Source organism: Salvia miltiorrhiza, chromosome 4, assembly GCF_028751815.1.
Source record: "Salvia miltiorrhiza cultivar Shanhuang (shh) chromosome 4, IMPLAD_Smil_shh, whole genome shotgun sequence".
NCBI lineage: Eukaryota > Viridiplantae > Streptophyta > Magnoliopsida > Lamiales > Lamiaceae > Salvia > Salvia miltiorrhiza.
In genome coordinates, this window is record NC_080390.1 from 26,940,387 (window position 1) to 27,081,709 (window position 141,323).

At 38.0% G+C, this 141,323-nt stretch overlaps 13 protein-coding genes, 1 long non-coding RNA gene and 1 other non-coding gene across 22 annotated transcripts; 6 read left to right on the forward strand and 9 right to left on the reverse strand.

The window, feature by feature from the left end:
* Positions 1-12,814: 12,814 nt before the first annotated feature.
* LOC131024034 (U2 spliceosomal RNA) lies at positions 12,815-13,016 on the reverse strand. The gene has a single exon (XR_009101630.1). It is a non-coding gene; the product is annotated as a U2 spliceosomal RNA (small nuclear RNA).
* An 826-nt stretch (positions 13,017-13,842) lies between these two features.
* LOC131020056 (uncharacterized) lies at positions 13,843-25,437 on the reverse strand. Its single transcript, XM_057948697.1, has 4 exons — positions 25,040-25,437; positions 24,843-24,969; positions 15,205-15,326; positions 13,843-14,461 (listed from the first exon to the last, which is right to left on the reverse strand). The coding sequence occupies exons 1-4, from the start codon at positions 25,121-25,123 to the stop codon at positions 14,096-14,098; spliced, it is 699 nt and encodes a 232-aa protein (XP_057804680.1). The 5' UTR covers positions 25,124-25,437; the 3' UTR covers positions 13,843-14,095.
* Positions 16,639-20,070, forward strand: LOC131020049 (uncharacterized). 2 transcript variants are annotated; one of them, XM_057948684.1, is made up of 3 exons: positions 16,639-16,932; positions 17,351-19,449; positions 19,527-20,070. In XM_057948684.1, the coding sequence occupies exons 2-3, from the start codon at positions 17,351-17,353 to the stop codon at positions 19,981-19,983; spliced, it is 2,556 nt and encodes an 851-aa protein (XP_057804667.1). In that variant the 5' UTR covers positions 16,639-16,932; the 3' UTR covers positions 19,984-20,070. The 2 variants fall into 2 exon arrangements, with proteins under 2 accessions (XP_057804667.1, XP_057804666.1); XM_057948683.1 differs by lacking the exon at positions 16,639-16,932 and having other exon boundaries at positions 17,049-19,449.
* On the reverse strand, positions 20,420-24,759 carry LOC131020047 (uncharacterized). Its single transcript, XM_057948681.1, has 6 exons — positions 24,125-24,759; positions 22,804-23,649; positions 21,477-22,715; positions 21,272-21,403; positions 21,031-21,195; positions 20,420-20,949 (listed from the first exon to the last, which is right to left on the reverse strand). The coding sequence occupies exons 1-6, from the start codon at positions 24,224-24,226 to the stop codon at positions 20,506-20,508; spliced, it is 2,928 nt and encodes a 975-aa protein (XP_057804664.1). The 5' UTR covers positions 24,227-24,759; the 3' UTR covers positions 20,420-20,505.
* A 3,521-nt stretch (positions 25,438-28,958) lies between the features above and the next one.
* On the forward strand, positions 28,959-34,829 carry LOC131020052 (U-box domain-containing protein 62-like). 2 transcript variants are annotated; one of them, XM_057948692.1, is made up of 8 exons: positions 28,959-29,716; positions 29,816-30,050; positions 30,863-30,944; positions 32,863-32,920; positions 33,320-33,408; positions 33,580-33,675; positions 33,756-33,826; positions 34,564-34,829. In XM_057948692.1, the coding sequence occupies exons 1-8, from the start codon at positions 29,107-29,109 to the stop codon at positions 34,685-34,687; spliced, it is 1,365 nt and encodes a 454-aa protein (XP_057804675.1). In that variant the 5' UTR covers positions 28,959-29,106; the 3' UTR covers positions 34,688-34,829. The 2 variants fall into 2 exon arrangements, with proteins under 2 accessions (XP_057804675.1, XP_057804676.1); XM_057948693.1 differs by having other exon boundaries at positions 33,583-33,675.
* A 15,533-nt stretch (positions 34,830-50,362) lies between these two features.
* LOC131020055 (expansin-A4-like) lies at positions 50,363-53,078 on the forward strand. Its single transcript, XM_057948696.1, has 3 exons — positions 50,363-50,707; positions 51,935-52,244; positions 52,533-53,078. The coding sequence occupies exons 1-3, from the start codon at positions 50,584-50,586 to the stop codon at positions 52,834-52,836; spliced, it is 738 nt and encodes a 245-aa protein (XP_057804679.1). The 5' UTR covers positions 50,363-50,583; the 3' UTR covers positions 52,837-53,078.
* Positions 53,079-54,267: 1,189 nt separating this feature from the next.
* LOC131020053 (UDP-xylose transporter 2-like) lies at positions 54,268-58,294 on the reverse strand. 2 transcript variants are annotated; one of them, XM_057948695.1, is made up of 8 exons: positions 58,069-58,294; positions 57,737-57,878; positions 56,796-56,980; positions 56,635-56,702; positions 56,036-56,168; positions 55,105-55,266; positions 54,748-55,017; positions 54,268-54,623 (listed from the first exon to the last, which is right to left on the reverse strand). In XM_057948695.1, exons 2-8 carry the CDS (start codon positions 57,855-57,857, stop codon positions 54,507-54,509), a joined length of 1,056 nt encoding a protein of 351 aa, XP_057804678.1. In that variant the 5' UTR covers positions 57,858-57,878; positions 58,069-58,294; the 3' UTR covers positions 54,268-54,506. The 2 variants fall into 2 exon arrangements, with proteins under 2 accessions (XP_057804678.1, XP_057804677.1); XM_057948694.1 differs by having other exon boundaries at positions 57,737-58,255.
* Positions 58,295-64,517: 6,223 nt separating this feature from the next.
* Positions 64,518-70,633, forward strand: LOC131020050 (potassium transporter 2). 5 transcript variants are annotated; one of them, XM_057948688.1, is made up of 10 exons: positions 64,518-64,736; positions 65,587-65,646; positions 65,779-66,013; positions 66,339-66,584; positions 66,670-66,723; positions 67,824-68,084; positions 68,438-68,490; positions 68,562-68,679; positions 69,119-69,373; positions 69,439-70,633. In XM_057948688.1, the coding sequence occupies exons 2-10, from the start codon at positions 65,608-65,610 to the stop codon at positions 70,551-70,553; spliced, it is 2,376 nt and encodes a 791-aa protein (XP_057804671.1). In that variant the 5' UTR covers positions 64,518-64,736; positions 65,587-65,607; the 3' UTR covers positions 70,554-70,633. The 5 variants fall into 5 exon arrangements, with proteins under 5 accessions (XP_057804671.1, XP_057804668.1, XP_057804670.1 ...); XM_057948687.1 differs by having other exon boundaries at positions 64,690-64,736; positions 65,553-65,646; XM_057948689.1 differs by lacking the exon at positions 64,518-64,736 and adding an exon at positions 65,071-65,492.
* Positions 70,634-72,358: 1,725 nt separating this feature from the next.
* LOC131020051 (mini-chromosome maintenance complex-binding protein) lies at positions 72,359-76,731 on the forward strand. Its single transcript, XM_057948691.1, has 14 exons — positions 72,359-72,659; positions 73,142-73,255; positions 73,364-73,471; positions 73,583-73,714; positions 73,938-73,982; positions 74,145-74,261; positions 74,355-74,510; positions 74,748-74,819; positions 74,949-75,062; positions 75,212-75,414; positions 75,532-75,667; positions 75,769-75,996; positions 76,309-76,376; positions 76,455-76,731. The coding sequence occupies exons 1-14, from the start codon at positions 72,492-72,494 to the stop codon at positions 76,576-76,578; spliced, it is 1,785 nt and encodes a 594-aa protein (XP_057804674.1). The 5' UTR covers positions 72,359-72,491; the 3' UTR covers positions 76,579-76,731.
* Positions 76,732-81,162: 4,431 nt separating this feature from the next.
* LOC131020057 (HMG1/2-like protein) lies at positions 81,163-83,128 on the reverse strand. Its single transcript, XM_057948698.1, has 6 exons — positions 82,834-83,128; positions 82,623-82,748; positions 82,179-82,266; positions 82,014-82,100; positions 81,613-81,657; positions 81,163-81,544 (listed from the first exon to the last, which is right to left on the reverse strand). The coding sequence occupies exons 1-6, from the start codon at positions 82,932-82,934 to the stop codon at positions 81,455-81,457; spliced, it is 537 nt and encodes a 178-aa protein (XP_057804681.1). The 5' UTR covers positions 82,935-83,128; the 3' UTR covers positions 81,163-81,454.
* Positions 83,129-91,463: 8,335 nt separating this feature from the next.
* LOC131020058 (uncharacterized) lies at positions 91,464-95,385 on the reverse strand. Its single transcript, XM_057948700.1, has 4 exons — positions 94,974-95,385; positions 93,367-94,306; positions 92,743-92,815; positions 91,464-91,812 (listed from the first exon to the last, which is right to left on the reverse strand). Exons 1-4 carry the CDS (start codon positions 95,233-95,235, stop codon positions 91,681-91,683), a joined length of 1,407 nt encoding a protein of 468 aa, XP_057804683.1. The 5' UTR covers positions 95,236-95,385; the 3' UTR covers positions 91,464-91,680.
* A 2,148-nt stretch (positions 95,386-97,533) lies between these two features.
* Positions 97,534-99,779, forward strand: LOC131020059 (uncharacterized). Its single transcript, XR_009100594.1, has 2 exons — positions 97,534-98,390; positions 99,003-99,779. It is a non-coding gene; the product is annotated as an uncharacterized LOC131020059 (long non-coding RNA).
* A 4,686-nt stretch (positions 99,780-104,465) lies between these two features.
* On the reverse strand, positions 104,466-106,429 carry LOC131023218 (protein FAR1-RELATED SEQUENCE 5-like). The gene is made up of 2 exons (XM_057952760.1): positions 106,029-106,429; positions 104,466-105,891 (listed from the first exon to the last, which is right to left on the reverse strand). The coding sequence occupies exons 1-2, from the start codon at positions 106,427-106,429 to the stop codon at positions 104,466-104,468; spliced, it is 1,827 nt and encodes a 608-aa protein (XP_057808743.1).
* Positions 106,430-112,624: 6,195 nt separating this feature from the next.
* Positions 112,625-113,554, reverse strand: LOC131023220 (uncharacterized). Its single transcript, XM_057952761.1, has one exon. It carries the CDS (start codon positions 113,552-113,554, stop codon positions 112,625-112,627), a length of 930 nt encoding a protein of 309 aa, XP_057808744.1.
* A 15-nt stretch (positions 113,555-113,569) lies between these two features.
* Positions 113,570-114,822, reverse strand: LOC131020060 (uncharacterized). Its single transcript, XM_057948701.1, has one exon. The coding sequence runs from the start codon at positions 114,343-114,345 to the stop codon at positions 113,680-113,682; it is 666 nt and encodes a 221-aa protein (XP_057804684.1). The 5' UTR covers positions 114,346-114,822; the 3' UTR covers positions 113,570-113,679.
* Positions 114,823-141,323: the final 26,501 nt, after the last annotated feature.

Consider the following 141,323-nt stretch of genomic DNA (forward strand, 5'->3'; position numbering starts at 1 on the left):
ATCTTCAAATTTAATCCAAAGGTGTATTGGTGTCCATCATTTGCAATTGGCTTTGTTAAGTTTGGACAGTCGTCCCTTGAGTTTGAGTCACACTCTTCTCACTCTTGTCGTTGATGGAAAGATTCCTCAAACCTACATAATAAGATGGAAAATTAATCAAATATTTAATGACATAAGTAATACATATATAAATAATGAAAAAATACATTAAAATGCGACCTTCTTCATGCTTTTATATGTCACGTGAAGAAATATATATTAGTTCCTTCAATGATGATTTTTTCTTTTGCACTCCTTAGCCAATCTTGAGTGCATATGAGCGACTCGATAATTGTAGGAGATAAAGAACTCCTAAAAGGGTCGAAAACTCTTCCCCGATGCTAAAAACCGATTCTGAGGCCACCATAGAAATCAAGATAGTCAACACATGCATCAGGAGCGAGGAGACAAATGACCGGAAAGCTTTGTTGGTTAAGCTTCCACCACATCAAAATATCAAAGCTCCCATAATTCGAAGACACAACAATCTCATTGCAATAGGCCTCCAATTCATCTACTGTAGAGATTGATCCAGCTTGAACTCTTTGCCTTTTGAATCTCTTAAGCATGACACATTTTCTTGAAATTTGAGATGATTCCTTTTGCTTTGTAGATTGAGATTGTATGGCTGTCGTGGTTTTAGGTTGATGAATTTCCTTGTATGCATCATACAACTCATGCAAGCTACCCAAAACCTCTCTGCCCACTTTCTTTCCAAGTACTTCACCCCACTATTCAACTAGTACATACTCACGAAATTCAAACTTATACTTAGGATCAACAACAACACTCAAGAAACTTATGTGATTCATCTTATATGGGTCTCTCTAATACTTATTATACTTTGCCCTCATTTTTGTGCCCATGGATTTCACATCTTCATCATCACTTACCATCTAATCACTCAACATAGTACTATCAGAAATAATCTCATTCACAAATTCATTACATGTAACATAATTTGTGCCAGAGACTCTAACTGTCAACTCATGAAAAGCGACGAGAAGCTCACGCATTCTTTTTTCATTATCCCAATCCACACCCCATGGAATACCATCATGACCATCAGCAAGATCAATCCCAAAGTAGGGATCTTTCGCACTATAAGCCTTAAATGCCTTCTCAAACTTGCAAGCCATACTCAACATTAGATAAGTCGAGTTCTATCTAGTAGGTGTATCTAGGCATAAAAGACTTGTACACGAGATATTCTCTTCAATACAGCATTTCCTAAACCTAACCAACCTTAAGGGAGATAGCCTAACATATCTCACAGCCTCTCTAATCCTCTTCATTGAAGTGCTTATTTCTTATAACCCATCCCCAATAAACAAAATAATTATATAAGAAACGCATCCCATGTGAAGGAATTTACCCTTTAACAAACAACAACCCCTCGCAGATAACTTATTTTTCAAAAAAGACATGCAAGTATTATTTGATGAATCATTATCAACAGTCACAACAAATACCTTATCAACCCCGCAATCACCCAAACAAGTATCAATCCGCCTACCCAAATCGTCACCATTATGCCTTTCTATTGTGCAAAAATTGATTACCCTCTTGTTCAACTTTCAATCTTTATCAATAAAGTGGCAATAATACACATGTAATTTAGTCGCTACAAATAAGCTCAAGTGTCTGTAGTAATACAAACACTTTGACCACATTCTACGAAAAAGTTATAGAGCTTAAGTTTTTCATCAAGATATAATTCAAAACAGTCCCTTGAGATTATTTATTTATAGATGAGCATAAACTTAGGCAGCAAGGTCCTAACAAACTCCTTAAATCCTTTACCATCAACAATCATAAAAGGGAATTCATCCTTAATTATCATCTCAATGAACTTCCTCCTACACAATTCTTGATCAAATTTTCAGCTCACAAGCTCACCTACAGTTTCATCATCCCCCTTAGTAATTGAGTGCAAAGGCAATTGTTGTTGTTTAGGGCCGACTCCTTAGGGCTTTCTAAGGTGTTTCATCATAGCAGACATACCGTTTTATGATGTATTTGCACAGTAATCCTACTTGCAGTAGTTGCAATTAGTTATCTCTTCCTCAAGGAAACCTTTATATTTTCTAGCATGTTCACTATGTGCTTACATCTAGCTTTAACTATATAACCATTAAAGGTTTTAGAGATATAATTATCTATCATGTCACTTTGAACATCAGTAGATATACGTACCTTGTAAAACCTATGGTAAGCTTTGTTTATGAAGTCCTTAAAAGCTGCTTTATTCTCTGCCTTCATCTCCTCAAGGGCAGCATTCCACTCATCCTGGTATGTATTCATCACTACTTTCTAGAAAATGTACTTGAGATTTGCCCCTCTGATTTCCTTATTCCAATTGCAGTAAACATATACCTAGCACAATTTATATGTTCTGCGTATGGAGCTAAGTTTCTCAAAACATTTATAAGACCATGCAATGCAATGCAACATGCCATCTACTATGCCCAACTCATCCGGCAGAATCTTCAAGAACATGTCCAGCATTCTTCATTCTGTAATTCAACACTAGCCCAACTAAAGGATACATTTGATCATTTTCATCCTTTGCTATTTCACACAACAATTGCCTATACAAATGAGTTTTCAAAAAATACCCATCTAACCCAATAATCCATCTACACCATTCCATGAACCCTTTTTTTAAAACACTAAATCCAATATACGGTGCCTTAAAAATCGTGTCTTCATTAAGCAATTCAAATCTTTCTTCATTGTCTACCCTCATCAACTCCAGCACATAAGAACTTAAACTTGCATAATGGTGATTTACATATCATCTCAACAATTTCAGAGCCTCTGCATTCGGCCTATAAAACCTGCCCCTAGAGGGTTCAATGTCATACCTCTCAATTATGTCATTTTGTAACTCAGTAACATCCATGTTTGACCTCAACCTAAACACATTAAGGTATTGCTGAGCAATCCATTTATAATTGGCAAGCTTGTTATGCATGAAAAAGGTACAACAATGTGGTTCACCCTCGAGGACTTCAATTTTGAATATATTCTGACCCCTACTCGTGGTACCATAACACCTCCACTAGCATGGAGGTGTACATAAAGCCTCATAGGTTTGTTTCTTGACTTTTCTAAATGTAGAGGGTAACCTTTATATATTGCCCATGTTTTCAAATCCTCCTTACACTGGTAAGCATTCTAAAAAATTATACCAAGCTGCATAATCATCTGTTTATGATCACATTTAGGTTTATATAGAACTCTAGGGCGCCTCTTATGACTATAATCAAAGTCCTTATCTGTAGAGTCAGAATTCGCATATTCATCAGAACCAACATAGTCAGATATGAATCCATATATGAATTCCTGTATACAACACTAATCACATCTTAATTAAGCCTAAATCTAATTCTTGCCTCCCTGTACTCGTCATCTTCACTGTCTAGTTCACTGTCCTCTAGTTATCCTCGGTCTCATATTGTTAGGTCTCGGGGGGTCTTAAATAGGTGTATGGGGGGGGAATACACCTAAGGGCTATTTTTCTTTTTCCTCAATCAGAGGGATCTTAGTTAGAGATCAAAATGAAACTTTACACGCAAACAAAGACACCTGTTGACTGAAAATAGTTTTGACCAAACAGGGTTGACGACTGATACTGGAAGCTCTTCAGTAAAGAGTTATCAGTTAAGTTACTGGAACTTAACTGATGCACTTATGGGCTTCAGTCGAGTTTGCTAAAACAGAGATGATAACACTCTTCCTGACTATCAAAAGATAGATCAGTCAGACTGATATCATACGCAGCGAAAATTAAACTTAGTTTCGCAATAGCCTCGGTTGAGCACGTTGTTGGTCTTAGGTTTCTCTTTGTCGTTAATCAGTATTCAGTTTATCAATTAAAACAACACAAGTATGAAAGTAAAACTGAAAGCTGTAAACAACACAGAGATTTTTACGTAGTTCGGAAAAACCCTTTCCTACATCCACGGTCGGTTGATCAGACCAACAATCTACTCCGCAAGTGCTTAACAAGTGCACTGCAAACCAAACCGTGTGCTTGCCGGGTGCACACAACCGTACCACTGAAGAAAACCCTTCTTCAGTACCCACACTTCACTCGTGTCGAATTTCTCTTGCTTAGCACAACCCGTGCTAAGACTCTCAGAGTCAGAAAACCCTTCTGAACTCCGAATCACTCAAAACACTCAAATCTTTTTTTTGGAAAGGAGGTTTGAACGAGTGCCAACTATACTGCAAAGAACAAGTTCTTTGTAGCAAGTTTTGACCTTGGCTTCTGGGTAAACAGAGGTTTGCCTAAGGTCTAAGAGAATGTATGTAATCAGCAGTGACTGATTTTGGCTTTGGAATTCTCTTCTTCGATTCAAGCTTTGGGGAGGTTAAGCTTTAGGCTGAGTAGCGATTTTGGCAGAGCTTCAGCTTATGTCGTTGAATCGGTGAAGGTTGAAGTGATCCTCGAGCGCTATTTGTAGGAGAACTCTTGAATAGATCCGTTGGCGTAGAACGTCCTCAAGATTTCTTCCGTTGGAGAGCAATTCGAATTTGGGCTGAGGCTTCAATCTTCGAGGTTCCTTGTCTGGTGGAAACGGCTCTCTTGAGGGACAGGAGATGTGACGTCTCTGATAAAGTAACCACCAAATAGGAATGACCTCTGCAGAGATAAGATCCTGAGATCTCTGCATTTAATGCGGCTGTACTCTTGTGAGTACGTGGCTTCCTTTGAACGTTGGAAGATCAGTCCGAGGAAGAATGTTCAACTGATACTTGACTTTAGTATCAGTCTGTGGCACGCATTAAGTAATCAGTTCCAAACTAATTCTTCAACTGATACTTCAGTTGGTATCTTCAGTCTTCAGTCTTCAGTCCTTCGTCCTTCAGTCTTCAGTCTTCAATCTTCAGAACCGCATACTAAGCTAGAAACGAACTCTAACACTTGAGTTCAAAACTGTTCTAGTCTATTACAATTGAGACCTATGAATTTTGGTATCATCAAAATAAGGATTAGGATATTCCACAAGGTTCCCAACACATATGCTTTCTCATCCTCTGCAGGTTGGTAGTCTCCATCTTCTGAATCACTATCAACTAAATCCTCAACTATCTTACCCTTTATTTTTTAGTAATAGGTCTTTGCCTAGCTTCATCTCTATTCCCATTCTCTACATCAGCTCCCTCCCCAGAAACCTCTCATTCATCCCTAGCAAGATTGTCATGAACACCTTCTTCATCGTCGTCATCATCCTCTACAATATCCCCACCTACATCCTCAGCAACATTATCTCTTTCTCCACATTGCTACCTTCCCCAGTAACCCCATCATTCCCATTACCCTCTTTCACACCATTATCTAAGACAACCTCAAAGACCTTACAAGTAGGTTCGAGGTAATTCAACATACACATAACTTCGGCGTCATCATACAGAATGTTGTACTCATATATTCTAGAGACTTTATACTTTAGGTCCACATAATCTACATATCCCGTATTCATAATTCATCTTTTACATAAAAAAATCAAATTTATCGCGTTCAAAGTTAGCTAAAAACTGTATTTCACCTCCCCCCATGTACTATTTTCATGCCTAACCTTTCAAATTTAGCACCATATTATAGATAAATACCAAATGAATCAGTGTGATAAACAATTTTTTTTTAAATTAGACTCTGATCAAATGAACATAATCAAGTTGAACCTAATTCATACAATTTGCTCAAAATTCACAGAAAGCACAAATAATTCGCATTAGAATGAACCCTAAAACCCCAAACCCTAGAGTAACGTATACTTCACAATTTAACTCTACATGTCCGCCAATATTACTGCAGCATGAGCCACAACCAAAGGGGAGGACCACCTCACGTGTCGCGCGCCGCTGTCCCACCAAGATTAAACAAAGTGAAAGAGAAAGTGGAGAGAAAGAAAGTGAAAAGAGAAAGCGGGAAGAGAAAAAAAAAAAGAAATTTAGCGTGGAGAGAAACCAAAATTCAAATCCCTAATTTAGTTTTTCATTAACAAACGATGTCGTTTATCAACGTTGAAACGACGTCGTTCTATTGAACATTCAAAAAACACCATTGTTTTATTTCGACGCAATGCCATTTCTTTTGCCACGTAGATGCCATGTCATTTTCTCCGATCACTAGAAATGAAATTTGAGTGAAAATTGAACTAATAAAATGGGTGTATATGATTGAAATTTTCAAAGTTCGCGTCAAAAATGAATTTTGCCCTAAGTTGGTGTATTTTCATGAAAATTAACCCTTAAATTTAATGTTAAAGCGGTATGTATAAAGGTAAAACTATCATAATGGTACGTAGAAGTATATTTTAAAAAAGTGAGTATATTCTATATTCTATATTTTGTCTTCAAAAAGTGTATGTATCATTTTGCCCATATATATAATATTCCCTCCGTCCCAATTATATAGACGGATTGAGATTTGCACAAGGATTAAAAATATTATTGAGAAAAAAAGTTATACCAATTACTAATATATTCATATTTAATTTTTTTTGACAATTCATTCGTGTTAGAGTTAATTAGAAAATTAAATAAAAATATATTTGTAAATGAGTTAAAAATGTATCACACCTTTTATGAAAAGTAGACTATATATATGAAACATTCAAGAAAAAAAAAACATCCGACAAGTATTGATATCTGTCTCGAAGTTAAATGAAAACCTAAAAGTGAAGTAACAAGTTTGCTTGGTTGAGATTTTTGTTTTGTGAGATAAAGAAGAGTTTTTAGTCGCATAATTTTAACGAGGCGTAATCGATACCTTGTATTCGTCGGATACTTCCCTCAGCCCTTGCTCGTTTGAGTTGTTTCCCTTGAATGATTTTATATATAAATTTATTGCATCCACTAAAAAAAGGTCTCGATCTCTCATTTTGCTCTACTCATATGTAAAAAAAAAAAAAAAAAAAAAAAAAAAATCCTCTTGTATTGAATTTCTTTCGACTTTTTCTTTTGAACTTTTTCATCATTCCTTGTTTCCTTTTATCTTTGGCCCATCACCAACTCGATAAATGTAAGGCTAATGTTTGTTGCAGGATCCAAGAAAGTTATTACAACTATACTTAGTATAAACCTGCACTATCGTTTTTTACTCTTCCTTTAATTGCCCTGTCTAGATAGAAAATGAAATTAAAGTAACATGGCAGATGAAATTGGGGTCGTGACAGAAGGACCACGCCACCTTCACGAAAAAGGAACACAACATTTTATTTCAGGCTAATGAGACCGGTTGATTGTTTTTATCATAAATGTGATTATTAGGTGGAGGCATGAAGTTAGGATTTTAAAAATCAACACACAAATTTATAATTTTATTATATTTAAGAATTATTTATGACGAGTTAAATTATATTTTTATATATAAAATTTCAAAATATAATATATAAATAAATTATTGATAATTGTCCGATCCTGATTTGGTGGGCATGCATGCTGATTTAGCTCACGATTAATAAAAGGAATATTGATGATAATTGGTAAGAACGTTTACAATTATAATAGATAATTGAAAAGGATAAGTAAGCAATTTTCAAGAAATTACTGATATTATATTACTATAACTCAAATTGTTCTTGGAATAATACCTGATCAGATTGCTAGCTAGTTGTTGTTAATTAACTGTTTTGCATCAAGAAATCGTGTCGTAGCTTGGTACTTTTTTTATTCTTTGTTTTCTTTTCATTGTTTTGAAGAAAAAAAACAATAACCAACCACTATTTGGGGCAGGTTCCCTCCACTTCGGCAACACTCTCTGCTGCTTCCACTTACCATATTCAATTTTACTTGATGTAATTTTATTGGAGAAGAATGAAGAAAATAAAAGAAAATGATGGTATTAATTGTAGCTACTAAGCAAAGCAACACGTTTATATTAAAGAAAAATACAAAATATATTTGAATAGCACCACCCACCCTTATCAAATTCACAAATTCTCCTGTTAGACTGCATGTATAGGTGAGACGGGTCGGGTCGAGACTGAGGAACAGGTCTGAGCGCAGATCGCCGATCTAGACAGGATAATTCAAAGTAATTATTGTTTCGATGAAAAGTAATAATCGACATGAAAAAAAGTACTCCCTCTGTCCACCAAGAGTGTAACACTTTTGGTGACACGGGTTTAAAAAAAAGAATTGGCAGATGTGTATAAAGTAGAAATGAGTAGTTGTAGTTGTGGTTGAATTGAATGTGAAGCCATAAAGAAATGAATGGTTGTAACTTGTAATTAAAAGGAGAAAGTGGGGGTCATGTCCCAAAAAAGAAAGTGTTACACTATTTGTGGACGTCCAATCGAGTAATTGTGTTACACTTTTGGTGGACAAAATGACTAATGTTTTTGAAACATTAGCTTTTTTTCATGTTGATTATTATTTTTGTTATTATAATAATTATTTGATCAAAATAAATACACTGTCATCGCGCCCTTCGCTCCGCGGAGCACCGGCACCCTTCGATGCTCAGAACTGATTGGAAAATATGAATTATTCGAAGTAATTATTATTGCGATGAAAATTAATAATCGACCTGAGGAAAAATAATATTTTGAAATATTACTTTTCTTTATATCAATGATTATTTTTTCTATAATAGTAATTACTTTTATTGTTCGCCCATAAAAGCAACTTACCCCGACCCAATCTGTTTTTTTTATACACTTAATTTTACAGGAGATCAACTCTATAAAATTATACGTTTCTCTCCCTCTTTCTATAGTAAAGCATATTATGACATATATTCTTCTCCCTCTCCCTATAGTAAGCTTTTATTATTATTATTATTATTATTATTATTATTAGAAAACAATAGAGTTCCAAGTCGTATTTTTTTTTTCTGGTTCCAACGCGCTTTTGTCACTATAGAATGTTATCTTCTGTCCCCATTCTAATATTAACTTTTGAGAGGCAGAAGACCCACAATGGGGTTCGGGAGAATTAAAATTTGAAATATTGGCTAACCAAAAAGTCTCATAACCCTATTGTCGAGAGTAATGGATTAATATTCTTATTAATACTAGTATTTAACCAATCGAGCAACTTACGCATGGGGTGAGGATTTGGGGGAAGCAGATGGTTGGGGTTTTCATTTTTCTTAAAAAAAAATCAATTTTATTAAAGATATGTTGTAACATTTAAGTTTAGAGTTAAATAAAATTTTATTTAACGTGCATTTTTTCAACTAGTTTGCATTTAATGTACAGTGAAACATCTTTAAAATAATAGTCGACAAATTAATAAACTCTTTAAATTAACAAATTCTTTTTGCTCTTGATTTGGAAAAGCTTAAAAAAGGACCATTCCTAACACATTATTGGCACCTTATGTCCTTTGTCATGAACGGCCCGATCTCCATCTTTTTTCCTGTATACAGGATTCGCATATTTCAAATGATACAACTTGAAATGAAACTAGCATACTATTTAGACACGGGCTTTTAGATCTTGTTAAGACAGATGTAACCAAAACTAAGGTACCAATATATGTGTAAATCCTCGTGAGAGATTAACCTTAACTTTTCTCTTTCTTTCGTTCGATGATGTACATGCAATATAATGATATTATGTAGACAAGTTATAGTGCAAAGAGAGATGTTCAAAACACCAGAACAGACAACTATGACATTTCTTATGATAAGACACTCTCAAAAAACTAAAGCTATGTCATTAAAACATAAAGAACAAGTCTCCAATTGCAATAATTGTGACTCTTGTCACGTTACCTATGGAGACAATCATCTCATAACTTCTCAGCTTCCTTATCAGCTTAAAAAGTCATGCAAGGTGCAACAATTATGATCAGTTTCCTCGTTATCCATTACTCACGACTGAGTAGAAAACGAGCTGACATATCTCAGTTACTACAACAAGTGAAGTACCTTAAGCCTTTGCCTTGAGTATTGGATAATTTTTCTTCCAATGCTCAATCTTATCACACCACTGTTCCCACTATTTTCATTATTTTTTTTGCCCCTTGAACCCTTCTTCTTCTCGCCTTTAGACAAATAAGATGGTCTTTCTTTGGCAATAACAAGAGCTTGCGCATCTTTTTCTCATACTTTCCTTAACCGTAACTAGAGCATTGAGCAACTCGTTAAGAGTATAGCCTTTCTTGCTCATAATAGTGTTGAGATTGAGGTTTTTAAAGACTCGAAAAGAGAGTTTAGGATAATATCGACTTTTGTCTCACTGTCAATACTCCCACCGAGCAAAGTCAAGCCCATCAAATAGGTTTGCCACATTCACGACATGTTCGTGCGCTAAACTATGTTCGCTCATAAAAATAACAAGATAACTTTCATCAATTTTTAAACGAGCAGCTCGGTCCGACTCCCCAAACATTTTCATGAGATTCAGCATGATGCTAAGAGCATCGTCCATGCCCTGATGTTAGAGCTACAAGATTTGTGACATTATTCTCATAATACAGTATTTAGCCATATTATTCATCTTATGTCACCTTTTATGCAATTCTTTGTTCTCGTCAGTTGACTCATTGTTCGGACAATTAGAACGTGGAGTAATAAGCAGTACAAAATTTGTGTTAGTTTGTAATAGATAAACTCCAAATTGTGTTTCCATTTAAATATGGTCCGATAAAAGACTTTGTACAAGAATAATAATCAATTGATGGATTTATGTCTAAACGTCTACATTGTGTGGCCTTACACATGAGATTCCTTGTGCACTTGGAGGTTTCATCAAATATTGTTTTATCAAAAAGTTCCAAATCCCCTAAAAAAAATCAAAAGGTTCCAAATATTGTTGTTACGAAAAATTAAATTTCCCATCTTTTTATAGATGGACCTAATAATTCATGCCTTAATTTTTGTATTTATTTTTAGCAAAAGAAAGATAATAAAAATATACATTATTTTCTCTAATTTTTTTTATGCATGCATACTACTCCCTCCGTCCCAATAATGAAGTCCCCTTTCTTTTGGGCACGGGTATTTAGGAGAGTTAAAGTAGATGTAAAAACAGTAGGGACCACATAATTAGTGTTTTAATTAGCATTATTTTATTTCTTAATTAACACTCACACAAAACACTCAATCCCTAAATCGCTAAGGAGAGAGCCGCCTCCTCCGGCAACTCCGCCGCCAGCCTCCCTCTGAAATCCGGCAGCCGCAGCGGTTAGCAAGGCCAACACAACAAGCTTCGATTTCCGGCAGCCGCAGCGGTTAGCAAAGCCGCCAATCGCCTCCCCCTTTCTCCTAACCTTCATCTCTCTAAATCACACTGAAACTCTAGATCTCTACATCTGCCCCTCAAGCTTCGATTTCCGGCGTCCGCACTGACGCTCCTCAAGCTTCGATTCACCTCTCTCCCGAAGCTTCGATTCACGATCCTCAAGCTTCAATTCACGCTCCTCCGCCCCTCAAGCTTCGATTCACCTCTCTCCCCCGACTGACGCTCACACATCAACACCAACTGCACAAGCTAACACAACAAGCCAACACAACAACATCTCTCTCCGCGAACCGCCGCTGCTGTGCTCGATTTCCGGCGAGGTAGCAGGAGCTCCACCTTCGTCGCTCCATCTGGTCGAATTTAAAGGTTTCTGGAATTGGGGAAGGAAAACGGGCGGCGGTCGTAGGGGAAGGAAGGCCGGTGGCGTGAGGGAAGGAAGGCCGACGGCGAGCCTTGTTTCAGAGAGAAAAGGTGAGGAGAGAGAGAGACGGGAAAGGAGGGAGGCGGTGAAATTGGGGGTTGGGTGGAGACCCTCGCCGCTGCTAAGGGGCCGGCGAGTCGCCGCCCTTATTCCTGCTGAGAGGCGGTGGAGGCGGCGAGGCGGTGGAAGGTGGAGGCGGCGAGGCGGTGAAAGAATTTCTGGAGGAGAGAGGGGGGAGATGACGATTTGAGAGAGAGGAGAGAAGTGAGGAGAGAGAGAGATAATTAAATGTATTAATTGTATGCTAATTAATGCCAAAAAAGGAAAGGGGACTTGAATATTGGGACGGCCCAAAAAGGAATACAGGACTTGAATATTGGGACGGAGGGAGTATAAAACAATATCTACTTAGAATGTATCAAACATATAATCTTATTTAATTAAACTACAAACGAATAATTTGAACATTGAAATTTTATTGTTTACAAGTTAAAAGCGAATTAATCTTAATTAATTTATGTGTGAAAACTAAAACACAATCTTGATAAAGATATGAAACAAAATTAGACTGGAATTGATGGGGTGCGCCAGGCCCATGCAGGGCCGGCCCTTTCATTAGGCCAAAGGGGCAATGGCCTAGGGCCCCCAAATTTTAGGGGCCCCAAAAAATGTAAAGCCCAATATTATTATTGAGCCGATTAAAAAAAAAAAATTATGTTTCCTACTTTTCCTAAGCCCAATACAAACGTCACTAATCTATCTCTCTTAATTATTTTTTCTTTCCCAATTCCCAGCAAATTAATGTCTCTGATCTCTCTCTCTCTTAATTCTTTTTTCTCTTCCAATTCCTAATTCTTTTTTCTTTCCCAATTCCCACCAAGTTAATGTTTGATCTCTCTCTCTCTCTCTCTCTCTCTTAATTCTTTTTTCTCTTCCAATTCCCAACAAACTAACGTCTCTCTCTCATTTCTTTTTTTCCCCAATGTCTCTCTCTCTCTCAATTGATAGAAGACTGAGTGCTCTGCTCTCTCTCAAGACTCATTCTCTCTCCCATTCTAACTCTATCTTATTCTTAATTCTCTCTATTTGCTTGTGAATTTCAGCTTTTAAGGGGCCCCTTTTTTCCCTTTTCGCCTAGGGCCCCCGGAATGTCAGGGCCGACCCTGGGCCCATGCTGTAGTGCAACGCATGAGCGACACTTGAAGACCCAGGCAGCAAGCTACCTTGATGGGCTTTCCCCCTTAAGAAATAAATTTAATATCGTGTGGGCCAATAGCCCACATATCAGATATTAAACTGATAAGAACAGATACTACACTTGATCTTAGCCAAAAGGCCGAGAAAGGTATGAGCTTCAACTAATACTGGCCTCCTCTTTTATATTCCCTTTCAGAGGCCAACTTTCTTCTCATAATCGATGTGGGTCGTTAAGATAGTGAGAAATAATTTTACACATTCACGTTTCTTTATTAAACACATTGCCCAGTTTTTTGGATTTTTAATACAAATGTACCACCATTTTGGAAGGGTGGCAAGAAATAATAGTGCACTCTCAATAATAATAATAATAATAATCATAATAATAATAATAATAATAATAGTGCATTTTTGTAGCCAGGGGCGGATCCAGGATTTAATGTTAGAGGGGGATGAATTTGTTGAAGTACGACATTTGAAAATATTTACACGGGGTTTGAGGGCGGGAGCTCCCGAACAATTTTTTTTTAGCATTTCGTACACTTCATTTTCATGCATTTAAAAAAAATGTTTCATCTTCTAAACAAATAAATTAATTTTCATTATTAATAATTTGTAATTTAAATTTTATCTTGAGAATTGACTCAAAATTCAACATTTAGGGTGCTCATTCGACCGTTTAATTAAGTTCATTAGCAACTTGACACTACTTAAGGAACAAGCTCACTGACTGAGAAAGCTTCAAATCATAAAATTTTTATTTAGTACGACATAATTTTTTGTACTTAAATTAGTAATGAATATATTAAGTCTCTAATTAAATTTTGGGTGAATTAGTCAGTTGACCGCCGGCAGATAAATTCATTTAAGGGTAGTCAGAATGTCACTAATTTATCCGCAAATTTTATTACATCCAATGCCTTTTTATCCCTTCACTTAAAAGGCCTAGTGGGTATCTGCTGGGTATTTCCCACATAATTCAACAAATGGGTATATTTTTAATTTTCACCCAAAAATCATTAATCCATAAAAATATTGTATTTGTACATGTGACATCAAGAGAAAGATAGTTGTATCAAGTATGACAAAATTGTTTATATATGCTGGAGCTGCATGATCGAGAGTAGAAGGCCATTGTGCCTGAAATTAATTCTCTTAGTTCTATATCTACTTTAATGAGATTTTCAACTATTTATAGCATTAGATGTAGTTTTCTTATCTGAGCAAATAGCTACATACTTGAAAGAGGCACCTTTCGAGTGTGGATAGTAGCTGGTGATCTCACTCCATTTTCTTCATCATCCCACTCCTCATCCCAGTTCTGACCCCAACCTTGATCCGACTCCCGCTGATCCATTTCAAGTTCGTGGTATGGAACTCCGTCGAGACGGCCTCTCCTTTTCGCCAACCTACAGCAAGCCCAACTCCCTCCGATGCTAAGGGTGGCTGCAAACAATATGTATATTCCATGGAGTGGTGTGATGTAACTGGGGTAGAAGGCTTGTGGTATCAAAGACCCCAAATGGATTGAGCATTCCCCATCTCCAACACTTAGCAGAATCGAAGAATCTCCTCTTGTGTTTGATGGCAAGTCTACCTGATCCATCGAGGGCAACCATGTGTAATGTAACATCAAACATCAATTCACTTCCAAAGTATTTCTCAGTTCACTATGTAGTCTAGCATGCATTATGAGAACATGTGTAAAGCTAGCATGCTACGTTTTTCTTCTCCTCGTGGTTTTGGCGAAGGAAATGACTAATGTTGACTCGAGATCCACAGTGATGACCCAAAAAAGATAGTTGCAACTAACAAGTTTAGGATTGAGTTATTCTTAACTATAGCCCAAACTTTAATTTCATAGTGATTTTTTAACTCGAATTTACAAATAGCTTGTACTTATCTCCATTGTATACTTAATAGCTCGAGTCAAAATTTTCCGAGCAACTGAAGCTCACGTGTATTGCCAGAAGCTGATTTGGTAATATGGTCATTCTTTCAATAGATACACCAGCTTCATTCACATTTAATGCCAAATCAGCTTCAGCTGGTCGGAAATTTTGACTTGGGCTATTAAGTAAACAATAGAGAAAAGTACATACTATATTTGTAAATTCATACTAACAAGTTACCATGTGTTCAAAGTTTAGGATATAATTTAAATATAAACCTTTAGGACTTGATTGTCTGTAACCAAATAAACTTAAATTCGGAAAATTTGACTTAATTAGTAAACAATAGAGATATCTACTATTACGAATTTGATTCATTCCAAAAAAAATAGGCAAATGATGATTTACTCTAAAATGGAAATGAAAGAAAAATATGCAAACAAAGTACCTTCTTTACTTGATGTTCTGATACTACTGAATCCAGGGTCATGTTTGCTGGAAGGACAACAATGTTTAGTTGAAGAGAGGTCTCACCACCATTAAGGATAACGATATACAAGGTTTGAGATCCTATGAGGAAACAAATAGTTTAGCGAAATTGTTTGAGATGCCAAAGAGTAAGATCTTCTTGGAAGGATTTGTTTTTCTAATACATGTATAAAAAAATTGTTTGCCGAAAACAGAGGTTGTATATGGACTAAAGAATTTGATCAAGAGATGTAGAAATTTAAAATGGTTGTTTGCATAAAGGATTTCAATTACTACCAAAATCACTCCAGAAATGGTTTAAAATGATAGCAACAGATTCCAGATCCATTATAAAATGAAGGGTTAATAGGTGTCCCAAGTTTCAGCGTTTTCCAAAAAATATCATTAATTTACATTTTCACTTAAAAAACCCAAATTTGGAAAGAGTATGATTTATGTCCCGCCTCACAAAATCCAATGATAGAATAATGAGTTACCTAGTCAAAAGTTTGCATATATAAAACTCTAGAAAAACCCCTAACCCTAAGAATCTAGCGAGGTAACTCATCATTCCGCTGTTGAGTTCTGTAAGATGAGACTTAAACTTTTTCTTCGAAGTGAAAAACATAAGTTGAGGACATTTTCGGGACATATTCTATGATTAACCCTAAAATGAATGTATAGAAACAGCTATCGGACAATTTGTTGTGAGTAAGTTTTCAAATTTGTCTTTGCGAGCTTTAATCCAAACTCAACCAGATAGAATTACATGGTTGATTAATTTGAAAGAGCTTATACAGAAAATAAGCAGCTCGTGTAGAATCTACTTTTGGGGACTAAAAAACATACATATTTTTGTAAAGATGCCAAAACATATAGGGGACTTTTAGTTTTGAGGAATAGACTTGATAGATAAAAATAAGAAAATTAATTCCTTATTGACTGAGATGAATTGTAGCATTTGAGCTAATTTTGGTAGATTCATATCCCACAAAAGGTATATACTAAAGTTCCACTCCATTGAATAAACAACGGATTAATGTATACAATTTGTATGTGAGGAGGCACAATCTTGAAAGTGACAATACATAGTAGTAGCATTTTTGATAAAATAAATAAGTTTTGTATCACACCCCATAAATAAATAAGTTTTGTAGCACATTTGACCTAAAGTACATAAGTACAAGTCAATAAAGTGAATGATAGTGACATATTACTTATTTTTGATTTAAAAATAACCAAATAAAATAAAAATCTGATTCCCTCTCTCTCTATCACGTTAAAATTAAAACTGAGTAAGCAAACCATATCTTATGGCATTATGGCGTGAATTTATGTGATCAAAATCTGATTCTCTCTCTTTGATTTAAAAATAACCGAAATCACGTTAAAATGTGATTTAAAAATAAGCAAAATCTGATTCTCTCTCTCTATTCACGTTTATGGCGTGATTTTATGTGATATTATGGTTGTTGGGTGCATTTACACCAACTCAAACACTTGTTAAGGAAACAACCTTAAATTCACGAAATTAAATGCTCCGTACACGGCTGCTGTGGGTAGTTAATGAAGGATACCAACCAAATGTTCATTCATCAGACATTTGAACAAGAAAGAAGAAGAAAATCCTCTCAATACACATACACGACTCATACACGGTTGCTCAAAAATTCAAAAAAAAATCATCTAAAGGCTTGTATTACATAAGGTATGTGAAATACATATTTTTTTTTAATTTTCGGCTGTACACGGTTGGTGTTCTAGAGTACACGGTTGTACACGGTTGTACACGGTTTGAGTTTTAGTGATTTTTTGTTGTTTATTTCAATAATTATGTTATATATATGACTTATTACATGTTTTGGACTAAAAAACGACATAAAAAAACACTCTGTACGCAAATTACCTTATTTTTGAACCCTTAGTGTTCTGCTGTACACGGTTAGGGTTTCTGTGTACACGGTTGTGTACACGGTTGTACACGGTGGTCGAATTTGCTGTACACGGTTGGGTTGAATATGATTTTGAGGTTATTTTTAGCATGTTTGTATATTCAGTTGATGTATTGGGGTACACGGTTTCCTGTTTGTGTATTTAAATGTTGTATTTTTGTCGTTTTGAAGCAGATGTCGTTTCAAGCAATCGTTATACGGCACAGTGGTCAGTGGAAATTAACCGAGTATGAAGGAGGCGATGAGGTTGTCGTGTACATGTCTAAGGAAGACCTTTGTCATGCGAAATTGATGCAAGAGGTGCACGATCAATTAAACGAGGATGGTCGATCCACTTATATGCTTTTCTACACATCGACCACGGACGAAGGGCGAAGAATAAAAGTGGCTTTGAAGACTGATTCGGATTTGAACCGACTGATTTCCGAGCATAAGAAATATCCCGTTGTTTACGTGATCGAGAAGGGCAAACAATCTGCGGCTCCGATTCCTCATACTCAAGAGCGGGTATATTATGAGGGACATCGGTCTACTGTGTTTCCTATCGAGACGGACGTTGGAAGAAGTATCCCTACACACGATGATAGTAGGGACGATTCATCGTCGCAGGAGGAGGAAGACGAGTCCGAGTCTTCGGATGAGGAAGAAGAGGCGATACGACGCAGAGAGATATTGGATTCAGTGTCGACTGAACAGGAAGCGTGGAGACAGACAGGGCCTCAGAATTTCACATCGGATGATCAGCCCGATGTCGAGCCTCGTGTTGGAGTTCAGCAGCTTGAGGCACGTGACTGGGGGATTCCAGTCCTCGATTTTGACGATGCGCCGGCATTAGGTTGGGAGGATTCTAACGTATTGGAGAGCGGGATATTATCAGTGGGGGCTCTATTCCGGTCGAAGGATGATTTGGCAATCGCTGTTGGCCTGTACCATATGGAGAATCACGTGGAGTACGCCGTGCATCGTTCCAGTACGACCCGTTTGTGGTTTGTTTGCAAGCATGGCAACGGTTGTCCGTTCATGCTGCGAGCCGTTCAGAGTGCATCGATCTGGAGAGTGATCAAGGTGGTGATGGATCATACCTGCCACACGGATTTGAATCGCACTGCCCCGAGACAGATTCCGGCGAGGGTTGTTGGAAGATATTTTGCACGGAAATTGGTAGGCGAGGGGGTCGTTTTGAAGCCGAAGGAGATGATGTCAGAGATGCAGCGCTTATTCGGTATTGAGATCAATTACAGCTTCGCTCTCCGCGCAAGAAACATCGCGATTGAGATGACGTATGGTGATTTTGGGAACTCGTATCAGATGCTCCCATCGTATTTGTATATGCTGAGAATGAGTAATCCCGGCACATTATACGACCTTGAGATGAAGGATGATGGCAAGTTCCATCATATGTTTGTTGCACTTGGACAGAGCGTGGCTGCCTTTGAGAAGGGTTACTTGAGGCCGGTCATCGTCGTAGACGGGACCCATCTGAAGGGAAGGAACGGCGGCATTTTGTTCATCGCTGTTACAAAGGATGGGAACGAAGCAATATTTCCTCTCGCAGTTGGGCTTGGTCCTATCGAGAACGACGAGTCTTGGACTTGGTTCTTCCACCGACTGCGGACTTGCTTTGGTCAGCCGGATGATCTCTTGATTGTGTCTGATCAGCACAAGAGCATCAGAAATGCTGTGGAGTGTATCTACCCGAACGTCCCTCACGGGTTGTGCTATTACCATATCCAGAAGAATCTCGCGCATTATGGGCAGCATGTAGCTGCAGTCTTCAAAGCAGCGGCATATTCCTATCGATCAGACGATTTTCAAAGGAATTTTTCTGCGCTTCAAGTACTGAAAGTCAACGCGTACACACGCCTCGACACTATTGGTGTGGAGAGATGGGCCAGGTCCAAGTGCCCTGTACGACGCACGAGCTTCATGACGTCGAATGCTGCCGAGACGATGAACAGTAGACTGTTGTGGGCACGACGCCTCCCGGTTGCTTCATTGATCGAGACCTATCGAGCCATTATGGAGAAATGGTTCGATAGGCGACGCATCTCGGCTGCATCGAGGTCACATGAGTTGACTGAGGTAGTAGAGGGAAAGTTGCATGTGGCTGTCGAAGCGGGTCGGCAATTGGCTGTTCGAGGGACGACGACGCACATGTTTAGTGTTGAGGATGATCATGCATTCTACATTGTCGATCTCGAGAATCGGACTTGTAGTTGTGCTCAGTTCGACCTGGATGACATTCCGTGTCGTCATGCTTGTGCCGCTATTAGGTACCTCATTTATTACAAATTTTGCATATTGAATTATTTTTTTGCAAATTTATCTTTTTATCTTTGCATTTTATTAGGCGTGCAGGACTGCAAGTCACGGATTTTGTTGGAGGATATTTCAAACAATCCGTGCTGTTGGCCACATATATGGAGCGTATTGTTCCCGTTCCACATCCTACGTATTGGAATGTGCCCGATGAGATATCAGCCTATGTTGTGAAACCCCCGGATATCACGGTCCATGCGGGACGGCCGAAGTTGAGTAGGGCTCGTTCAGCAGTTGAGGGTCCTCCTAATTCGGGTCCTCCTAATTCGGGTACTCCTAATTCTCGACCTCAAGTATGCTCACGTTGCAAGGGTGGAGGTCACAATGCCCGGAGATGCAAAGCGCAAGTGGGACCATTGGACTTGAACGTGCCGGTGGAAGGTGTCGAGCAACCACCCGATGCACGAAGGCGGCGAAAGAAGAAATGCGGCATTTGTAGGAGTGGAACACACACTAGGAATGCATGTCCTCAAAATGTTGGGTCGTGAGTGATTTTGAATCTTTGATCTTCAAAATGTTGTTGGAATGTTGTTGGATGTTTACTTGTTGTTTGGGGTCTGATTTTGTTGTTGGTATTTGTTGAACTTGCTTTAAAATTCGAAAAACAGGGGTTTTGGGGGTGAACAAGGGCTGAATGAGCTCTGTACACGGTTAGACCCTAACCGTGTACAGTTTCACGAAACCGTGCACGCAACCGTGCAAGGAAGAACTCGCAACCGTGTACGGTTACACGGTTAGGGTCGGTCCGTGTGCTGTACACGGTTTCGAGTTCTTCCGTGCACGGTTGCGTACACGGTTTCGAGAAACTGTACACGGTTAGGGTCTAACCGTGTACAAAGTCCATTTAGCCTTTGTTCACCCCAAAAACACCAACAAGTCATAAAATCAACCGTATTTTAACAACCAACAACCATGCCAAACACAAAAACAGCAAACCACCAAACATAAGCTAAAATCAAACCACAAAACAACAGCAAATCAAGTGTATTTTAACACAAAAAAAATGTTCATCAACTGAAATGAATAGGGGGAGGATCCGTACACAACTCCCATATCCTAATAGCTATAATTTGTCGAAACTTTTGTATCTGTGCGGGTGTCCTCAGCTGCTCACGTGTTGGTGCGCCACAAATCAAACGATCCAGATAGGCACATGCAAACACACCACAACTTACACTATCTTCTTGGATGAATTGCTCTCTGATTGGCATAATGACGACTTTCATAGGCCTATCTGGAGCGGCAACATACCTCACCGCGGTATTGTGTGCATAATAACCCACAGTGTGCAGCAATTTAGGCATCAGGCGAGTGATTGGCTTCATTGCATTTTCTCGACGCTTTCGTGCACCTTGCACATGTATCAGTGAGTCATACACTCTCACCTCCCATGCGGAGATAGATATAACCACAGTACACCAATGACTCTTATCGAGATTGCACATAGCAAAAATCTGCAACACAATATGAAAAATATTTAGAAACGTTACGTATTTCAGTTAAAAAATTCCAAAATATGTTTATATTATACTTACCTCTTTCGCTTCCAACCAAGGCCATGTATGGCCTGAATCAGTTCCATGAAACATGGCGATCAGCTTTTCGGGCACCACCCACTCCTCGTATCCGTGTCGATCCCGAATGTTGTCCCAATCTTGCTCATCCGGATGCAACGACCTGAACTCTCTGAAAAGGGTCTCCTACAATCACAGATTCATGATTAATTTATAGGTAGTTGTATATACATAAACATAAATTATTCTGTCAAAAACTTACATAAAAATCCAGAAAAGCTATCGGCGTTCTCTCCCGTGTCACGCCTGCAACGAGCCTCGTCTCTCCCCGAGCTATCCACTGCTGATTTTGACGGAGCCGTCGGAGAGCCTTCAGATTCCAGAGGTCTAATATCTGCTTAAAAAAATCATGATTAGTTATGTACAATGCAAATCTTAAGAAACACAGTAAAATCAAATTATTATACCTCCCCGTCGAACTCCACGCGAGGATTCAGAATCCTGTGGAATAGCTCCTGCGACATCACCCAACCCGTCTCGATCACTTGCACATAAGTACCCGGCGGCGATCTCATAAACGCCTTGAAGCCCCGCTTCTTCGCCTTCACCAGGGCCTTACCATACGGCAAGTCCGGGTCAATAACCAATTGAGGCCTCTCTCGATCACCCGCCTCCTCCTCTGACGACGTCCAGGAAAAATTCAGATCATCACTTAAATCCCCCGCCTTAGGCGCAGGGGTCTCTGGACTGTGGTAACCAGCCGATGGCCCTGGGCGATCACTGTGACGTGAGGCGGATCGCCTCAAAGATGTCTGCCCCTCACCATGATGTGAGGCTGATCGCCTCATAGATGCCTCCCTCTCACTGTGACGTGAGGCAGATCGCCGCTGACTCGCACGGGGTGGATCCTCTCCACGCTCTGAGCGTCTCTGACTGCCACGAGGCGGATCCATGTCTCCAACTGAGTGCCTATGGCTAACATGAGGTGGATCCTCACGCTCTGATCGCCTAGGACTAGGAATGTGAGATGTAGACCGTCTGCGACTGGGGCTCGGCTGGTCGTACTCCTCACTCTGATGTCTATGACGACTGGCATGGCTGGATGATGATCTATGCCTCCTCGAAGAAGAACGTCTCCCAAAGATGTCCTTCACAGCGGCTATGACCTTCTTCGTAATTTTGGCGACCAGTCCATGCTCAGAGTCGTCGTCTACAAGCTCGCGACGTATCTCGCGCCGCATCTCTGGGACCACAGTCCGGATCTGCTCCTGTGTGATACGGGCAATCAGGTCCTCATCGCGTCGCCTCCAATAATCCTCATCTCGGTCTGCCTGAGGCTCGCGATCATCAAACTCCTCTGACCTGCGCCGCTTCGACGGGCTGCCACTTGGCTCCTCATACGTCTGCCTATGTCGCTCGACATGGACAGGGACAGGCTGCTTCTCACGAGCCCTCTCTGCCCGTGAGCTACTCCTCGGGACAGGGACAGGCTGCTTCTCACGAGTCCTCTCTGCTCGTGAGATACTCCTCTGCACAGGGGGAGGCCTAACAGGAGGAGGCGGCTCCGGTACAACTGGCTCTGTCAAGCCAGCGTATTTCCCTCCGGGATGGTATCGTACAGAAAAGGGCTCTGGATGCCTCAGGGTCTGCAAATAAAATGAATCATTCTCCTCCTCGACCGGTTCGAGTGTCCGGTGACACTCAGCCTGCACAAAGATGAATCGATCATTTCTCATTATTCGTTAATCATAACATAATAAAAGGATTGAAACTGTAAAAAACAACAATAATTACCTCATGAGCATCAAAAAAGTGGGTGAAGTCAGAAGCCGACTTCCAAGTCGTCCAGTTCACCAATCGTGGCATCTGCAACCTCGTGTCACGCATCCCACACGCGCGGCCCAACCTCGGAATGGCCTCGTACGACCAAATCTGTAATGCCCATATGGGCCCATAGAAGTGGTACGTCTTCCTATTACCGGTAATCTCGTTGGGATGCTTCTTCAACACACTCATCCCATGACACAAAATCTGGAATGAGTAAGAGCCCCACGGGAAGTCGGACCATGCCTGATCTTCCTCTACCAGTGCCCACACCCACTCGTGCACGTATTTATAATCCCGACAGAAGATGAGATCATACGCCACGAGAATATTGGCCGCCTTCAAATAATCCTGGGCACTGTTGCCCAGACTGCGGCTCACGAACCGCTTCCGCAGATCCTTCACTTCCACCTTCTTGCCTTTCAAAACTCGGTGCCATAGACTCTGCTTCCCAACACGGTGATCCACATCAGGATCAAAACGCTGCGGGGATGGCCCGAAACACAACCCCGTCACCAGACAATACTCCACTGCACCGAATCGAATGTCGTGTCCACCAACGTGGAACCACTTCTCCCACGGACCGAATGCTTCGTCATACAACTCCCGTGCAAGAAGATGGTGCAGTGCGGCATTCGCACTATCCTGCCTCTTCAACTGAAGTAAATGCCCAAACGGACCTTGATTAAATTGTTCCAATCGCTGGTAGTGCGTCAGACAGGTCTCCACTTCCTTCAGTGTCGTGTCCTTCACATAGTGATTGATTCGTCCGGCATAACCTTGCATGCACGGACGTAACCAAACATGCCTCGGAGGCTGCAATTAATTCAAAAAAGATGATCAGTATCAAAAAATATCAACCGTGTACAGATTCTAGACCAACCGTGTACAACCGTGTACGATTATAGACCAACCGTGTACAACCGTTTCAGATTATAGACCAACCGTGTACAACCGTGTACAACCGTGTACGGATGAACAAACCGTGTACGGTTGTACACGGTTTGTTCATACACGAAAAATACATCTATACGTTGAAAATACATAATTAGGGCATATTAAATCAATTAATACTAATCGTGTAACATAAATACCTAATCGTGTACAACCGTGTACTGAAGAACCATACACGGTTGTACACGGTTGTTCAAATTACTTTCCAGAATCAAAATTTCGCAAATTACCAACATTATGCCATACATAAACACCTAATAATCAACTATTGTGCACAATTTAACAATACAAAACACATAAATTCAAATTTTAACAAATATAGTTCACGGTTACTTACCGGATTCGGCGTCGGGTATTTTTCCCTCCTCGATGTACTCGGGCGATGGCCTCGTTCTACAGGCTGTTCTTCCCCATCGTAATCTGATTCCGTTGAACTCATAGTGGCTTGAGTTTATGGAGTGCACGGTGGGCTTGAGTTTATGGAGTGCACGGTGGGCTTGAGTTTCTTAGAGAGAGAGAGAGGCGTGTATGGAGTTTTTGGAGTGCACGGTCCTTAAGGTTTTTGTCTCTTTTTTTTTTGAATTTGGAAGCTGAATAATAGAAGAGAGAGAGAGAGAGAGAGCCGTGTATAGTGCACGGTCTTCTCAATATTTGCATAAGATTCTTTTTTTGGGGAATGATTTGAAACAAGATTCTTGTTTGACCACTTTTCAGCCGATCCTCACGATTCATGCTTCCAAATCGTGTACATGCAAGAAAAGAAACCCTAAACCCTAAAAGATATACTATCAGATCACGATTTTGGAAGAGAGAGAGAGAGACATAATAAGACAAATCGTGATAATGATAGAAGATTCTATCAGCCACGTTTTTTATTGTTTAAAGAAAACAAATTTTTTAAATAAATCAAAGATTTGGTGGGACCATTAAGAATGTGCTACAAAACTTATTTATTTATGGAGTGTGATACAAAACTTATTTATTTTATTCAAAGGGCTAGATAAAAATCTCACCCGAAAGTGCGTAAAAGCCCCATAAAGAATAGAAACAAATACCAAGAAAAGGCACGCAGGCAGTAAGACTGCAATTCTGGATTTGACACTTGTTAGAGACGTGATCGCAATTTAAACTCTCAGGCGCCGGAGAACTTGTCCACGGGAGTGGTGCCGGCGACGGAGATATCTGAGACCAAGAGTTTATGTGATCAGATAAAGCGTTACAAGAGAGAGAGAGAGAAGGGAGAATAGCGTACCGCGTGGTCAAATGATTGGTGGGAGCGACGAGGGACGGCAGAAATCAGGAAAATTAGGAGGAGGGATATCCTTGAACATTCCATAATCTGGGATGATGGAGCTGAATCATTTGGCGATTAGAGGCTTTGAAATGGAATTGAGCGTGTGGGTCCCGTTGACGAACAAGAATGAGCGCGGGACGAAGTCGACGGAGAGAAATCGACATTCTCATAGATTGTGATGTGCGGCAATTACAAAGGAAAATGTCCTCACTCGCTGAATCCTTCAAATGCCTTTTAACTCTTTAACGAGATACAAGAAGGATGCAAAACCAAAACAAATGGAATTTAACTCTTTAGCACCTCCAATGGGAGGTGCAATAAACTCTACAAGCTGATCCCCAACTTAACACCATCCGTCTCCAATGCAAAGGCTTTATAGGAATTCTTAAATTCTCATTTTCATTTAATCTCATTTTTACACTTTTATTTTAAAAATTAAATATTATATTAAAAATAAAAATTACATAATTCAAATAACTAAAAAAAATACATAATTTAAATTTTCCGAAGCCAAAAATATTTGAGGCTTGAGAAAACGGAGCAAACTCTAGTCATCGAACTCGCGATCCATTGCAAGAAAGAAAATTTGAGGAACAAAAATTTTGTGGCGAAATAAATGAAGAATGAAAGTAGATAATTGTACATATATGTTTTTGAAGTACAAAAGAGTGGTATTTATAGAGGTAGGAAATGAAAGAAAAGAAAAATCCTAAACTATCCGTTGGTGCCCCCCTCCCCCCAAATTGTCGAAATTTAAATAAATAAAAAATGAAAACAGTTAAATTTAAAAAAAAAAAAGTTTTTTCAATTTTATTTTTATTCGCGCGTCCCTCGACGCGCCTTCCACCTCCCCCTTAACACCATGTTCGCTCCTCAACACCGGGAACGCACCATCGGGGCTCTCCAGTGCGCCCCAAAAACCGGCCTGATGCGGCCCTCCCCTACTCGCACTGTAGTCTGTAGATGCTCTTAGGGCATCCATAAATTTTTTTTATTTAAATTACATAAGTAAATAAAGAAATATAAAGATCGCACGACAGATAACTCAAACCCAGAAGGACCAGAACCTCAGGTCTTGGGAATTAAGCTCCTACCACTAAGCTAACACACGCACACAAGGCATGCACAGTTCTGCTTCCCATTGCGGTGCCACATCAAATTCTTTCTTAATTTATAAATTTCTTTAAACTTTTTTTTTACAATTATATTTTCACACATTTAATTATTCATGGATTCCACTATCATAATACCCATTTTTTTCCACACCATATACATTATATATATCTTAATTTTTATATTTATATTTAACTTTAATAAATCAATACTTTTAATATATAATTAAATTCGTTTATTTGCTTAATTCCCCAAAAAAAGAATCCTACTCTCCCGCATGATTTTCAACCAATTAGCCTTTACAATGTGATTTTTAAGATTATTACTAAAGTCATTACTAATAGGTTGAAGCATATTTTCTCTTGCCTTATCCACCCTATCCAAGCGACCTTTGTTCTGGGCCGTCACATTACTGATAATGCGCTTTTGGCTTTTGAACCTTTTCACATGATGAAATATAGTAAAGCTAAAGACTTTGGGAACTTTGCTTTCAAACTCGACATGGCTAAAGCGTACGATAGGGTTGAATGAGATTTTCTTGAGGATGTTTTGGGGATAATGGAGTTTTCTCATTTATTCTTTGCAGATGACTCTATCATTTTCGGTAGAGCTAATCGTAAAGAATTTGACGTGGTGAAGGACATTTTAACTGCCTATGAAGCCGCCTCAGGACAAAAAAGTAAACCTTGACAAATCTGATATCTTTTTTAGTGGTGGAGTGTCAGTTGATCACGTGATTAATGATCTTTCTGGACGTCTTGGTGTGAGGAGGGTCGACAAACATTGTACTTATCCAGGTATTCCAAGTATGATTGGGCGATCGAAGTGAGAGGTGTTGTTCAGGCTATTCCCGTATTCTTAATGAGTCGCTTCCTTATTCCAGTGCAGATTTGCCAGCGCCTCAATTCGCTAGCTGCACATTTCTTTTGGGGTCAGCGGCATGAGGAAAAACGAATTCATTGGTGTAATTGGAAGCACTTGTGTTGCTCTAAACATAAGGGAGGCCTGGGCTTTCGAGATATCTCTTGTTTTAATAGAGCTCTCTTGGTGAAGCAGTCATGACGCATTATTTGTTCATCGAATTCTCTTCTTGCTCGGTCGCTTAAAACCCAAGTACTTCCCGCGCTCTAATATCTTCCAAGCATCCAACACCCATAATTCATCTTTCGTTTGGAGAAGCTTGAATGCTGGATTGGACATTCTATGGGGAGAACTTGTCTGGCGTGTTGGCAATGAGGAATCCATTAAAGTGAATGTTGATCGATGGATTCCAAAAACTCATGATTTTAAAATCACTTCTTCTCTTTCGACTGATGTGGAGGACCTTAGGGTGACTGATTTTATTCACCACAAGGCAAAAGAATGGATTATGGAGAGGTTGGCACAAGTCTTTTCCTTTGTGGACGTCTGAAGGATCTCTTCCATCCCGTTATATTCTTATACGGAACTAGACTCTCGGTTCTGGCCACATAATAGAAGTGGTGTGTATACAGTAAAATCAGGATACGTAATTGCGAGGAATATGATGATTGAAAATAGGGCTTCTACGCTTGGTTCCACACATTCTTTCTTCAAATGGGTGTGGAAACTCAATATTATTCCTAAAGTAAAGTTGTTCATCTGGAAATGCTTTGCTGATGCACTCCATTTGAGATGTGCTCTGAGACGACGTGGGGTGGATGTGGACCCGATGTGCGCGCGATATGGCAATGCTGAAGAGACAGTTGAGCATTTGTTTTGGGAATGCAATTGGGCATCGTTCTTATGGGAATCTTCGCCCCTTAGAATCTATCTTTCCCCAAGTGACTCTAATTCATCTTTCATGGAGTGGATTTTTGCCATTCGAAAAGTTGATTTTAATGAGTTCCATGAGATTTTCCTTTCTCCACTGTGGACGATCTGGTATGCTCGCAACATGTCCATTTTCAATCAAAAAGATATCATTGAGTTAGCTTTCAAGAATATTCCTACCCTTTCTCCCTCGAGTCAGCCGAGCGAAATGCAAATTCGAACAATTGGTAAACTTGCTGGCTTCTGGAGAATTAGATGTATTGCAGCTTTTCATGCTGAGCGAGGCGTTGGTATTGGGTTTATATGGTGGATGACTAAAAATTTTGTATGGGCTACTGTGATTTTGTTAAGAAATTTTTATACCAAAAAAAGAGAGAAAAAAAATCACGGGTCGAGTCGGATCGGACTCTAGACAAGCTGGTTGGTCAAATTTGGACCAGTCAGATCCCGAGTCTAAAATCAAAATTGAAACTATTGCTTTGTAGGTCAACGAATAATCAACGATTTCGAATTGGTACAACTAAAACCTCTCTATTCACATTTCTAAATGCAATCATCAATTTACATAACATGTGTTGAAATAAAAGAAAAAAAGAAAATGAGAACTAAAATCGTTGTTTTATACCCCCTCCATCCTGCCGAAGTTGAAGCGTTTCTTTTTGGCACGAGATTTAAGGAGTTAGTGTTTAATGCTCCCTTCGTCCACAAAGAGTGTGTGGTGGAGAGGAGGGCACATGTTTTAATGAAAAAGTTGAAAGATGTGATTTTAGTTTTAAATGGTAGTATTGGGCCCACCAAATTGTAAAATTAAAGGGTGATTATTTTGTAAATATTGAGTGTGAATGAGGTTTAAAGTATAAAGGAGATTTCTAAAAAAAGAAAACACACAATCTTTGTGAACGAACGAAAATAGTACACAATCTTTATGGACAGAGAGAATAGTTTAAGTATGTTTGTAAATTTGTGGTTAAGTAATTATCAATACAATTAATGATTTTGAATTATTTTTTAATTAAATTAATCACACCATTGACTGTTTTAAATGCAATCATCAATTTACATAACATGTGTTGAAAGAAAAGAAAAAAGAAGGTGCAGTATCTGTACTCTGTAGTTGACATATGTTCCATCGTTCTTTCCCAACACAAGACGACGTCGTTGATGTTTCCTCACGCCCAATTTCCACAACTCTAACCCTAATCACTCTTCCCAACCTCCAACTCCCACTCAAAACCCTAATCTTAATGGCATCTGAAAAGTTGGGGATGGTCCCAACTCAACAAATTCACAACGGACTCAACCAGCATCCTCAGCTAGTTTTCCCAGAAGCTTTCGCCTGCGCCCCGCAGCCGCCGCACCGCCGTCCCGCCGCCACTGGTGATCCCGGCCCAAAAGCCGCCACCAGAGAGCTCACTGCGTGCTTCCTAGATCACCACCACTATTTCCATCCTCAGCCCCAGCAGCAGCAACAGCCGCCGCCACAGCCGTCCCAATTCCGCCACCAATGGAACGCCAACAGCCGTAGCTCTGGCGGCGACGCGACAGAGGATGATGACGCGGAAGATGACGACGACGACGGGGATGACGGGGACGATGAGGAAGAGGAGGAAGTTGGGAATAATATGGAGAATATTGTTACTGTCGCTAAAGCATGTGGCAGTAATCAGAAAGATAGGTATAGTGTTACTGTTAACAGTAATAGTCACAAGCTGAAACACATTTCAGCATTAGGTGAGTTGAAAGAAACAAAAATTAATCAAATCATTGGGTAATCAGTTTCATTTTTTAATATTATTGAACTTCATCCTATCCTATATTAATTTTTTTCAGGTTTCAAAGACGGAAACATGAGACAGTGTGGAAATAAAACAAATCTTAGGAGTGATAAAAGTGGTGAAGTTTACTACTCGCAGTATTTGAATGGGGCAGAGGGTCCCAGCACTTCATCAGGGCAGAAGGATATTCCAACAGCGGAGAATGGCTGTGGATTTAGTGGAAGTAAGGAGGGGTCATATCTAAGTGAATCAGGGGATTCCTTGAGGGCTACCCTATTGGACCCTCTAACGTAAGTGCTTCTCCATCATACATGTTTTTGCTGGTTTTTGATTCAAGTGCATCTATTTATGGTCAATTTATGCACCTGGGTTTGATGTGGATGCTATTTGGTTATTTCTAAATGTTGTTGAATTGAGATTGCCAACATATATTTTTAGTGATTTACTAAATAGCCAGTTCTAACTGTGAAGAATTTCATCGGGTCGGGGCTTCACATTTTGTTTCAAGTACTCAAATTGAGACAGGGACTGGAATTCTTTAGTAGTTTCTGGTGCCTGTTCTGCTTCTAACAATGTAGGTTGATTGAGTTGGAGTTAGTGATCATTTTAGGGTAGTCACTAGTCACCTTTCCAAAAATTAGGAAGCAATTTTCTTTTCTTGAAAATGAATACCTGATTCTGGAAAGTAATGCACAGTTTTCATTCTTTTGCATGTATTTTGATAGATTGGCCTAATGATATATTTTATGTCTGATTGAAAAAATGGATTATGTCTTGTGATTTGCTTAATTGCTTCCTTTGAACATTTGTAAGCAGCACTCTTTCACTTATTTTATCTTTTCTCTTATCATTTTATACATTTACCAGGCCTATTTATTTATGTATTGAGCTTCACTATATCTATAAATTTTGTATCTCATAGTAAAAGAATTATATGCCATGGCACATAATAGCACTTGTCACATTGGGAAAACATTTAGGTGATTGCTAGTTGCTACTGAATATTGTTATCTGTGATCATTTATCTTCTATGATATCTAGGTAGGTTTTATGTAAAATGAGTATACATTATAAAAATTGCATTAATGTTCCCTCTTTACAGCGGGACACTTATGGAAGAAGCTATGATATTGCCTTGTGGACATTCCTTTGGCAGCGATGGAATACAACAAGTTATTAGAATGGTAAGTTTCCAGGGAAAGCTATAAGTTTACGCTTGAGAGAGAACAGATTTATTATGGATATTTACTGAATTTTTATTAGTAGTAGGCTAGTAGCAATATAATTAAATTACCTTTTGACTTTCTCTCAAGGAATCATGCTTGCAAGGGCTAGCTAGGAGATTCCTACCTCCAGCTTATAATTTATCTTAATTTCATTCTTTAACTAATTGCTAAGTCTTCCATTTCATATGCTCAAACCTGTTTTCATTAATTTTCACATAAATATGTAACTTACAAAATTTAGAAAATCTACACTATATTTCAAGTACATGTTGTCATAGAGCTAGAGGGATGAATGAATGAACTTAGGAATGGAACAATGATAGAAACTGCATCATATAGTAGCATCTTGGAGTATTGCTATGCAAAAAAAAAGTGAGAAATGAATTCTTGCTTTTCCAGCAGCATATTTGATATTAAATGATGTTCACTTAAGAAATGAATGGAAATTTTATTTTAGGTAATTTTTACTAAATATTTTAGTTTTATATATTTAAGTTCAAACTTCAAACTTTACTAAATAATTTTATTTTAGACATAATAAACCACCAACTGAAACTTTAATATGCTATAATTTATATCAAATCTCAAGCTAGCATTATAAGTTTGATTCAGTAATATTTTTTTAAATCACATAATCAAATTTGAGATTTTAATGTACGTGCTTCAAAATTGACATGAGTAAAAGAAGTTATAAAGAACTGTAATAAATATAGAAGGTTCTATACAAAATCTGCATACAAATAAACAAAACATTTGTGATGCATGGTTCAGTTCAGTCAAACTAAACTTAAGCACATGGTGCACCAAACATCTAGTTTAAATCCTATAAGAGCAGAGCAGCTAATTACAATATGAATATCAGTATAGAGTTCACTTTGTAATAAAATTGAAATATATTTTGTATTATGTTTTCAAGAAATGCCAAACTATTGATACAGTTCAATATTGAATTTCATTTTACAGATTTTGGTCCTTGATTAGATTTCAGGTTGTCATTTCTATTTTGTCCAACAATATGGAATACAATATTATCTGTATGTATTTTCAATTTTGATAAGCCTAATTTTATCTTTAATAATGTTTATTGCGATTCTACTTTTATTTAAATGAAAATAGTTTAGTATAATAAGGGCACAGTATATATATTTGAACTTCTTTAATTCTACAAGTGAATAACTAGATTACCTTACTTCCAAAAAGAATTAAGTTAATAAAACACCCAAATTAAAAGCAAAAAAGTAAATGACTCAAACTAATTATCAAAGTTCTTTAGCAATATTGGTATATCTATGTAAGCATAGTGCTATATATCACACGTAAAGCATATCTTGGACTTGTTGGGAATAGTTCAACAGCCGGGAGCAGGGAAATCGATACTCCTATATTTGAGCGAATTTGAATTGCTATGGAAATGGTGATTTCTTAGTTCTAAAACGCACCGGTCATGTGCACCAGTCATATGCATTCATGCTTTACTTCATAATGATACCTCTTTGTAATTGTTAAAATCAGAACTATTTGAAATCATATTTTCGTTGATACCCTTTGGTATAATTTTCTCTATTGTTATTTTGTGCAATCATCACATCAGTTCAAGTGAACTCTCCTAGAAGAAAATCAATTTGTCGATACAGTCTGTTCAAATGTATTTGTCTGGTTCCGTGGTATCCTTGATTGTTATTAAAGTTGCTATTTTGTTTGACTGGCTCAGATGAATGTAGGCCTGCGCTGAACACGGCTGTAGCTAGTATTAGCCTTAGGCTTGCAGCATTAATTTTTCATGCTTATTGAGTTTCTAGATTTTTTCCTGTTGACTAGTGTTATTAATTATGTTAAATGCACAATCTGCAATTAATGTTAGTTAATGCATTTTCAGAAAGCTTGCTATACATGCTCGCAACCAGTGTCGGAGGACGTAATTGCTCCAAACCTCTGTACGTTTGATACTCTTTATTTATTGGGGAAAAGAAAAACTGATATGAGTTCTCTTGTATGTCTCATGGTGTGTGAGTATCAATATCATTCTCTTGACATGTTGATTTGGACTTCGTCATGTTTTTAAGAAATATAATTCTATCCAGTGTATTCAATTTCTGCCTTCACTATCTGCCACAAGTGTTACTTGCAAATCATCCTTTTGGGATCTTTAAATAGATGCTGAATTAACATGCTTGTCCATTCATACTAGCACCGTTCCTGAGTGCTAAAGCCATAATATTTGGACACTCAGTTACTCAAATCCATGAATTATAAATATTCTGCAGATGGTAGTTGTATCTTAAAAATCTAAGCGATTTGAACGTTTGTCAATTCTTTGGCTTTGTTGTCTGTAGCTCTACGCCTAGCTGTTCAGGCTTTCATTAGAGAAGAAGAATCACATATTAATTATATGCCGAAAAGAAGAAGAGAAAGATATGATCTGGTTAGTCATCGTTCTACTATTCTGCTGTCGTAAATTAAATACACACGATCCAAATATACACGCTACGGTTTCTCTATCTGGAACTGCATTAATTTTTGGCATTCCATAGCTTAGGGCTTCATTTATAATGCGTTGGATTAAACTTTTAAGTTTCAATTGTTCTGTGTACAGCAGAAGGGGACATTTCTTGATTCTATGCTCACAGATCAGCCGAGGGGAAAAGGAGTTCAGTTCCCATTTGCTGTTATGGATCGAGTTATAATAAAGGTTTTCTGAAGAATATCCAAATTTCCTGTACATGACTTGGTGAACCGAGTTTAATTCCTAACTCTGAATAACTGAATCAGGGTAACAAGAGAACACCTCAACGATTTGTGGGGCGTGAGGCTATTGTTACCACTCAGTGCTTGAATGGATGGTAAATCCCTGTCTTAAAACCCTGGAGATGCTCTTCTTTAATAATAGCCTTCATTATTCTTTGGGATTTATCTGATAAATCGACATTGTTCCTGCATCCTCTATGTGCATATGTTGCATTCACTCCCTAATTATAAGGAAGATTTATTTTTTCCAAAATAAGTTAGGTATGAAACTTAATATCGTACTCCCTCCGTCCCAATTCAATAGGCCACAAGGCTTGGACACGGATGTTAAGAAACGAATAATTTATATTAAAATAGGAGAAAAAGTAATTTTTGTTGAGGATATATATGTCCAAAAAGTAGGAGAGAGAAATAAGGAAAAGATAATTATAGGTGAAGTACAATGGCATTTGGTATAAATAATGAGTTATGTGGGAATATTTGTTATGTATTGGCTTTCCATTTTAGAAAGTGGCCTATTGAATTGGGACATCCAAATAAGGAAAAGTATAGATGAAATCAACTCCTTCCTTTGTGGTTTATTGGAGTCGTATTATCCATTGATTCTTTTTTTTTGATGAAATTACATTAGAAATAATACAAACCACACACACACCCCACCTAGTGATTATTGTGGCCGAGAGTATTCGAACCTGTGACCTCTTGGACAACAGGCAACCACTAGGCCATTCCAAGGGGACATTATCCATTGATTCTTGATGTGCCTTTTGGTTTGTCTTTCACTATGTTATGGCTACTTTGCTTAATCTGCTTCACCTATACAACATGCTAGGTATGTGGTGAAGACTTTGGATAATGCAGAAAGCGTGAAGCTTCAGTATCGCTCGCTAGCTAAAGTCTCGGAGAGTCCATCTTCAAAGCCATCACCAATCAAGACGACACCCAACTGGCTGTAGAGTTGTATTGTGGTAACAGGCTGATGTGTTGTAATGTGTATGCTCTGTTTTAAGTTAATGTATCTAGTTGTGTGATTAATAATGGTTCAGTGTTGTTACCTTTATTTGGGGCATTTATCGCATTGATAATTTATAGGGATCACGAAACCCATGTCACTTTTTTTGATTATCATATTCAGACTAGGAGATATGATAAATGGTGCAATACACCCGACTGACTGCAATATTATGGAGGAGCTCATCAACTATAGGTTGTGTGACTATGAAAGTCGTTCGTTGCAAACGGTGGCTTCAACCCTGGTCTTCTTTGCCCACAAGAAAAAACTACTGAGAGAAAGTTGAAATTTTGTTTTGCAATCAATAATAATAATAAAGGAGAATAGAAAACTGATTATGCCCCTTTTCGTAACGAAATTAAAAACATTTCTTATTTTTGGTGGAATCCATGCAATCGCTGAATAAAATACATACAAGGAGTGGTTCAAATAAAAATCACAAAATAATAGCTATTTGATAATTAAGATTTAAGGAAAAAGATACAAATTTGCTCAATCTTTTATTTTGCATATGACTTTTGATTTTGTTTTCTGTAAAACATCAACTTTTGATTTTGTTCAAATTTTCCACAATTTCAATTTTCACTCAAATTGATTCTAACTTGGCGGTTATGTGTCAGTCAAGCATGTGTCAGCATCTCTCCCATCATTATGACGTCATTCATACCTAATTCTGGGCGAAATTCAATTTTTTGAATTTATTTAATCTCTAATGAAATTGGAGCGAAATTCGTCGATAAGTTGTAGCATTTTTGTGGAGTAACATCTTATATTAGAAGATACATTTTTCACAAAAAATGTTATATACGTGAAGAATGTTGCTTTGAATGTAAAATTGTTTCACCACAAAAATGTTGTAGGTTATCGACGAATTTTGCCAAATTCAAAAAAGTTTCATCCTAAGTTTAGGTATGAACGACGTTGTAATGGTGGAAAAGAGGTTGGCACATGCACAACTGCCACGTAAGCGACAATTCAGATTCAATTTGAGCAAAATTTAAAATTATGAAAAAATTGAACAAAAATCAAAAGTTGACGATTTTACAAGAAAAATTCAAACATTACATGCAAAATGAAAGAAAGAGGGAGCAAACTTCATTTGTTTATAAATTTAAAATTATGGAAAAATTAAACAAAATAAAAAATTGGTGATTTTATTGGAAACAATTCAAAACTTATGCAAAATGAAAAAGAGAGTAAAAATTCATGTATTTATATTCAAAACTTACATTTTATTTTCTAGTTATGATAAATAATAACCAGTGATTGAAAATTTTAGTGCATGTTTGGTAGGTTTTATAAGCCTGGATAGAATGATATGAGGTTATCTATGTGTTTGGTAACCTATATTATTAATCAAGAGGGCCCAGGATAAAACCAAAGCTCTCTTTTATTTCATTATTCCTCTTTGAAAAACAACCTCACTTCATTCCAGAGATTAATTAATTTTAATGATACAATAACTATTCAGGGCATGTTTGATAGGTAGGCTAGGATATGACCATATAGCTTAAATCAAGATTTGTAAAAATAAGAAGGGGGTGATTGATGCATTAGAATTGTGTTTGGTAGATTAGATGTAAAATGTAGATAGTGATGAATGGATATTTGGTACACAAGTTTAAAACTTAGATTAAACACAAAATTACAAATATACCCTCTTTTAATTTTAAAATAAAAAATTTGCCCTTAACTTGAATAGTTAAATTATTTCAGATTTTAATAAATTCCAAATTTGTATTACTACTTCGTAGATTAAAAAAAATCAGTTTTTTTTACTTATTTCTTTTATTATCTTAGTAATAAAAAAAGAGTTAAGGTGCAGATAGGCCCCTGAAATATAAGTCCTTATAGCGATTTGCTCCCCTTACTCACTGTGTGTGCAACTTACCCCCTAAACTTCAAAAAATCGCACATTTAAGCCCCTTTGACCTAACTCCGTCAGTCAACGTTAGTTAGTGATTTTTTTTATTCTAATTGTGGGGCCCACTTGTAATGTTTAATTCTCTGGCAATATTTTCATGTTTTCCAGCTATTTCTTTTCCAGTTTTCGGCAATAATAATTGCTTATTTTATCTTCTTTCGAAATTCTCCGACAAGAAGGGACGAATCTCCCGAAAATTTGGGCAATCCTCGTTGCAAAATTTATTTATCCCCAAAAAAGAAAAATCCCAAAAACCCTGAAATTTCCATCGGCCGATTATTTTTCTCCCCAAATCTCTCCGGTGGAACTCCGGCAACACCAGTCGCCTGCCACCGCCTCTCAAAGCCCTCTCCAGCTCGGGCATCATTCAAGCTCATCAGTTAAGGGTTTTCTGAACCTAATCCCAAAATAAGTGTTCCTCTACAATTCTCTATCAATGTCGGAAAACGACCTCAAAAATTCCAAATCCCCTACTCATGGCCGCCTCATCCGCCACAAAATCAGCCTGCCCATCTACAATATTTCCGATTTCCATCACCGCGAGTCACCACAACAGGCAACACCCGCCGCCACTATCTCGTCTGAATGGAGAAGAACAGCCAGCCACCACCGCCTCATAACAAGCCATTATCCGTCACCCTCTCTAATCCTTCACTCATTCTCTTTCTCTCTCATGTAGATTAAAGGATCCCTGAGTTTTGCCATTGAATGGACTGCAAAATCCCTAATTCACAAATTAGGGATCAATTATACGAGGAATGAGAGGTGCTTGAGCTTGGAGTGGGCCCTACAATTAGGACGACGAGGTGCTTGAACTTGGAGAGGGGCCGCGAGAGCGCGGCGGTTGAACCCAAGCTAGGGTTTTGGGCGGGGGGAGATAGGGAGGAGAAGAAAAGGAAGAAGAAGAAGGCGGCGGCGGAGAGAGCGACGAAGGTGGAGATGACGAGGGAGATGAATACGAGGGTGGCGGCAGCGGTTTTCCTGGGGGAGTGGGGATGGGAGGCGGTGGATAAGAGGGCGGAGCAGCAGCAGGAGGAGGAAGCCCGGAGATCGTCTTCGAGTTCGTTAGTTGAGATTGGAAGTGAGGTTGTTAGAGTAGATTCTGGATCGGAAGCCATTAGTGTAAAGGTAGAAGGAGAAGAAAGGAAGGTGGGCCCCACAATTAGAATTAAAAAAATAAAAAAATTACTAACTAATGTTGACTAACTGAGTTAGGTCAGAGGGGCTTAAATGTGCGATTTTTTGAAGTTTAGGGGGTAAGCTGCACACACAGTGAGTAAGGGGAGCAAATCGCTATAACGGCTCACACTTCAAGGGCCTATCTGCACCTTAACCCATAAAAAAATTAACATTTATAGAAATTAAAAATATCAGATTTTATTAGCTTTGTAATTAAAAAAATAAGAAAATTTGCAGATATTTGACAAATTTACAGTAGCTTTGTGATGAAGAAATGAATATTTGCAAAAAAAAAAAAAGAGAGACATGGGAAATCTGCCATTGAAAGAGGGGTCGACGGAGGCGACAAATGCAAGAGCCTGCTAGGGCTTGGGCTTGGGCGAGGTCGGCGAGGAATGAAAGCGGTGACGGTGACGGGGTGGCGAATTCAACGAGGCCAGGAGGTGTTGAGGGCCAGGGTGCTGGCATATGATTCCAAATCGCAGAAATTTAAAAAAATTGCAGATCGCCTCTAAGGGCGACTAGGACTTGGACAAGGACGTTGAGGAAAAGGGGCGGTGGGGGTGAAGGCGAGGGTGGCGACTTCGGCAAGGGCAGAGGAGTCGAGGGCGAGGGCAGCGAGATCTGCACCCAAATCTTCTAACCATCTTCTCAAGCCAACACAGATGCATTGAGGGAAGGAGGCCGACGAGGGAGGGGCGACGACTGCGATGCGGTGGACGGCTGCAACGCTTCACCTCGTCCTCTGCTGCCGCGGCTTGATAAACATGCATTTTTACCTCTTGGTGTGTCATATTTGATGTTTAGTTATTGAGGATTTTGTGTGTTTGATGGTTTATTTGAGCTTTTATTGGTTTATGGTCAAGAACTTGTCACTTTCTTGTTGTTTGAATAAATTTTTAGAAATAATGAAGCAGAATTTGGAAGAATTTACTGAAATGCAAGCTGTATTTTGTCTCGAGAGGAGTTCGTGAGCGCAAACGGATCGTAAATCGGAGTTCGGACGAGGGAGAACGAGCCAAAACAAAATCGCTGCGCAAAGCTATCAGGACCCCGTCGGGAATTCGGCGCCTCATGCGGGCTGAGCGCGCGGCCGCGTGACAGCTCAGTTTTTGCGCGTTTTTAGAGTTATTTCAGCTATTTTTCGATCCTACACGGTTTTGACCTATATTTTGATACCTAAGGCATACAAATACTCCTAGAAACATATTGAAAACACCTTTCGTCATATTTTCTATCTCTTGGAGCTGTGAGAGATGAAGAACGGGGCCAGAGCAAGAACTGAAGATCCTCAATTTTACTACGATTTTATTGTTGAATTTTTTCTGTTTTATTGAGACTTCGATTTTAGTTCATATGTCTATGTGTGGCTAGAATCCCTTTTTCCCAAGATTTAGGGAGTAAACGTGATTTGAATTTCTGACTGTTTGATTCAATTAATCGAGATTGTTTATATTTTATTCCTCTCGTACACCTGAAGTGACTCGCTACTATATTTCCAAGTCAATTTCAGATCAATAATTATGCAAACATATGAAACGAGAGTTAAATCCTACTATACTTTATGACTTGCGGCATGTGTCGACTTGTTCGCTGAAGCTAATAAATTGGAATTAGTACAAGCTTTTAATATGACAAATTTGGTTTTCCTAATTTATATAAAAATAATTAGTATTGTTACATATTATGAACTAACTAGAAATTTCTGTTATATTCTAAGGACGTACATATATTGGTGAAAATGAAATATAACACTAAAGACAAAACATCATTCAATAAATCTGACTATCATACCCGTAATTTCAGCATATAAGTGTTCATAATATTTATAATGTGTTTTCTTCTTCAAATAGTAACTATATCTTCTAGTGTAAACAAACAAATAAATTAATTTTGTGCTCAATGTCAAGATTTCTGACTTCACCGGATTCTAGTATAATATACAAAGGCATTTCAATGATTTCCGGTAGTCTATTTGAAATAGTGGGGATTAATACAGAACGCAATTATCGGCTCAATCACTAGAATTATAGGAGCAAGTATGGTTTCATTGTCATACTCTTTTTAATTATTTTAAGCATAAGTAGTTTTCTTGGGATATAGCTTTGATTTGGTTGTATAATTAAAACGAAATCATCTTTGTTAAGACTTGGGATTAATAGGGCCTACCATTTTTGCACATGCACCTTCCTGAAATGGCGGTCCTCCGTATCTCTACATCATTTTCATAATCTTATTGCCATTCATTTCCAATCACAAGTAATTCGTCAATTGGCTCCTCTTCTTTCTTTATTTTTCTCATTTCACACGAAAAAGACAGTTTAAAATTTGCTAATACATGGTAATGGATGATAAATACTTATTTTGCGTAATTTTTATGGATTATATTTTTTGGATTGTTTGTGTAATCTCTTTTGAATTTAAATTCATACTCCAACCGTCTCATAAAAATATGAACAAATGAGAGTGGCACGGGTCTTAAGAAATGTTAGTTGAAAACTATTATAAGTGAAAAATGGATCTCACTTTATAAAGTGTTGTGAGAGTAATGAGTTAATTGAAGAAAAGTAGTGGTGGGCCATAATAATTTTTTTGTGAATAAGTATGAAAAGGAGGGATAGAAAATAAGGGGATAATGTACAAAAATGGAAATGTTCATATTTTTATGAGACACCCCAAAATGGCAAAATGTTCACGTTTTTGTGAGACGAATGAAGTATTATTTTGTGATGCCCATGCTTTGGTATAGTTTTGGTCAATTTAATGTAGGAATGAGTGTTTAGGAGCAATATTACTAAATAAATGTGTCTGAGGGACGAGAACAAAGAGAAACGAGTCCGAAAATCAAGGAAATGATAGAAAATCGGCTCCAAGGTTGAAGATCGGCGATCACCAATCTTGTTAAGAATTAAAGAAGGAAATCGACGACCAGATCGGTGATCGTAGTTTCGGTCGCCAAGCTGTTTGTGTTTTTTAGTTTTATGTGTTTTCCTCTGTATTTTTAGATTTTTAGACTGAATTTATCTACCGCTGACCTATTTAGGACTCCGCGTTCATATTTTTAGATTCATAGCTTTAGTATTTACTGTTTTCTAGTCTTTAGAACTTGGATCAAATTCTTACAAGATTGAAAATTCAAGTTGTCACTTGGGTTTTATTTTGAGTTTTATTTAATTCAATCATTGCAATCGCTTTCTTTTTAATTATGCTTTTGTTTTCTTTCTTGATGTCTGGCTATTTCTTTATCTAGTTCTAGGATTTGTAAATAGATTGAATTTATGTGATTAATTTATTGAACCTTTTTGTCTTCCAGTTTCTGATTCACAATTTCTGGTGCTTATTTCTTGTGAATTACTTGATCAATAATTTACATGTTCAGCTATTTGGTTTGAGACCTAGTGGAGATAACTGTTTAGCGGATTCAGGAATGTGTGATATGATTTTAATCACGAGACCTAACAGAGATAGGTGGTGTTGGATTTGTATACTGAAAGCAAGAACGTTTTATGCTTGTATACAATGATTCATGTGTTCACTATTTAATCTCCTATCTGATTGGGTTCATGATTGCATATGTATGTTCTTTATCTCTATATAAGTAGATTATATGGTGTGTTGTAGATCACAGAAGACCGTATAATTGGAATAACCTTAAGAGATATAATATAATCACAGCCGAAATAACTCTAGGACAAGTTATTGGTTTAGGCTGCGGTGTAGATGGAAGTAGTTTGTCTTGACTACTTATCTATACTGGTACGTCATAACGTATTGATAGGACCACAGTGAGATATATTCTTCTATCTGACTTAAGTGAAGAATTAAAGATCTCGGTGACTTATAAGATCTTAATACTAATAAGATTTCACATATATATGTTGATTCGTTTATCACTTTGACTTACCATGAGCGAGAGTTATATAGTAACTTGAGTACTCTGTATCTTGGGTGATAGCGGTTAATATATGATATCTGATTATCTGTATTAGTACTCGTATCCGGTATAGGATAATGACATCCCCTTAAGGAGCTCAATAATGTTTATTGCGCTAAACCCTGCAGGTTGATTAAGTTCAGGCGCAATAATAAGGTTTGAGTGGTACTGCTTAAGGATTACAAAGAGATTAATTAATTTAGGCTGTCAGAGCTCTAATTAATTAATGGATGTCGGATATTTTAAATACGAGGATTTAATAAGTCTAAATACAAGCCCCGATTCATCACCGGCAATAAAGGGGTAAGTCAATATCGGTTCTCTAGTGGAATGAACTGATATTTATAAATTAATTATGGTATGGGCTGACCATAGATAAAATAATTTATTTGAGGCCCATCTTTATTCCTTGTATCTGGTCCCTGGACTGGCCCAATGACTCCTAGCCCTAGAAGGAGCAGAAATCGCCCCCTACCCTAAAGTGGCGCCCCCTACTGCTTATTTTATTATAAAATACAGCTGTCAGCTCTCAGGAAAAACACACTGATAATTATTAGGGTTTGAGAGCTGAGAGGAGGCACAGGAAACGTTGGGAGCTTTCTGCCTTGGGACTTTCACAGTTCGTTGTCCATCCAACGGTGAAAGCTGAGCGGGATACAGTTGAGAAGATCAGAACTGGAGTCTTTCGACACGATCATCAACAACTTGTGCATCCGTTTTACAAGTAAGTATTTCCTAACACCTATGTGCAGCTGTTAAATTCATAGGAGCATGTTAGGATTAATCGTTGTATGATAAATTAATAATAACCAAGAAACGATCATCGGGCAAAGCGGAACGTTAATTCAGTTTAATATTCCTTCAGGTGGATCATAAAGTGTTATTCTTATGTACTTTTGGGAGTTGGTATATTTTCTTGAGACCTAATGGAGATTGAGAATTTACTAATCAACTACCATAAACTACTCTAGCGAGAGTGTATGATTATTTATGTGATCTCTCATCAGAACTGGATTAAAGTGGTAATAAGATTAATAGGTTAATTGTGTAAGTTTAATTTACGAAATTACATTCCCTAAAATCAGTATTTTATTCTTTAGATTTTTCTCTGATTTTATTTGCTTTGTGTTGAGTCTAGTTAAATTTCTCCATCATATTTCTGTTGTTTGGATATTGCTTTTGAATTTATTAGGATTATTCAGAGTGTTTTCTCTTATCAGTCCCTGAGGATACGATACTCGATTTGTTGTTTATACTTCAATTGCACCATGTTAGTTGCAGTATTTTTGTTGCTATTAAATTAGTGATCAACTTTTTAGCGTTGTTGTCGGGCATGTTTTGGTTAATGGATCTCCGTCAGGGGAGTTTGTTTTGGAAAGGGGTCTCCGACAGGGTGACCCTTTGTCCCCCTTTCTGTTCTTAATTGTGGCAGAGGGACTTCATGCCTTGATGGAGGGGGCGATGGATAGAGATCTTATTCAGCCGGCAGAGGTGGGGATTGACAAAATCAAGATTTCTCACTTACAATATGCTGACGATACGATCTTCATTTTGAATAAAACGGATCAGAACTTGAAGACAGTAAAGAAGATTCTTTTCCTGTTTCAGTTCATGTCGGGCCTTGCGGTTAACTATAGTAAGTCTAGTCTGATGGGGGTTGGTGTGGAGGCTGCTCAACTAGAAAGATTGGCTTTGGATTTAAATTGCAAGGTGGGGTGTTTCCCTTTCAAATACCTCGGTATCAAAGTCGGAGGAAGGCCGAAAAGTGTGGTTGATTGGAGTTACATCGTGGACAAAGTTAGGAAGAAGATCGGTGGATGGAGGAACCAGAAATTGTCCTTAGCAGGCCGTGTTACGTTGGTTAAAGCAGTGCTGCAAGAAATCCCTGTGTATCAACTATCCTTTTCTGTCATGCCTAAAACCGTGGTGAAATCCTTATGCTCATTTTTTAGGAGTTTTATCTGGGGGGAAAAGGGGAGCGTAGGGGAATTTCTTGGGTGAGCTGGAAGGATATGTGTCTTGATAAGAGTGAGGGCGGATTAGGTTTTAGCAACGTAGAATGGTTCAATGAAGCACTTGTGGTCAAATGGGTGTGGAGGTACCTGGCAGGGAGTGAGGCATTGTGGGCGAGGGTCATGAGATCTCTTTATGGTGAGATCCAGTGGGGGGACGTGGGGCTCTCCTTGGAGGGGAGAGGGAGGATGAGGGGGGGTTGGTGGTCGACGGTCGTCTCAAAAGGAGGGGAGAGCTGGTTTCTGGATAATGTTGAGAGGCGGGTAGGAGATGGTTCAAACACAAAATTCTGGAAGGATAAGTGGGTAGGGAAAACTCCTCTCAACTGTGTTTTTCCCAGGCTGTTCAATCTGTGTGAAGATAAGGAGGCACTGGTCAAGGAATTGGGGAAATGAGAGAATGGAGAGTGGGTTTGGGAGGTTAAGTGGAGAAGAGATCTTTTCGATCGTGAGGTTGAGGGTGTTAACAACCTCCTTACTGTTATTGCTGGTGTGAAACCTTGTGCAGGTCACGTGGATAGATGGTCTTGGAGCGCAGCAAAAGAAGGTGTTTTTACCACGAGATCTGTTTACTCACTGATCAAAAAAGCCAGAACAACAGGTGGTCCGACTGTTGCTAACAACGATATGTTGGCAAGCATTTGGTGTGCTCCAGCTACTTTCAAAGCTAAAGTGTTCAGTTGGAGAGCCATTCGGAGGAGGCTCCCAACTTGCGCCAATCTCTGCAAAAAGAACGTGCCATTGGGAGAAGTCGAGAAGTCTTGCAATGCTTGTTTCCACTGTGTCGAAACAGAAGATCACGTCCTTCTTCAATGTCCGAAAGCGGGGGCTGTCTGGGATGGTATACAGAATTGGCTCGGTTACCAGTCGGCGCGGCATCACGACATCACGGTTCACTTTGATTCCTTTTGACATCTTAGGAAAGGGAAGAAGATCCGTAATCTTCTTAAAACTCTTTGGATGTGTTCGTGTTGGCTATTATGGAAGCATAGGAACTTTAGCCGCTTCGAAGGTAAGGTTCGGTCTGTTGAATGTATAGTGTCGGAAGTCAAAGCTTGGAGTTGGAGTTGGTGTAGTGAGTTTAAGGTTGTTGGGAATGTTCGTAGTTTTGACGAATGGTGCTCGTCGGGTTTTATTTCTAAACTGCTGTAACCCTTCTTTTTGGCATCTCTGGTGCCCTAATGAAAGCTTTTTTCTTATAAAAAAAAAAGATTATACTTTGATATTTCTGATAGTATTTAGGCATTATTTCATGCGTTTATTTCTTTATTTTATTTTTATTTTTATTTTCTTGTTTCTGATTTTTATCTGTTGTCTCATGTGTGCGTGATCACAATATCCAAAGGAAATGAGCATCTAGTACATTTGAATTTGGAGATTGAGAAACAATAAAAGAGAGACAACCGTGAGAAGAGGGAACAAGCTATGGCATAGAATTTTGATCCCGCAGAGATTATGCGCGATGTGACAGAGCTGCAAAGACAACTAGCAGAGGCTAACAGACGTGCACAGCCTCCTCCACCACCTCTACCACTAAATCACATGTACCAATATCAAGTTGGTCAATTTCATGGAGGTGGATGGGGGCCAACTGTTCAGGCCAATACTTTTGAGTTGAAGCCATGACTGCTCAACATGGCGCAGTCTGAGCAATTTAGTGGAGCTACAACAAAAAATCCACATGTGCATCTGACGTAATTTTTTGATATATGTGATACGATCAAGCAGAATGGAGTGCCTGTTGATGCCATCAAAATGAGGATGTTTGGGTTTTCACTTCAAGATTGTGCCAAAGACTGGTTCAAAAATCTAGATCGATCATCTATTTTTTATCGGGATGATTTATGCAGAGCAATTTTGGCCAAATACTTTCCTGCTGCTAAAGCTAAAAAAATTATGGTAGAGATCTCACATTTTGCTCAGATGGGGGATGAGACAATTCATGATGTCTGGGAGAGATTATGGTTATTTCTTAGGCGTTGTCCCCACATAGATTTATAGAGGAGCAGTAGATCATCCACTTCTATAATGATCTAACTGGTCATACTAAGAGAGTATGGTAGATGCTACTTCTAGTGGGTGTCTTCTACATAGGGACACCAAGGAAGCTTACAAGGTGATAGAGGAGATGGCCTCTAACAGCTACCAATGGCCAAATGATGGGAACTCGACAAGGAGGATTACATGTCATGTGGAGGAGCTATGATGATCTGATGGAGAAATACACACTTATCCAACAGCAGTGTGACATGGAGAGAAAGGCGCAAATTGTTGCTCAGGTTTCACATCAGTAAGGTTCATCAGAGGCACCGCAGTTTGAGGATGCCAACTATGTCAATTAGAGGAACTATCAGTTCAACCAGTTGGGATACCAGGAGAATCAAGGAGGAAACCCACCTTATCATTCCAACAACAAAAATAATCTTAATTTCTCTCACGTTGTTTGTGATTTAGAGAAAAACATCAATTTGACGCCTCTTTCTATTTCCAACTGCTTGGAGATTGGAGCCATAAAGCCTACTTCTATTGCCTTGCAAAAATGGCTGACCGTTCATTGACGTATCTGAAAGGAATTGATTAGGATGTATTGGTGCAGGCGGAGCAGTTTATTTTTCCTGCTAATTTTGTTGTCTTGGACATGCCCGAGGACTAGAATACTCCATTAATTTTGGGGCGTCCGTTTCTAGATATTGGTCGTGCATTGATTGATGTGCAGGATGAAGATCTCACTTTTAGAGTGAACGATGAGAAGATTACCATCTCATCTATGATGCTATGTAGAAGCCAGCTGAGCCACATTTGGAGGAGTGCAGCCTGATTATGATAGATACATCATAAGGCTTGGAACGTATATACCAATTCGTACCACTCATTTTTCATGTAATTTTCGCACAAGGCTTGGAACGAATATACCAATTCGTACCAATCGTCGGAACTCCTAAGAATATACTAAGATTAATTTATAATTTTCTGAAGGTTGTATGCACACAAAAACTCCCATCCATGGTGGGCGTACCCCAAAGAGTACACTTAATGGGCAAGAAATGGCTCATAGGTAACATAAAAAGAATTTTAAGAAGCTTTGAAGGGGATGACGCCCTGAAAAATCTCCGAAAGTTAGTACCGAGGGAGTACATAAAACTCTCGAATAAAATCACAAGAAGTGGAAAGTGTATCCACTTCATGATATCAAAACAAGTGGAACCAACTCTGAACCCAGATGTTACAACATCATGGTTCACGGTCAAGTCAAAACTTCTGAAATTTTCAAGAGCGGGGTTTCAATTGGTTACATGCCTCAGATTTGGAGAAAGTCAATTTAAGACAAATGGAGAGCATGCGATTCCTGATGACTCTATCTACACAAGACTATTGAACAACCAAAGAATCACGTCTAACGATCTTGTTAGGTCCGGAGGGTCTCGAATAGGTGTATAGGGGGGGAATACACCTATAGGCTATTTTTGAAAATGAAACTTGAAACAAAAACTGACTCAACCTTTTTAGTTAAAAGAGTTTTATCAAAACAAGGTTGACGACTGATACTAAATACTCTTTAGTAAAGAGTTATCAGTTAAGTCAAAGACTTTAACTGATACACGTAAAGCTTCCGTCGAGTTTGTTAAACAGAGAAATATTATGAATCTTACTGACTATCTGAAGATAGATCAGTTAGACTAATAACACACGCAGCGAAAAACTTTTGTTTCTAAATAGCCTGTGAGATTAATCACGTTGTCAGTTGTTAAGTTTCTCTTTGCAGTTAATCAGTTTTCAGTTTAAGAAGGTTTGAACACAAGTAAGAAGGTAAATACTGAAAGCTGTAAATAATACATAGATTTTTACGTGGTTCAGAAAACACTTCCTACATCCACGGTCAGTTGATCAGACCGACAACTTCACTGGCATGTGCTTACGGGTGCACAAAAAATCTGGGCGTGTGCTTACGGGTGCACAGCAAACCTGGACAACTGAAGATCCTATCTTCAGTACCAACACACCTGGTTGGATTTCTCACTCTTAGCGCACACTGGGCACTAAGATCTCTTTGGAGACACAGCACTGGTCAGAACTCCTTACAACTCAAACTCTTGATTCGGTCGATTGAAAAGAGGTTCGAAAACTTGCCAACTAGATTACAAAGAACAAGTTCTCTGTAATCAGTTATACCTGGGCTTTGGATATACAATATTTGCCTAAGTTCTAAGAGAATATATGTAATCAGCAGTGACTGATTTTTGACTTTGTGATTCTTTTCTTCGATTCAAACTTTGGAATGGCTTTGAATGCTGAGTGACGAATTCGACAACGTTTCAGCATATGTAGTTGAATCGATGAATATTGAAGTGATCCTCGAGCTCTATTTATAGGAGACGTCTTGAATAGATTTGTTGGCTGAAATGGTCTTCAAGAATTCTTCTGTTAGAAAGTAATTTGAACTTGGGCTGAGGCTTCAATCTTCGAGGTTCTTTTGTTTGGTGAGAACGGCTACTAAGGAGCAGGAGATAGGACATCTCTGAAAAGGTAATCACCAAAAAGGAATGGCCTCTGCAGAGCTGTACTTCTGGAGTGCGTGGCTTCCTTTAAACTTTAGAGGTTCAGTCCGAGGAAGAATGTTTAACTGATACTTGACTTTAGTATCAGTCCGCTGAATCCACGTGGCTCGCATTAAATAATCAGTCGTAACTGATTCTTGGACTGGTTTCTCAAATATCAGTATTTGACTTTACCTTTATCGTCACATCAGTCGGCAACTTCAGTCTTCAGTCTTCAGTCCTTCGGCTTCGGTCTTCAGTCTTCAGAACAGCAACTAAACTAGAAAAAGAACTCTAACACTTGAGTTCGAACAGTTCTAGTCTATTACAAGTGAAACCTATTGATTTTGGTATCATCAAAACTAGGATTATGATATTTCCTTAGGTTCCCAACAGATCTGTACTATAAATTTGTTAAAAAAGAATTCGATGGAGATGTCGAGGATTATATGAACATTACAAAGGTGTTGATCATAACAAACTTCACTTTGAGATTTGATGGCCTAAAATACAAAATACAATAATGGTTATGAGTATTGGTTAAGAATATAAGAAAATGAGAGAAATTCTTACGGAGCAGTTGTTTCGTACCAAATACTTCAAGAATCCGCGAACAAGGTAAGAATTTGTCTGACAATAGCTCAGGGGAGGGTTACCACTTAAGAGACAACACTAAAGTTGAAAAAGTTTGAAAAAGTATAATGGTGAAAAAAGTTTGAACTGATAAAAATATATAGATGGGGCGAATGTGACATGAGAGAAAATAACAATCATTGTGCTAACAAATACTTCCTCTGTCCCCATGAGATAGTGTTTGGCTTAGCTTATTTAAAGAGTTTAATAGCTCTAACAACTTATAAGATGTTTCAAGAGCTTATAAGATGTAGTTTGTCAAGAGCTTATAAATTGTCAAATTATTTAGATAATTTAACTTATAAGGTAGCGAGAGATTTTGCGTTAGAAAAAGAAAATTGAAGAGAGATGAACTTGAAATGGTATATATATAACGAAAATAACAAACCATAGTTAAAAAATATTTGTAAAATGATTGTCGCCTATATTATTTTGGTAGATGGATTTATTTTTTGGAGAGCTAATAAGCTTTTGAAACTTATTTTATAGCTTATAAACTATTTAGTAGCTTATTTTGTCAAACACTTTGAAAGAGTTTACAAGAGCATTCCCAATAGGGCTCGACTGAGGGGCTCGAGCCCCACCTCGATGAGCCCCATGGCTCGACAGAGGGCTCGAAGGGGAGAGCCGGACATGAGGGAAAATATGTGGGGCACATGTTTGCAAGCGCTTCAAATAAAAAATAATTATGAGTATATTTTTTGAACTTTTGAATTTTATTTTTATTTTTTTAAATTCAAGAAGACATACACGTACAAAATCAAATTAATGTAGCTTCTCTTTTTGAATTATTGTAATTTTAAAACTTAAATTTAATAAATAAATAAAAAGTTATTTTAAATTTTGTTTAAAATTGAATTTTTAAAAATAAAATGTAAAATATATAGAATACCTCATTGCAGATGGGGTATCTCTACAAAGGGCTTCACCTCTAATAGAGCGCCAAATACGCTTTTGCACTAGGGATGATTTAAATTTCTAAACAACTTATAAATTGTTTCAAAAAACTTATAAAGTTTATGAGTTTAGTCAAACAGCATCGAAGTATGGTTCAAAGCATGAATATTCAAGAAGTGTTATTTAAAACTATAAAGTAAAATAATCTCATTTATTTTAACTCATAAAATAAATTTTAAACTATTATTCATAAAATAAATTTTGAGTCATCATTAACAAGAGCAAAAGAGCAAGCAAGAGGAGAGTTGGAAAGTCAAATGCTGACAAAGTGACAATATTGCGTTTTAACTTGCTACGTGTCCACCGCAATTTAAGGCAAATAACATAAAAAGATGATCCGACATATATGACGCATAAAATTAGGTATAGAGATTTAAGAGGCAAAAAGGATTGGACAATACCAAAAAGAGTGGAGAAATGCATATACATGAATCAGATTAGCAGTTGGTAGTTGAAGTTGGGACAAATGCATGTGCCTCTTGGATTATAAATTTGACATTAATTTGGTGTGGCTCTCAGACTATGCAAAAAATGTCATTTTCAGCAAAATTAAATTAATCAATTGCATTCCTTCTGCCCCTTATAAATACAGCTACACTCTTACTTGAAAATCGTACAATTCAATTCCAACAATTTCTGCATCTCAAATTGTTTCATATAACATCAATGGCTGCATTGTCTCTATTAATCTTTTTCTTCTTATTGAGGCTGAAGAATAGTTATGGAGATGGAGGATGGCAAAATGCTTATGCTACTTTCTACGGTGGAGGAGATGCATCTGGCACCATGGGTACGTCACCTCACTTTACAAAAATTTAAATGTAACTTATTTACTTTGATGAAAGAATAAAAATCGTGCAATGATGCACTCGAACTTGAATCTTTAATCTCAAACATTAACTATTTTACCACTAAACTAAAACACGCTCAAAATGTAATTAACTTAGTGTCATTTCTTATTATATTGAATTCTTTATTCTCAAATCCCAAAAAATAAGCATTGACTTTAATTAAGATTAATTTCATGATTATAATAACTAAATTGTTTAATCACTCTACCACAAAACTATACACACTTATGATGTAATTAATTTAGTGTCACTTCTTGTTATTTGAATTCTTTATTCTCAATCCCAGTAAATAAGCTTTGACTTTGGAATTAATTTCATGAATTAATAACTAAATTGTTAGCTTTGTCGTTATTTAAAATCTTTTTTAAAAAAATAAATTAACAGTATTTAAAATCTTCCTCCTCCATACATTAATTGAAGAAAAAATGTCATGTGCGGAAGTCTGCATCATAAATTGAATCCATTTCATATTTAAGCTCATATAACTATTTTTTTCTCCATCAAAAATATTTTTTATAAATAATAAGGTCACTTTCTCAGATTATTAACTTTTATGTATGTTAAATTGGAGATGTATCTACAAGACTACAACTAACTTTATCAAATTTATAATTAACTTATAATGTTATTATTTTTTAAAAGAGAATTAATTACTAACTTTATTACTTACTCGTGTTGATGTTATATACTCTCTCTGTCCTCATAAAATGTATCCAATTTGTTATTTTCGTCCATCCTCGTAAAGTGTATTCATTATACTTTTGGTAAGTTTTTCACTCATAATAAAGTGGGACAGTACTTACTCCACTCACAATACATTCAATTACTTTATTAAACTCGTGTCATTTAAAAATAAATGCTTTTTATAAGGACGGAGAGTTACATTATTTTTCAATTTTTTTATTATCAATATGAGAAGTTATTGCATGTGCGAACATATATATACCTTGTCGTTGAAAAATAAGTTGAATGTGTATGGGTTGGTCCACTGATAGAATAGTTAATGTTTATGAGCAAAAAATTTGAGTTCAACTTCAAATTCATCATGACACGATTTTTAAATTTAATATTGCAATCATGGAAACAAAATATGTGAATGAAGATAAATCCAATCGTATTTAACAATTAGATATGTAGGTGATGAATTAGAATATTGCATGATGCAGGAGGTGCTTGTGGGTATGGCAATCTGTACAGCCAAGGATACGGTACAAACACAGCAGCACTGAGTACTGCTCTTTTCAACAACGGGCTGAGCTGCGGCTCTTGCTACGAGTTGCGGTGCAGCAACGCCAAATCGTGCCTCCCCGGCAGCATCACCATCACCGCCACCAATTTCTGCCCTCCAAATCCTTCTCTTCCCAACAACAACGGCGGCTGGTGCAACCCTCCCCGCCAGCACTTCGACATGGCTCAGCCCGCTTTCGTCAAGATCGCCCAATACCGAGCTGGAATCGTGCCCGTTTCATTTAGAAGGTAAAATGCCTTCACACCACTTTTCTCTTTACTATTATAAAATTACTACTACTATTTTATTAGCCAACTCTTCGTTAAAGGGTGTTTATAGTAATTTTTAGGATTGATAATATGCATGAATGATTATTTTTATCTCTTCATTAAGATTTTTCCAATGCAATCCATTTCAATTGGATATGATGACTCAAGCAAGTTATCTCAAATGTTAATAAGTTATACATGAGCATATATTATTTACATCTATTTAAGTTAATCCTCAATAGTAAACGCGCCATTGATTGAGTGCAGGGTGGCGTGTAGGAAGAAGGGCGGGGTAAGGTTCACGATCAACGGGCACTCGTACTTCAACTTAGTGTTGATCTCGAACGTGGGTGGTGCGGGCGACGTCCACAGCGTGTCGATCAAGGGGTCGAGGAGCGGGTGGCAGTCGATGTCGAGAAACTGGGGCCAGAACTGGCAGAGCAACTCTTATCTCAACGGCCAAGCCTTGTCTTTTCGTGTGACCACTAGCGATGGAAGGACAATCACTAGTTATAACGTCGTGCCATCGAATTGGCAGTTCGGACAGACATTTCAAGGAGGCCAATTCTAGTCTTTGCAATTTTTCTATACTATCTTTGTATGTAGCAAATGTCATAGAAAATCATTTTTTTTTTGTTGCATCTCTAGAGATGTTCAAATAGTGGTTGGATTATATATTTGATGAAACCACCAAAGGAATGTCGCCATATAGTCATTACAAGTTTGTAGATTCTATATATATGTGTGTGGGATTTGGTACAAATTAGAACTAGGTTGGGGCCTACTTTTAATGAATGTGATTTGGTTTTGTCACTTGGAATGTTTTTGTATCTCTTTTCCCCCTAGTCCTTGTTTTATGGACTATTCGATTCGCTAACTGGCTTTTAATATCCATGAAATTCGTAGAGGATGCCGATGGACAATATTTGTTCTAATATGACAGGAAATTAAGACTAATTTATATCTAAAATTTAAATTTATATAAAAAACTCTTTTTCTTTAATTCTCGATCTCGACAAGTGCTTCCAATCCTCTGTAATTGCAGTAATGCAGTACTAATTAGGATGGGCTATGGTTTGGGCTTTGCTGCAGCACAAGTCACGCATCTTGTTTTATTAAATTGTACGCACGAGGCCTCAAGAGCAAAAGAACAAATGCAGGAGGAAGAGCCCCTCTCCTAAGTTGAACTTGTTCAACAACAAATGCATATTCATAGTGTGTCTAATGGTAGAGTAGTTAATGAGGGTGTTTGGCTAAGCTTATTTAAAAGAGCTTATAAGCTCTTGGAACTTATAAGATGTTTCAAGAGCTTATAAGATGTAATTTTTAAGAGCTTATAAGTTGTCAATGTGTTTGGATAATTGAGCTTATAAGCTAGAGAGAGAATATTTTTGCTAGAGAGAGAAAATCAAAGAAAAATAAACTTGAATGATATATGATGAAAATAATAAATTATAGTTGAAAAATATTTGTAAAATGATTGTTGCATATGAGATTATAAAAAAATAAGTTGGGGTAGAAGAACTTATTTTTTAGGGAGCTTATAAGCTCTTGAAGCTTATAAGATGTTTAGGAGCTTATTTTGCCAAACACTTTGCATGAACTTATAAGCTCCTAAACAGCTTATAAGCTATTTTGAGGAGCTTATAAGCTTAGCCAAACACCCTCAATGTCCGAGACCAAAGATATCAGCTTCGAGTCCACTGTCACACAATCTTTTAAATTGTTTTTTCATTCATAGAAAAAATGCAGATTCATAAACATTTGGGGTTAGGAGTGTGGAGTGAGATCATTTATCAAGTACAGCAGCTGCATATTACGATATTTGGTAACATTGGGTGAAATACTACTAAAATATGAATGAGTTGCAATTATCTTGATTCTACACGTCTTAGTATCAAACTTTCGAGCTTCGATTTGAATTCTTATGCAGTAAGGCGGAACATGCAAAAAGAATGGCTAATAGAAAATCCAGATCAAATTATGTACAAAGACACTAGTATTTTTACTATTTTTTTCTTATTTTTATCAGAACAAGGAATAATGTGTCACAAGAGAGTCTTATTATGTTAGACATGGGAATTTCTTAGCACAGACATAATAGAAAAGACTCCTTGAACTCATCCCAATGCTGTGAACTAAGCGAGAGCTTCGCCTACATCTTGAACCGAACTTGCATTTGCATGCTACAGAAGATGTTCATGTGTAGAAAGGGGCTCATATATACCAAGATTCATTTCTTCAGGCATGCAAATCTTTGTCTACTTCCCAAGCTGTGCCCTTTGACACAGGCAGCTCAGTTAACTTAGACGTACCATTTTCAACGTGTAAAAGGGGATCGGATTCAGCTTCCTTTCGCTGGATACATGACGAAATAAAGCTTAGCTTAAATGGAATGGAAAGCATATAATTGTTCGGTATATAGGTTGATAAAACAAAAGTTTACTAGATATGAAGGAGAACATAGAGCAGCTCTAGATACCTGGTTCGGTGCTGATGCTTCTTCAGCTTTTGCTTGATTCTCTTGGGTGCAAAAATATGAATATAAGATCATACCAACCAATGCAACCATTATTCCGAGTATGTTCCTCCAGCTAAATGGATCCCGAAGCAAAGAATAACCAAATGCCAACACTAAACAAGTTTTAAGATGCCCGAGAACTTGATAGGTGACGGGAGACGTCTTTCCTATCACAAGGAATGTGCTGAAATTGACGGAGATTGAGATCAGGCAGGACAGAACAATAAAACCCTGCAACATCAAACACAGATTTAGGTCTGGATATCCAATCAGCAAAGAAAGACGAATAACATAGATCTCAATTCTCTTATTACTTACAACTACTTTTGGCGTGTATTCAAACGAATATACATTTTGTTTAGTCAAAAGCCTATCCAGGAATGGACCTGAGATGAGCAAGGTCATTGCTTGATATAGACAAGACTGATACAGTAATTGGGTTGACGAAATCTTATATTTCTTCTGGATGGTATTGGTCATCTAAAGGAAACGGTTAAGATCTCAAACAATGTATAGGCATACAAAGAGATAAATGTAACATGCAGGGAAAGATTAGTTTATTTTCAAGAATGCCCTACCCATGCTTACACGGATTTAACCAGAATAAATGTTGCCAGACAACTATTATGACTGATGTAATCGGGGTAACAAAGCATTTCTCCCAAAAAGACTTGGACTCTTGAGTATTAGAAGATCAAACAGAGCTACCACGTGCCACACTAAGGACACATTCAGAGACAAGGGATCAAACTGATTGTTAATATGCAGATACAGTCTGTGAGAAGGTACGAGCGGCAGCTAATCCAAGAAGGCTCAATATGTTCTCAGGGGACATTCTGGTTTAATTTTGTTATAATCAATAAAATATGTCAATGTCTACTTATATAAGGGTAGAGTGAATTGCATTGAACATAGTCAATTGGTCACTAAAACAAACATAGAACTGCTTTAGAGTCTCTGAGGCAGCAAAATGGTCCTTCTGCATTGCTAAGACCATGACACCCTACATGCAGAAAAAGTGAGGCAGACATGATACTTGGAATCATCTGTATTCACACCCTTTTAGGACAGCATAAATATTCTCCTGCTGAATACTATAAGGTTGGGTTCTGTTAGTTATGTTTCTTAATGTTTTTGACAGTGTGTAAAATGCAGCTCTGCATGTTTCTCATTCTCCAGCGATTTCCTGCCATTAGCTTTTCTTGTGTCGTCTAAAGCAAACAAATGGATGTAAGTAGACAAAGGATACAATTTGAGCGACGCAGGTGGTAACAACTGCAAGGAAAGAGAGACATGAGCCTAGCATATTGAGCTGAAGATCAGTAATTGTAGCAATTCCAACACCTAGGAGCAGAAAGCCCAGAGAAAGCTTGATACTCCTACTGCAATAACCACCTCCAACATTAGAGAAAGAAAAACCAAGAAATAAAGAGTTAGAGGAATAAAACCATCTTAAACTTACTGAGCACTATTCTAGGCTCAGAGCATTTGACATTAGATCAAATAGAGCTTACCGAAAGTCTCTTGCAAAGGAAGGAAAGAAGACTATTTGTTGTTTGTTATGTGCTTGTAAAGCATAATTGAAAGAGCAGCCTGTTGTTTTAGGAATATTAATCATTTACTAAGTGAAAATTGAAGTCGAACAGATCACAATATGCCACCCCTTTAGCCTTTTTCAAGCAGATTATTATGACCAATCAGTTAGGAATATGAAAAATCTCATGGGAAAAGCAAAACATAAATGTTCCCATTATGTTAAAAGGGAATCGCTGGAATCATATAGAACCAGACAGAACAAAAAATAAAATTGGCTCATAGATAACCACTTCTGTGTGGGATGTGACCAACCTGAATATCTTCCCAAGGAAAAGGGTTTCCAGGAGTACTGTGCAGGGGATAATCGCCAACTTGGTCATCTAACAAGGAAAAGGAGATAGATCTTTCATTCAGAAAACCGCAAAGACACGCATCAAAGTCAAACCACAAAAAGACACCGAAGAGAACGTCACCTGATAAAAACCAACTGAATTGAAACCTAAGCTGAGGTTTAACATTCCAATTGAAATTCCATTTAAGATGCCAAATCCAATTACAGTTTGAAAATCTATTGGTTTGTGCTCAAAGAATTTCATCGATAGTGCCACATGAAGAGAACAAAAAGTAACCAGGAGATGCCAGCTCGTCAGTGTTGTAGCTGCATTTCAAAGAAAATTTGATATGAATCTCAGTCCTGATATGCCTTTTCTTTTCCAACCAAATGCCAAGCAGCAATAGCTGTTACCATAAAAAGGGAATGCTTTTCTATCCAATGAACTAACCATAACTGGTCAAATTATAATCATTCTTGTTAGATAGTAATTTTGGTGTTTACGTTAGCTGTCAGATATACTTTGCATATAGTAGTTGTTCGATAGGATTAAGCTTCTCATCTAGTGCCTCACCAAATGCAATCAATGGCCAGTTTTAACTGACAGATGTATTTTATATATTCGCATTACTGTGGTTGTAGTTGAGCTGTAGCTAGGTCAATTCGAAGAACACAAATTAAAGTTCATGAACTCCACTCCTATGGAAAGAGTTAGGCAACAAAGCTTAATCAGTTATTATTCATTTTACTTCAGTATTCTGTTTCATATTACATTGAAAATTGGTGTGTTGCAACTAAAATGTATCTGATGAATAAAAATACATGACAATGAAAGAAAAGATATCTAACTTGATGATATAGTCAAGAATTAACAACAGAAGGGATGACAAAGATGAGAAATTAGGAGCTCCAATAGTCAAACACAAAGGAAGCATATCCAATCGAAAAAGAATGTAATCCAAATAATTACAGTAAAAATGCACCTGTGTAACATCTGACACAAACCATACCATGATTTGATACCGTTATCTCATAATTCCGCACAAAAATACTTGACGATCAGAAATATAACAAGTGGCTTACCGAAAATGAAATGCAGAGTACTCATAAGCGCTTTATTACAGATCACTATAGAAACGGAGGAAACCACCGACAGAGTGAGCGCGCCGATCGTCCCCAACTGAAACCTCTTAGTCTCGCTCATCTTTTTAGCTTCAACAACGCACTGTGAGTCACCAAAATCAGAAACGATTCAGAATTTAGGACCGGCTGAGATGAATAAAGATGAATTCCCGCGCGATCGAAAATTGATAGGCGAGAATGAATGGATAGCTTTCGATTAGGGCAAAATGTCAGCAGCCAGTGTGGATGCTTCGAGTGGAGCTTTTCTGTTACGAGCGTGTGCCGTAGCGCACCTGATTATGATGTATGCACACCACGCGACGGGATAGACGAAGGTTTCTGTCAAGTCAGTGTGAGTGTGATTGTGTGTGAGAGAGAGGGAGAGAGTGAAAGAGAGAGAGTGTGATCGAGTCAACTTTGTAGAGAGGTAGGCGGGTTCGGTTTGAGGCATCTCGTCCTCCATTGAAGGCGGGCATATGCAGCTGATTTAAAAGCTAAGCTAATTTTCTAGTTTATTTTGGCCCAATGACCCGGCAAATCACGTGCTTTCCTTTGTCAATTAAAAATAATGGAAGAGGGCTTTTTTTTTCCCTTAAGAAGAAGAAGAAAATAATGGAAGAGGTAATATATCAAACTAGTAGGCGAACGTTATATTTAAATAACAATTTAAGTACACAACATATAAACATTATACTTAACATTTAATGGTAATTAAAATATAACTTAAAATAAATGAAAAAAAGATATCGTATCATACATTTTGGAAGACTTCCCTATATACAATATTTGTGGTAGTAGAAATTAAAATTTTAAGCCCTCTCCGACTTTCGTACTCTTGATGCAGCAACGCACAATTGGCCATGTGTGAAATGGGTAGATTATATAGATGAAATAAAGAAAGAAGAAGAAGAAAAAAAATGCAAGTTACCGTTCTGCAACAGCAAAGAGTTGTTACCTATTTTTCAATTTTTATTTAATTAAATATAGGCACATGCAATGCACACGGAAAAAATCGAGCATGAACCAAGCTCATATCATCGCACTAGCTATGCCTCAAGTCGCCATCGTCTGCATCAGTCGGCTCGAGCTGGGCGATGAGCCAGACTGAGGTGGATGCACTTAGTACCTTACATTGAAAATAATATATTTGTAAATCTTACTAATGACGTTATTATGCAGAGGTTTTTAGAATATTTGTGCGTAATGTGTATTAGGGTTTTGAATATTAGAATTAAAAATAACATATATTATTCAATATAAATAAAAAAAATAATACATATATTTTGGTCGGTGCTTGACCGAAAAAAATTGGACGAATTGAAACCGAATCATTTTTATTGGTTTTCTAGATAAAAAAAATAAAATAAAAATTGAACTGCAAACCGCACTATTACGCGCTGAATTGCACCGCACCAAAAAGTTGTTGCTTGGTCAGTTTTTGTGGGGCGGCGTGATTTCTACACACCCCTAACTCTTATTGAAGTTAACCACTAATGTTTGGAAATATAGTATGTTGCAATTGTCAGAGAGTTTCTCTCTCTCTCTCTCTCTCTTTCTCTCTCTCAATGTATTCGTCGAATATATAAAGATGAATATGAATAGGGTCAGTGAAGAGAGCTTTGTTTAAATCCGCTCTGTTGAACTGTGAAATCTTCCTGCCGTACCAAGGAATGACTGCAATAGTTGGATCTGCATATCCGTACGTTAATGTTGATATCTGGCAGACTACCTTGTACTTTTGTCTTAAAAGTGAGATATACACTTAGTGCAAATTATGTGGCATTAAGTGTCATGAGAGACTTGATATACATGAATAGTAAACCGAGCTTTCAGATTATTAATTTTGAGAGCTAACGTGACATATGAGAGTCTGAGTACGAGTCAACATTGTGTCCTTCAATCAGTTAGCTTGTGTAAGCCGATACTTCCATCACTCCCCGTTATGTGTTTAGCAAAATCTTCATGCTGGTGGTTTAGCATGAGTATGATCAACTTATCATTCTGATGATCTTCATGTTGATTTTTAGGGATGTCAATCTAGCCCGAAATCCGTGGGCTGGCCCGACTAACCCGCCACCGAGAGGGTTAAGGTTGAATATTTTCAACCCGATAAAAGTTACAACCCGATTAGCCCGTAACCGAATAGCCCGACACCCGATAGCGTCGGCCCGACTAACCCGATGGGCTAGCCCGAAACCCGAATACTTAATATTAAATATTTATATATAAAAATAAAAAAAATGACAAAATATTATAAAGTCTCATCTTTTCACTTTTCTGTATTTTTGAGATGCTTTGCTTCTATGAATTCAAACTATTGCTGGATATTTTATTATTTTTTCGTTAACAAAGTTGAACATTTTATTGTTACCAACTTATTTTATATGTTATGCAATCTTGATGTTTTTTTCAATATCTTATATTTTTGCATTTCATACTTGATATATAATTTATATCTTTAATTTCTATGTATATTTTATACATTATACATTAGATCATTAAAAATAACAAAATACAAATGATTATTTTATTTTACGCATTTAAGCCGACTAGCCCGATGGGCTAGCCCGAAACCTGAACGTTTAGGGTTAGGGTTGACATCTCTATTGATTTTCATGTATTGGTCTAATTCCCATAGAATTTCTCTGAGTCTTTTCTCAGTTGTGGAGTCCAGCAAACTGCCTTTCAGTTGAGCTCATTAAGAGTTCATGTCGTTGGGTGTTGGCATAAACCAAAACATGAAAATTTTCCAACAATTATGAAAAGGCAAAAAAAAAGTTAAAAAGTGAAAATTAAAGAAAATAATAATAATAATAATAATAATAATAATAATAATAATAATAATAATAATAATAATAATAATAATAATAATAATAATAATAATAATAATAATAATAATAATAATAATAATATTCAAAAAAAGTTGACAGATGAGAGATAATTTTTCTAAAATTTAAATCTTTGAATAAATATAACTTTATATTTAAAATTAAATATTTACATAAAATATAGCATTAAATTAAAGCTCTTATCGTGATTTATAATTTGATATGCATATTAAATATTTTATAATTGGTCAAATTTCACAATTTTACAAATAAATAAAGCAAAAAAAAAGATAAATAAAAAGAAAATAAAAAGAAAAAAAATATAATTTACAAATAAACATAGGGTTAATTGCCTATAAATACACGAACTATACTCAAATTTTGGTTTTTGACCAAATCTATTTTTTTGGTCAAAAAATACATTAACTTTTATATTTTTGGAATTTGACCGAAGCCGAAAGTTCGTCGGCTAATAAATTGATTGTCTGAATTCTGATGGGCAATCCGAAGGTACCATTAGAAAGCTTTGAATGTTATCTTTCTAATGATACTTATATTGGTGGGTTTTGATAACCGGAAGTGGTAAAAAAATGGCATGAAAGTCGAGGTCACGAAACTTTATATTTTTTCTTTTTTTCGACCACTTCCGGTTACCAAAACCCAACAATATAAGTATATCATTAGAAAGACAACGTCAATAGCTTTCCAGCTGTACATTCAGATTCGCCAACAAAATTCAGTCAATCAAGTTATTGACCAACTAACTTTTGGGGTCATGTCAAATTCCAAAAAATTAAAAGTTTATGTATTTTTTGACCAAAAAAATAGATTAGGTTAAAAACCAAAATTTGGGTATAGTTTGTGTATTTATAGGCAATTAACCCATTTTATTATAACTACAAAATTGTCACTCAATCTTTTATTTTATTTTTAGACGAAAACCAAATCTTATTAATTCTCATCAACCGCTACAATGTTTAGAAGTGAAGATGGAAAATTTGACCTCCAGATCATAACATCCGGAGTACTAATAGAAAATTTAGGTAATGTGTGAGCCGCTCTATTAGCTTCCCTACGCGCATGACAAAAATCCAAGACAATATGTTTTTTGCATGTTTAAAAGGCTCATGAGACAAAGAATAGGTATCCGTAAGAAGGCGTATAGCCAAGAGTGAATCTGTGAATGCCTCCATCGGGCCAAGATGATAATCCAGACAAAACCCGATGGCAATGCAGCCGTGAATGAAGCAGGAGCCGATTTGTAACAGCAATTCTGCAGTAGAAGATATCCACAATCTGCACCTGCTTATCTCCAGCCCCGCTTCCCCACTTTTTGCATACACGAACTTCCAAATCTCCTCCATCATTCCTTGATAGTATCCCAAGCTTACCTTTTTACACCAAAAACAGATTCCCTGAAATGGGACATGGTGAGGTTGTGGACGACCCGCCATGCAAAATGTTTAATCTCTTTAACCAAAGCCTTTGATCGTTGGAGGAGTCTATAATATCCAGTAGCAACCCTTCTCTTCAAACTTCCAATATCGCTTATCATTCTGAGCCAGAGATAAAATACCACTCAGTTCGTGTGGTCAATAAATCCACATTCCATTCATGCTTATTTGTAATGAATTCAGATAACCTGCCACACTCCAGACTCGCTATCCACAACATCTCTCATCACATTTCCGCTAGATTATCCTCGTATCCAACCATCCTTAAAACCTCTCACATTTTTTCCCATCCCCCATGTTCCCGCCTCCATATGTCCCTCAATTTTGAAATTGATTTTAAATTGAAATCTTCACTTTTTAATAAAGTATCAATAAAGCTTTTTAGTCATGAATTGACATTTTTTTACCTATAATTCACAACTACGAAGCTTTTTAATTGTAAGTTAAGGTTACTTCACGTGAAATAAAGGCAAAATAATTAGGGTTAATAGCCAGAAAATACACCAACTTTCATCGGAATTGCATATTGCACACGACCTTCAAAAATAGCCCCATAATACACCACCTTTTAATTTAGTCGCAAATTGCACCCGGCGAAAGTTCCGACCACAACTATGTTTGACCGGCGATGACGTGGTAATTTTTTTTAAAGACGTGGCATTATGCGTGGCTTTTTTAAACACGGTGGCAAGCCACGCGTATAATACGACGTCGTTTGACTTTGTTATTCCATTTTAATTAAATGAACTCTGATTTCCCAATTATAATGCCCTAATTGTTAAATTAAAATCTCTGTTCTCTCTCTTCTCTCAAATCTCACGCACACACTCACATACACGCACACCCTCTCACATCCTCACACCCACGCCGGAGTTCCTCCCCTCCAAGCCGTCTGCTTCCCTTCGCCAGCGATCGTCTCCCATCTTTCGGCCGGAACAGCAGCCTAACAACCACCGCCGCAGCCGCTCTTCCCTTTTCCAGATTTGGCGCCTCCCAGCCGCCTCATCTCTCCCTCCTCTCTTTCTCGGCCAGGTCAGCGCCGGTAGCAGCGGCTCCGCCGCTGCTCCCCGCAAATCTGTTCATCCCTCTCTCGGCTCCCCCGCAAATCTGTTAGTCCGCCGCCGCGAAAGCTCCATCTCCCTCGGCCTCTCTTCTCTTCCGGCGGCGACGAGGCCGCCGGTTACCTCTCCCTATCCCAGTGTCATAGACGTCCTCTTCTCTCTCTCTAATCTGTTTCTCCACCTTCAAATCTCCAATCTCTGAATTTTTGGGTGGATTTGATGTTTGTAGATTTGCATATCTAGGGTTTTTTTGTGTGGCTGAGGATTTGGGGATTTTCATTTTGGTTTGCAGATCTGTGGTGGTGTTGCGGCGGTGATGTTGTGGTGGCCGGAGATTCGTGACCACCCGGCACACCTGCAGCCAGCGGCGGGGGCGGGGCGTAAAGCAACAACAGTTGTTTCTTTTTTAATTTTTTTTATTTAATTTTTTTTTTGACAAAACGACGTCGTTTTACATGATCGCTGGTGCGTCCACGTCTGCAAATTCCGGGAGACACGTCATCTAAGATTTTAGGGATGGTCAACGCATGTGCAATTTGCGACTACATTAAAAGGTGGTGTATTATGGGGCTATTTTTAAAGGTCGTGTGCAATATGCAATTCCGATGAAAGTTGGTGTATTTTCCGGCTATTAACCCAAATAATTAATACTTTAAGGGTGCGTTCTCTTTGATGGAAAAGGGTGAAAAACATATATTTTCATCATTTTCTCACCATTTTCACATGTTCTGTAGGAATGATAATTTTCCTCGGGCAGCCCCCCTTTTCACTCATTTTCATTCCAATTCATAATAATATTATCATGAAGATAGATGTGATAATATTTTTCTTGGAATATTGATGTGATAAATTATGTTTTTCACCTTAAAGAACATGAAATAAAAAAGATGGGGAGGATAAATTTTTTCCATCTTTTCTTATCCTTCATTTTCTCACGAAAGACTTACAACCAAAGAGAACGCACAGTACGCAAAAAAAAATGACAATTCTTTTGTCCTTTTTTATCTTTGTGAAATATGGTAAGAATATGAAAATAACTACTATTTCAATATACTAACTCGAAAAAAAATCATTTGAATTTTCTCGTCGAAATAGGAAGGTTTTAATCATTTATCGTTTATTCATAAAAATATCCATAATAGTTTTTTTATTTTATTATTATTTAATATCCATAATAGTTTAATGCAAAATAAACACAACTGAATGACGTAAATGCAAAATAAAAGTCCCGCATAATCGGATTAAAAATTAGGCCTTTGAATTTCAAACTTCCCATACAAACATCACTACGACCAAGAAAACATGACAATTGTGTTTACATTCTCTCTCTCTGCATGGAAATTGCTTTAGCTCGCACCAAACATACAACGGCGTAAGTTGTAAACGTTGAGTCCGTGACAGCATAAAGAGAGAAGAAAAAAGATGTGCTTTTGATGCCAAAGACTGTTTTCAGTAGTAATGAAAAAACATAGAGAGGGGTCCATGTTCTTATCACGTGCCGCTGCTGCCCATAAACAAATACTCCATTAGTACTATACTATATACTCCTTTTTTTCTTCCGATTTTATCCGATTTGGTTCCAACTTTTGTGCCCCTTCTCGAACTTGCCAAGGAAAAGGTAAACTTCAACTTGAAAAAAGAGGCAATAGCGGTACCATTTCAAAGTTTCTTGTAATCCTTTTCCAACTTCTGGGCTCTTGCTTTGAATCATATTCAGTTTTTTAGCAGTTGAAAACAAAAGCTACTTTTTTAAGAATGTGTTAACATTATACTACTAGTTTATCACTGCTAAAATCCTTCATTATTTATATTTTATTGCTCTGATTCGTGAATGTTGGTGGGAATTTGCCACTGTCGGTCTTCAGTTAATTAAAGTACTTCGAAGTTGAAAAAAAACAAAAAAACAACAACACAAGTTGTGTGTATAATAATGTGCAAAGGTATAGGATGAGTATTGGTGTTAATTCTCGTGGGCTCAATTAGGTGTGAATGGTGATTTGATAAAAAAAATTGTCGTTAACTCATGTGATATTGGTGCCCCACACACTCTTTGTTGCACTACTATTACTACTACAGCAATTCTGTGTTTCTTCTTTCCCCCTTGAGCTTTTCATTTTACAAATTCTTATCTGCAATGGTAATGTGAGAGATCTGCGAATATATATTCTGCAATTTACAATTTTGCCCTTGTTTATCTGATTTCTTGCTTATTTTGTGGGGGCAAGCAGTGAGTGAGTGATAAATTGTGGGTATGATTAAACTGTTGGAAGGTTTAGTGCTCCACATGGAATTGGGCAAAAGTTGGGTGCATTTGATTTGTTTGGGGTTTTTAGGTACCATTTAGATGTTTTCGTGTAACATTAGCTCAAGGAAGGTTTGTTTGGCTTTTTTTCCTTTTCCTCTAAGCACGTATTATCTTTGGTATTTGCTTTAGTTGAGATCTGCACCTAAGTTTTCCTTCGTTTCAGCAATAGTTTCATTGAAAATCAATGGATCTTAGCTGTGGGAATTGTTGGAGAAATCCAAAGGTTAGTTAAATTTCATTTGTTTTTATTTTTTTTACATTTACAGCATTTGTTAAGGGTGTTATCGATTATTAGACATATATATGCTTAGATTATGGTTGTTGTTGCTGTCCTTTTTTCTTGTGGGAATTTTAGAAGGATTCTTGGAAGGCCACTCTGCTACTAGCTTACCAGAGTCTCGGTGTAGTGTACGGGGACCTTAGCATTTCTCCCCTCTACGTATACAAGAGCACATTTGCGGAAGACATTCATCACTCGGAAACGAATGAGGAGATATTTGGGGTTCTTTCTTTCGTCTTCTGGACATTAACCCTCGTCCCGTTGTTCAAATATGTTTTCATAGTGCTTCGAGCTGATGACAATGGAGAAGGTATGTGTCTTGATGGAGAACTCGTCTAGTGTTTGGCTAAGCTTATTTAGAGAGCTTATAACTTATCAAATTGTTTGGATAATTGAGGTTATAAGCTAGAGAGAGAAAATTAAAAAGGGGATGAGAAGGAAAGGTATATGTTGGAAATCACAAACCATTGTAGAATTATTTTGTAAATTAGTTGTTGCTTATAAGATTACTAAAAAATACCATTTCAGAAAAAAAAAAAAAAAAAGTTTAGGGGCTTACTTTTGGGGAGCTTATAAGCCGTTTTAAGGAGCTTATACCCTTTTAATCATGTCAATGATGGACTTGGTTCTTGCAGGTGGTACTTTTGCTTTGTATTCCTTGATATGCAGGCACGCGAAAGTTAGCCTTCTCCCCAACCAACAAGTTGCCGATGAAGCTCTCTCCACGTATAAACTCGAGCCACCTCCAACAACCAAGAACAGTTCAAGGGTGAAAACGGTGCTCGAGAATCACAAGTCCTTGCACGTTGCTTTACTAATTCTGGTTCTACTAGGAACTTGTATGGTCATTGGGGATGGTCTGCTAACTCCAGCAATATCTGGCAAGTTGTCTTGACTAGCTACTTCATGGTCTACTTTCATTACTAAGTGTGTGGATAAATAAAAATGTGCTTCTGCATCCTGCAGTTTTTTCTGCTGTTTCTGGTCTTGAATTATCGATGTCTAAGGATCACCACCAATGTAAGCTTTCTGTCCATAAATCCTCGTATGACATCTCTCTGATTATTCTTCTCTAAACATTAAATGGTTTCACATTATAGGCTTTATACCTGAAGAATGATACCTTATATTTGTTGTAGTTAATGTCTGGTCAATTATTTTCCAAGTTATGGTGATGCATCCTTTTAGCTCTTTAGGCTGTTAATTTTGAATTTCCATAAAAGTTGTGGTTTCAATCTATCTGTAAAACACTGCAAAATTTTTGCACAACAGTTACGGGGCAGTACTTTCATTTTATTATCAAAATTTGATTTGTTTACATCTAATGGGAGAATGTCAAGTGCAATAATTTTTCTTGTAGTTAAGAAAATGGATTACAGTTTAGAAACGACTTAAGATCATTAGGAGGAAAGATGAACATTTCGGTGACGATAGAATTTTATGGAGGGGAAAAAAGGTTAGTGATTTCTGTTCCATGAAAGGTGCCTCAGTTGTTCTTATCCTGGACTTGATAATGACCAGATACCAAGTGACCTGATAATCATGGGGCCATAACAATAAACTTGTCTCCTTACGTCTCATGCCTTGCTAATTATGAATTTGAAAGCTCACGGATATGCATTTACAGGGGAGAACAGAAGAAATTATCTCTATGCTTAGAGTGCAACCATATATTAATGTTTTATTCAAGGTGCATGATTCTAATCACTAGATAAAAGCCGAAGGATGAATAGCTTGTACCTGACATACTTTCTGCTAGTTTTATTGAGAAACAAACTGTATATAAAGATCTAATATTACTTTAAATTACCTGAATCCTTCTGAAAACTAAAGATAATACTATATATTATGGCTGGATAATATGGTCTAATTTTTAGGTTTTGTTTGATATGGACATACAGTTGCTAAATTATATTAACTGCAAAACTACCGTTTTTATCTGGCTCTTTCTAAAGTAAGTTCTCCTTGGTTTATTGACCCCCCACCCCCCTTGTCGACAGCTTGGTTATCTTGAAGATCATATATGGTTGTCTATGAAAGTCGAACGAACTTTGTTACTTGATATTGATGTTTGCTTGAATCAAGTCATCTTCACAGTCCTACCAATTCATCTTCTGCAGATGCAATGGTACCGATTACTTGCTTCATATTAGTGTGCCTATTTGCTCTGCAACACTACGGCACCCACCGAATCGGCTTCTTCTTTGCACCAATAGTCCTCACTTGGTTGTTATGCATAAGTGCACTTGGCCTGTATAATATTTTCCACTGGAATCGACACGTGTATCAAGCACTTTCCCCGTCTTATATGATAAAATTTCTGAAGAAGACTAGAAAAGGAGGGTGGATGTCTTTGGGTGGAATACTTTTGTGCATAACAGGTATAATTCTTTTTAAATTGTAATGAAACTTTTCTAACTTACAATATCATAATTTTGCATTACTCTGGATAATGTCTATATGTCACTAGTGTTGGAAGATTGCACCTCATCATTGTAAACATATTATTTGATGCTCATCATCTCTTCAGCAGACTCTTGATATTTAAGAATCCAATTAAAGGTGAATTCAGTATTAGTAAATGTATTATTTGTTGTTCATCATATCTTGAACGGACTCGAGTTTTCAGATGATCCTTTCACTTACATTGTGTACGATGTGGTGATTCTATTGCAACAATCCACATATAATTAATTTTCTAAATCATTTACTCGACCATGGATCCATCATGCAGGTTCTGAAGCAATGTTTGCTGATCTCGGCCATTTCTCATACGCAGCAATTCAGGTGAAGTTTCTGTTTAATAGACAACGATTTCTCGTTGGTGAGAGATTAACATACATGGCATGCTGTTGCAGATAGCATTCACCTTTTTGGTTTATCCGGCTCTAATATTGGCCTACATGGGACAAGCAGCTTACCTATCGAAGCACCATCATACAATTCATAAAATTGGCTTTTATGTCTCAGTTCCAGGTATCACTTAGCAAAGCCGAGAGAGTTTCTTGAAGAAATATTTAATTAATTTGAAAAATTGCTATCGTTCTTCTAATTTGGGAAAAAATTTGCCCACCAATTTGTTGCTTCGATCGACACTTATGCAGTCAAGACACATGCCATATATGTACTAGTTGAGAGTCTTCCCCTTCAAAAGATAAAAGGATACGAAGAAGAAAATTAATTGAAAAAAGTATATTTAGTTAAAAATTTAGCCAATTACAGTTGAAAACACAATTAGCATCGTGAAATGACAAAGCCTTGTGCAGGTTAGATTAGATCTTGAACTTAACATCACCTGCAAGATTATTTTGTCAAATTTGTGATGAAATTTAACATTCTATAGTAATAATGAATTTATGAGTGTATTACAAAATATTTATAGCATTGATGCCTGTGGCATAAAAATCTTCAACAGAAAGTGTAAGGTGGCCAGTGCTTATCGTGGCAATACTAGCTTCGGTTGTGGGGAGTCAGGCGATCATCAGCGGAACTTTCTCTATCATCAACCAGAGCCAATCGCTGGGTTGTTTTCCGAGGGTGAAGGTCGTTCACACCTCGGAGAAGATACACGGCCAGATATACATACCCGAGATCAACTGGCTGCTGATGATCCTCTGCATTGCAGTAACCATTGGATTCAGAGACATAAAACACATGGGAAACGCATCAGGTAGACCTCATACGTACGCTTTGTGATCTCACATTTTCGACTAAATTTTCACTGTGGGCTTGCAGGATTGGCGGTGATGGCCGTGATGCTGGTAACCACCTGCCTCACGTCGTTAGTAATCATCCTTTGCTGGCACAAACCTCCACTCGTGGCCTTGTGTTTTCTGCTTTTCTTCGGATCCGTGGAGTTGCTCTACTTCTCTGCTTCCCTTATCAAATTCCTCGAAGGTGCGTGGCTCCCCATCCTGCTCGCGCTCTTCCTCGTCACCGTCATGTTCGTGTGGCACTACACCACGGTGAAGAAGTACGAATACGACCTCCACAACAAGGTCTCGTTAGAATGGCTACTAGCCTTGGGCCCGAGCTTGGGCATTGCTCGTGTCCCGGGCGTCGGCCTTGTGTTCACCGACCTCACTTCCGGTATTCCCGCCAATTTTTCGCGTTTCGTAACCAACCTCCCGGCCTTCCACCGCGTCCTCGTCTTTGTGTGCATAAAATCGGTGCCGGTGCCGTTCGTGCCCCCGGCCGAGCGGTATCTGGTGGGCCGCGTGGGCCCCGCAGCTCACCGCTCGTACAGGTGCATTGTCCGCTACGGGTACAGGGACGTCCACCAGGACGTGGACTCGTTCGAGTCCGAGCTCGTGAGCAGGCTGTCGGACTTCATCCGGTACGACTGGTACAAGGCGCACGGCGTCATCGCAGACGTCCGCAGCGACGAGGGTGACAGCTCAGGCGCTTCGACGGGGGAGTGTCGGCTGGCGGTGATCGGCACGGTCTCATTATCCGGCGTGCCGGCTTTCGAAATCGAGGACAGCATGGAACCGGCGAGCGTGTCGGTGGGTTTTCGGACGGTGGACAGCGTGAGCGATATAGTTGAGATGGAGGCGATGGGAGTGTCGAGGAGAAGGGTGGGATTGGCAGTGGATGAGGAGGAGACGAGGTCGGAGATGGAGGTGCAGCTGCAGGAGGAGCTGCGGGATCTGTATGAAGCGCAACAAGCAGGGATAGCCTTCATTTTGGGGCATTCACACGTGCGGGCAAAGCAAGGATCGTCGGTGTGGAAGAGATTGGCCATCAATTTGGGGTATAATTTCCTGCGGAGAAATTGTAGAGGAGCAGACGTGTCTCTCAAGGTACCTCCAGCGTCGCTTCTTGAGGTTGGCATGGTTTATATTGTGTAACACTTTCCACCTATACATTACTCACTCGTTGTATTCTATCCATGCTCTCTTTCTCTACTAGATTTTTTTGTTTGATTCCAGTAGGTGAGGATTTGTTAAGTCGATTTCATCTCATACAAAAACAAAGTCATTTAATTGGAAAAAAAAAACAAAAAATTACTCCTCTGTGCCGCCAAAAAAAAAGGTAATATATAAAATTAGCAACTTCTCTATAAAATTTAAAAATGAACCTATAATAAATTTTTAAAAAATCAACCACTTTTTGTGCAAATACCCCTAACATAAAAAAATAAAAAATTGATCACTCTTTTCTCTTCCTCACATCATCATCATAGCATGTGTCGCATCTCTCTCTCTCTCTCTCTAGCCCTGCATATTGAGCCAGATAATCTTTATATGTGTTTGGTATGTAATTATTTAACTATAATATAATTTTTATTATTATTTGGTACAAAAGATGCAACTATAAAATAAATTAGTAAATTATAACCTTACATAATTAAATATAAAAGAAAATTAAGAAAAAAAGGAAAACATATTTCTTTTTAATAGTGAACCCCGACCGACCTTTCCCTTCTCTCGGGGAACGCCCACGCCCCCTACCCTACGTCGGCACACCCGACCAGCCACCAACCTTTTGCCACTATTTATTGCATAAACGGAAACTCAACCCCCTTGTTGTGCCTTCGCCACGCCCTTCCTCCCCAAACAATTGCAGAACACAATCATCATCGCCCTCAAACCGAAATGTCTGCATTGTTGTCCCCTACAACGAAACAATTGCAGAACAACCACTTGAGGCCCCCAACACCCCCTCTTGGGGGAAAATTCTTGCATTGTATAACTAATCACTCTAAGGGGAGAATCTACGACACAGACGAAAATGGTTGCGGACACACCCCAATTCAAACAAAACCTAAATCGAAGATAGCAGCACTACTCCCCAAACTTGAAAAGCCCTCGCCCACCCCCACCCCCACCTCCACCTCCACCTCCAACCAAGAAAAAAGTTTCTTAGCATTTCTTGCACCCACTAGGGGCCGAAGATGGCAATACCTCATTCGGTTAACATATTCAGTAAACATAAATAAAATTACTAAAATATTAATATTGGCAAAATTGATTATTATACATAAACTTATAACATCTTTATTTATTCTTTCTTGAACATTTAGTTAGCATATTTATGACTTAATTGCATAGTGTTACGATTGACTAAAAACATAAGACCTCAAAATATGAGTATGATGAATTAAAGGAAATTTCATAGTGAATTGTGAGATAATAATGGTTATGCATCTATCGATATCTTTAAAAAAAATTTAAAATATGAGATCAATTCAAAAGCATTTTTTTATTATAATTATAAATATAGCAGACAGAATTCCATTAATCTAATTATAGGCCTTAGGATAAGAGTTTTATTCTCTATCGATCCTACCATCAAGATAAATTTGAAAGGTTCTTAGATTGATTTGTGACCTATGAGAAGCCGTATGAGGTGAAAATCTCATGTATGGTTCTTAGATTAATTACTTCATTTGTCCACAAAAATAAGTCATAATTTATCATTTTCGTTCGTCCACAAAAACATATTATAACTCCTTTTTTTGTTATTTATGGAACTATCACCATTTAATCTGCGAGACTCTTTTTTCACTTACTCTCTCTATTTTAATTTATGAGACATTTTATCCCCTGGTTAAATAAAAAATCAATTTTTTTATTGAGTGGAAGTGTGGAAACAGATTAGGCGGGAACATAGCCTTGGTATTTGGCGGGAATAGCCACGTGGAAGTTATATTTGGCGCGGGAAAATCAGCCGGAGCCATTTTTATTCCACCACCATCGCGAGAACCCTAGCTCGCATTTGACTCGAGAAACATAGCTCTCAAAGTTGAAAACGGTGAATCCGGAAGGAAACGGAAATCAGCGACTATGGTTGGGCTACCTTATGACTGCCTTGCCAACCCTCTCGGAGCCGTCCGATCGACGTTCGATAAGGCGGTGTCGTCCGGCTCCAATCTGGCGGCGCTCGACGGAAAGGACTGGGGCGCCGCCGAAGTCTTCCGTCAGTTTCTCTTCGATGATGGCGGCCTGTCTCAGGTTCGTATTTGGCATTATGTAATGTTTTCCCCCAACTTGTTTGAGCAAATGAGACGCTATAGTCAGTGCGTGCGTTTTTCAAATAAAAATCTTGTTTGATCTTCAAAATTCCAAGTCCATGAAAATGAAATTCAGTGCGTCTGCTCTTACTTGCAGTCATTTACAAATAACAGATGATGCTCCAATCACGCTGTTGTACTAATAACATAATTAGCGAAATGGCGAAATATTAATTTTGGCAGCAGACTCGCATAACAACTTATAGTTTTGCCCGAATTTTACAGGGGAATATTATGTCTCTTTCCATCTACCTATAACATTCTCTGAATCATATTAGTTGTAAAGATCTATTTTCTTCGTATGTGAAAATGTAGACTGTAACCTCCGGAAACATATTCTTCTGTGGGTGCTTAAATATTTTGAGGTGTAGTATGTTATTTACTCATTTCTGCTCATATGTTTTGTTTTATGTTATTTGTCAGGTGCCGTTGCTTAATTCATCAACAATGAAATGGGTGCAACCCAATACTCTTGTTCGCTTTCGGGGCATGATACAAGATATGTTGGGCAATGAATTTTATGTTGGTGCTTATAAGGTATAGTTGTTGATTTAAGATAACTCTAGTTGATTATTGTAATGTTGGATTTCCCCTCACTCTAAAGAGAGCTAAACTTGAGGTTATTTTTGGGTTTTCTTGGTGCAGGATGGTGACAAGTGGAGAACCAGTAAGTTTGCTGATGCTGCCCATGGTCCTTCAGATGCATCTTCAGATATGCGAATTTGGGAGCGCCGATTGCTTTACTGTACTCATGTGAGCTTTATCTTTGATTACCTTGATGTTCATTTCATTTTGCTATTGTTACTTTAGCTAGTGTGCGTCAAAGTTATGCATAGTTAACATTCCTTTGACATCTTGCTTTAGGTTCCTGGGCAGAACTCATGGGTAGAGTGTTTGCCTGATGCTATAAGAAATCCGTATATTGGTGCTATTTCTCCAGTTAGGGAGAAGCGGCAGAGGGAGGATGAAGCAACCATGAGTGATATTAATATGGTGGTAAATGACTATCCTCAACTTTGATGATTTTAAACTGCACTATCATCTCATCTATTGTTTTGGTTTAACATTGTCTCTCATGTGACTACATCATCTCTGTATTCTATCATGAATCATTGAATACTGTGATTATTCAAATTTATGGATAATTAAATATTACAATGTCCTTTAATGGGAAAATATTGTAATAATGTTCTAACTTGAAAGTCACATCTGTTTACAGGAACCAGGCCATGCCATTGAGGATTCTCCAAATTCTAAAAAGATGGTATGTAGAAGTAACGCTGTGCATTGGCCTATTATTGAGGCCTTTATCTTGCTGGGTGCTTTGAGCATATGCTCAACTGTCTTAGTATTTTTTTCATGTTATGATTATTTCATGCATAAGCTATGAGTCCCTGATTATCCACCTTTCATTTTCTTTTCACAGCGGGAGGATGGAGTGGCTCTTGAGCCATTTCATTTGCAGAAGGTTGTGACTGATGGAAGCGCATCTAACTCAAGTATACCTCCTGTTGAAAGAAATTCATTTTCGTGTCTCGTAAAGGTGAATGCTTAGTTTCTGGGTTAAATAGATTCAATTTCATTGCCGTTATAAATGATCCATTGATCATTGTGATAATAATGTTACAATTTGCAGATTTATGACTCTCCTGAGTCAGACTTGAAGCTAAATGATGTTTTTGAGTTTGTTGGCATCTTCACTTTTGACCCGGATCTTACCGTATCCAGAGATGATAATGAAGTTATGGATGACTTTTGTGAAGATGCATTACTTTGTCTGCCTCCCTCCAAGGTCGACCAATATGTTTCACTGTTTTTCCACCTTAATATATCAATTTCTGCATGTAATCTGGAAATACATGCTGTTTGAGATTGCAGATTTTCAGTTAGTCCTTTAATGTCTTTTGAATTGTTTAAGAAGTCAGTTCTGGTCTCAGTCAAGTATCTTGTGGCACTATGAGAGTTTCTGTAACTATGATATCCAAGATACTTGCAAGGTGTGCTGACTGCTGATCTTAAAAAAGCACAGGTTCCTCGTCTTCATTGTGTTGTACACCGGAAGCTTGGAGCGAGTGATCTTGTTTCCAGTCCTCAGTTGGAGGTAGGTTAGAAAATATTGATTGATCTGTGCCTCTTAACTTATTCACTATATAGTACTCTGCAACATATTGATAACTGTCTATCTTGACAATGAGGTCCGCTTAGATTTTGTTTTTCCTATTAATTGCAGTTAACAATCCCAGCAATAAAAGAAATAAGGGAAGCTCTTATTGGACATCTCACAGCTGTTCTTGGATATGATCGGCTGGCAGCTGAATACATTTTATTGCACCTGCTATCCAAAGTATACATCTTGCTTCTGTCTTTTGCTGTAACATAATTGCACAGAGCTCATGCAAGCTTGCATTTCAATTCTCCGAGTAGATCCATTTTTGAAACTTGTAACCTTGTTTATTATGGATAATTATTCAATATATTGATTACAATGTGCAGGTGCACGCAAGAGTAGATGAAGTTGCTGTTGGAAAGTTATCTCTGAATCTTACTTGCTTTAACAAAGAAAGCATGTCTGTATTTGGAAATAATCTTAAACTGGCAGTAGGGAGCCTCATGCCTTTCACAGAATGCTTGCCTCTGACAGTTGATTATCTCAATTCAGTTACCCTCGCCCCAAAAAAGGACTACAACACAAATAGGTAAAGAATAATTAACTTTGATAACAACTGAATTTATAATTTTAGCCAACTTTTGCTTGATTTATAATGGACATGAAAGAAGGTTGCATCTTATCATCTATGGTCCTGTATCTGCAGGCTGGTGTCTGGGCTTTTGCAGTTAGCCGAAGGATCACATCTAACCGTTGATGAAACCCCATTACAATCTGGAACCCTCAACTCGACAGGCCTTGAAAATGTACAAGCACTAAAAAGCATGATGGAGTCGCAAAAGGTAATTTTGTTATTTTGTCAGTGATGTTTGTTAATGGAGACTAATATCATGTTCTGGCCCTTTGCTTACATCAGTTACCAATTTGTGTTTGCACACCACAGGTTCATTATGATTTCACATATTATAAGATGGAGATGCCTGCAGATGTTCAAATCCTGATCCTTTCTGAAGGCAAATCAAATATCCTGCCTGCTGATCTTGTCCTCCCTTTTCGCCCAACTTCAGTTGACTCCTCATCAGGGGTGGATGGAGAAATGCTGAAAGCTTGGAGATGGTATTTGGCTACCATGAAATCACTACCTCATTCAATCGAGCCGCATCTACAGAAGGTTGTGTTTAAATCTAATACTCTAATTCATGTTTACCTTAAGTTACTGTGCGTATTTTAAAGTTAATTTATGTTGACCTATAAGTTACTGTTTTTATGTACTGCTAGAACATGCCTGTTTGAATGACTGCAATGCATACTAAGTGTGAATGTGTTGCTAACTACTAAGTTCATAAGGTAAAAGCATGGGCCCGGCTAACTGAGATGCTCTTCAGTTGATTAACTGCATCTCAATGATAGTGTCTTGTTGTGGTTTGATGGTGTAAATCCAAATGGTCTTTTTTTGAAATGAAAATTACGTGATGAATCATAGGCGATCGAAGATGATCTAGTTGCTGCTCGACAAGCAGATAGGAGCTTAGGCAGAGAAGACTTTAGCAGGTAAAGAAGTAGCCTTAGTTTTTATCCTCGTTCTGCGATGAATGCTTATTTTTTGAGCTGATGGACTTTTCGTTGCAGATGGCTTACAATGGGGCGCCTGATGTCGGTGAGTTTTGGGGCAACTTGTTTGTCGATGGAACACTGGCAAATGGTGAAAGAACTTGAGAGGCTCAGAAAGGAGAGGCTTCAAGGGAATCTCTAAAGCAGATGATAATTTGTGATTTGTTGTAAATTCTTCTTTCACCTTAATGTCTTGCTATAATCATCTTGTTTGTTTCCTTGTCAGAATGAAATGCTGCTATGACAACAATATAATCAGTAATTATCACTCAATGATAAACTATTTTCTTAGTCAGTCTCCTACATTTGGATAATCATACTTTTTTTGTCTCGTTAGATTGTACCAATCGTACCGATTAAAACAAATTTGTACCAACCCCAAAACAATATGATTGTAAGACAAAAGGGTGAATAATGTTTACAAGGAACTTGGGTTATTAGCCTATAAGTACACGAATTTTTTATATTTTTTTATTTTTGACATCGACAAGAAAAAATTTTAATTTACTATTAACGTGAAGACAGGTATATCATTTCATTCACTCTCTAATCAAAATAATGAATCAATTCAAGTGCATATTTCGTTGTCCACGTCATGTATTCCGGCCTCCACCTCAACAATAAATAGAGTTTTTTTATGTTGATGTCAAAAATCAGAAGAAAAAAAATGTTAAGTTCGTGTATTTGTGGGCTAAAAATAAAAGTTATGTTAAATTTCAGAAAATATAAAAAAGTCGTGTATTTACAGGCTAATAACCCCAAGGAACTTTGATAAAACCATATTTTTGTTCACATTTCAATGTAAGGTTATTTTAAAATTATATACGGAACTTGATTATGTGGTTTTTTTAAATTAAGTTATTCAACTTGGATATTATAAATTTAATCAACTAAAATAGAAAATGCCAAGTCAAATACTGATGTTTTGACTGAAAGAGTTGCTTACTGAAGAATCAGTTATGACTTAAGTAATAATGCAGGCCACGTGGATTTAGCGGACTGATACTCAAGTCAAGTATCAGTTGACATTCTTCTTCGAACTGAAACTCCTGAGTATAAAGGAAGCCACGTACCTTCAAGTACACCCGCATTAAATGCAGAGATATTGAAGATTGTGATTTCTCTGCAGAGTATTCCTTTTTGGTGATAACTTTTTAGAGGCGCCTTACCTCTTGTACCTGAGACGCCGTTCCTCACCAAATTAAGGAACCTCGAAGATTGAAGCCTCAGCCAAATTCAAATTACTCTCACAACGGATGAATTCTTGAAGACCATCTCAGCCAACGGATCTATTCAAGACTTCTCCTATAAATAGAGCTCGAGGAGCACTACAATCTTCACCGATTCAAACGCACAAGCTGAAACTCTGCCAAAATCGCAACCCAGCCATTCACAGCCTTCAAAGTTTTGAATCGAAGAAGAGAATTTTCAAAGCCAAAATCAGTTCTCTGATTTCATACATTCTCTTAGTTCTTTAGTCAAATTCTTTGTAATATCCAAAGCCTAAGTTTCCGATTACAGAGAGCATGTTCTCTGTAATCTAGTTGGTACTTCAAACCACTTTTCACCCGAGAGAAAAGAGAGTTTAAGTAGAGAGAAGTTCATACCAGTGTTCTGACTCCAAGAGATCTTAGCCACCCACTGAAAAAGGCACTTGTGTCTTAGCGTGCTAAGAGTGAGCGAGAAATCCAACACATAGTGTTGGTACTAGAAATTGTATTTTCAATCTAAGGTTTGTTGTGCACCCGTAAGCACAAGCCTAGAGTGATTGTCAGTGTGTTTAACTGACCGTGGACGTAGGAACTTGTTCCGAACCACGTAAAAATCCTTTGTTGTTTTTCTCTTTCAGTTTTACTTTCTTATCTGTGCACAAACTTCTGTTTAACTGAATCTGATTAATTGCAAAGTGAAACCAAACTCCTGACAACGTACTAATCACAAAGGTTATTTCTTAAGTTAAGATTTTTCCGCTGCTAGTGTTATCAGTCTAATTGATAAATTTTTGGATAATCAGTAAGATTCATAACACTCATCTGTTTCGAATCCTGACTGAAGTCCTTTTTTGGATATCAGTCAAAGTTTTGTTGTTTAACTGAAATTGTTTAACTGTTCTTCTCTGTCAAGCTCTTTCAGTATCAGTTGAGACTATTTCAGTTAACATCAAAAGATTTTCGAAAAATAGCCTACAGGTGTATTCCCCTCCCCCATACACCTGTTCAGCAACCCTCCGGGACCCAATAGTAAACAATGCCTAATGCCTAGGAGCATGGCATGCAACTCCCCCATGAGGGTAGTGGACGTACTCCCAATCCTCTGCGATCCAGCCACAATCAGCTCACCCTTCCAGTTACGAACAATAAAACCAACCCCTACCTCGCATCCACCATCACGTCTCGCCACATCCACATCCTACCGGAGAAAGGACCTTTAGGAGGTATCCACCATCGATCTCCCTCTGTCGGGAGCAAACGAGATTCAGCATCACAAAAACCTCGAGCCTCTCGGAAATTATGGAGGAACCTAGCGCAGCTTTCCATCATATCAGCTTCCCCAACCGGCGCCGTGACATGCTTGTTGTCACAAAGGCGTCTCCAAAGCCACCAAAGACAAACGCAGAGCAGATCAAACTCCTCTTCCCCCACCATCTCGCCAACTCGATAGAAAATATTTGTGATAGATTAGCCCTTACACTGTTTCAAAAAACCCCACCATGGGGAGTTCTTCCAATAAGAACGAACTCCCCTATAAAATACGGGACATTAATGGGAATAGCCCCAATCAGCTTGACACCAAGAACAAACGCCGATAGTTGGAATATGATGCTGCCGAAGATTCATGTCAGCAGCAAGCCACTCATTTATCATCCGGCACAGAAAAATCTTGATCTTAGGGGAAAAGAACCTCTCCCAAATCATACTCCATTATTTTTTGGTCGAGTCCGACGTCGAATGAGGGCCAAGAAAATAGAAACCCACCCCAGCAAGGTAGCCCGATTTAACGCTGAATTTTCCTTTTTCATCAAATCTCCAAAACCTCGAATCCATAGGTGTTCCTTGAGCTAAGTCGATAGACAAGATGGCTCTCTTTTCATGCTCCAGGAAGGAAGTATCAATCTTTTGCTCATTCCACTAACCCGAGGGAAGAATAAAATCTGACACTAAAACTATGGTATCAATGATCGTCCTTTCCGCCGCCACTCCCTCACCATGACCCGGGATCCATGCATCCACATAAGCTCTAACTTGGTTTCCGTTACTAATACACCATTTCAGGCCCTTAGCCAAAAGTTCCTTCCCCCAACATATTGGCCTCCAGGAATAAGAGGCGTTAGACATAGGAGAAGCCCTCATAATATCACCATCTTTGAAGTATCTACCTTTGAGAATCCGAGCAACAAGGGACTCCAGGAATGTAAGAGCATCCACTGTGGTGCTACCTCATAGTGGTGCCACATGTGTGCCACCTCAACAACTACCTCATTTTTCAACTTTCTCATATTTTCTTCACTGTGCCACTACCTCATATTTAACTATTCATAGACCCCACTATTATTATTATTATTATTATATTTACCACCTATATATATATATAATTCATGTATTTTAATTTTGTTATATATTTTACTTCAATAAAATTTATATAATTATACGAATAAATTAATTTTTTAAATAATGAAATATAATTTAAAAATTAATATATATATATATATAATTATGTCAAAAAAATTTAAATTTCAAAACACATATTATTGAAAATTAAATTCGATCAACACAACTAATTTTAAAAATATAAATAAGAATACACGTAAAAGGTTAATTTAAATGTCAAATGATAACACAAAAATAGAGTACATCAAGATCTGCATGCAAGGTCCTCCATATTTAATCTATCAATGCGCAACTTCCAAGAAATTCCAATTAAAAAATGAATTTGGGGCCCACCACTTTACTTACTTCCTTGGTAGTAGAATTGCTTGCTTTGTTTTGCTACCCCAAATTTACTACCTCAAATTTGATAGCCCACTATGGAGCAAGTATATTGCTACCCCAAATTTACTTAACTTTCTAGCATAGTGGATGCTGCCAAACTTGCTTAGCTAGTAAAGCTTTATTAAAAACCTCAATATCTTTGAAACCCATACCTCATGTGGATTTTTGTCTACATAGAGCCTTCCACGACGCCCAATGCATCTTCCTTCGCCTCTCCGTTTCTCCCCACCAAAAGTTGGCGCAAGCTCTCTCTATCTCTCGTCTTACCACATTCGGAATCTTGAAACATCCCATAGTATAAGTGGGGAAAAGTATTTATTCTTCCAAGAGCTTAACCTAATTAGTCACTTATGGTTAAATTGCCTAATTTCTAAGTTATATTTGATCAAAAATATATTTAAGATTATATTTGATTTTCGGAGTATACACCTCAAGAGCTATTTGAACCTTATTTCTATTAAATAGTAAAAAATAGTGTGCTTCAATAAAAGAGAAACATAATACTCCCTTCGTCCATAACATCATTTTCACTTTGTGGACGACACTGATTTTAAGAAAATTGTGGATAGTAATTGATAATAGTAATATTGTTATGAGTGGAGTTTGAGTTTCACTATTGTTGTGAGTGGAAATTTGTGAACCCTATTGAAAACGATATTGTTAATGAACCAAAATGACAAAAGTGAAAACAATATCATGGACGAAAGTAATATATAACTTGATCTACAACACAAGTATTAAAGTATGTACTAGCAGCAATTTTGAGATTAATCAATGTCAAATCATACCAAACGATAATCGGCCCAGACACTTACAATTTTCAAATGAAATACAATCATTTGAGAAATTATCAGCCATGCTATTATGCTCTTGTAGAAAGCTTGCCAAAAGCAAAACCAAAACATGTTATATTTGCATATTTCCATCCAATATATGGCCAGTTCCAGTTGGAGGGATTTCACTCTATTCACATAATTAAAGTCCTCCAAAACAAAAAACATTAGCACATTGTCAAGTCATCTTCCATCTTCAACAAAACTTGTTCATGGTGTTTGGGACAGGAAGAGACCAGTAGGAGCTTTCAGAGTCATAGTAATTCATCGTTGACGCTTCATACCTCTGCCATAAAACAAATAGTATTACACAAAGAAAGTTTGCAATGATGAAGAAAAGATTATATATAATACCTCATCACATTTGCCAACCTCAGCTGAATCTGCTTCATCATCCACCTAAAAGTGATTACTTTTTAGGTCACATCTCATGCAATCAATAAGAAGCAGCATAAATAAGTTTTCTTTAAGTAAGAATAACTCAGAGGAAGGATAATGAAGCAAATGAATTACATTTGAAGTTGAAAGAGAGTAACTGATTTGAGATGTTGCTTCTTCAATACTTTAAACAATTCAACTAACCTTAATGAATAAAGTGGAATAAGGATTAGATATGATAATCATAGTTTAGATTGCTATCCTGTCTTGCCACCCTTTCTACACTACATCATAAATTTTTTCCTTATTCCACATTTTCAATGTATAATATCCATATATGTCAGCAACAATTATAAAGCAAACTTGATTAAATTTACCCGTTGAATCTCATTTTCCTCGTCGTGCAAAAGCCTCGCATAGGCTTCATCTAGTTTAACTGCTTGATCAACAAAGGGCTGTCTCTCCTTGAAAAGAAGAAAGCAGCAAGAATGAATTAAGACACAATAAAGTCTAAAAACAGTTGAAAATCCCATTTGAGATACCTTTGTTGACATATTCTTCCACGTTTCACATCCTTTGTTATCTTTCTCGATCAAGTTGCCTTCACTACACGTCTTTACAAACTCCTCCCTACATAACAACCATGCAACACATAAAGGCCTTGCATTTTTATACCATATAAAACCCCTAAATCTGCTACTAAATTTAAGCACACCAAGCCACTAAATTGCTCATATATAGCTATGTACATACAACTCCAACTTCTTTGATAAAAAAAGGTCTTCTTCTTTTCCCTTATTTTTATCATAAAACCATAAAATATTAATCTGATAATATTATAAAGAAGAGGCAATAAGAAAAAATGGTGACATTGAAAAAGTCCCAAAAGGCAAGAACTGCTTAAAGACTAGTAGCAAGAAATCCAATAATGAAGGAATTAAATTATTAAGACAATAATGAAGAAAAAGAATGTAGTGGTTTCGTACATAAAAAAATGAAAAGGTGATCTGGGCCATTGAATTATGAGTTTGTTTGTGGGATTCTTGGGCAATGGAGAGTGACAGTGGTGCATATCAGCCAAAGCAAGGGCGACGGAGATGCCACAGCTTTCACTGCAAAATGCACTTAAAAATGAATACAAGAGTGTAAATTTTGATTAAGATAAGATAAGAAAGAGAAAAATTAAGGTATTGAAACCATTTGCGGAAGGCGCTGCCGTCTGGAGCGCGGCGGATGGGAATCGCATTCGCCCGGACCCTTTTTCTTGCTCTTGATTGGTATGCCATTCCCATTCGCATTCAGATTCTCAGTGTTGATGGGAATTGCAATTGCTACTTCTAATCAATACTTTAATCAAAAAACAAAATTGCTTTTAATATTAATCATTAAATTAAATAAAAACGATTATAAACTCAAATAAATATTCGAATAATTACTGACTAAATATTCCTTCTTTTTTTTTTAGAATTATATTCCTAAATTAAAATTAATCAATAAGCAATTGGCAATTATTACCAAATTAAAGACCCGAAATCACTCAAGGTTGGAGTCAATGTGATTGGAATAAACTTTGAGTTTATTATTAATGATTGGTTTTGGGTTTAAAAAATAAGTAAAAATTAGGAGTTGATATCCACACGACACGGCGCGCGGTTTAGGCTGAAGGAAAATTATTGAGCGGGAAGAGTGATAATTGAAGAGGAAGAGTTCCCGCGCTTCTGAAGCTTGTTGGATTAGATTGGTCTCTTTTACGCACATAATCAGAATTAATTTTGTAGTCTCGCTCGATATGTGATTGTGTATAAAGTCAGACGTAGATATTATTGCTAAATATTACTCCCTTCGTCCCACCGAAAGTTGTGCGTATTTTTTTTTGAACTGTCACATCGAAAGTGGTGCATTTCCTTTTTTGATAATAAATTTACACTACAAACAATGTGATCCCACACACATTTACACACCTTTACAGTACAATCTTATTCTCCTTAAATCCCGTGTCCAAAAGAAATGCACCACTTTCGGTGGGACGGAGGAAGTACTAGTATTTTATATGGGAGAAAGACACAAGTAACCAAAATGAGATACTTTAAGACTTATATAGCCACCACTTTTAAATCATGACTTTAGGGGTCAAAAGTCATTGAAAAGACAAAACAACCCTTACTAATTACTCCCTCCGTCCCACTAAAGTTGGCTACATTTCCATTTTGGGCGTCCCATTAAAGTTGGCCACTTTCCTAAAATGGAAATATTTATCACATTCCATCTCTTACTTTATCACATTCTCTCTCCTACTTTATCACATTCTCTCTCTTACTTTATCACTTTATTATCTTCTCTCTCATACTTTATCACATCCTCTCTCCTACTTTATCACTTTATTACCTTCTCTCTCTCACTTTATCACCTTCTATTTCTTACTTTATTACTTTTATACTTTATTAACTACACACTTAAAATACTAATCTATAACTCCTTAATTCCCGTGCCGAAACGAATGTAGCCAACTTTAGTGGGACGGAGGGAGTACTAAATAAAAATAAAAGAAAACTAAAATAAATTTTAACTTATAAAATATAAAATAAAACAAAATAAAAATCTGAATTTGACTTAACAATTAAAAAATCTAAAATTTGCCTTCACAATTAAAAAGAAAAAAAGCCCTAATTAAACGTGAATATGAATAGGAACAGTTCTTCTTCCTCCCATTTCAAATTTTTGTGCGCTTCTTCTTCTTCCTCATACCCACCAGCGGCGACCTTCCCTCCCTGCGGCAACGGCGACCTTCCGCTAGAAATCTCCACCGGCGGCGGCGACCTTCCTCTCCAGCGCAGCGACGGCGGCGACCTTCCTCTCCAGCGGCAGCGACTTCGGCGACCCTTCCTCTGTGGCGCGGAGCACTTCAGCCGGCGGCGCGACCTTTCCTCTGCGGCGGCGACTTTTAGAAGCAGCAGCTTCCTCTCCAGCAGCAGCCGGCGACGCAAACCCTTCCTCGTTCTCTCATTCTTGCCGGGCATCGGTGTCAAGAATGCTCTGTTATGTGCTTGACCTTAGTAAAGAACGAGGACAAGATGGAGTTCAGCAAAATCCTTGAGGTTATAAAGGCGGTTTTCTTGCATTAGTGTGAGCGGCGGTGTTGATCTTGTGAGGTGCGGGATTATGGTGGTGATGAGAAATGGCGTGGCGTTTGCTGGGGCGTTCGATGATTTTATCAGCTTGTTCATCGTTCTGAATTTTGTGGGAGGGGGTGCTGGGGTAACGGGTGACGCGACTGAGGGGGACGGAGGGGAGGGAGCCGGTGGAGGTGGAGCGGCGTGGCTGAATGTTGCGCCGCCCGAAGACGAGGTTGAAGAGGCCGCACCCGGAGTGTTTCTGAGCTGTAGTGCTGTCTCCCATGAATTATTAGCGCAGAGACATTCAACTGATTTCTCTTGGACAAATCTAGTTTTTTTTGGGCAAATCTTGGATAAATAAAAAAATTAAAAATATTTTTACGTGCAATTCACGGGATGCAAATGCTAGTTATATGTAAATTAAGTAAAATTCAGTAACACGTTAGACATTACTCACTCTCACGGGATGCAAATGCTAGTTCCACTGAAATTGATGCCTACGTCGGATCAATTTTGTCAGACGGACTCAAGTAGTTGCGGCCCCTTCTGCACCATGATACTCGATCGTCTCGTGACGAGTACAGAGCATCACCGAGGGTCTATCGACGAGCAGTACCTGTCCCAGTATAGACTTCGCGTTGGTCGTCGGATCTTTTCTGTTACTGTTTGATAGCATTTAGTTAGATTATGATTTGGGATGTTTTGAACTATGACTTAGGTTGTTTTGGATGTGTACGAATTTATCTAACTATTGTGCACTTATTTTCAATTATATCTATTGTTAACCCTTGAATTTGACATAGGAGATTAAAAATCCAAATTTCCGATGCCCCATGTCCTTCAAATCGGGAAAATAGCAAGAGTTCTACGGTGCACGATGACAGTGCACAACTACGTACACAGTTTAACAACAACGTACACAGTCGGCCACAAACGGGGCATGTTTTAGTAATTCCTATGCAATTAAGTGAAATTAAGTATGCAATTTCAATTAATATGCATTATATTCAATAAAAATGAGTCAATAGTGTTCAATTCCATTACCCCCTCAAACATATTGGACATATATCGCATGAGAGTTAAGTATACTAAGAGTACGTGTTAGAGTACATATAATAGCATCGTAGTAATTAATACGTGTTTGATAAAAAAAAAGTATTCCATTTGATGTGTTAACCCTTGAATTTGACATAGGAGATTAAAAATCCAAATTTCTGATGCCCCGTGTCCTTCAAATCGGGAAAATAGCAAGAGTTCTACGGTGCACGATGACAGTGCACAACTACGTACACAGTTTAATAACCACGTACATAGTCGGCCACAAACGGGGCATGTTTTAGTAATTCCTATGCAATTAAGTGAAATTAAGTATACAATTTCAATTAATAGGCATTATATTCAATAAAAATGAGTCAATAGTGTTCAATTTCATTACCCCCTCAAACATATTGGACATATATCGCATGAGAGTTAAGTATACTAAGAGTACGTGTTAGAGTACATATAATAGCATCGTAGTAATTGATACGTGTTTGATAAAAAAAAGTATTCCATTTGATGTGTTAACCCTTGAATTTGACATAGGAGATTAAAAATCCAAATTTTCGATGCCCCATGTCCTTCAAATCGGGAAAATAGCAAGAGTTCCACGGTGCACGATGACAATGCACAACTACGTATACAGTTTTACATAATCAACTGTGTACGTATTATACTCAACTGTGTAGAAAATAAATATTGTATTTAAGTGAGCTTAATTAATCACTTAAATTATACAATTTAACTTAATTAATAAAAAAATAAATAATATACTTGATTAGTCACTTAATTAACTAGCTAATTTAACAAAATTAAATATTTATTAATTTTTAATAATAAATTATTAAGATTTTTACGAGCTTGTAATTCAAATAGTTTGTTAATGAATATATTAACAAAATCAAATAATAATTAATTAACAAATTCAAATAATTAATAACAATGCACAACATTTTTTTTTATTGTGGATGCAACTGTGTTTCTAACTGTGTAGTTAAGAACAATTGAGCTCCCAGCTGTGTAGCTAAGAACACATTCATAGCTCTCAAACTGTGTCCTCAAAATCAATCATTTATGTTATATTTTTCACACTCAATGTGGTCTTAGACGTGAATAAACTAAATTTTTTCATTACAAACAACAAATCATGAATTTGATATCAATATATTTTAAACTGGTGTTAATAGGCAAAAATGCCCCTTTTAAACTGTGTCATTTACAAATACAACTGTGTTCTGCAAAATTACTGTTCACCGCTCACTAAAATCGAAAAGTAAGACATACAATTGATACATTTGCCATGAATTTAACATACATACCTAAATACAATTAGAATGCCCAAAGAATTTCGTCCGACCCAAGTGTTTTCAAATAACAAAATCGCTATTTTTTTGGGGAAAATTTTCGTGGGTTTCCACCAAAAAAGAAAAGAATGAGGAAGAAGAACACAAATCCACTTTTCATCCATTTCTTCACCAACCTACCTTACATTAGCATTTATTATCACATTAATTTAGCTATACGAACCATCTTAACCTACGAAAATCAAAGATACAATGAAGAATAAGATCGGCTGTTTCATTAATGGAAGCCATGGAAAGAGAGAGAGAGAAGATGAAGATGGGTGGGTGAGGAGTAACTTTTGCTGAGTTGGCAGTTGGAGGTGAGTGAGGAGTAAATTCAATTTTTCTTTATTTTTATTTAGCAATTAGTAAGGGTGAGATTGTCTTTTCATTCCATTTTGACCCCCAAAGTCATTCTTTAAAAGTGGTGGCTACCAAAGTCATAAACTATATGCTTTTGGCTACAAGTGTCTATTGTCACATTTTATATTATCAAAGTTTTGCAAATCTTACCCAATTTTTTCAATAATATAACATATACTTCCTCCGTCCACAAAAAAAATAGTCCTAGCAAGGGACGACACGAGTTTTAATAAAAATAATTATTGTATTGTGAGTGGAGAAAGAGTCTCACTTAAAAAATAGTGTTTATAATTATAATTAATTGTGTTGTGAGTGGAGAATAGGGTCCATCATGAAATATATAGTTTTTAAAAATAAAAAGTGATTAATTTTTGTGGACATTCCAAAATAATAAAAATGAACTATTTTTTATGGAAGAAAGAATTTTTTTTTTTCTTTTGTTTGAGAGCAATATAACACCTATTGATTTGTAGACAATTCAACAATCTCAATTTTTTCAACATTGAAACAATGTTGCTTATCGAACAAATTTTGTTGATATAAATGAAGATTTTTTTGTGGAAATAAATGAACAAATCAAAAGATGCTTGTAAATAACATTTGAAAATTGATTTTAAGCTTACAAATACGGCAAAAGTCATTATTTAGTTAGAACTTAGAAGATATCCCAAAGTAATACGTAGAACATTAAAAATAAAATTAAGACTTGATTGGAACTTTAATATTGAAAATAAAAAATTCATACAATCGCACGAATAGAATGATTTCACATGATAGTGCAAAATTGCATTATCACTAGAAATAGTTCAATTCACATATATCTTTGATTTTTGCATGAACAAAAACCTTGAATTATTTTCAAATTTTAAATCACTAAGAACATTTTGGTAAGAATGGCCGATAAATTTATATATTTTCAACTAGTGGCTACTATTTATATTTCACTAAACTAAGTAACTCCTCCCTCCGTCCTGTTATTATGGCTCGTGCCTTTTCGGCATGAAGATTAAGAAAAATAGAATTAAGAGAAACAACATAATAATGTTATTTAAATTAAATTTAAATTATTGTTAATTAAGTAATCTTCTCTCTCTTCCTCCCTCGCGTCAACAAACGCATACAGCGAAGTGCCGGCGACTTCTCTTCATCTCCGGCGCCGTGCCGCCGACTTTCCTTCATTTTCGGCGCCGTCGCTGCTACTAGGATTAGAGAATTTGTTCAACTCGAATTCACTAGAATAATTATGTAAAATTCAGAAACAAAAATCGAAATAAAAGAGATCTGCCAATCAAGAATTCAGCTCGAATTCACCAAAATGATTATGCAAAACCCACAAACAGAAATTGAAACAGAAAAGATCCGCCCAGTGATTGAAGGCGGCGAGGGTGGAGGCGAAATCCAAATCCAAATCCACCCCCTTCCCCAACACTGAATCCATCAAATCGGAATCACCTAGCGCTGCTCGCACTCCGTCGCCGCGCTGCTACTAGGATTCACTCAAAGGGGGTGAACGGCTGGTGAAGACAAATGAGGCAGTGGAGAAGAGGATGACGCTGATCGCCTGACTTACAAAGGAGGAGGAGGCGTAGAGCAGGTAGAAGGTGAGGGTGGCGATGTGAGTGGATGAGGCGGCGTGGGTGGATGAGGTGGCGACGTGGGTGGAGATGGCATCGGGCCGGCGGTGGAGACTAGTGCGCAGAGAGAGAGAGAACATCGAATGTGAAGATGGTAAAAAAATGAAATGATTTTAGGGTAATTAGGAAGTCCGAATTAGATGGTGTAATTAGAGGTTCATTAATTTGTTAAGGGTTAAGTATCAATTTAGCCCCTAACGTAGAGGCCCCTGTAGCCAATACAACCCTATGCGCAGGGGTGTCTCAACTAAACCCCTAAGGTCCATGTTTTGCGTCAAGTAGACCCCTCCATCTAACGGAGAGTTAACTCCATCCGATTTTTTTTTATTTAATTAATAGAAACCCTCACTGTCTCGCTGGAATTGCCCCGCCGCCGTTCCTCAGCCTTACCCTCTTCAAATCGGCGGCACCGCCGCGCCCCAGGTTCTGGAAGAAGAAGGGGTTTCCCTTGGTGCACATCGGCGGACCCTGCGTCCCTCACCGCCACCAGCCTGACTTCGCTTCAAACTCCGACCAAAAGCGGCAAGAAAGACCGACTGGATCTGGAAGACCGACCGACAGGGAGACTGGATTTGGAGGAGCGGCTGGATCTGGAGGGAGACCGGCCAACAGGGAAGACCGGCCGACTGGATCTGGAGGGTGGACTGCCGACTGGATCTGGAGGAAGACCGGTCGAAAGGGGGAGGAGCTGCGGGCTGTCAAGGAGGTGAAGGGCAGAGGTGGGGCGGAGGAAGCCTCGACGACGCGGCGTCTGCAGGTGGGGGGAGGGGAAGATATGAGGGTTTTGGGGGAGTTGTGGTGTTTCTGCAACGGTGGGGGCAAGTCGGAGAGAATGAAGGGCACCATTTTCTCCGACAAGGCTCCAGCCATGGCGAAAATCAACGGCGGCAGCACGGGCTTCCTGATCCATCGCAATCTGCTGCTCACAACCCACGCCTATGCCGGGAATCTGAGACCGGCAATTGGGAACTCAACGGCACGGTGTTGTCAGAGACATTATGAGGGTGGAATCTTGGCCTAGGCGGGAGGAAGCCGATCGTTTTGAAGCTCCAATTCTCGATGAAATGGAGCTCCGCGCTGCCCTCGGTCGAAGCGGAGAATCCCACAAACATGAGGTCTTTTAGAGTTGGAGAAATCAATGTCGACGCTCAACAATGGCTGCTCTGGTTTGAAACTGGAGTAGCTCAAGAAAACCTCCAATTTCTTCTTCCCGCTGGTGTAATCGATCCATGATGTGATGACGTTGCCGCTCTTCAAATCGACGGCCCAGAGCATGGGTTGGCGGTCTCGATGGAGATCAAGCTGTCGATGTCCAATCCGACGTGGTTCTCGTCGGGATCGTCGAAGTGGAAGTCGAGCTTGGTGTCGAATTCGACGGCGACGAAGCGGTTCTTGGTGAGTTGGGAGGAGTTGACGAGGCCGAGGTAGCCGTCGGGGCTGCCGGAGGTGCGATTGTTGGGGGAGAGGAAGAAGGTGAGGCCGTCGCCAAACGACGCGGGATTGAGATTGTGGATGGAGGAGGAGATCTGGTGGAGAAGGAGGCCGTCACGTTGGTGTCCGGGTCGAATAGGGTGATCGGGTCGTTGAACTTCGAAGATGGTGGGCCCCACGAATTTTTTTATATATATTACAAACGGAGTTAACGCTCCGTTAGAATGAGGGGCCAATTTGACGAAAATTATAGACTATAGGGGTTTAGTTGAGACACCCCTGCAGATAGGATTGTATTGGCTACAGGGGCCTCTACGTTAGGGGCTAAATTGATACTTAACCCATTTGTTAATTGTCTTTTTTTTCAAATAGAAAACGAACCATTTAGATTGGGACAATCTAAAAGGAAATATGTGACATTAATAATGAGATGGAGGGAATATTATATTTTTTTTGCCTCTATACCTTTTCAATTGTAGGTTATTACGAAAATAACATGCTTATGAGATCATGTACGCGATCACAAACTAGTAAAACTAATTGTTATTAGTTAACCATACAAGAAGCAGATTTGAAACAGTCACCAACTAAAACTTTGTTATAACCAAACTGTATAGGAAAGTAGGCATGAAGCAAATCATCAACAACGAGGAAATCAACACAAACTAATTAAGGGGCGTTTACTTTACATAATTATTTTTATTAAGGAGAGTTTCTCCAATCTTACTCTTTCAACGGGATAAGAATCAAGCAAAACTAACTTCGATGATAGAAATAATCTAGGACCTTGGGATATTCTAAAGCTTCAATACATCAACGTAAACAAGGGATTAGTCTTACTATTTTTATTTATCAAGGCTAATCCTTCAAAATAAACACTTCCGTAAGGTAAAAACACATCAGTAGGCTGCAACTTGATTTTAGTACATATTATTATAAGATATGAATTCGTGTAACATGATCTACAGACAAGTTTGTGTATAATTCGCATATTCTCATTTACAGCTGCATAGAGTAAGATATCAGTAAAATCTGACCTATAAATTTGTCGACACAGATCGCATCGCCACTGTAACTGTACATAACCTCTGCTTATTTACTCCTACCCTGATAGGCACTTACCTAGTCTAACTCATCTTGGGATACTTCCTCTACTGGCAGTTCGAAATTATCAATATCGTCATAGTATGCTTTCTGCTCTCTAATGAATTCTTCCGGTAATTCACTTGTTTTTTCAGTTCTTGAACACCTCTTCTGCAAAAACCACATTAATCATAAATATCAGAAAGTGAACAATTCTTCAATAATAAATCATTTTACAGGAGAGAGAGAAAGATGGGATGGGAGACAAGAACACACTGAAATATTTAGCCTGATTACTTGGCTTCACTAATTTCAGAAGTGAACAGAATGATTTTGATAGGATAACGCCAGAAGTAAGATCTTCTACTAAAATTTGAGGTAACATGTCATTGACTCGAGGCTATATAGTAACACCATCTATCTTTCAAAGAAGCAGAATAATCAGAGCTGGGAATGTCGCAGCTAAAGTATATCTGGGTTCTAGAAATGAACAAACATGATATGAGAAAAAGGGAGCAAGACTAGTGATTGATCACTTGCAGAAATATCTTAGTTCGAGGAAGAGAAGGCTATGAGATTAAGAAGATAATTTCATTCCTTCTCAAAAAAAAAAAAAGATTGCAACAATCAAACAGGAATCATGATAGTAATAAAGGTAGTTACCTGATTCCACAAGGGAAAGACAGAACAAAAACCAGTTTCATATCATACCACAAATTATAAAGTGAGAAATCCATGTACTAATAGTATGGTTCTTTTTTTTTTTTATGCAATTTACTTTTCAAACATAATATACATGCATATACTATAATATCTCCATAACATCAATGACAACGGGAATGTGAGTAAAACTACAAAAAGCTTACGTGGAAACCATCATAGTCAAAGATTCAGAATAATTAGAAAAGACCCCCAGGAGTTGGGGTATAACCCATTCACCCAACAAAAAGAAAGAAAAATCTTGTAATGTTTGAAATCTTACAAATAAATTCATCCCATTGAGGTTTGACGACTGTTATGCAATTACCCATAAAAATTGGGTGGCTGTAATTGCTCATAAATGAATAGAGATTGTATTCAGAAAGAGATCATTGTACGGACCTTTCTGACATTTTCTTGTGGATCAGTCCATGAATTTAAATATTTAACATCCCCAGCTTCATCAAGATCATTCCTAAAGCGAAAAATAAGCAATGAGTAGGTCAGTGAAAGGGGCAGATATTGGTTAAATAAGAGGAATATACCATCAGAGCAGCTTAATGCCACAACTTATCATTCTAATGAGCAAAATTAACTTGACAATTTTGTATTTAAGAAACTATGGAACATAAAGATGAAAGTGCAAAGAGTCATCATAAGTGTTCACAAATCCTCAAAAGACAAATGAATACTTTTGTTTTCTACCACAATTGTTAATCTCAGAATCTTTTGACCAACAAAGCATATCTATAGCAGTGAAACAGGGTCAATACCTAGCAAGAAAATAGATCAGTGACGGCATATGACAAGGTCCATCGCATTAACCATTAAAGTAAGTTAGCATACATGACGTACTATCTAAGGATACAGAATCGAATATCTCAAAAGTTATTCAATTCTCTAACAGAACTCTCCCCTGCAATTGCCACTGAGACAGTAACTGTGTCACGGTAGCTTGGTTAAGTGTGTGCACGTGCTTACAATTATCTACTATTGCTGAATGTAAGAGACGGGAGGGAGATTTACTGTAGTTTTTTGGTCCTCGTGATTGGAGGGCAACTGGAAACCCCAACAACATTATTCTTCTTCTCCTTCTCACTTGTCTTCATCTTCCTCGATGGTCGGGATATGACTGACACAGCTTCAGATGGCTCTCTAATGTTAGATGGTTCAAGAATCACCTTCCCCTTTCCCTTTCTTTTGTCAGGCAAGATGTTAGTAATGTTCACAAACTTGGGCCTGTCCTTTGCTCCCCCAACTAAAGAAGTAGAAGGACTGAGATATTCCTCCTTTGTCTCATTTATTTGCACAATGGAAGATCTAGTACGTTTCAAAATCCCTTTATTTTTATCATTTATTTTCTCAAGTGAGAAGCAAGAAGTATCTGCAATATCCTTCCCTGTTTCTGATTTTTTCCCCAATGCACAATCAGGAGAATTGAGACTTGCTTTCCTTTTCTCTGTTTTTCCAGAGGAGTGGCTATAGGAAACAAGCTTATCCTTGTCACTCTCTTTCACATTCTCAGCAGAACTGTTAGAGAAACTGAGATTTCCTTTCTGGCATGACCTCTCAACCAGAGTGCTGGAATTACAAATGATATTCAGAGGTTCCTTCAGCTTTCCAGTAGGTAATGAATTATATGGCACAGCAATGGCCTTCCCTTTGTCATCCCTTTCTTTAACAGATGTGTCACAACCAATCACATCAGACTTTCTCTCTTTCCTGGATTTTTCAATAGTTCGTCTTTGATCATATGCTGCATTTTGAATTCCCATACCACCATCAGTAAGAGCCATGTTACAAATTCTACTCTGATTTTCTTTCATTTTCTCAGAAGCTGATGAACGGAATGGGACAGAAATGGCCTTCCCTTTGTCCTTCCTCTTCTCAATAGATATGCTACTAGCAATCACATGCGCCTCTCTTTCTTTATTGCACTTCTCAATATTATGTCTTCGACTGTAAGCTGCATAATTAGTTCCAATATCACCTTCAGCAAGAGCCAAGTTACAAACTATTTGCAGTCTATTTGCGTGAAAATCCATTAATGCTTAAAATTTAGACCAATAAACATGCTATAGATGTCCATATAATACTTCAGAGTGAAACAGAACATCTGGAGTATAGTGTGATCCCACCAACAACTAAATAGCACGCAATCTAGAACTACGAGCTTCAAATCAAATGTCAACCAAGAGCTCCTTAGTAGATCTGACCTCCAAACAACGGATAGAATTTCGGGAACAGACAAAATGCTACATATTGGATAAGGAGACGATTGGATAAGGATGAAGATTATGCAAATACAGATTAAAATAAAACAATCAAGCTCCAGCACCCAAAACAAGGATCAATAAGAATACAGAACTGGACTCGTGAATCAGTACGTTACGCAGCAAACAGAAAAAGTAAAACAATCGCGACTCAGTTCCCAAATATGGACAAAGCTACTAAACCCAGTTAATGTATTCAGCAACCCAACAAACTATAAATTCAAGCTCCAAAACCCTAGGTCTTTTCAACACATTTCCATGTTAGCCCCCCAAAAAACACCCGCACAAAAATCATAAAAATATATCAATATATGCACGCCTCTCGTAATTAAATACAAATCAAAAGGGAAAGGAAATTACCCGGAGAAGTAGTTGGAGAGACAAATTGAACCGTTTTCGAATTAAAGGTGGCGCCGACGCTAGATGAACCGATGCTGGTGTTGGATCTATCGGACGATTCGGGGCAGAATTTTTGGTTGGTGGAATTGGAATTAGACCTCAAGATGGAAACTGGGGGTTTGCAGATTGCATTGGAGGAAACGAGCTCGCGCAAAACGGAAAGGGGTGTCAGGTTGTGAATGTCGGTGATGTCCGACAAGGGTTTCCGCTTCCTACTCCCCATTTTACGTTGGCCTTCGCGTGATTTGCTTGCTTGGTGAGAGAGAGAGAGTGAATAAGCAAGAACAAGAGGATTCCAGAGGAAACTTTTGAGCTTTGTCGGATGGCGGGAAAGTGCGTGGGATTCAATTGACCACCGTGCCCTTCTCTGTGTGTTGTTTCCTTTATACAGTAGTAACATAATTTCTTGAGGAAATTGCGCTAAAATATAAGAAAACTTAAAATATGTCCATCCATGAAACATCTTCATAAAGAAAGAAATTACGAATTTTAAGAAAAATTAGTTATATATTTAATTGGGGGAAATTTATATTTAGCCTATAAAATAAATAATATATTCAATAGAGCCATAAGTATAAAACTATAGTAAAAGTAGCCATTTTGTAGTAAAAAGACAAACATATCCTCAATGGGGACCACAAATAATATAACTATAATATATTAAATAAACAATAAAGATTTTTGGTGGTTTGAAGGGATATTACTATTAAGAGGAGTTGGGTTTTTTATGATTTTGGTGTTTTACATAATTATCCTCTATTAATTACTTCCCTTAGATTAGGCTTAATTTTCGTTTATCTTCTTTATCAATAGTTGACTTTTTTTGTTTCCTTTATTTCCGTTTTTTGGCTGCTTTAATTTTCTATTTTTTGTTTTTGAAAATTATTCTTATAAATCTTATAATAATTCGAATTTTATATTATTTTTGATTTCTGATTTTTTTTATTTGTTTCAAAATATTATCATTTATTTTTCGGAATTAAATTGTTTTTTTGAAATTAATATTTTTTTTGAAGATTAATTTTCTTTTTCGACAATTATGTTTTAATATTTAAGTTTTTTCTGTTTCCTTATTTATCGTTTTTTTGTTGCCTTATTTTTCGGTTTTTTATTTCCTAAAATTATATAAATCATATATTTCGATGTCTATATGATTTTTTATTCCTGATATTTTTATTTATTTGTTTCAAAATATTATTATTGATTTGTTACCAATAATTTTGTGTTTCTTGTTAAAATAATTCTAGATTTATTTCTTGCTATTATTTTTTTCGAAATTAATATTTTTTTTGAAGATTAAATTATTTATTTTTCAAAATTTATTTTTTATTTATTTGTTTCCACATATTTAGGGATTCTTTTAAAAATAATCATAGCTTTGTTTTCATATATTATTTTTTTATTGTTTCGGAAATAATATTTTTTTTCTAAAATTTTGTTTATTTATATTAAAAAATTATGTTTTTTTTAATAATTTTTTTTTATTTTTTGTTCGACAATTATGTTGTTTTCACTAATTTAGAGATTCTCCAAAAATCATCCTAGTTTTTTCTCCTCTAATTTAGAGATTATCTTTAAATAATCCTAGATTTGTTTCCACTAATTTAGAGATTCTTCTAAAATAATCCTAGATTTGTTTCCACGAATTTAGAGATTTTAATTCTCCTAAAATTAATCCTAAATTTGTTTCCACTAATTTAGAGATTCTAATTCTCCTAAAAATTTATAATGATCAATTAATTCAAAAATCGATCTAAAATCAATCATCCCATTTGTCATACACAAGTTTTTAGTTGGTCCTTTTGAACAGTTACTAAATCTGATTTATAGATTTCGTGTACTATTCGTATACTGAAGAAATAGGTTTTGTGTATGACTTCGTGTACTTGATATTAATAAATAATAACAGCTTTCGTGTACTGTTTCGTGTTTATGTTTATAGGTTTCGTACTGTTTCGTGTATCTATTTACAGGTATTGTGTACTATTTTGTGCACTTGGGATAACCGGGTTTCGTGTACTATGTCGTGTATTGAAGAACATGTTCAAGTGTGCACGAGATATTGTACACGACTATTATCTTTTGAACACAACACTAGACACGAAATCAAATAACATACTTTTAAATGATTTGGCATCGATATGAATGTTAACATTTTCATTTTCATTGAGAATTATGCTTCAAATCTCAAAATAAACTTACTTAACACGATTTTATTGAATTCTCTATTAATTTAGTGAAACTTAAAACTTACAACTTTGTAAGAGAATGTACATAACTATTAATGAAGTAACTTAAGATTTATACTAATAGTAAGTCATATTGTTGTTTTAAAGACATTCTTAGTAAAGATTATGAAAACTACTCAATTGGCTCAATGCATCAATTTATAATGATCGATCAATTAAAAAATCGATCTAAAATCAGTCATCCTATACGGTGCACGAGATTAGGGTACACGAATCACTGCACGAACCACTGCACTGCACGAATGATTCGTGTACCCTAATCTCGTGCACCGTATAAGATGTTTGATTTTAGATCGATTTTTGAATTGATCGATCATTATAAATTGGTACAATGAGCCAATTGAGTAGTTTTCATAATTTTTACTAAGAATGTCTTTAAAACAACAATATAACTTATTATTCGTATAAATCTTAAGTTACTTCATTAATATTTATGTACATTCTCTTACAAAGTTGTAAGTTTTAAGTTTTACTAATTTAATAGAGAATTCAATAAAATCGTGTTAAGTAAGTTTATTTTGAGATTCGAAGCATAATTCTCAATGAAAATGAAAATCTTAACATCCATATCGATGCCAAATCATTTAAAAGTATGTTATTTGATTTCGTGTCTAGTACCGTGTTCAAAATATCATAGTCGTGTACAATATCTCGTGCACACTTGAACATGTTCTTCAATACACGACATAGTACACGAAACCTGGTTATCCCAAGTGCACAAAATAGTACACAATACCTATAAACAGATACACGAAACAGTACACGAAACCTATAAACATAAACACGAAACAGTACACGAAAGCTGTTATTATTTATTAATATCAAGTACACAAAGTCATACACAAAACCTATTTCTTCAGTACACGAAATCTATAAATTAGAACACAAAGACGTACACGAAACCTGACATCATCCATAGTTATCAAGTGCACGAAATTGTACATAAAACATGGTTCTTCAGTACACAAATAGTACACGATTACATAATTTAAGCACAATTTCATCCTACAACCAACAAAAGCTCCAACAATCCATCCATCCACAATTTAATCGTGTTTCTCCTGCTTAACACATGTCTTATTCTATCAATCCATGAGACATTAAACTCCAAATAGGATAGACTTGTCTTGTGACAATCGTATCCCATCTCATCTTATCCATATCTTAAACAATTTCTTTATACAAATCATTCTTCTCTCATCAAGACACTCTTCGTTTATTGAAAACTTAGAAATCAATAATTCTTAAATGACTTAACAATTATAATTTGAAAATCGTCTCACCACCATTTTACGAATTTCAATAATAATTATATATATAAATAGCATATAAATATATAATAATCATTTCTTTACTCCCATGCAAAGTTTACCATTCAAATAACTTTGCAAAATAAAATAAAATAAAAGATATATTTCATTTCCATGCTTACCTAGCCTCGTAAGCAAACGACGAATTCCGATCGTCTCCAACTCGTATGATTCCACGAGTTTCGCTTAATCGCCGAATATCTATAATTATAAATCATAGAAGGCTACCCGGCGTTTAACTTGGCGAACGACGAGAGTTCGCAAGAGCCTTTATTCACTTTAAAGTGAATAAACGAAGGAAAAGAGGGTTGTTTCCTTGAATTCTCGACTGTGAGGGCCGAAGAGAAAGAGTGAATGGTGTCCAGCGGCAAAAGGCCTACTCTCTAGCCGTCGCAGGAGACGAGGCGATCGTGAGAGAGAGCAAGAATGAGATGAAACGTTCTTGAGATCGTTCACTAACGTCGTTTCGCCGGAGGATATTGCGGCTATTGGTTTGGGAGATGTAGAGAGTGTTTGAGCATTTCGATTGTTGGTGGTGGTAGCCTGTAGATAGGTGAAGGGCTACGCGTTCTCGGTTTGCAGCCTCGTGGCCGGTCGGCGACGAAATAAACCGGCAAAGAGGGCCCACTCGTGCTTCTGTTCTAATTTCAGCGAGAGAACAGGGGGCTTTTCTCAGCGTTTCCCTTTCTGTTCCACGGATTTCTCGGCTGATTGTGCGAGGATGGCGGCGACGACGGTGGCCGGCGGAGCTCTATTGGCGAGTTTGGAGTGGCGACGTGATTAAGCAGAACAGCTGCTATCCTGCTTTAACGGTTGCTGTTAAGATATGATCGGAGAGGGAGCTTGGAGCTGGAAAAGGAGGGAGGGGTGGTGGTGTTCCACGGTGATGGCGCGAATAGGCGAGGCGGCGGCGCGACGGGGGCGGCGCGCGGCTACTGCTCTCGTGTTCTGCTGACAGCAGCTGCTACGACAGTACGACTCCCAGCTCCTGCTGCTGCTCGGCTGCTGCTGTCTTGAAGGAGCTGCTGTTGTGCCGGCAAGAGGCGGCTGATGGTGATCGGCGAGTTCGACAGCAGCGGTGGAAGTTGGCGGCGGCGGCTGGAGCTTGGCGATGGAGAGAGTTTGAGCGAGAGGGAGAGAGTAAGCGAGAGAGAGCTGAGCGAGAGTGAGAGATAGAGGAACAAAATAAATTTGAAAACAAGAAAAAATCGAGAGAGAGAGAGGAGAGGAGAGAGAGAGGGATTTGTGGGCCCCACTAAGGATATACTTGTCTTTTCACTATAAAATGGCTACTTTTACTATAGTTTTATAGTTGTGGCTTTTTTTAAAATTGTTTTTATATTTTAGGCTACTAATATATATTAACACTATTTAATTAATAAAAAAAGAGATTTATAAATTAGTAAAAATGGTGATAATTAGGGTGGCCCCAATGATATAAAATTATAGCTTCCAAATTAAAAAAAAGAATCATTGTTGGATAATTTGGACACTAGTTTTCATGCGAAAACTGAAGAATCAGGTGCACAAACACACTCATCTCCCAAACAACTTTATGTGGGCTCTGCCCTAGGGTTGTAATCGAATCGAATCGAAGCGAATATCTACATATTCGATTCGTATTCGTGAAAATTTACTATTATTCGATTCGGTATTCGATTCGATTTCGAATATTAAATACGATTTGATATTCGATTCGTTGCTATATTCGAATTATTCGATTCGATTCGTTTTATGAAATTACCTTAATTTTTTTACGAATTATTCGATTCGATTTGAAGGCGATGTTGATGGTGGCTTGTGGGTGCATCGGTGGTGTGTGGAGGCTGGCCGTGTGGGGGCATCACCGGCGTGTAGGGGCAGTGGCAGAGAAGGCTGGCCGCAGCTGGCAGCGTGTGAGACGTGAAGACGGCGATGATGGTCTGGTGTGTGGAGGCGGCGGCAACAATAGATAAATTAGGGCAAATGAATGAGAGAAGGAAGATAAAATTCAAAGTAATTAAGTCGCGTGTTAGGGAAGAGGTGTGTGTTTCAATTTAATATTTTAAACAACTTATATATATATATGTGTGTGTGTGTGTATATATATATAGGGTCTCATTCATCAAGAACACCCACTTATACAAAGTAAAGAGTCAAAATATGGATCGTTAGATGAGGTCAGATGAACGGACGAGATTTAATGTAAAGTTAAACAATAAAATAATTGTTGTCATTAAGTTTAAATATAATTCGTTCGGAAAGGTTAATAATGTAATTATATATGAACCCAAAATAGGTAAGATTTCTAAGATCCCTAAAATTATTCATCTTCAAACTCTTCCTCAAATCAGCGTTCGTTACAATGCGATACGATTATACATATCTTTCTATTTTATATATCATCGCTAATAAAGATAGGTTATTGCGTATTTCATTTGGACTCGCCGTCGACGAACTGTACTGTAATTGCCGCAACTCGCCGATTTGTGAAGAATGGTTTTTTATTATTTACATTGAGAGTGTTCGTCTGAATATTTTTCCAGCAGTTCAACCATTGAATTCCTATCTACTCCGAAAAACAGGTTTGTGATTAATGTTCTTGATAAAAAAAAATAGCTCGTTAATATCTTCTATACACCTTTGAATTCATATGTGTATATATTGTTTGGGCATAATTTAATTGAAGCTTAAAATGTTCATGACTTATACACAGTCGAACATATTGATTTACTTGTGTTCATGACTTGTCTGATGATGCCTCACGTAATGGACTGTAATATTGTTGTTTTGTTTTTTGAATGGGATTACAGACATGGAACCTTTGCAGCCAAAAGAAATCATTGTTCCAGGTAAATTTTAAAGAATTCGTGTATTTTGATTATGGTTGGCTGGGACTTGTTATGTAATTAGTACTTTTCATATTACTCATTTTTTTTTGTTTGGCAGACACCCCAAGTGATTCGTCCATTTCTCCTGAAAAAAAACATACCAAATTGATATATCCTCCACATACACGAATAGATAAAGGTATATTTTTATGGGATTCTAATTTTCCGAACTTTAAATCTTAATCTGCTGACCTTTTTATTCCGTATATCATATATATTTAGGTAAGTCACCTGTCTCTTTTCGATCACCACGTCGCATAGGCAGTGTCGATTCAGTAGATGGTATGTTCGGAGAATATATCTCATACATATTTGATGATTCTCATATGTTTATAGTATATGCCAACAGTTATTACAACCATTTAATTTTTTAAACTGCAGCCAATGCCTCTGCACATTCAGTGCATTATTCAGGAAGACATGAAATTATTGATGAACCTGATGTGGGATAAAAAATTGTTAGGTTACCACGTCGTAGCATGAATCATGTAACTCGTTTAAATGAAACGTCAGGGGGAAAGGTCAAATTACCTTCGTTGAACACTAGGACAACACCTTCTGCATTTCATGATGCTATGTTGAAATTGAATAATGCCCAGAAGGATGCAATTAGAGATATTGGGTTTGGCAACATACTTGAACTCAAAGTAAAGGAATTGCCTGGGAGGTTGGCGTATTGGACGTTGAACAATTTCAACCCAACGACAGGCATGCTGGAAATTAACATAAATTGTCGCGTGAAGGTGACCGCTGATGATGTATACCGTGTTTTTGGTATCCCCAAGGGTCTTCAAAAAATTGTGTCATTTGAACGCCAATCGAACAATGAACTTTTTCAACAGTGGGTTGAATTCTTTGATGTTGACAACAGAGATCAAATTAAGATTGGTCTTGTGCTAAGTGAAATGTTAAGCTGTAAGAGTGAAGGGACATGGTTTAAGAGACACTTCATGATTGCAATGGGATTTTCATTGTTCGAGAGTTGTTCCAATGGTACTGTTCATCCATTTATATTTATATTGAATACTCTGCACGATGTGAACAATTTGGACAAATGGGACTGGGGAGACTATATGTTCAGAAGCTTGGTTGACAAACATATTTTTTTGAAAGAATATTATATATACAAAATCCACCTTGATATGGTAATAAATGAAATAAGCTAAATCAAACAAAACTTAAAAGATATTGTCCTTTAAATAATTCAACGGTAGTTTTGTAGTTCCCCAGTAACGTAAATCTATTAGGGAATAAATTACGTGATAAGAATGAGGAATATGATACCATACAATACTTTTTATAAAATAATCACAAATAAAAATTAATAATACTTTACAATAACTCATTGATTGCCACTCGAAACAAACCAAATAAAAATTCCGCACTGAACGTTGAATGAACTAACGTTCACTATTAGATTAGATAAGATAAGCGTCTGAGATTCCGTCTCCTTACTCTCGCTATAAAACTTTGGCATTGGGTTTTAATAGAACTTTGGCCTTTTGTTTAAATCAAGATATTTGCATAGAACACTGCTTCCATATTACTACCTCTACTATGTTTCTCCAATATATTTTGTTCTTACTTGTCATATTATTGAAAAAAAAATATGCCGAACATTTTTTATTTTTGTATGAACGTGAAATGTAGATGTAACGAACATAAATCTATATATGAAACGTTCGACAGCAATTATTCATTGTATATATATTAATGTCGTCGCAAGTGTAATTACTATATTTAGTATACCATTTGTCAATGAACGTAATAGCTGAACATTAGTATGTTCATTTATTTTCCTACGAACATATCGCTGGTCATTTGTTTGTTCATTCATTTTTCTACGAACATAGCAACGAACATTAGTATGTTCATTAGTATATTCATTCATTTTTCTATGAATATATCATCGAACAGTATCATCGAACATTAGTACGCATATATCATCGAACATTAGTATGTTCATTCATTTTTCTACAAACATAGCAACGAACATTAGTATGTTCATTAGTATTTTCTATGTGAACATTAGTATGTTCGTTTGTTTTTCTGCGAACATATCAACGAACATTTTTCTACGAATATATCATCGAACATTATCATCGAACATCAATTAAGTAATTAAGAATAAAAGTAACATTGGAGAGAGAGACGGATCAGTGAGGAAGAGATTTGATTAGTTGTAATTAGGGAAATAAATAAATATAGAAAAATTACAATAATTAATGGACGAATGATCATCGTTATATTAAGCAAGATCGACGCACAAGATTTGATCTTCATAACAGCAATTAAGTAATTAAGAATAAAATGAACAAGATTTGATCATCGTTATATTAAGCAAGATCGACGCACAAGATTTGATCTTCATAACATACTGAACAACCTAAATATTAGGATGTATGTTCATAACAACAATTAAGTAATTAAGAATAAAATGAAGCGCATTTATTTGAACTAAATGAATACCACTAAGAATTAATCACAGTCTGGTTGATATCAGTTCATTAAATAACAATATCTGGAGGAAAAACGATAATTGATATCAGTTCTGTAGAAAATGAATCATTCATTAAAAATTAGTCAATACTTGATATCAGTTCTGTAGAAAATGATATTGACTCTAAATCCGCCAATAAAATATAACAAATCCATACACAAATTTGTGATATTAAAACAAAGTGAAATATCGTTCTACGCATATTTAAAATAATATAACTTTGCATAATTTTCGAACTACATTTCTAGATAAATCACTTTAATTAAATTATTCAGATATTTTGGGGATATTTTTTTTTTGGTCAATACAACGATGCACCCACGATATTCAACATTTGTAATTGAACATTGAGTAAAATTTATAAGATAAAACAATGTTTCAAACCCCCAATATTCAGCCTTTTAAAAAGGCTAAATGCAATTCCACAACCTAAAAAAATAATGAAGACGTTATGAGATTAAGAACAGACGAAAACAAAACTGGAAGTGTGTGTTGAAGTTCGAAACAACAAAATAAAACTAATATCATGAAGGACTAAGAGTTTCAGTTGGGGCTTCCTTTGTGGGGCAGTTTCTTGAGTCATGATGAACTCTTTTTTTGCATTTCCTACAAAGACGCAAAGGTTTCTGTGCAAGTATAATGGCCTTCTCTTTTTCAGATTTCCTTCGGCCACCGGCACCACTCCCTTTAGTCTTAACAATATCTGGAGGAAAAACGGAAGGAGATTCTGGTGGTGTGGATCCATAAAATTCATTGAATAATCTGCTCTTTGATGTTGAAGAGTTCACAGATGCCCCAAAGTTAGTAAACTTGTCCCTCACTTGAATAAGATTATCGTATAGTTGATCGCAAAGCTCCTGGTTTCCCCTTACACATCCAATGGTTTCACTAACAACTTTGAAAATACGGAACTCAAGATTTGAGGTAGACTTACTACCTTCTTCCCGCACTTCCCCAAGGGATTCATCTGAACACAATAAACTGAATTTGCACCATCGCCTCACAATGTACTTTTGAGGAATAGCATCAAGTTTCAGGTTCCTGAACACAACAAACATATGCATGCAAGGAGTACCTTTCCGAGTGAACAAGTTGCAGCTACATAACACATCGTCATGGGGCCGCACATAACGAACAATGAATTCACCATCTATGTTGTCCTCGACTACATAAATCTCTTCCTCACCTTGGGAATACATCTTACGTATGGAACATGCTTTGCTTGCATGGTCAATCTGCTCTTGAACATCCTTGAACACTGAGTTTGTGTACACAACAGCTGCGTTACGTTCAATATCTAGATTTGTCATCATCCTAGGAGAGCGGGTCTCGTCAGCATGGGTTACCTCCTTGTAATTATATCTCTGTGCGTCAAGACCACTGCAAAAGTTAGTATACAATAACACAAGATCAGAATTCTTGTTGATAAAGCGTTTGAAATAGCTATTCTCGCTCTCGGACATTGAAGTAGTTCGAAATAGACCACTCATGTGTACATCTCTGAAATACGCGGGTATCCACATTGAACGATCTTGATACATGTCAGAGAACCATTTGTTTGATGTAAGATCGTATTCTTCCATCAGGTTATTCCAGTTTTCCTCAAAAACTTCTGGTTCATCATTATCATTCCACACAACCCTATCATAAACTAACTTAAAATCGGTATCATCCCTCAACCTCTGTGGCACCTTTTCAGCAACTCTAATGTTTATGTGCCACATACAAAACCTGTGACGTGTCTCTTTCCAAGTTGATGCCACAGCTTTCTTAAGACCAGGGTCTTGATCAGTGATAAGAATACGAGGTGCATTTCCCATTATTAACTCAAACTTTTCCAACACCCATGCATAAGACTCTGAATCTTCATGATTAATTAATGCCACAGCAAAAGAGATGCACCTACCATGGTTATCTTTACCAGTGAAAGGAGTTAATATAAATTTGTATCTGCATATGAGAAAAGTGAAAAATATTAGTGCATAATGTAATTGTTGTTATACAGTTTCTTATGAACAATGTTGGCAGTTGCTTATGAAAAAAACATCGAATTCATATTATTATAGACACAGAATCTTGACTAATACCTGTTGGTGTTATAAGTAGCATCGAATGAAACTGCCTCGCCAAACAACTTGTAGTTTTTAACAGATACGTCATCCGCCCAGATAATGCGACACAATTTTTTTTCATCATCTACCTCATGAAAAAACTTAAATCCATCCCTTAACTGCTGTTTGTTATTAAGTGTTTCCAACAGCATATGTGCATCTGATCCGAACGAATATACCTTCAGGTCCCTTACAAAGTTCTTGAAGTCGGTGCCGGTACATCCAACTGATTTATAATCGCCTACAATCTCTCTGAAAAATCGAAAGGCACGCATTGGCCCAATATTAGCTTTTACAGCTGAAATTATGAACATCTGTTGGAATTCATCAACATTCCTGTAGTTGCTCATCAAATGTCGTGTAGCTTCAGGAACCATAGAATGGGTATGGCCCACAAAAAAATCACTAAGCTTGTACCGACCTCCTGTAGTAATTTTGAAGATTACACGAGCCCTACAATCAATCTTGCATGATGTAGTCTTCCGTCTCTTTGACCCTGCATTCTTTGAGCGTATGAGAGGTTCCTTATTTTTTTTCCCACACTTCTTCCCTCTTACAAACAATTAATTTGTATGTAATAGTATCATCATCCGATCTGTGGATAGTGCTGAACCGAGTCTCGAAACCACAGTAGGCGGCATAATCCTTGTAAAATTCAACTGCTTCTGGTAAAGTATCGAACGTCTGTCCATGGTATGGTTTGATTGGTTCTGGACATTGAGGGAAACAAAGTTCCCTCTCTGGTGTGCTAGCACAAAAGGTTCCTGATCCTTATATATTAAGGTTACGAAGATAGTAAATGAGATTGTATTACTGAACAAGAATTATATATTAACAAGTTCGACATAAAATGAGATATGTGATACAGAAAATGAACTGTTCGACATTTAGTTCATAACAGTTACTAAAAAGTTTACATTGCCATTTGTTGCATAATTACAATCAATGAACCGTGATGCGAATGAAAATGGATAGTCCATAAAAGTTCATACCAGTTATTTATGAAACGTTCATAAAGTGAATGCCATTTGTTAAAAGTTCATTTCCGTCTCTTTAGTCCATAAAAGTTCATCACAGTTATTAACAAGTTTACAATGCCATTTGTTGCACAATTAGAATCAATGAAACGTGATGCGAAGGGAAAGGCATACTTTCGAAATAAAATAAAGTGAATGAATTTTTTACAGATCAAAGGGTAAGGGATACTTATGGAGAAGATTGAAACTGATGAAAAAAATGTTTTCTCGATCTGTGTATATAACATATAAATATTGTTCGTTACAAATTTGCTGTGTTTAGTGGTTTTGCATATAAGATTGCATTACTGAAAAAGAATTATATATTTCCCATACAATCATATGAAAATCTAGAAAGGTAATATGGACATACCTTCGTCACTCATATTAAGAATCTCTATTATGTGATTCTTCTTCAATGGAATACCTAAGATTTTTTTGGAGAGACACTGGGTTTACAGAGAATGTATGCATTAATGGTAATACATTGCAAAAAAACGTATTTGTCGAACAAATCTACCATAAAAAAAAAAGATTTGATATGTTATTATGATGGTAAGCTACGGTTACAAATCTATGAAAATACTAAGTTAACCTTATGCAAATATTTATACGCATAAAATCACATTAATTGACCACCATCAGATCCAACGAAATAAACGAACGAGATTATGACTCTAGACTTTGCAAATATTTATGTTCTTGTTGAACTCTCCCCTATATATATATATAGGGTGCGGTTATAGTGAGAACCACACTTATCGTGAGAACATAAGAACCATTAAAATCAATGCATCTACTATATAAATTAATGCATTCGCTATTAAATTTAATGCATCCGAAAATAATAAATTTTTTGCTCCCTTCAGGATTCGAACCCAGGATCTGCATTCATCCACCAAGATGATACATCCACCGTAGATCTTGATGATCAAATGGTTTAAAATGGTTCTCTGTTCTAATTTTATTTAGTGGTTCTTATTTGAACCTCTCCATATATATATATATATATATATATATATATATATATATATATATATATATAATTTATTTCATTATCGAATCGAATACCTGCGAATATCGAATCGAATATCAAAATTTCATATTCGATTCGTTTAATAATCGAATCGAATATTTGTAAATGAATACGAATCGAATAATTTTAAATACGAATATCAAAATTTCGAATCGAATATCGAATCGAGCAAAAATATTCAATTCGTTTACAACCCTACAGTCTGCCCTCCAGTTGGTTACACGTGTTAGATACTCGCTCGCGTGTGTGTTGTCTACATACGCGTGGGGGCGTCGACGTATTTCTTTTTTTTTTTTTGAAATATGACAACTTTCTTCATGTTTTTTTATGTTTTTGTGCATGCATTTTTTTTGTATTTTATTTATAAGTTACGCAATAAATATTTTTAATTATTTTATATATCTAAAGACTATTTATAATAAATATACTCTAACATTATTTCTAATGGCTATTTCTATACATGTAATGTTTATTTTCAGAAATCCTTTATATATAGTTCAAATTTTACATTTTCACACTACTCTCCAACATTTCAATCTTCTTCCTTTTTTTCACTTTATTTTCACAACGAGCAAAATAGCATATCGAACTCGCAAAATTCGAATTCTAGTAATTGAAACTCCCAAAGTTTTGGAGGTTTCTATTTTCCATATTCACAATAGTGGTGCCATCGGGCCACGGCCCGCCGGTTTTGGGCCACCGGAATGCTGGAACCTGAACCGGCCCTTAGGGTCTCTGGGCGGGCCGATTTTTGGGCCCGAAACCGACGGTTACGGGCCGGGCCGGGCCGAAAATCGGCAGTTCCCGGTTTTTTACTTTTTTTTGTATTTTTTAATAAAATTAAATGATTTGTGTTAATTTCAACTAAATGTAGCTTCACTATTTATAGTGTACTACACATGGTAGAGAATCCTACATTTTTCAATGTGGGATAATATAGCTTCATTGTTTTAGTATACTACACATGGTAGAGAATCCTACATTTTTCAATGTGGGATAATTTCAACTTAATGTAGCTTCACTATCTATAGTGTACTACACATTGTAAAGAATACTACATTTTTCAATGTGGGATCACTCATCCTAACTTATAAATATATAACTTATATTCATGTAATATATAACTTATAACTTATAAATATATAACTTGTAATTTATAACCTTTTTTTTTAGAAAACGAGAGACCGATTTATTGATCACATGAGCATGGGATATGGAAATGACCCACCACAAAGGCCGGAGGTTCATTCCAAACATGGTGTGAAGAAAAATCTCTCGAAACTTTAGCAAAACAATGAGCAATCTCATTTTTATTCCTCTTAATGTGTTGTACGCGAAAACCCGGGAGAGTATCTAGAATATCACGACAAACGCTAGCAATCACCCCAATCTCAGAAATGTTCCTGTTTGTCGAGGCTAGCACGTCGCACGCACGTTTACAATCCGACTCCAAAGTCCCCTGCACGTAGCCTTTCTCTTTGATCCAGGAGAGCGCCTCTTTAATGCCCATTAGTTGTCCCTCCTCAATTCTGTGCACCCCTGAAATATGAAGAGATTGACCAGCAAGGAACGACCCATCATGGTCCCGAATCACCATTCCGAGCCCCATAGAGTTACTGTCGGTGAAGAAGGCGGCATCAACATTACATAACACTTCCCCTGCCGGCATGATGTGCCAGCCCCGACAAGAGTAAGGCGAGGAAAAGGGAGCAGACCGTTCAGTGCTTGGCTTCCGAGCAGAAAGCCATTCGCTCCTACTAACAGCAACCAACTCCACAGATTGCATGGGATTTGGGAAGACTCATTTCCACACCACTTTGTTTCTAATCTCTCCAAATCTGCCACAAAATCATGCATACCTGCGATTTTCGGTCTCCATTCTTATCCTCAACAATCGAGAAAAGAGCATTGCTGAAAGACTCATTAGAATTGGTGATATTGTCGATGAAAGTGGCCAAATTACTAGCTCTCCAGCAAGCTTCGGCAAAAGGGCAGTAGAAAAACAAGTGTCAAAGGTTTTCGTAGCCACTCCCGCAGATCACACACTCACCCCCCCACAGCCACTCTTCGCGTCGAAAGATTATCTTTTGACGGGAGATTGTTCCGTGCCGCTCTCCAGATAAAGTGACGGACCTTTGGGGGTACCTCAGTCTTCCAAAGATTTCTCCAATGTCCCTCCATCCCAAAGGACTCATCGAGGGTGAGGGAACTAGCCAGATTATAAGCCGTTTTCACATAATACCGCCCGTTGTCGGAGAAGTGCCAAATGATCCTGTCATGGCTTTGATTAGGAAGAAGCGGGATACTGGTAATATCCCGAAGCTCAGCATTATTCACAAGGCCGTGCAAAAAATCCACATCCCACCGCCTAGAACCTGGAACCATAATGTCATGAACCCTCAGGCCCGAAAATTCAGGAGGGCAGGGAGAAGTTACCCAAAAGTTTGGGGCCTGTCGGAGCTAGGGATCCTCAAACACACGAACACTGCTACCATCACCAATGCGCCATCTAACGCTCCGGCGAACCAGATCTTGTGCCGAGCAGATACTGCGCCAAACATAACTAGGGCGGTGACCAACTCTTGCCGTCAAAAAATCGTCGTTCGGGAAATACTTATCTTTAAAAACTCGACACACAAGGGCCTTCGGATCGTCAATGAGCCGCCATCCTATTTTCCTGAGCATAGCTGTATTAAGAAGTTGGAGGCTTCGAAAGCCAAGTCCTCCAAGATTTTTATCAACACAAAGCTTCTCCCACCTCATCCAATTGATGCCTTTCCCAATGTTGCTTTGGTTTCCCCACCAGAACTTATTCAGCAATCTCTCCAACTCATCTGTCAAGCTGGCAGGTAAGGCAAAGATGGCCATGCAAAACATCGGAATGGCCTGAGCGACTCCCTTGATAAGAATTTCCTTCCCTGCCTTTGATAATTTCTTTCCATTCCATCTCTGAATTCGATTCCACATCCTCTCCCGCAAATATTGGAAAATGTCTCGCTTCTTTCGGCCCACTAACGAAGGCAACCCAAGGTACCTTCCAGTGTTTAGCGGAGCACTAACACCAAGGATGGAAGATATGGATTGGCGGTCTCCAGTGCTCACGTTGGAGGAGAAAAAAATCCTTGACTTTTGATAATTAATAGCCTACCTCGACCCGGCCTCATAGTCGCCCAGCACCCTTTTAAAAATAGCACATTCGGTCGTGGAAGCACAGCAGAAGAAGACACAGTCATCAGCAAACATAAGGTGGGAAATTTTAGGTCCCCCACGTCCAATCTGTAGCCCGTGGAGATTCCCTCGGTCTGTTTCGTGTTTGATCAAAGCTGAGAGGCCTTCAGCACAAAGAATGAAGAGATATGGGGAGAGTGGATCACCTTGCCGTAATCCTCTCCCCGGGATGATAAGCCCCACAGAAGCACCATTAACAAGAATATCGTAGGTAACGGTACGTACACAAAGATTCATCCATCCTCGCCATTTATCACAGAAACCGAGCCTTCGCAAGACAACATCTAAATAGCTCCAGTCCACTCGATCATAAGGCTTGCTTATATCGATTTTAAGAGCAAGCGAGCCATATTTTCCCCGAGTTTTCCTTTTCATGGAGTGTATCGCCTCAAAAGCAATAAGGATGTTGTCTTGAATGAGTCGCCCTTCTACAAAGGCCAACTGAGCCCGATCAATGAGGTGTGGGAGAGCTCTCTTAAGCCTGTTACACAACACTTTAGAAATAATTTTGTACTCCCTCCGTCCACAATTTAATGCCCTATTTGGGTGTGGGCACGGTGACTAAGAAAACTGAAAAAGGTGATGTGGATGAAATATAAGGGTAGTTGACTAAAGTGATAAAGGTGTTGTGAGTGGGTCCACTAGTGATAAACTGTAGTAAATATAGAATATAAAAATGATAAATGTGTTTTAAGGTGGGTCCATTAGTGGCAAAGGGTAGTAAATATAGAAAAAGAAGAAGAGTAAAAGGGTACAAAAAGCAGAATAGGGCATTAAATTGTGGACAGATTTTTAAAGGCAAGTGGGGCATTAAATTGTGGACATATGGAGTATAAAACATTGGAAAGAGCAATAGGGCGGAGGTCCTTCATGTTAGATGGCGTGGTCACTTTGGGAATAAGTGTTACCAGGGTGTGGTTAAACTTCTCCGGGAAAGCATCGTAAAACATATCAGGACCGATCACGTTCCAGAAATTCTAGAAAATTTTTGGATTAAACCCGTCAGGCCCCGTCGAATTGTCGGGCTGCATTTGAGAGATGGCGGTTTTAAACTCTTCCGGATGAAAGGCCCGGTTCAGATCATCATTCATGGTTTGGTCGATGAGCGGCGTCAGCCTGTCTAAGGCATGGTGGAAATCCATGTGGGCATTGGAATTATCAAAGAGATTCTCAAAGTATAGGCGGGCAGCCTCCTATTTTTCTTCATTGGTCGTGGTCCAGCTACCATCGTCTCGTTGAAATCTTCCAATGGTATTAGACTTTTTCCGCGCAGAGGCCATAGCGTGGAAGAACTATGAGTTGTAATCACCATCCTTGAGCCAATGCTGTTTTGCTTGTTGTTTCCAATGAGTTTCCTCCCGAAGGTAAACGGCTGCCAACTCTTTTCGAGCACTTTGCTTTTGTTGCATAGATAAAGTATCGTGTCGACCTTGGAGCGACTGAATCTTCTTCTGCAGTCGTGTCTTATCAGCCTGCTCATTGCGACGGAGGTGAGCAGCCCACGTGGAGATTGAATCAGATACAGCTGTGAGACGCTCCGTGATCGTTATCCCACGGAGATTTGTCCAACAATCACAGACAATATGGGGAAAATTCGGTTCCAAGCACCATTTGTTTTCAAACCAGAATCTCTTGTGATGAGCGGGAGGCTGGAGACCTTGGCATTTCAGAAGAATCGGAGTGTGGTCCGACATTGGAGCTAACAAAGAACAGAGAGTAGCATTAGGGAACAAGGTCTTCCAGGGCGTAAAGGCCATTCCGCGGTCCAACCTTTCCTCCACGAAATTATTAGAGTTCAAACCCCTCGACCAAGTGAATGGATAACCATGCAGCGGTAAGTCAGAGAGGCCACAGTCAAGAGTAGCTGAGCGAAAGCCCTCGAAGAGCCAGTTCGGGTGGTGAACACGACCCTGTTTATCTCCCGGGTCAAGGAGATCGTTGAAGTCGCCAATAATAAACCAAGGGAGAGAGCTGATTCCAGCAAGACGTCGAAGTAAATTCCATGAATCCCGTCGTTTGTGTCTTTCCGAGAATCCATAAAAACCAGTGAGCCTCCACTCACCATTAACATCCATAATGTGTAAGTCTATGTGATTGCGAGAGTAACCGATGAGAGTACAAGAAGTGTTGGACTTCCACAACATACAGAGTCCTCCACTTCTACCAACACTATCCACCACCAAGCACCCTTCGAAATTGTGACGGGCACGAATCTCCTCCATGCGGGAACGGTGAGATAAGGTTTCACAAAAGAAGATGAAGTTCGGCCTGTGAACTTGCGTGAGTTCACGCAAAGTGGGAACCGCAAGGGGCTGGCCGAGCCCCCTACAGTTCCAGCTCAAGGCATTCATTGGGATCGGCCGACCCCGACACCGGGGCCCGCCGTTAGGTAAAGTTGTTCATCTGAGCCATCCTCGGGGAACCCTGTGGGAAAAACGTCAGATGTAGGGTTAGTAATCAGAAATGCGGAGTCGGCACCGCGACGCTGTTTCCTCTCATCAAAGCCACTCAGGGAGTTGTCGTCGATCTGCATTGAAACTCTTGCATGATTTGCATGACATATTTCTTGTAACTGAAGCCGTTGAGGGAAAGGTGGGATTATGTCCTCCTCATTAAGAGAGTTATTATTTGGTATAATCAAATCTCGGTTTTCTTGCTCTTTCCTTTTCAATTCGGATCTTGACGGCGTGTGTGGAACCCTAGCCGCCGCCGCCTCCGTGCTAGGGTTTCCACTCACATCCTTCGTCCGTAACCACTTATCTCCGGCTAAATTCACGCCACGCCGGTCCGCAGTCTTAAGCCAGATACCCCATTCCCTTTCCTTATCCTTGGTATCGGTATTGAACCTGAGGTCGCAAAAGTGTTCTGAGTGTCCAAGTCTCCCGCAGAGAAAACAAAAAATATTCAGCCTCTCATATCTGAAGTTGACAACGAAGGATGAGCCCTCTTTTTGCTTGATCCTTTTGAAACGTTTGAGAGGTTCCGAGACACGTATCCCCACCCTGACACGCATATATTGACGCCACACTCCTGTAGAGTTAGTACTATCGTACTCCAAGTACGTGCCGATGAAGTTTCCCAGAAGAAGGCCAACTCCCTCCGTTAAATAACCTGCCGGAAGGTCATGTATTTGGACCCAAAAAGGGAGGATATCCAGGGGGACGTTGTGAGAGAATTCCCCCCTTTTCAAGCGATGGAGAATAAGAGGAAAGTTACCAAAGGCCCATGGTCCGCCTTCGTAGACCCTTTTCACATCAATCTCGTGGAAAAATTGAAAGATAAAGCGTCCCTGGCCGATATCCTTCACGAAGACTCCTTTCCCGGCCTACCAGACAAAGATCGACATCAACCGTGGAATCTCCAGTAGCATCGTCGTCGAGTAGGATTTCATCATCTTCGGTGGATAAGTTTAGTTCGGCCATTTGATCTTCCATGGGGGTGGTAAAGTCAGGAAAAACCAGAAAAATAAGCACAGAGCGAGGGATCTCAACAGGGAGAAAAAACTTGTAATTTATAACTTATACTCATGTAATAGTTTTTACTTTACAAATGTTGAAAAAAATATTAAAATTACTCAACTTATACTATATAGTTTTATAAATTATGATGTTAAAAACTTAAAGTGTTAAAATTACTCAACTTAAAGTCTTAAATTTCTTAATAACTTATATACTATTGTCATATAAATATATAATTTTTAAATATATGTTGTATTTTTTAAAGCTTGTAATTACTCAAGTTACCAAGTAAAATAATTTTCAAATTTACTCAACTTAAAAATCTTAATAATATAATAATATTTTTTATGTCATCTTTTTTTTAAATGACAATTGAATTGAAATAAAATAAAGGAAAAACAATTAACACATTGAGAATCAAAAATTCAAATGAATTCATAAAAATAGATATCTTTATTGAATTTATTCTATGTACCAAAAAAATATTACAAGGATACAAATTACATAATCTTCAAAATTGAATAAGTAAACTAACTAATACTAACTAAATGACTAATTGATCCCTAGACCTTATAAGTTATAAGTTACATATTTATAAGTTATATATTTATAAGTTATAAGTTATTATATGAATATAAGTTATATATTTATAAGTTAGGTTGAGTGAGCACACATTGAAAAATGTAGGATTCTTTACAATGTGTAGTACATTATAGATAGTGAAGCCACATTAAGTTGAAATTATCTCACATTGAAAAATGTAGGATTCTCTACCATGTGTAGTACACTATAAATAGTGAAGCTACATTATCCACATTGAAAAATGTAGGATTCACTATAAATAGTGAAACTACATTTAGTTAAAATTATCCTACATTAAAATATGTAGGATTTGAATATAAAATTTAAAAAAAATAAAAATTTGGCCCGGCCCGACGGTTCCGGGCCGAACTGGCGGGCTGGCCCGGCGGGCCGCGGTCCACCCTCTCCTTGAACCGTAACCGGACCGAGCTCCTTGGCGGGCCGGTCCTGGAACCGGCCTGTGGTCAACGGTCTGGGCCCGGACCGTTGACTTTCGAGCCGGTTCAGGGTCGCCCCGCCGGTTCTGGGCTAACCGTGGCACCCGTAATTCACAATATCATCAATTGTCTTACCCATAACAACAATTTTCATACAACTATCAAATATCTTCAAATTTTCCGCGACAATTTCTATTCAACTCTCCTGGAGTTCGAATTTTCTTCAACAATTTTCATTCAACTCTCTTACTTGATCGAATTTTCCTCCACAATTTGCATCCAACATTCATTCTAACTATTTCATGCCTCCACCAAACCAATATCAACAAAATAGCTCCCAGTTTCCTCAGCATTCTACACAAATTCTACTCGCTAATGATAATGATGATGTTGTCGACGACGTTGGTAAACCCACTTCAAAGGCAAATGAACACTTGATGAAAGACGTCATTCTTGCAAAAGCTTGGTACAATATCAGCACCGACTCCATAATTGACAATCAACAAAAAATAAGAGATTTTTGGGAGAAAAATATTGCCTTTACATCGAGTGGAAGCCAGACGGAACTGGTGCACGAAATTACTCTCAGGTAAAAAATCATTACTATAAAATCAATCCATATATATATATTAATAAGTGGGTAGGTATCTACAATAATTTATAGAGCAATCGAGCGAGCGAACAATCCGATAATGATGTACTGGAGGTGGCAAAAAATCATAAAGAAACGATGATCCAAAGAACAAGGACTTTAGGTTCTTGCACATATGGAAGATCATCCAAACTTGCGAGAAATTGACTCCCAAACAAATGCCACACAATCAAGTTGATGGGTAATCACTAGAGAAGTCCAAGACCAAGGAAGGACAATGTATCTCATCAATCATTTCCTTGCTTTCCGGATCTACAACCTCTTTTGTTGGTGTTGCTCAGCTACTCGGTCGTAGGTATACCGGTTGCCACGCCCTGGTATATCATGGTCTTTGCTTGACATGGACAACCTTTTACCGAACGGAGATCACCCGTTAGGCCCCTACTGTCCATGATTCGGCACAGATCCATCCGAAACCACTAGACTCAACCGAAAGCACAAATGCCTCACGAAAGATTACATATCGACAACAATCATTTCCTTCACTCATGTCACGATCGGACCTAATTAAGGATAATTAAGCCGGGAAACCGTGACTAATGGAGGGAGATTAGAAGCGGGGTGGAAAGGGGAATAATCAAACAAGGAAGGATCACATTTCATCATTGTTAACAAAAGGGATATTTATAATATGACGGAGGTTTAGTCGTATAAACTCAAATAACTAGTAAGTTCGGATAACTCCGACTTAGCCAAAATAACATAAAACTTCTGAGTACGCAGCGGAATAAGGTTCTGATTACATGTATGAAGACATGTATCCCTAGAGTTCATTAATACATAATAAGACAAAAAAAACCCCGCTCGTCACTTCATCACCATCGGTAGCTGCTCAACCTGCACATTTAGAAATATATGCAGGGCTTGAGTACAAAGGTACTCAGTGGGCACATATGCCTACTATGAAATATAACATGCTTCGTAAAGATTTAAATTGTCATGCCATCATAAACAGTACAGCAAGGGGTTTTTCGCTAAAAAGGCCCAAGCTTACAAAAATTCAGTTGTGATTCTTAAAGTTCGACTGCAGTCTAAGTTCTCTTGTAATCTATCATATCTGGAACTGTGTGCCGGAGAGGTGGCCACCTCTCACGGTCACTTGACCGGCCAACCCGCTAGATGACTCACGGTCACTGGTGTACACTAGCCCTGGCAGGATAGCTATCAACTGCTCAAGACCCGAATTCGATTACATGATAAAAGCCACATCAGATAGATATCATACTGAAATTGAAACATTTTATGGCAAGACAATATTTGAAATAACTTCAATTAATTTAGTCATGAAATAACTTGCTTGAACGTAACATTTAAACTCATTTGATATATATGAAAATAAACCCACCTGATAGAAACTTTCTGTGGTACAGTAGCTCATTGACTGATTATTAATCTCGTGCTTGACCTTTATTACAAGAATATAAATAAGATACTGCTCGAGCAAAATCCTCAAATAATGAGAATACGAAATTAACGATGCATGATCCTCTTATGCATGAATTATTATTCTGAAATAATAATCGGAAATTTTACTATTAATCCAGGCTATCGGATTTAAACAAAAGCTAAGTCTCATCTCATGAAGCCGGATAATTATCTAAAATTAATCCGTTTTCTACAGGGTGTTCTAATCCGCCAATTAAATAAATCATGCTCCTTGTATTCGATAGAAAAGAAATAAATACCTAGGCTTATTCGCTTTATAACCTCATAATTAATCGGGCTTAATAATAAGGAAAAGTAATGTTATAAATTCGAATAATTAAAAGGTCCAACATAAGACAGCCTAATAATTAATTAAGTGGAAGTGGCCTTAATAATTAATATAAAAGGCCCGATTGAAATAATTCATTGGTTCAAGTAATTAAATAAATCTTGGTCCCACGAATAAATAATTGATTGGTTGGGCTCAAATAAATAAATTAAACGATCAAGGCCCAGCTAAGATAATACAGCAGCCCGATTAATAAAATGCAGTTGGGCTTTAATATAAATAAACTCGGCCCAAAGAAATAATTAATCAAGGTCCAATTCAAGGATTTAAACCAGCCCAAATTAAATAAATTAAAGGCCCAATTTCGAGTATAAGGGAAGAAGCCCAAAATCAGTTGGCCCAATTTAGTCTCTCTCTCTCTTTTTCAAAACAGTCGGCACCCTCTCCTCTCAAATATCAGCCGAGAGCTCCTTCTCCCAGAATCAGTCGAGCCCTTCTTCAAAATCAGTCGAGCTCCTTCTCTGCTCCGACCGGCGTCGGCTGCCGCCGTGCCTAGGTCCGGCGTGGCCGCACCTGCCTCTTCCTCCTTATCCTCTCTCTCTCTCTGATCTCTCCTAAATCACACTCAACCTTCTCCTCCCTCGATCTACCTTCAATCGAGGCGTCCGCCGCCACCGCTTCCTTCTCCGGTTGTTCCAGCTGCCGGCGTGGCCGGCGTTCAGCTGTTGACCGCGCCGCCTCCTCGCCCTAAACCCCCTCTTCACCGTTGTACGAGCAGATCCCCAAATCGAGAGCGCCGCCGCTGCTTCGATCTGCCACCGCCGCGGAACCGGCGAGCACCGCCGCTGCTGCTGTGCGATTTCCGGCGAGCAGGGGGGGTCCGCCGTTGCTGCTACCTCCGGAGTCGAAGGTTCGAGCCACGCCACCAACTACCGCTGCTATTTCGCCGGGTCGCGGCCTGGAGTTCTATCGCCGGACGTCGTCGCTGCTGAGGTAACGCCGCCGCCTGGGAGCGCCGCCGCCAGCCGCTGCTGTTAACAGTAAGAGTCCGGCAGCCGCCTCTCCCGGAGCCGTCGTCGCCGTGAGTCGCAGAGCTCCGACAGTCCACTACCACTCAACCTAAAGCTAAGTAAAAACTCGACTCTCTTTCTATCGGCTCTCAACGCGAATTAAAGACAAGGCGTAATCTCTTCTTGTTTTGTGTAAATTCAAACTATACTCGTTCAAACTCGAATTCTTATTGGCACTTGCTCAACAATAGTGGTTGGTGTTCTTACATGATAAAGCCTGCGTCTGTTATGTCTATCATGCTTATGAGAGTCTTATATCATCTGGAATTGCTTATGCTATGGTATGAATGCTTACTGGAATGGATATCTGAAATAGAATTAATACCTTGGGAATGACTGTTGGTTGGCTGATTGCCGTTGAGTTTAACGAACTGGAATGATTGAACTGAACTGAAATGAATGTTCTTTCCACTAATGTAGGTGAAATCTTGGAGGAGTTGAAGAGAGTTAAAGAAGTTTACCTCCTGGCAGAGAATGTATGAAGGCCCCTACTGTCCTGAACTTTCTAAGTGTGGAATGGGAACGAAATGGAGATTAATAGCTGCTGAAGTCTGGAACAAAATGAAGGTGTTCGGGTGTGAAATGCACACTTGTTTTAGTCAAAAATGTGCAAAATGGCTGGAGTCAAAAAGATACAATAGGCGTGGAGCTGAGCAGGCGTGCAGTGCATTTTTTTCTTTCCCTTATCTCACTCTTTAAATGCTGATAGATAAGTAAAAATATATATATATATATATATATATATATATATATATATATATATAGGGGTTTGTAAAGTGAAGTATAAACAGAAGCAATAAATCTTGTTATTCGATATTTGATTTCCTGCCTTACTAATATCGTGATACTCGTAGAATGAATCTAAATTGTATCCATAGATTTAATTCACTTCACAATTCGGAGTAAACTCACGACTCAAGTAATAAAGTTAAATAAATAGAAATAATATTTTGATTACAAATAAAATAATAACTTGACTTCGCTAAGTCAATTATCATTCTGAAATAAATCATTGACTACTCAATAATTCAATCGTGGTCATCTCAGGTAATGACATCTAATTCAGAACTCTTAGCTGAATTAACTGAATATTAATCACTGGATTAAAATCAACTGAAAGATGTAAAAATAAATATTGCATTTATTGCTCTTAATCATAAAATAAAATAGCGGGCTACTACATACTACCCCTCTTAACAAAAATTTCGTCCCGAAATTTGCATATCATTGCAAAAAAAGTTCTGGGTACTCCCTCATCTTGATTTCTGTCAGACTATCTCAATCATCTCATTCATCGTGTCTGGTCCTAAAATTCTCCTTACACCTACTTTATCTCAGTAGAGTGGTGATCTATATTTTCTTCCATGCATTGCCTCATAAGGCGCCATATTGATTGTTGCCTGATAACTATTATTGTAGGCAATTACTCAATCAATGACATCACTGTTCATCACTTTCACCTTTGCCTTGTACTACTTTTAACGTATCTTCGAGAGTCTGAATTATTCTCTCAACCATCTATATGTTTGTGGGCAAAAGGTGGTACTGAAATTTAACCTTGTGCCTAATTTCTTCTACAAGTTCATACAGAATCTAGATGTAAACTTCGAATCTCAGTCCAAAGTGATTGACACGAGCATACTGTGGAACGCACAATTTTTCAAACATATAATTGTCCTAATTTGTCTGATCCGTATGTGATCGGTATTGATATAAAACGAGCTCATTTCGCAAGTCGCTCCACTATTACCCAGATGGCAGCACTCCCACTTTTCAACTTCGTAAACTAGTCACGACATCTGTTGCAAAGTGCTCTAACTCCCATTATGAGATCTCAAATGGTTGTAATTTTCCATATGGTCTATGGTGCAAAGCCTTCACTCGTTGGCATGCTAGGCATCTCTCAACAAGTGTAGCTATATCTTTCCATCGGAATTCTTCTTTCAAGTCTTTGTCATTTTATGCTTCCCGGGTGGCCAGTATATGGCGTGTCATGAGCTTCGCTCATTATCTCATCTCTGAATTGTTCATCGTGTGAACACACACAATCTTTCCTTAAACACCACAACATTACCTGATGCTTTGTAGCAACCTCTAGGTGTGCCTGATCTTATTGCTATACGTAAATTCCCAAGGTCTCATCATTTGTTTGCGCCTCTAAAATCTTTCTTTCCAAATCGAGCGTTACTACCATCGTTGCGATAATCCCTTCTACAGATTCTGGTGGTTAAACAACTTCTAAACTTATTCTACAAAAATCCTTCGTGTGTCCCTCATCCCGAGTGAGGAGAGATCCCAACTTAAATTGAGTCTTATGACTCAAGGCATCAACTACCATGTTAGCTTTGTCTGGGTGGTAGTTATTAGCACCGCCATGGTCTTTCACTAGTTCGAGCCATCTCATCTATCTCATGTTAAGATTCATTCACTCAAAAAAATATTTCAAACTTTTATGGTTTGTGAACATCTCACATCTAAATCCATATAGGTGGTGTCTCTACTACAACTAGTTCTAGATCATGAGTTAGATAGTTCAATTCATGTGGTCTAAGCTTTCATGATGCGTATGCTATCACTCTTCCTTCTTGTGTTAACACGCAATCGAGTACTTTCTTGGACGTGTATACATAATCCACCTGTTCTTTGTCAGTCTTTGGAACAGCTAACGCTGGTGCAGTGGTTAACTTCTTCTTGAGCTCTTAAAATCTTTTCTCACATCCTTTTGTCCAAGAAAATTTGATTCACTTCTTGAATAGTTGCGTCGTTGGTCTTTCTATATAAAAAAAAATCCTTCTACGAACCTCCTATAGTAACTTGCTAATCCCAAGAAACTCTTGATCTTCTTAGGGTTAGTAGGCGATCTCTATTTGAGTACAACTTGTATGTTGTCAGGACACACTCTGATCCCTTCTCATGAGATAATATGTCCAAAAATGTGACTTCATTGAGCCAAAATTCGCATTCGTTGGACTTGGTATAGAGACGCTATGTTCTCAACGTTTTTTTTTAAGACAATTCTCAAGTGTTTCTCATGGTCTTTCTTGTTTTTCGAGTAGATCAAGACATCATCTCTGAAAATTATGACAAATTTGTCTAAGGATAGATGAAACACTCTGTTCATGAGATCCATGAACACGACCGGTGCATTAGTCAATCCGAATGACACCACTACGAACTCATAATGGCTATATCTAATTCGGAAGGCCATCTTAGGTACATCCTCTGACCAAATCTTTAGTTGATGATACCCAATCCTTAGGTCTATCTTTAAGAATACAGTCACTCCTCTGACCTGATCGAAAAGGTCATTTATCTTCGACAGGGGTACTTGTTCTTGAATGTCTCCTTGTTCAACTCTTTATAGTCTATACACATTCTCAATGTGCCAATTTTCCTCTTTCGAAAAGAACGGTTGCACATCGGCGAGATCTTCAGGAACCATCAAGAAATTCTCATTCGATTGTCATGTCTCTAATGCTCTTCTCGGTTCCTTGTTCTCCATGAAAATACACAAGGTAGTCCGAATATTATTTCCTTATCATCTTTATTGCGTCGAGGGTGGAGATGATTGCCTCCCTCTTGCTCATGCTGATTCCATGGGAAAGTGTCAGTTCATTTCCAAGGGGTCGAAAAGAAATTTGTCTTTTGTTGCAAATGATGGTAGTTTGGTTCACAGCTAGATAATCTACTCCTAAGATTACGTCAATGTCTCCCATTGGTATAACATACGAGTTATTCACCATGGCTTTGAGTGAATTTATGCTCAGCTTTAAGCTCATGCACACATGTGTTATTGTTGTTGTTGTTGTTTTTGGTGTGGTTACTACTCTTGGTGTGGTTGGGGCAAAACATGGATTGCTTGCAGATACGGAGCCTGGACAAGCAAGTTCAGCATAGACCCGTCCATTGTTCCTTATTCAAACAACGGTTTGCATAATGCCCTTCTGGCTACTGTGTAACAACCTTCACTTCCACTCTTCCATTATTGCATCATCTCCCATGGTTCTTGTTGCAATTTGGGCAGGGCAGGATTCTTTGTTGGTTATCTCCTATCTGTCTAGGAGTACCCTTTTGGCTTTTGTAGCCTTGTTGCTGGAATGATTGCCCTTGCCATGGTGTTTTTTTTTTTTTTTTTTTTTTCTTGACAGTTGTTACTGTTGTCCTCTTTTCTTTTTCCTCAAATGTTCTGAGTTTGTGCCTGTGGAGGTGTTGGCATAGGCATCCTTACTGGTCTTTCTATCGACATCGATGCCCTAATGTTTAATGCTCTTCTAAGCGCAGTGTAAGACAATCCACCATGGCTTGCCAAAGCCATCCTAATCTCGTGCCTCAGAGCGGCACAAAGTTTTTTTCAGCCCCCCCCTTTTTTTTTATCCATGTTTACTTGCTCTGGCGCATATCTCGACATATCACAGAACATCCTATCGTACTGAGTAACGATCATTACTCTTTACTTTAGATTGTAAAATCCACTTTTCTTCTTCTTGCGATAGCTTTGGGGTATATACTTATCATATATGCCCATCTTGAATTGCCCCCAAGTCAGATTTTCTAACTGCTCGGCTGCCATTGTTTTCATCCTTGCTTTCCTCCAGGATTTAGCTGACCCAGTCAGCTAAAAAAAGGCACGCAAGTTAGGCGCTCTTGGTCAGTGCAGCGAAAAAGCTGAAAATGCGCTCCATCTTTCGTACATATGTCTCAGCTTGGCCGGATCTCTTGTCCCACTGAAGACAAGTGGACTTTGTCATAGGAATAGTTCTTCTATTCTATGTTCTAGTTGTATGGGTGGTGAGGCCATGTTTTGTTCTAGCCCTGGTACTGGGTCTTTTCCCCATCTCAGGGAATTCTTTCCCCTTCTCTCGGATACTTTTGCTTTGTTGACATTCCGATGAGTCGACATATAGTCACCAATGTGATACACAGATGCGTATTATCAATTCTATAAATCGTTTTCTTGATTCTCGAATCTCGCTCGTACTTTTTTCTCATGAAGGTATATAAATAACATAGCAGAAGTGACTTGTCGCAAAAGACTGATAGGGTCGCTACATAGACATGGGAAATTAGTCTCAATGAGGACTATTTCATCATCATTTGAATATAGATCTGGTGATCTATCCAAGCATTATACATGATGAACTAGCTGTCTAGCAAGGTTATCATGAAAGAGCTCAGTTCCAAAATGCCCTATTAACCAGCGTTTCCGTACTAATACTAGTCAAAATAACTAAGCCAACATAGGGGCATACAAAATCATCGAAATGATCATCGTTTTCAAAAATACACAAATAAGGTCCTACTAAATGCACAAGAGATTGTCTGTATGCATTACATGCTTGACCCTTGGGTTGAAGCATACGTGTTTGACTGATTTAATCTGATGAGTATCTGTTTGTCCTTGGGTCACAAAAAAAAAATCTACCAACAGCTAGTAGATCGCAATGATTCAAATCACAAATGGCAATTAGTCAAAGTGTTTCAATAATTTGCCAAACAATTGAAAATGAATAACCATAGGGTAGAAATGAATTGACTGAAAGGTCGAAACGAAATGACCTAATAGTCTGAACCCGTTTGGCTTTTCAGATGAAGGTTTAAAATATATAGGTTTAAAGACCCATATATGACGACTACTGAGATTTTGGCCATGTGGACTGGCCAGGTCCGACACAACTACTTCTCAGTCACTCGGAAATACTTTTCCGAACTTGGTAACTCTTGTTCATTGGCTGCAAAAGGTATACTTGGTCTAAAATCACCACTTTCTTCTTAACATCTTGAACATGTCCTTGACAATATTCTATAGCTTCTCAAACTTAGAGTTTGCCTCCTAATTTAATGCAATCCCTAAACATCTTCTATAGGCGAAATAAGGTAGGCTCAACCTTACTCAAAAATCTTCCACTACATGATCTTAAATGTAGTACTTCTAGTACTTAGTGTTCCTTCACATAGCGCTTGAAATGCAACCATATAATTTGAAGTACTCTTCCGTGTTATTGCAAAAGACCTTCTGAATCATCACACATTCAATAAGAAAATAGCTTTTGCTCATCTGAGCATCTTTATAGGGTATGTGTCACCATATGTAATGCTAAGTCATGGAATGTCCTTAGTCAATGCTCTCATTCCGGCTACCAGACTAAATACCTAATCCAAGACGTTCTAACTGAGGCGATGTCCTCGATAGGTTAAGGTATGTATACTTATCTTGAGTATATCCTTAGGGTCTCATTAGAATCTTAATTCATTTGTTTCAGCATTGATCCACTGTCGGCGCTTCTAGCTATTATTAAACTCTAAACCATCTTCGAGAACTTCTCTCGTCTTACACACTTGCGTAAACTTTTATGATCAATCATAATGGTTGGTAATTGTTAGTACCCATATCACATCTCTTCTTTCCAATTTGTAGTAGGTGATCGTAATCAATAGGGATTCTCAGTCATGTCCTCATCTATTGCGATAGGTACTGTAAGTAGAATGGTTCCGAATATCTGAAACTATAAGCTGATAGCTTTAATCGTAATATTATAACACTATATAACAAGCATTTTGACCCCTCGTAAGTCTAACTCTGAAGTTCATTGATGAATCATGAAAGTTATCCTCAAGCCATAGCTAGTGATAATCGAGGCTAAAAGTGAGTCTCAACTTATTAGGGATTAGCTAACTGATTACATAAGTCACACTCATCGCTATAAGCAATATCATACTTAAACTATCATTGAATAAGGTAATAGTCGATTAGGTGTTCCGTCTCGCGTGAACAACCTGAATGAAGAACTATGCCTGCTTCAGTGATTCGTGCGTGGCACTCTGCTTGCACTGCTTTCATTGGATTCTCTTCTCTCTTTTTTTTTTTTTTTTTAGCTCTTCACCATGGCTATAGTGAAATATAACTGAGTTTCTAACTTCTATTTTTCTTCTCGTAACAGTGATCATGTATTCTTAACGCATCTAAGTTCATTAGGATATCTAATCAATCAATAAAGCATAAAACTTGAATGTAAGCATCAGTACATTCATATAAAACGTGAACTTCTCAATGTTTTAAAATCATTACTACCTTCTTTCTTGCTGAGCATGACGATGTGATGAAGTGATGAGCTTTGGTTGACTGACTCATATATACTAGTGATCATACTAGAAAAATGGGCTAACTCTAGGGTTCAGAGCAAATAAACTTGCTCTGATACCACTCTGTCACGACCGGACCTAATTAAGGATAATTAAGCCGGGAAACCGTGACTAATGGAGGGAGATTAGAAGCGGGGTGGAAAGGGGAATAATCAAACAAGGAAGGATCACATTTCATCATTGTTAACAAAAGGGATATTTATAATATGACGGAGGTTTAGTCGTATAAACTCAAATAACTAGTAAGTTCGGATAACTCCGACTTAGCCAAAATAACATAAAACTTCTGAGTACGCAGCGGAATAAGGTTCTGATTACATGTATGAAGACATGTATCCCTAGAGTTCATTAATACATAATAAGACAAAAAAAACCCCGCTCGTCACTTCATCACCATCGGTAGCTGCTCAACCTGCACATTTAGAAATATATGCAGGGCTTGAGTACAAAGGTACTCAGTGGGCACATATGCCTACTATGAAATATAACATGCTTCGTAAAGATTTAAATTGTCATGCCATCATAAACAGTACAGCAAGGGGTTTTTCGCTAAAAAGGCCCAAGCTTACAAAAATTCAGTTGTGATTCTTAAAGTTCGACTGCAGTCTAAGTTCTCTTGTAATCTATCATATCTGGAACTGTGTGCCGGAGAGGTGGCCACCTCTCACGGTCACTTGACCGGCCAACCCGCTAGATGACTCACGGTCACTGGTGTACACTAGCCCTGGCAGGATAGCTATCAACTGCTCAAGACCCGAATTCGATTACATGATAAAAGCCACATCAGATAGATATCATACTGAAATTGAAACATTTTATGGCAAGACAATATTTGAAATAACTTCAATTAATTTAGTCATGAAATAACTTGCTTGAACGTAACATTTAAACTCATTTGATATATATGAAAATAAACCCACCTGATAGAAACTTTCTGTGGTACAGTAGCTCATTGACTGATTATTAATCTCGTGCTTGACCTTTATTACAAGAATATAAATAAGATACTGCTCGAGCAAAATCCTCAAATAATGAGAATACGAAATTAACGATGCATGATCCTCTTATGCATGAATTATTATTCTGAAATAATAATCGGAAATTTTACTATTAATCCAGGCTATCGGATTTAAACAAAAGCTAAGTCTCATCTCATGAAGCCGGATAATTATCTAAAATTAATCCGTTTTCTACAGGGTGTTCTAATCCGCCAATTAAATAAATCATGCTCCTTGTATTCGATAGAAAAGAAATAAATACCTAGGCTTATTCGCTTTATAACCTCATAATTAATCGGGCTTAATAATAAGGAAAAGTAATGTTATAAATTCGAATAATTAAAAGGTCCAACATAAGACAGCCTAATAATTAATTAAGTGGAAGTGGCCTTAATAATTAATATAAAAGGCCCGATTGAAATAATTCATTGGTTCAAGTAATTAAATAAATCTTGGTCCCACGAATAAATAATTGATTGGTTGGGCTCAAATAAATAAATTAAACGATCAAGGCCCAGCTAAGATAATACAGCAGCCCGATTAATAAAATGCAGTTGGGCTTTAATATAAATAAACTCGGCCCAAAGAAATAATTAATCAAGGTCCAATTCAAGGATTTAAACCAGCCCAAATTAAATAAATTAAAGGCCCAATTTCGAGTATAAGGGAAGAAGCCCAAAATCAGTTGGCCCAATTTAGTCTCTCTCTCTCTTTTTCAAAACAGTCGGCACCCTCTCCTCTCAAATATCAGCCGAGAGCTCCTTCTCCCAGAATCAGTCGAGCCCTTCTTCAAAATCAGTCGAGCTCCTTCTCTGCTCCGACCGGCGTCGGCTGCCGCCGTGCCTAGGTCCGGCGTGGCCGCACCTGCCTCTTCCTCCTTATCCTCTCTCTCTCTCTGATCTCTCCTAAATCACACTCAACCTTCTCCTCCCTCGATCTACCTTCAATCGAGGCGTCCGCCGCCACCGCTTCCTTCTCCGGTTGTTCCAGCTGCCGGCGTGGCCGGCGTTCAGCTGTTGACCGCGCCGCCTCCTCGCCCTAAACCCCCTCTTCACCGTTGTACGAGCAGATCCCCAAATCGAGAGCGCCGCCGCTGCTTCGATCTGCCACCGCCGCGGAACCGGCGAGCACCGCCGCTGCTGCTGTGCGATTTCCGGCGAGCAGGGGGGGTCCGCCGTTGCTGCTACCTCCGGAGTCGAAGGTTCGAGCCACGCCACCAACTACCGCTGCTATTTCGCCGGGTCGCGGCCTGGAGTTCTATCGCCGGACGTCGTCGCTGCTGAGGTAACGCCGCCGCCTGGGAGCGCCGCCGCCAGCCGCTGCTGTTAACAGTAAGAGTCCGGCAGCCGCCTCTCCCGGAGCCGTCGTCGCCGTGAGTCGCAGAGCTCCGACAGTCCACTACCACTCAACCTAAAGCTAAGTAAAAACTCGACTCTCTTTCTATCGGCTCTCAACGCGAATTAAAGACAAGGCGTAATCTCTTCTTGTTTTGTGTAAATTCAAACTATACTCGTTCAAACTCGAATTCTTATTGGCACTTGCTCAACAATAGTGGTTGGTGTTCTTACATGATAAAGCCTGCGTCTGTTATGTCTATCATGCTTATGAGAGTCTTATATCATCTGGAATTGCTTATGCTATGGTATGAATGCTTACTGGAATGGATATCTGAAATAGAATTAATACCTTGGGAATGACTGTTGGTTGGCTGATTGCCGTTGAGTTTAACGAACTGGAATGATTGAACTGAACTGAAATGAATGTTCTTTCCATTAATGTAGGTGAAATCTTGGAGGAGTTGAAGAGAGTTAAAGAAGTTTACCTCCTGGCAGAGAATGTATGAAGGCCCCTACTGTCCTGAACTTTCTAAGTGTGGAATGGGAACGAAATGGAGATTAATAGCTGCTGAAGTCTGGAACAAAATGAAGGTGTTCGGGTGTGAAATGCACACTTGTTTTAGTCAAAAATGTGCAAAATGGCTGGAGTCAAAAAGATACAATAGGCGTGGAGCTGAGCAGGCGTGCAGTGCATTTTTTTCTTTCCCTTATCTCACTCTTTAAATGCTGATAGATAAGTAAAATATATATATATATATATATATATATATATATATATATATATAGGGGTTTGTAAAGTGAAGTATAAACAGAAGCAATAAATCTTGTTATTCGATATTTGATTTCCTGCCTTACTAATATCGTGATACTCGTAGAATGAATCTAAATTGTATCCATAGATTTAATTCACTTCACAATTCGGAGTAAACTCACGACTCAAGTAATAAAGTTAAATAAATAGAAATAATATTTTGATTACAAATAAAATAATAACTTGACTTCGCTAAGTCAATTATCATTCTGAAATAAATCATTGACTACTCAATAATTCAATCGTGGTCATCTCAGGTAATGACATCTAATTCAGAACTCTTAGCTGAATTAACTGAATATTAATCACTGGATTAAAATCAACTGAAAGATGTAAAAATAAATATTGCATTTATTGCTCTTAATCATAAAATAAAATAGCGGGCTACTACATACTACCCCTCTTAACAAAAATTTCGTCCCGAAATTTGCATATCATTGCAAAAAAAGTTCTGGGTACTCCCTCATCTTGATTTCTGTCAGACTATCTCAATCATCTCATTCATCGTGTCTGGTCCTAAAATTCTCCTTACACCTACTTTATCTCAGTAGAGTGGTGATCTATATTTTCTTCCATGCATTGCCTCATAAGGCGCCATATTGATTGTTGCCTGATAACTATTATTGTAGGCAATTACTCAATCAATGACATCACTGTTCATCACTTTCACCTTTGCCTTGTACTACTTTTAACGTATCTTCGAGAGTCTGAATTATTCTCTCAACCATCTATATGTTTGTGGGCAAAAGGTGGTACTGAAATTTAACCTTGTGCCTAATTTCTTCTACAAGTTCATACAGAATCTAGATGTAAACTTCGAATCTCAGTCCAAAGTGATTGACACGAGCATACTGTGGAACGCACAATTTTTCAAACATATAATTGTCCTAATTTGTCTGATCCGTATGTGATCGGTATTGATATAAAACGAGCTCATTTCGCAAGTCGCTCCACTATTACCCAGATGGCAGCACTCCCACTTTTCAACTTCGTAAACTAGTCACGACATCTGTTGCAAAGTGCTCTAACTCCCATTATGAGATCTCAAATGGTTGTAATTTTCCATATGGTCTATGGTGCAAAGCCTTCACTCGTTGGCATGCTAGGCATCTCTCAACAAGTGTAGCTATATCTTTCCATCGGAATTCTTCTTTCAAGTCTTTGTCATTTTATGCTTCCCGGGTGGCCAGTATATGGCGTGTCATGAGCTTCGCTCATTATCTCATCTCTGAATTGTTCATCGTGTGAACACACACAATCTTTCCTTAAACACCACAACATTACCTGATGCTTTGTAGCAACCTCTAGGTGTGCCTGATCTTATTGCTATACGTAAATTCCCAAGGTCTCATCATTTGTTTGCGCCTCTAAAATCTTTCTTTCCAAATCGAGCGTTACTACCATCGTTGCGATAATCCCTTCTACAGATTCTGGTGGTTAAACAACTTCTAAACTTATTCTACAAAAATCCTTCGTGTGTCCCTCATCCCGAGTGAGGAGAGATCCCAACTTAAATTGAGTCTTATGACTCAAGGCATCAACTACCATGTTAGCTTTGTCTGGGTGGTAGTTATTAGCACCGCCATGGTCTTTCACTAGTTCGAGCCATCTCATCTATCTCATGTTAAGATTCATTCACTCAAAAAAATATTTCAAACTTTTATGGTTTGTGAACATCTCACATCTAAATCCATATAGGTGGTGTCTCTACTACAACTAGTTCTAGATCATGAGTTAGATAGTTCAATTCATGTGGTCTAAGCTTTCATGATGCGTATGCTATCACTCTTCCTTCTTGTGTTAACACGCAATCGAGTACTTTCTTGGACGTGTATACATAATCCACCTGTTCTTTGTCAGTCTTTGGAACAGCTAACGCTGGTGCAGTGGTTAACTTCTTCTTGAGCTCTCAAAATCTTTTCTCACATCCTTTTGTCCAAGAAAATTTGATTCACTTCTTGAATAGTTGCGTCGTTGGTCTTTCTATATAAAAAAAAATCCTTCTACGAACCTCCTATAGTAACTTGCTAATCCCAAGAAACTCTTGATCTTCTTAGGGTTAGTAGGCGATCTCTATTTGAGTACAACTTGTATGTTGTCAGGACACACTCTGATCCCTTCTCATGAGATAATATGTCCAAAAATGTGACTTCATTGAGCCAAAATTCGCATTCGTTGGACTTGGTATAGAGACGCTATGTTCTCAACGTTTTTTTTTAAGACAATTCTCAAGTGTTTCTCATGGTCTTTCTTGTTTTTCGAGTAGATCAAGACATCATCTCTGAAAATTATGACAAATTTGTCTAAGGATAGATGAAACACTCTGTTCATGAGATCCATGAACACGACCGGTGCATTAGTCAATCCGAATGACACCACTACGAACTCATAATGGCTATATCTAATTCGGAAGGCCATCTTAGGTACATCCTCTGACCAAATCTTTAGTTGATGATACCCAATCCTTAGGTCTATCTTTAAGAATACAGTCACTCCTCTGACCTGATCGAAAAGGTCATTTATCTTCGACAGGGGTACTTGTTCTTGAATGTCTCCTTGTTCAACTCTTTATAGTCTATACACATTCTCAATGTGCCAATTTTCCTCTTTCGAAAAGAACGGTTGCACATCGGCGAGATCTTCAGGAACCATCAAGAAATTCTCATTCGATTGTCATGTCTCTAATGCTCTTCTCGGTTCCTTGTTCTCCATGAAAATACACAAGGTAGTCCGAATATTATTTCCTTATCATCTTTATTGCGTCGAGGGTGGAGATGATTGCCTCCCTCTTGCTCATGCTGATTCCATGGGAAAGTGTCAGTTCATTTCCAAGGGGTCGAAAAGAAATTTGTCTTTTGTTGCAAATGATGGTAGTTTGGTTCACAGCTAGATAATCTACTCCTAAGATTACGTCAATGTCTCCCATTGGTATAACATACGAGTTATTCACCATGGCTTTGAGTGAATTTATGCTCAGCTTTAAGCTCATGCACACATGTGTTATTGTTGTTGTTGTTGTTTTTGGTGTGGTTACTACTCTTGGTGTGGTTGGGGCAAAACATGGATTGCTTGCAGATACGGAGCCTGGACAAGCAAGTTCAGCATAGACCCGTCCCTTGTTCCTTATTCAAACAACGGTTTGCATAATGCCCTTCTGGCTACTGTGTAACAACCTTCACTTCCACTCTTCCATTATTGCATCATCTCCCATGGTTCTTGTTGCAATTTGGGCAGGGCAGGATTCTTTGTTGGTTATCTCCTATCTGTCTAGGAGTACCCTTTTGGCTTTTGTAGCCTTGTTGCTGGAATGATTGCCCTTGCCATGGTGTTTTTTTTTTTTTTTTTTTTTTCTTGACAGTTGTTACTGTTGTCCTCTTTTCTTTTTCCTCAAATGTTCTGAGTTTGTGCCTGTGGAGGTGTTGGCATAGGCATCCTTACTGGTCTTTCTATCGACATCGATGCCCTAATGTTTAATGCTCTTCTAAGCGCAGTGTAAGACAATCCACCATGGCTTGCCAAAGCCATCCTAATCTCGTGCCTCAGAGCGGCACAAAGTTTTTTTCAGCCCCCCCCTTTTTTTTTATCCATGTTTACTTGCTCTGGCGCATATCTCGACATATCACAGAACATCCTATCGTACTGAGTAACGATCATTACTCTTTACTTTAGATTGTAAAATCCACTTTTCTTCTTCTTGCGATAGCTTTGGGGTATATACTTATCATATATGCCCATCTTGAATTGCCCCCAAGTCAGATTTTCTAACTGCTCGGCTGCCATTGTTTTCATCCTTGCTTTCCTCCAGGATTTAGCTGACCCAGTCAGCTAAAAAAAGGCACGCAAGTTAGGCGCTCTTGGTCAGTGCAGCGAAAAAGCTGAAAATGCGCTCCATCTTTCGTACATATGTCTCAGCTTGGCCGGATCTCTTGTCCCACTGAAGACAAGTGGACTTTGTCATAGGAATAGTTCTTCTATTCTATGTTCTAGTTGTATGGGTGGTGAGGCCATGTTTTGTTCTAGCCCTGGTACTGGGTCTTTTCCCCATCTCAGGGAATTCTTTCCCCTTCTCTCGGATACTTTTGCTTTGTTGACATTCCGATGAGTCGACATATAGTCACCAATGTGATACACAGATGCGTATTATCAATTCTATAAATCGTTTTCTTGATTCTCGAATCTCGCTCGTACTTTTTCTCATGAAGGTATATAAATAACATAGCAGAAGTGACTTGTCGCAAAAGACTGATAGGGTCGCTACATAGACATGGGAAATTAGTCTCAATGAGGACTATTTCATCATCATTTGAATATAGATCTGGTGATCTATCCAAGCATTATACATGATGAACTAGCTGTCTAGCAAGGTTATCATGAAAGAGCTCAGTTCCAAAATGCCCTATTAACCAGCGTTTCCGTACTAATACTAGTCAAAATAACTAAGCCAACATAGGGGCATACAAAATCATCGAAATGATCATCGTTTTCAAAAATACACAAATAAGGTCCTACTAAATGCACAAGAGATTGTCTGTATGCATTACATGCTTGACCCTTGGGTTGAAGCATACGTGTTTGACTGATTTAATCTGATGAGTATCTGTTTGTCCTTGGGTCACAAAAAAAAAATCTACCAACAGCTAGTAGATCGCAATGATTCAAATCACAAATGGCAATTAGTCAAAGTGTTTCAATAATTTGCCAAACAATTGAAAATGAATAACCATAGGGTAGAAATGAATTGACTGAAAGGTCGAAACGAAATGACCTAATAGTCTGAACCCGTTTGGCTTTTCAGATGAAGGTTTAAAATATATAGGTTTAAAGACCCATATATGACGACTACTGAGATTTTGGCCATGTGGACTGGCCAGGTCCGACACAACTACTTCTCAGTCACTCGGAAATACTTTTCCGAACTTGGTAACTCTTGTTCATTGGCTGCAAAAGGTATACTTGGTCTAAAATCACCACTTTCTTCTTAACATCTTGAACATGTCCTTGACAATATTCTATAGCTTCTCAAACTTAGAGTTTGCCTCCTAATTTAATGCAATCCCTAAACATCTTCTATAGGCGAAATAAGGTAGGCTCAACCTTACTCAAAAATCTTCCACTACATGATCTTAAATGTAGTACTTCTAGTACTTAGTGTTCCTTCACATAGCGCTTGAAATGCAACCATATAATTTGAAGTACTCTTCCGTGTTATTGCAAAAGACCTTCTGAATCATCACACATTCAATAAGAAAATAGCTTTTGCTCATCTGAGCATCTTTATAGGGTATGTGTCACCATATGTAATGCTAAGTCATGGAATGTCCTTAGTCAATGCTCTCATTCCGGCTACCAGACTAAATACCTAATCCAAGACGTTCTAACTGAGGCGATGTCCTCGATAGGTTAAGGTATGTATACTTATCTTGAGTATATCCTTAGGGTCTCATTAGAATCTTAATTCATTTGTTTCAGCATTGATCCACTGTCGGCGCTTCTAGCTATTATTAAACTCTAAACCATCTTCGAGAACTTCTCTCGTCTTACACACTTGCGTAAACTTTTATGATCAATCATAATGGTTGGTAATTGTTAGTACCCATATCACATCTCTTCTTTCCAATTTGTAGTAGGTGATCGTAATCAATAGGGATTCTCAGTCATGTCCTCATCTATTGCGATAGGTACTGTAAGTAGAATGGTTCCGAATATCTGAAACTATAAGCTGATAGCTTTAATCGTAATATTATAACACTATATAACAAGCATTTTGACCCCTCGTAAGTCTAACTCTGAAGTTCATTGATGAATCATGAAAGTTATCCTCAAGCCATAGCTAGTGATAATCGAGGCTAAAAGTGAGTCTCAACTTATTAGGGATTAGCTAACTGATTACATAAGTCACACTCATCGCTATAAGCAATATCATACTTAAACTATCATTGAATAAGGTAATAGTCGATTAGGTGTTCCGTCTCGCGTGAACAACCTGAATGAAGAACTATGCCTGCTTCAGTGATTCGTGCGTGGCACTCTGCTTGCACTGCTTTCATTGGATTCTCTTCTCTTTTTTTTTTTTTTTTTAGCTCTTCACCATGGCTATAGTGAAATATAACTGAGTTTCTAACTTCTATTTTTCTTCTCGTAACAGTGATCATGTATTCTTAACGCATCTAAGTTCATTAGGATATCTAATCAATCAATAAAGCATAAAACTTGAATGTAAGCATCAGTACATTCATATAAAACGTGAACTTCTCAATGTTTTAAAATCATTACTACCTTCTTTCTTGCTGAGCATGACGATGTGATGAAGTGATGAGCTTTGGTTGACTGACTCATATATACTAGTGATCATACTAGAAAAATGGGCTAACTCTAGGGTTCAGAGCAAATAAACTTGCTCTGATACCACTCTGTCACGACCGGACCTAATTAAGGATAATTAAGCCGGGAAACCGTGACTAATGGAGGGAGATTAGAAGCGGGGTGGAAAGGGGAATAATCAAACAAGGAAGGATCACATTTCATCATTGTTAACAAAAGGGATATTTATAATATGACGGAGGTTTAGTCGTATAAACTCAAATAACTAGTAAGTTCGGATAACTCCGACTTAGCCAAAATAACATAAAACTTCTGAGTACGCAGCGGAATAAGGTTCTGATTACATGTATGAAGACATGTATCCCTAGAGTTCATTAATACATAATAAGACAAAAAAAACCCCGCTCGTCACTTCATCACCATCGGTAGCTGCTCAACCTGCACATTTAGAAATATATGCAGGGCTTGAGTACAAAGGTACTCAGTGGGCACATATGCCTACTATGAAATATAACATGCTTCGTAAAGATTTAAATTGTCATGCCATCATAAACAGTACAGCAAGGGGTTTTTCGCTAAAAAGGCCCAAGCTTACAAAAATTCAGTTGTGATTCTTAAAGTTCGACTGCAGTCTAAGTTCTCTTGTAATCTATCATATCTGGAACTGTGTGCCGGAGAGGTGGCCACCTCTCACGGTCACTTGACCGGCCAACCCGCTAGATGACTCACGGTCACTGGTGTACACTAGCCCTGGCAGGATAGCTATCAACTGCTCAAGACCCGAATTCGATTACATGATAAAAGCCACATCAGATAGATATCATACTGAAATTGAAACATTTTATGGCAAGACAATATTTGAAATAACTTCAATTAATTTAGTCATGAAATAACTTGCTTGAACGTAACATTTAAACTCATTTGATATATATGAAAATAAACCCACCTGATAGAAACTTTCTGTGGTACAGTAGCTCATTGACTGATTATTAATCTCGTGCTTGACCTTTATTACAAGAATATAAATAAGATACTGCTCGAGCAAAATCCTCAAATAATGAGAATACGAAATTAACGATGCATGATCCTCTTATGCATGAATTATTATTCTGAAATAATAATCGGAAATTTTACTATTAATCCAGGCTATCGGATTTAAACAAAAGCTAAGTCTCATCTCATGAAGCCGGATAATTATCTAAAATTAATCCGTTTTCTACAGGGTGTTCTAATCCGCCAATTAAATAAATCATGCTCCTTGTATTCGATAGAAAAGAAATAAATACCTAGGCTTATTCGCTTTATAACCTCATAATTAATCGGGCTTAATAATAAGGAAAAGTAATGTTATAAATTCGAATAATTAAAAGGTCCAACATAAGACAGCCTAATAATTAATTAAGTGGAAGTGGCCTTAATAATTAATATAAAAGGCCCGATTGAAATAATTCATTGGTTCAAGTAATTAAATAAATCTTGGTCCCACGAATAAATAATTGATTGGTTGGGCTCAAATAAATAAATTAAACGATCAAGGCCCAGCTAAGATAATACAGCAGCCCGATTAATAAAATGCAGTTGGGCTTTAATATAAATAAACTCGGCCCAAAGAAATAATTAATCAAGGTCCAATTCAAGGATTTAAACCAGCCCAAATTAAATAAATTAAAGGCCCAATTTCGAGTATAAGGGAAGAAGCCCAAAATCAGTTGGCCCAATTTAGTCTCTCTCTCTCTTTTTCAAAACAGTCGGCACCCTCTCCTCTCAAATATCAGCCGAGAGCTCCTTCTCCCAGAATCAGTCGAGCCCTTCTTCAAAATCAGTCGAGCTCCTTCTCTGCTCCGACCGGCGTCGGCTGCCGCCGTGCCTAGGTCCGGCGTGGCCGCACCTGCCTCTTCCTCCTTATCCTCTCTCTCTCTCTGATCTCTCCTAAATCACACTCAACCTTCTCCTCCCTCGATCTACCTTCAATCGAGGCGTCCGCCGCCACCGCTTCCTTCTCCGGTTGTTCCAGCTGCCGGCGTGGCCGGCGTTCAGCTGTTGACCGCGCCGCCTCCTCGCCCTAAACCCCCTCTTCACCGTTGTACGAGCAGATCCCCAAATCGAGAGCGCCGCCGCTGCTTCGATCTGCCACCGCCGCGGAACCGGCGAGCACCGCCGCTGCTGCTGTGCGATTTCCGGCGAGCAGGGGGGGTCCGCCGTTGCTGCTACCTCCGGAGTCGAAGGTTCGAGCCACGCCACCAACTACCGCTGCTATTTCGCCGGGTCGCGGCCTGGAGTTCTATCGCCGGACGTCGTCGCTGCTGAGGTAACGCCGCCGCCTGGGAGCGCCGCCGCCAGCCGCTGCTGTTAACAGTAAGAGTCCGGCAGCCGCCTCTCCCGGAGCCGTCGTCGCCGTGAGTCGCAGAGCTCCGACAGTCCACTACCACTCAACCTAAAGCTAAGTAAAAACTCGACTCTCTTTCTATCGGCTCTCAACGCGAATTAAAGACAAGGCGTAATCTCTTCTTGTTTTGTGTAAATTCAAACTATACTCGTTCAAACTCGAATTCTTATTGGCACTTGCTCAACAATAGTGGTTGGTGTTCTTACATGATAAAGCCTGCGTCTGTTATGTCTATCATGCTTATGAGAGTCTTATATCATCTGGAATTGCTTATGCTATGGTATGAATGCTTACTGGAATGGATATCTGAAATAGAATTAATACCTTGGGAATGACTGTTGGTTGGCTGATTGCCGTTGAGTTTAACGAACTGGAATGATTGAACTGAACTGAAATGAATGTTCTTTCCATTAATGTAGGTGAAATCTTGGAGGAGTTGAAGAGAGTTAAAGAAGTTTACCTCCTGGCAGAGAATGTATGAAGGCCCCTACTGTCCTGAACTTTCTAAGTGTGGAATGGGAACGAAATGGAGATTAATAGCTGCTGAAGTCTGGAACAAAATGAAGGTGTTCGGGTGTGAAATGCACACTTGTTTTAGTCAAAAATGTGCAAAATGGCTGGAGTCAAAAAGATACAATAGGCGTGGAGCTGAGCAGGCGTGCAGTGCATTTTTTTCTTTCCCTTATCTCACTCTTTAAATGCTGATAGATAAGTAAAAATATATATATATATATATATATATATATATATATATATATATATAGGGGTTTGTAAAGTGAAGTATAAACAGAAGCAATAAATCTTGTTATTCGATATTTGATTTCCTGCCTTACTAATATCGTGATACTCGTAGAATGAATCTAAATTGTATCCATAGATTTAATTCACTTCACAATTCGGAGTAAACTCACGACTCAAGTAATAAAGTTAAATAAATAGAAATAATATTTTGATTACAAATAAAATAATAACTTGACTTCGCTAAGTCAATTATCATTCTGAAATAAATCATTGACTACTCAATAATTCAATCGTGGTCATCTCAGGTAATGACATCTAATTCAGAACTCTTAGCTGAATTAACTGAATATTAATCACTGGATTAAAATCAACTGAAAGATGTAAAAATAAATATTGCATTTATTGCTCTTAATCATAAAATAAAATAGCGGGCTACTACAACTCAAATCTCACCAAGGTGACTACTCACTCGTAATGAAATAAACAAACACGAATTAAAATGAACTCGTGATAATAAACGAAATGCAAGTAGAAATAGATAATAAATAATAAAGTACCCGTATCAAAATGCCCGAGACCGTCGTTCTTGCGATTACAACTACTTAAAAGCAATAAGTTTTTGATAAACTAAAGCAAAACGTAAATGAGATTGTTTCTGGATGCAAAAATAATAAAGTTCAAAAGTTGGTCAAGGTGCCAAAAGTTCTCCAAAAGTCAAAAGTTTTTCCCCCGCTGCATCCCTTCATCTTTAAATACTGGTGGCTGGTAGAAGGCAACCCTAGCCGCTCTGTCTTCATATCTTCATCGAGATCTTATTTCCTTCTTTAGCTCAATCTTTGATTGATCCGATGAAGATATTTTCCAGCTGCAATCTTGAGTCAACCTTCCCCTTTTCTAGATTCTTCCGGCTCATTCTTCATCCTCATGCAATCTTCCATCAAAATTTCCTTGATTTACTTTCCTTTTCTAGATTCGGTTGGCTGCTTCTTCTGGTAGTAGTCGAACGGATTACTTCTTCGGGTTTGGCTCATACCAGGTGGTATGCTTCGGGATTCCCACATCTCAGATAAGACACTAAGGGGCACTACGCCTCGGCTCCATGCTGGAAAACATGACATATGCAATCTGGGCTGGTAATGCTCTATCCGACCACATTTCTCCATTCTGCATCTTACTGGACCTTCATCTCTTCACAATATCGTTTTTCCCCGGTAAGACCTGAACTAACACAAATAAATGGAGAAAATAGGGCCAAATGGCCCAAAAGTCGAAGACGCATCAAGATGGACTGGACCTCGTTCAATAATTGGTTGAATCTATATTCCATTTCCTCGACTGATTCATTCTTGAGCATCTGGAATGAATCAAATTTTTGACAAGCTATGGATAGCTTGTTCTCCTTGATCTCCTATGGTTCGATGTACAATCTTTGAAGAATATCCCACATCTCCTTGGCGGAGTTGCAGTCCATGATCTTGGTGACGTGCTTGTCGGGGACTGTACCAGAGATGATATTCTTAGCAAGATTATCCAGTTCATCTTGCTTTCTCTCTTCAGTGGTGAAGTCGGCCTTGTCTTTGATCTGTGCTTTGTCGTTGGGATCTTTCGTGGTGTCAAGAGGTGTCCTTTTGACTATCTCTTTAATAATGATTGGGCTATTGGTGATGACTTCCTACATTCTGCAGTGCTGCGCTGCGAGGAAACTCTTGATCCGGAACTTCCATGTGCCATAGTTCTCTATGCTGAATATCGGCAGCGACGAAGACCTGCTGAAGTTAGTTTCCATAGTAGAAGAAGAAGAAATGTGGAGATAAAAGGCACTTAGCACGCTAGAAGTGAAACGTTAAAAATCCTCTTTGGTAAACGGATCTAGTTCAGTAAGAATCGGGTCAAAGCAGCTTGTTCTTGCGAACAACATGCTTCGATACCAATTGTTGGGTCCCGGAGGGTCACTAAACTGATGTATAGGGAGAGGGGCGAATACATCAGTAGGCTATTTTTCAAAATTTCTTTTCAAAACTGAAGTGTGTATCAACTGATACTGAAAAGTGTAGACTGAAGTTAACAGTCGAAGAGGTTTCAGTTTAGGAAAAGGTTTAGACTGGTACTGAAATAGTTTCAGTATTTGATTTCAGTTTAGCAACAACTCGATAAACTGATAATCCACATAAGATTTTAGTCTAGAATTTGAAATTAGATAAGTGTTATAAATCTTACTGACTATCCAAGGATTTGTCAGTTAGATTGATAACACCAGCAGCGAAAAATAAATTTAAGAAATAACCTTTGTGGTTAACACTTTGTCAGTTTTAGGTTTCTCTTTTGGGTTAACCAGTTTCAGTTA

What these genes read in the sequence shown, in the direction of transcription:
- LOC131020055 (XM_057948696.1), top strand. Translation starts at nt 50,584, where the DNA reads ATGGCTGCATTGTCTCTATTAATCTTTTTCTTCTTATTGAGGCTGAAG. An exon ending in AGATGCATCTGGCACCATGG is followed by an intron (nt 50,708 to 51,934) that starts GTACGTCACCTC and finishes TGCATGATGCAG; the next exon opens with GAGGTGCTTGTGGGTATGGC. An exon ending in GTGCCCGTTTCATTTAGAAG is followed by an intron (nt 52,245 to 52,532) that starts GTAAAATGCCTT and finishes GATTGAGTGCAG; the next exon opens with GGTGGCGTGTAGGAAGAAGG.
- LOC131023218 (XM_057952760.1), bottom strand. Translation starts at nt 106,429, where the DNA reads ATGGTTCCTGAAGCTACACGACATTTGATGAGCAACTACAGGAATGTT. An exon ending in GCTACTTATAACACCAACAG is followed by an intron (nt 105,892 to 106,028) that starts GTATTAGTCAAG and finishes TCTCATATGCAG; the next exon opens with ATACAAATTTATATTAACTC.
- LOC131020052 (XM_057948692.1), top strand. Translation starts at nt 29,107, where the DNA reads ATGTTCCATCGTTCTTTCCCAACACAAGACGACGTCGTTGATGTTTCC. An exon ending in GAAGAGAAAGATATGATCTG is followed by an intron (nt 33,409 to 33,579) that starts GTTAGTCATCGT and finishes TTCTGTGTACAG; the next exon opens with CAGAAGGGGACATTTCTTGA. An exon ending in ACTCAGTGCTTGAATGGATG is followed by an intron (nt 33,827 to 34,563) that starts GTAAATCCCTGT and finishes ACAACATGCTAG; the next exon opens with GTATGTGGTGAAGACTTTGG.
- LOC131020058 (XM_057948700.1), bottom strand. Translation starts at nt 95,235, where the DNA reads ATGGGGAGTAGGAAGCGGAAACCCTTGTCGGACATCACCGACATTCAC. An exon ending in CTCTCCAACTACTTCTCCGG is followed by an intron (nt 94,307 to 94,973) that starts GTAATTTCCTTT and finishes CTAATTATGCAG; the next exon opens with CTTACAGTCGAAGACATAAT. An exon ending in ACGAGGACCAAAAAACTACA is followed by an intron (nt 92,816 to 93,366) that starts GTAAATCTCCCT and finishes TTTTCGCTTTAG; the next exon opens with GAATGATCTTGATGAAGCTG.
- LOC131020060 (XM_057948701.1), bottom strand. Translation starts at nt 114,345, where the DNA reads ATGCGTGTCAGGGTGGGGATACGTGTCTCGGAACCTCTCAAACGTTTC.
- LOC131020056 (XM_057948697.1), bottom strand. Translation starts at nt 25,123, where the DNA reads ATGGAATGTTCAAGGATATCCCTCCTCCTAATTTTCCTGATTTCTGCC. An exon ending in TGCCTGCGTGCCTTTTCTTG is followed by an intron (nt 15,327 to 24,842) that starts GTATTTGTTTCT and finishes GTTTCCTCATAG; the next exon opens with GATCTCAAACCTTGTATATC. An exon ending in CAGAACATCAAGTAAAGAAG is followed by an intron (nt 14,462 to 15,204) that starts GTACTTTGTTTG and finishes TCGATGGATCAG; the next exon opens with GTAGACTTGCCATCAAACAC.
- LOC131020057 (XM_057948698.1), bottom strand. Translation starts at nt 82,934, where the DNA reads ATGCGAATGGGAATGGCATACCAATCAAGAGCAAGAAAAAGGGTCCGG. An exon ending in GGCAGCGCCTTCCGCAAATG is followed by an intron (nt 82,749 to 82,833) that starts GTTTCAATACCT and finishes TGCATTTTGCAG; the next exon opens with TGAAAGCTGTGGCATCTCCG. An exon ending in AGGTTGGCAAATGTGATGAG is followed by an intron (nt 81,545 to 81,612) that starts GTATTATATATA and finishes GTTTTATGGCAG; the next exon opens with AGGTATGAAGCGTCAACGAT.
- LOC131020053 (XM_057948695.1), bottom strand. Translation starts at nt 57,857, where the DNA reads ATGAGCGAGACTAAGAGGTTTCAGTTGGGGACGATCGGCGCGCTCACT. An exon ending in TACTCTGCATTTCATTTTCG is followed by an intron (nt 56,981 to 57,736) that starts GTAAGCCACTTG and finishes TTTGAAATGCAG; the next exon opens with CTACAACACTGACGAGCTGG. An exon ending in TTCCTTGGGAAGATATTCAG is followed by an intron (nt 56,169 to 56,634) that starts GTTGGTCACATC and finishes TGGTTATTGCAG; the next exon opens with TAGGAGTATCAAGCTTTCTC.
- LOC131020050 (XM_057948688.1), top strand. Translation starts at nt 65,608, where the DNA reads ATGGATCTTAGCTGTGGGAATTGTTGGAGAAATCCAAAG. An exon ending in GTCTAAGGATCACCACCAAT is followed by an intron (nt 66,724 to 67,823) that starts GTAAGCTTTCTG and finishes CATCTTCTGCAG; the next exon opens with ATGCAATGGTACCGATTACT. An exon ending in TCTCATACGCAGCAATTCAG is followed by an intron (nt 68,491 to 68,561) that starts GTGAAGTTTCTG and finishes ATGCTGTTGCAG; the next exon opens with ATAGCATTCACCTTTTTGGT.
- LOC131020051 (XM_057948691.1), top strand. Translation starts at nt 72,492, where the DNA reads ATGGTTGGGCTACCTTATGACTGCCTTGCCAACCCTCTCGGAGCCGTC. An exon ending in AAGGACTACAACACAAATAG is followed by an intron (nt 75,415 to 75,531) that starts GTAAAGAATAAT and finishes CTGTATCTGCAG; the next exon opens with GCTGGTGTCTGGGCTTTTGC. An exon ending in TCGAGCCGCATCTACAGAAG is followed by an intron (nt 75,997 to 76,308) that starts GTTGTGTTTAAA and finishes GATGAATCATAG; the next exon opens with GCGATCGAAGATGATCTAGT.
- LOC131020047 (XM_057948681.1), bottom strand. Translation starts at nt 24,226, where the DNA reads ATGAGTTCAACGGAATCAGATTACGATGGGGAAGAACAGCCTGTAGAA. An exon ending in ACTTTTTTGATGCTCATGAG is followed by an intron (nt 22,716 to 22,803) that starts GTAATTATTGTT and finishes ATCTTTGTGCAG; the next exon opens with GCTGAGTGTCACCGGACACT. An exon ending in TAGCTTTTCTGGATTTTTAT is followed by an intron (nt 21,196 to 21,271) that starts GTAAGTTTTTGA and finishes CTGTGATTGTAG; the next exon opens with GAGACCCTTTTCAGAGAGTT.
- LOC131023220 (XM_057952761.1), bottom strand. Translation starts at nt 113,554, where the DNA reads ATGGAGGAGATTCGTGCCCGTCACAATTTCGAAGGGTGCTTGGTGGTG.
- LOC131020049 (XM_057948683.1), top strand. Translation starts at nt 17,243, where the DNA reads ATGATTTTGAGGTTATTTTTAGCATGTTTGTATATTCAGTTGATGTAT. An exon ending in CATGCTTGTGCCGCTATTAG is followed by an intron (nt 19,450 to 19,526) that starts GTACCTCATTTA and finishes GCATTTTATTAG; the next exon opens with GCGTGCAGGACTGCAAGTCA.